The sequence below is a fragment of the Mugil cephalus genome, chromosome 12, assembly GCF_022458985.1.
Source record: "Mugil cephalus isolate CIBA_MC_2020 chromosome 12, CIBA_Mcephalus_1.1, whole genome shotgun sequence".
NCBI lineage: Eukaryota > Metazoa > Chordata > Actinopteri > Mugiliformes > Mugilidae > Mugil > Mugil cephalus.
Genome location: NC_061781.1, coordinates 7,864,120 through 8,007,736, shown reverse-complemented (window position 1 = coordinate 8,007,736; position 143,617 = coordinate 7,864,120). Strand labels below are relative to the sequence as shown.

At 41.6% G+C, this 143,617-nt stretch overlaps 7 protein-coding genes and 1 long non-coding RNA gene across 9 annotated transcripts; 1 reads left to right on the top strand and 7 right to left on the bottom strand.

The window, feature by feature from the left end:
- The first annotated feature begins 38,991 nt into the window (after positions 1-38,991).
- Positions 38,992-42,038, top strand: LOC125017928 (cyclin-dependent kinase 5 activator 1-like). Its single transcript, XM_047601500.1, has one exon. It carries the CDS (start codon positions 39,306-39,308, stop codon positions 40,191-40,193), a length of 888 nt encoding a protein of 295 aa, XP_047457456.1. The 5' UTR covers positions 38,992-39,305; the 3' UTR covers positions 40,194-42,038.
- A 7,453-nt stretch (positions 42,039-49,491) lies between these two features.
- Positions 49,492-54,806, bottom strand: fev (FEV transcription factor, ETS family member). Its single transcript, XM_047600169.1, has 3 exons — positions 52,719-54,806; positions 51,973-52,044; positions 49,492-50,784 (listed from the first exon to the last, which is right to left on the bottom strand). The coding sequence occupies exons 1-3, from the start codon at positions 52,765-52,767 to the stop codon at positions 50,243-50,245; spliced, it is 663 nt and encodes a 220-aa protein (XP_047456125.1). The 5' UTR covers positions 52,768-54,806; the 3' UTR covers positions 49,492-50,242.
- Positions 54,807-56,517: 1,711 nt separating this feature from the next.
- On the bottom strand, positions 56,518-59,565 carry cryba2b (crystallin, beta A2b). The gene is made up of 5 exons (XM_047600004.1): positions 59,407-59,565; positions 58,422-58,609; positions 57,572-57,713; positions 57,155-57,297; positions 56,518-56,900 (listed from the first exon to the last, which is right to left on the bottom strand). The coding sequence occupies exons 2-5, from the start codon at positions 58,577-58,579 to the stop codon at positions 56,753-56,755; spliced, it is 591 nt and encodes a 196-aa protein (XP_047455960.1). The 5' UTR covers positions 58,580-58,609; positions 59,407-59,565; the 3' UTR covers positions 56,518-56,752.
- Positions 59,566-65,246: 5,681 nt separating this feature from the next.
- LOC125017761 lies at positions 65,247-66,905 on the bottom strand. Its single transcript, XR_007113881.1, has 3 exons — positions 66,853-66,905; positions 66,267-66,721; positions 65,247-65,929 (listed from the first exon to the last, which is right to left on the bottom strand). It is a non-coding gene; the product is annotated as an uncharacterized LOC125017761 (long non-coding RNA).
- A 2,171-nt stretch (positions 66,906-69,076) lies between these two features.
- Positions 69,077-74,921, bottom strand: umps (uridine monophosphate synthetase). The gene is made up of 10 exons (XM_047600874.1): positions 74,587-74,921; positions 74,209-74,362; positions 73,836-73,960; positions 73,540-73,727; positions 73,017-73,114; positions 72,446-72,606; positions 72,244-72,361; positions 71,972-72,147; positions 71,757-71,871; positions 69,077-70,480 (listed from the first exon to the last, which is right to left on the bottom strand). Exons 1-10 carry the CDS (start codon positions 74,734-74,736, stop codon positions 70,281-70,283), a joined length of 1,485 nt encoding a protein of 494 aa, XP_047456830.1. The 5' UTR covers positions 74,737-74,921; the 3' UTR covers positions 69,077-70,280.
- Positions 74,922-75,005: 84 nt separating this feature from the next.
- Positions 75,006-76,648, bottom strand: LOC125017555 (uridine 5'-monophosphate synthase-like). The gene is made up of 2 exons (XM_047600875.1): positions 76,411-76,648; positions 75,006-75,765 (listed from the first exon to the last, which is right to left on the bottom strand). The coding sequence occupies exons 1-2, from the start codon at positions 76,558-76,560 to the stop codon at positions 75,577-75,579; spliced, it is 339 nt and encodes a 112-aa protein (XP_047456831.1). The 5' UTR covers positions 76,561-76,648; the 3' UTR covers positions 75,006-75,576.
- An 881-nt stretch (positions 76,649-77,529) lies between these two features.
- fn1a (fibronectin 1a) lies at positions 77,530-105,244 on the bottom strand. The gene is made up of 49 exons (XM_047600890.1): positions 104,914-105,244; positions 104,067-104,192; positions 103,845-103,979; positions 103,100-103,231; positions 102,655-102,792; positions 101,792-101,950; positions 101,001-101,198; positions 100,647-100,829; positions 99,811-99,987; positions 97,605-97,760; positions 97,200-97,328; positions 96,784-96,927; positions 93,746-93,867; positions 93,482-93,650; positions 93,056-93,241; positions 92,801-92,929; positions 92,550-92,639; positions 92,249-92,443; positions 90,859-91,137; positions 89,620-89,883; positions 89,242-89,336; positions 88,689-88,857; positions 88,481-88,567; positions 88,175-88,366; positions 87,336-87,608; positions 86,639-86,753; positions 86,447-86,523; positions 86,274-86,363; positions 85,894-86,160; positions 85,671-85,787; positions 85,275-85,439; positions 85,024-85,179; positions 84,818-84,931; positions 84,436-84,705; positions 84,047-84,258; positions 83,775-83,862; positions 83,501-83,686; positions 83,289-83,378; positions 82,862-83,053; positions 82,674-82,763; positions 81,820-81,928; positions 81,464-81,683; positions 81,115-81,285; positions 80,899-81,037; positions 80,588-80,755; positions 79,525-79,650; positions 79,300-79,406; positions 79,073-79,192; positions 77,530-78,807 (listed from the first exon to the last, which is right to left on the bottom strand). The coding sequence occupies exons 1-49, from the start codon at positions 105,041-105,043 to the stop codon at positions 78,739-78,741; spliced, it is 7,515 nt and encodes a 2,504-aa protein (XP_047456846.1). The 5' UTR covers positions 105,044-105,244; the 3' UTR covers positions 77,530-78,738.
- A 28,532-nt stretch (positions 105,245-133,776) lies between these two features.
- Positions 133,777-142,366, bottom strand: LOC125017726 (melanoregulin-like). Of its 2 annotated transcripts, XM_047601178.1 has the most exons (6): positions 142,106-142,366; positions 141,763-142,006; positions 137,409-137,499; positions 136,940-137,106; positions 136,557-136,663; positions 133,777-135,007 (listed from the first exon to the last, which is right to left on the bottom strand). In XM_047601178.1, the coding sequence occupies exons 1-5, from the start codon at positions 142,180-142,182 to the stop codon at positions 136,586-136,588; spliced, it is 657 nt and encodes a 218-aa protein (XP_047457134.1). In that variant the 5' UTR covers positions 142,183-142,366; the 3' UTR covers positions 133,777-135,007; positions 136,557-136,585. The 2 variants fall into 2 exon arrangements, with proteins under 2 accessions (XP_047457134.1, XP_047457133.1); XM_047601177.1 differs by lacking the exon at positions 133,777-135,007 and having other exon boundaries at positions 135,068-136,663.
- Positions 142,367-143,617: the final 1,251 nt, after the last annotated feature.

The window sequence follows — 143,617 nt, the reverse complement described above, 5'->3', positions numbered from 1 at the left end:
GGCTAATCCCTCTGGTCCAGTGGCTTTGTCCCTGGAAGCTGTACTGACGCATGGAGAACTGATTGAAATATTGCACTCTTGAGTAGCAGAGTAGAAAATACTGTACATGAAGCTAAAACTAAGAAGTACCAAATTCTGACTTCAGATTATACTTAGGCAGTGGGTGTTAAAGTTTGAAGGAATAAAACAACAGAATGAGAATACACTATAACTGGTCTACTTTGACGACAGCATAATGCAGTAATTATTGCCTTTTCATCAGTTTAAAAAGTTGGCCCTTTCATTTGTGTAATACCAAACAAATATCTTTACTCTCCTCGTTACAGCAGAGTGATCTTTCCCTGCCGAGAATCATCAGTCAAAACCACAAATGTGTCATCTTTATGTTTCAGATTTTGAATAAGTTAACCTTCGAACTTTGTAATTGCTGGCTGGTGATTCATGTTAACTTTAGATAAACGTCAGAGTAGTATCAGTGTTCTCCTCTAACTTGCATCAAATTGCCATATTTCTCTAAACTATTCTTTTAACCTCCCATTTGAAAACCATCTGAGGATGGCTGATATCTTGACCATTGCCCACAAAGAAAGGAATGAACTTAATGTGTATTTGTTTGGTCTTTTATCTCTGCGTTCTTTCCTCATCTGTCATGCATTCTCTTGAGTTGCTGGAAACCCTTTTCCACCCGCCATGCCAATTACCACATACAGCATACCTCTTGTTTTGTGTGTGTGTGTGTGTGTGTGTGTGTGTGTGTCTGCGTCAGGATGCATCCTGCTGGGGATGTCTGCTGCCATCAACGGGTGTCATTTCTATGGGGATGGGGTATCTGGTCTGGTCTAGGTGTTTGGTACATGCAGGGCTGTTTCAAGACACTCTGGGGGCCCTAGGCACCTTGGAGGTTTTCTTTTAAAACTGCCTTGGTTTGGTCTTTTAAAAGCTTCAAGCTATCCACTGTCTAATTAGCATTAGCTGGTGTTGTACACTGAAAACATTCATACTTACCATTGTCTAATTGTTTTTCATTTTCTTCTCATTTTTTTTTTTGTTTGTTTGTTTTTCTTTTTGTGTGTTAGAGGTAGGCTTGCTTCATTTTGGCTGGGCCCCCATTAGGTGTACTTCCATCATTGTCATTGATATGGATCAATATCAGCCGTCTATCATTCTTTATCTATTCTTTTCTTCCAGCTCGAGGCCCTAGGCAATTACCTAGTTTGCTCGTCCAGGTGCGGCAGCACCGTCTAAGTAACATCCACACAAATGAATGTCAGGTCCAAAGGTTTTCCAGTAGAACACTGAATTGTCACAAGATGGTCAATTTTATTGACTTCTTCTTCTTCTTCTGTGTTGTTTGTGGCTGATTGGTGTAAGTGCATTTGTTGGAGGAATCAAGCTGACATCTGAGACCAGAAAACTGAATAATTCATAACGGGCACTGTGCCAATGCAAACAGCATACCTAAAGTACCTACTGCGGTTCCTGTGGTCACCGATCTCCGAGGCTACACATGCAATAACAGTTCATACAATACTTCATACCAGTCACGTTGCATTTTCACAATCACTTATCTTTCTTCCAAAAAATGTGGTCGATTGTGAGAAGGACCCAGCATCTGCAGGTTGCTTGGATGAACGATTCTCAAGGAAGCTGCAAGCCACAATGGGCCTGTTTCAAAGAGGCACGTTTTGACACTGTCAAAGAATTTCTCTCTCTCTCTCTCTCTCTCTCTCTTTCTCTCTCTCTCTCACTCTCTGTTTTTTTTTTTCTCTGCCTATAGTTACATGTCCCATCGGCCTTTGCCTTTATGACTTACTGTTGCCGGGTGTACTGCTTTGATCACGTATCTGCCCCAAACACATTAAATTGCTGCATCATCAACCAACCCTTCAAACATCTAAGCCAGTATAATTTGAGCATTAATAACACAACGAGGGACAAGCAGTGGTACCCTTTAATCTCAAGCTGTTCACAGGGTTGTTTTATGTCTCCTTTCTCCTTTCTACTTCCTACCTTCTTCTTTACATCTACTGACCCATGAGAGACTGCAGCCCACGGTCTTAGGCCAGACTTGAAACCTCAGAGAAAGGGTGTGTATGGTTCAAGAGACAGATCTGAAAAATAGTGGTGAGCCAAACGACTGTGTCAGTAAATTTACTTCTGTAGCTCTGTAATTCCTTATTTTGTATTCACTTGAGACGTTGAGGGTATCAGAACATTATGCTGGATGCTAAGGAATAGCAGAGTTAAGAAATTGATTCGAGCTGTGTCTGCAAAGTTGGTGGTCCATCCTTATTTGGTTTAAGATGATGAGCAGCCTGCACACGACCCCAAGGCTACACATAACTTCATTCTGCCATAATAAACTAACATATGGGTGCTGATGACTGATTTTTCAGCAATAAAACTTAATTAAGGTGTTTATAATGGAAAGGACATTTTTTAGAACAATGTCTTCGAGTCATTATGGCAGTTTTGTCTGAGAGATTCAGTGCATAAGAGGAATTCCAGCTATCCGTTGGAATGAAGGTCAAAATCTTTATCATCAACTTCATGGTCTTGGCCTCAATCAGGGTCATTACCAAAACTGTTGTCAGCTGTACACATAGGTTTGATGAAGGCTTAAAAGAAAACTTGTCTTCTTGATGAATTTTAGGGTCCATGCTCACAAAAATACCTAAAAATAATGGACGTGTTAGCAAGATGTTGGCCAAGCTCTATAGCATTAAAATCTCTGACTTTCATCAAAAGTCAGTCAGACCTAATCAAAATCAGTTTGCTGCTACCAGCAAAGGAACATTTGTGAGTGTTTTGGAGAACAACATTTAATTAAACCCATATGAATAATCTGTGGTGAGCTTAAAAACAAAATCGTTAATCATTTGAATAATGTCAAGCCATCTTTACAGTCTGGCTTTAGAACAGGACCGTGTCACTAATGAGGTAGATTCAAGTCAGGAGTTATAATAAACTGAGTGGAGTTCCAGTTAGTAGAGATGCACTTGAGCTGAACCGTTCTGTACATTTTGGCACCATTTGATTTATATGTGCCATAGAATAATGGAAGGCTTAACTTCCAAACATTGTCCATTAGCCTATGTCTACTCACAGTTCATTGTTTTATTGTGAAAACCTTATGAAGACATTGTCTACTGTGTTTAAACACCAAGCCCTCAATTAGATTTAATAAAGTATCTTCATCATGACAAAAAGAGACAATCCCTTAACACAGTTCTTACTTTGAAGATTATGGATGAAGCACAAACTCATTTCATAAATAAATTATAAAAAATATATTTTGTGCATTCTCTGTCGTAGCACAAATGACCTAAACTATGGCCCCAAAATGTAGTGACTTAACAAACTGTGAATTTTGTCTACTTATATATCTCACGGTGGCCATTCTACATGCGTAACGTCAGTGAGGTTATACAGTATACTTGGCAGATGCATTACCTGCCACAGATTGAGACAGTGTTTAGAAATGGGTGTGAAATTCTAGGCTAATCAGTAGCAAGTTCTTTGTGCAAAAGCAGAGATAAAGATGTGTCCCTAGGCCATTTCTACTACCCCACCTCGAGTTCACTGCGCATGCTGTCTCTGCACAGACCTGCCGGGCTGAGCTCACCCTTCATTCCTCACATTCTTCTGTCCTATGTTCCCTCCTGTCCATCCCTCCTTTCTCTCTCCCATGATCCCGCAGGGCAACCCTGTCTTCAGACTGTGGCACACCATGGGCAGACAAACTGCCAACAGGCTGATTACCTGGCCTTCTTTGACTTGCAATGAATTTATATTCAGTGCTCATACAGAGTCCTGGACTGTACTACTTAAGATGCTGGTATGGAGGATATTGTACAGTAGACTTTCTTAGCTTCCACATTTGTCACTGAAAGACAATCAGTCATTGATCCCTCATGAGAATGCATTACACATTTTTTTAAAACATTTTGAGATTGTGTTTTGTTTGTTCAAGCCTATAGATGTGACCTCTTAGACACACGTGTATGCAGTTTCTCACAGTTCTTTTACACACATACAGATTACAGTACATTCCATGTGTTTAACTAAATGGAAGAGTGTAAGGAATGTAGCCTAAAACTTTCACCTTCTGTTTCATACAGGTGTGACTGACGCTCGCAACTCCTGTTTCATGTCAAAGTCCAACCCGCCGCCACTTAAACGTGCAGGTGCTGTCCTCTGCTCTTCCACTTTAACTCAGATGCTCTATTGATCTCATATTAGAACGAGATCAAACGGGGACGTTAAGGGAGAAAACAGAATGCATCGCTCCCGTCTCGGCCACTCCTCCCGTCTCTTTTTAAAGCGACAAGGGAGGTGATCAGGTACAGATTAAGTTCAGAATAAGTGATGAGAACAGATTTGGACATGTCAGTAGGGGAGTGCCAAGGCTGCACTGCTACCACGGTGTTCAAACCTGCCCCATGCTGAAGGCGGGTGTGTGAATGTGTGTTTGCGTATGTATGTGCATGTGCACACGTATACAATGTTTTCCAGGTATGTATTTCTGCAGGCCAGAGACCTCCCAGCAAAAGACACCCATGCCACAAGTAGGCAGAGACATCCAGATTTCAATAATGATGGGGATTAATGTCCACACCACAATGGGATGGATATGAACAGGCATTTTTTTCTCTCTTTTGACCTTCAGTTTACACTGAATCAGTTTTTATCCAAGGCCACAATCATGCAAAGTGGACAGAAAATGCAGGTGTTATGCTTTGCATACATTAAAAAAGCACTTGACTGATGTAGTGATGCACACTTTGGACACCGTCAGGCCCAAACAGACAGTTTTGGTTTGTTTAGGCCAAAGCATTTTAGATGGTTGAATCTGTTTGAATATATTTCATTTAACATTAGTGTGAAAGGTCAGAACCAGCAGACTAATACACAGCTACTTACTTTCAAAGGGTCGCCTACAATGTGCTGAAGACATATAAATGGCAACTGTAAGAATATAGTATGTTCACCTTTGAGCAACACGCTGAGTTATGGTCAGGTAAACTACTATGATATGATTAAAGCAGGGCCATGGAAACAACTTTATATGGAAAGGCAAGCTTATTTATAGTATGAAACTTCTGAACCTTGTTTTTAAAGTCAAATGCATTTACACCCAATCTCCTTCCGTAACATTTTACTCCTTACAATTGGCAGCACAGAGAAATGGGTTTATTCTCCATTAGGTATTCAGTATATTTGTTGTGTCAGTTAGTCATGTGATGATATTCTTTTTTTTTTTTTTTTTTAATGTAATTTTCATCCAAGACTGATAACTGGGCTGACATTTTAAGCCAGCTCTTCCATGATATATGGAATAATGCTAGTAGTCCCTGAAGCAGCCATGTAGGCACCATATCCATTAGCATGTACTCCTTTGCAATAAGTCAATGAATTCAGGTCATGTCATGGGGTAAAAGAACGCTATCATGCTGTCATAGTGAGACAATTTATGTTAGCTTACTGCGTTGAGTGTGAAGCACTCATCACCAGCACCTGAACATGACGACACCCTATCTGACCATCATTGCATCCTCACCTGCCCGGAACGTCTTCTGAACAACATTCCTTTTTGTATGAGGCAATCGCGGCTGCTGTGTCACCACCTCTGTAATGCATGATCAAACCTTCTGGCTGGGTGACGTGTGTGCATATGTTTGTATGTGAGGTAACTGAGAATTATCTCAGATGTAGTGAGTGAGCATTCATTGTTTGCGATCAGTCCAGTGTGTGATACACACACCAGACATCTGGAGGGCCGCGCTTTTATTGGGGTTATGACATTAAGAGTATACTCTTACAAGGATCAACGAGCGGCATGAGTGTTTGCGGGCTCGTGTGTGCTTGCAGGTACTTGCATTCACTCATTGGTGTTTATGTGTTTTCATTCATGTACGCGCGTTCCAGAGTGAAGGGAACAAAGAGATCAGACGGATCATACTCAGAGAAAGAGCGTTTAAAAGTGTGCGCCTACCTCCCAGTGTCACAGCAATAGCCTTCATCTCACCTAGAGAAACCACAACAGAGCATAAGGGAGGGATACTTCACTGGCACTTGACTGATGGCCACCGCCTAAAGGGGAATTCCACCCTGAAACACATCTTATGCACAGGTGGGTTATATAGCAGACATCTACTCTTTTATAGCGGCCCTTCTGTTGCTAGCAACCAAACTTAGTTCAGCTTGAATACATGACAAAGCCAATGTTTGTGATGACTTCACTTTCAGTGCTTCGCTTCATCTCAGTTAAGGTATGATTTAAATAAAGTTAAAGGAGCTTTTAACAACAATTTGGTTTACAGTTTCATCAAAGAAAATTATAAATCATCTTTGTTATGATCTGGTTGCCTGACATTTTAACTATTTTGTTTACATACAAAATAAGTAGATATTTTATCAAAAAGTGGAACTTTGACTACATTGGTGTTTAAACCATATAAATATAACCAATAACCCATACCATTGTGTCTGCCTGGCCATAATCACTGGTCAAATGAATAACATGGATTCTATCGTTATTATGGCACCTGTTAATCTTTGTCATATATAAGGCAACAAGACAAACATATGATCCTCAAAGATGATGTGTTAAAAGCAGGAATAATGGACAAGGATTTGAGCAACTTCAACAAGGGACCAGTTTTGAGCATCTCCAAAACTGCAGCTCTTGTTGGGTGTTACCAGTCTGCAGAGCCAATACCTGTCAAAAATGGTCTAAGGAAAGAAAAGTGGAGAACCAACAACAGAACCATAGGCTGCCAAGGCTCACTCATGGACGTGGAGAGAGGAGGCTGGTAATGCAGTCTGACCCAACAGACGGGCTACTGTATATCAAATTGTTGAAATTGCTGGCCCATGCTAGTTCAGATAAAAAAGTGTCAGAATACGCAGTGTCTTACACTTTGACAATGCATAGCTATGTTGTAAAGAGATCATCAGTGTCATTTACTTCAGTGGTTGGTGTTTTAATGTTGTGGCTTGATTGGAAAATATATTAGCGTCTGGAATTTTTAAAACAAGAGTAGATTTTTGTTAAAACAACAGGATGCAACAGAGCACCAGGATGTGACGTAATGTGACATTATCAGTCGTGTGAAGTTTTGTTTGGTCTGTAGATATGGGCTGCAGCGTAATCCAAACAATAGGACACTTTCTGTGGTCGTGAACAATTGGCCATCAGTGGATACACATTAATCTCTTAGTGTGATCTTGGGCCACCATTTGGGATGAACAACCACAGGTTTTGACACAGTTCTCTCATTTTCATCCTTGGATCCATCAAATCCCATAGATGAAGTGGTAGAAACCATTTAACTGAATCTTTATGGGAAACAAAACAAACATTTCAAAATGTAGATGTCCAGTCAAAGCAAGGAAAAATTTGATGAAGCATCTAATTGATTCTGTCTTACCATCAACCATTTTGATATCCAATGTTGGTTAAATTGATAATGGGAAAAACAGTCAAAACAATAATTACGTCAACCGTTGTGTTCTTATCTTCCCACTCCAGGGTTAATTTTAAAAGAGATAAATATCATGCTCAGCTATATCTTTTTGTTAGCCTTTAGCAAAGCTAGTGGTATCATAATTACGGCCGTGGCTCAATGACAAATTGAGTATTGAGTCACTCACACAGAACTGCCACCTATGTTCCCCACTGTTGTTACAGACATGGGCTAACAGTGTGCATGGAATCGCTTCTTTTCTCGAACCACAAATATCTGGGGCATATGAGAAAAGCGCACACTGTTCCACTGTTTTGTTTTGCGGTTGAGCACAGATGGAGAGATGTGGCATTTCCAGCATGTTTGTAGGACTCCTTCAGCTGGAACAGTTAAGATTATGGGCAAACTAAAGACTTTTAGAGAATCTATCAACCTTTGGAAGTCGTGGCTCTTTCCCTTTTTTCCAGCAACATCGTGACCATGTTTTCCAGGAGAGTGCACATGTGTGAGATTGTCTGGGTTCCCAAGCTGAATGTTTCTCCTAGAAAACTTGTGCGAGGAGGTTCGAGGCAGTTAAGGCAACCACACGAGCTTCCCTCATCAGTGCCTCCTTCTCTTGGGACTGCTAACTAGAGGTATTTTGACTGGCTTAGTCATTTTCCATGCTCCTGTTCTGCTCATAATACCATGAAACCCGGTTAATCGCATCAGGTACATCTCCATTTGCAAATCTTATAAACCCTGTCAAAGAATATACTGCTTGGAGTGAGCCTGTAATGCTAACGGCGGTGTCATTATATCAGTGTGACGATATGCCAAACAGACGGTCTTCTGTTCATTGTGTCTGTGTTTGGTCTGAATTATTGCTGCACTGATCCAAAGACTGGCAGGTGAAGCAATTGTATCTAAGAGAGGTCTGGGATTCAGTTCGCAACCTCTTGCCACCATCCATCCATCCATTTGGTCGTTCATTCATCCATCCATCTAACCACTCACTAAGGGCATCCAGTGCAGTGCAAGCCTCTAATCTGTGGGCCTGAGCAGCTGCTGCCTTGTGGCTGACAGACAGCAGGGCTCTTATTATTGTACACACATGTCTGCACATATGCACACACACACACGTATGCACCAAAGTCCTCTAATGTGGTAGGCCAGCTGCCAGTGGCGTGCCTTCCCCTCACCAGTGTGATCCAAACAGTGCTGCTGCAGCTCCCGGTGCTACTGCTAAACTCAGGGGACTTTCCAGTTGAGAGGTGAGATAAAACTATGGAAGGTGTGAGTAAAAGGTTACATTTGAAAAAGAAAACTGCAGGATGAGAAGCAAGAGCATGAGATTCAAGGAAAACTGCCGTTACCTTGTTAATTGTTGGATATGACATTCAGGCTAAAGTGTTGTGGCTAATGGATGTTTTCCCATAAAAAGAGACCTACTTTCTTAGAACACCCCATTCGGCTTTAACTTTCTTCTCCACGTCAACTCGACACTGTCCATCTTGGTTTCATATTTTCTAAAGTTGATTAGCCTCAGCAAGCTGTGCATGTGCTGACATGCTCACTACATTGGTTTTCCTAATTCCTATTTATGTCCTACACCAGCTTTCTACCTAGTCATTCAGTTATTCACACATGGTCTAAATGACCATTCAATTATATGAGTAACAAGCTTATAAGCCAAATGACCATGCAAGACCTTTGATGGGAATATCCCTGTAAATTCAACAGTCCAACTCCTCTCTGCCCAACCCTGGAAAGCCCATCCCAGCTAGCAGACTGCACATCTGCTGGTGAGGTCAGCAATCTCTTCCCATCGCAGTAACATGAGGATGATGGATGCTTTGGCTGCAGAGGTTTTCTCTGTGGTTTCCTCCTCTCTAGAGCTCTGATCCTGACCCACTCCATCCACCTCTCTCCACTTCTCTGATCTCTCTTTCAGTTATCTCCCTTAGTGCCATTTTTAGCATTTATGTCATTCTCTGTAAATGTTTGTATATGAATTACTCCTAATAAGTTCTCATCTCATCGCAGAGGTAGGTCTATATAAAGACGGGAAGGTAATATCTGCTCTGCAGCTCTACATTGCCATGGGCTGACACTATCAGCAAATTCAATCCCAGTAAAAACATAATTACATTATTTTATCCCACTCGTGTGTAGGGGGAGCCAGCAGGAAGTCAGCTGCCTCAGTCGGCAGACGTCTGTGACACACCTAGCCGAACTACCTCGACTGGAGGGAGATGTTTCCGATGTACGATCCCACTTAGCGGCTTTCATAAGTATAAATGAGCCACCATTTTTGAATGCGTAATATATCCTTCTTCAATACGCCCTTTATTTTAAGTACACACCTAACTAAAATAAGAAAAAAAAATGGTGTGTCTACACTAATTTCTATGTAGCCTGAGAAAACGGTAATAGATGCCATGTGAGATCTGTCCAATGTATGCGCATTTTTTAAAAGAGCTTTTATTTCAGGAGACCCTTGAAATAATACCAGTGCTAAAAGTTTATAAGTTACTGAATGACTGCTATTTATTCCTGATAACAGAGTATATAATCCAGGCCCTGTTTGTTTGGGCCCTGTGAAAAGAAATGAGAAAGGGTCCCCCTGACTGCTACCTTTTGGCATATTTGGCAATGACAATCACACACCTAGAGCCCATATTCAGTCCACCCTATGAAAAAACTTGAACATTCCAACTTCATCATGCTACACTGAGGAGTGTTTATAATGAAACATAAAGCTTTGTATGTGGTTGTGGCAAAGAGCAAATGAGTGCATAGCTGGACATGAAAACTGAACTTGTTAAGACTAACAAAACAGCCTGCAGCCATGGGGAAATTAATTAGACAACTGTTTGTACTGTTTTTAACACTAGATTTCTGCTCATGATTTCTTGTTGCCATGCGTTGCTTCAAATATTTTGGTTTTAATGCACTGTGGTGTTTTTAAAGGCCTTATGAAATTACACATGCTGTGCTTCTCCATCATTGTAAGAAAAAAAAAGGGTTAATGGGTTAATGACACTGAATCCCTTATATAGAATAAATGCACCCACGACCATCTCATGTAATAAGACTTCCATTCACATGTATTTCAAATGGAGTATGGAGTCCAATATAACACATACACACACACACACACACACACACACACACACACACACACACACACACACACACACACACACACACACACACACTCGCACACTAGCAGCTGCATTTGTTCATGGGAGGTGATGGTGAGATCAAAGCAGTCATCTTGTCATCCCACACCAGAACTGATCGCGCACACACACCCACACACAGGATTGAGGATGTTGTTAATCAGTAGCAGTACAAGCTACTGGGCAAAGGACGGAAGGAGAAGTAAAGGACAAACTCGTTCACCTTCTTTTCATGAAATATCCACATGGCTGTTTTTATGAAGCCCTACATTCCTCAACCACTTTGGGTCCTAAAAACTAAAATAGCACAGAAGTATAGTGCCGCGGATTTTTGGCACGTTTGTTGCAAAGTTCTCTATTTACTAAACCCTCTAACAATAAAACTAACTTACACATGCATGACTACTGATTCAGAAACACGGCTGAAAAGTGATTGATTGATATTGAGCAGGCTACACACTGAAACCAAAATCTGTAAATACACTTACATTCATATGTATTTGGACACTGAAGTTGTGTTATTTTAGCTGCTTACCAAAACATGTTCAAGATACAGTTATGTACCCAATGTGGGCTTAAAGTGCAGACTCTCAGCTGTAATCTCAGGGTAGTTACACACAAATTGGAGGAAGTTACAGCTCTTTAATACATAGCAACCTCTTTTTAAGGGACCAAAAGTAATTGAACAACTGACTCAAAAGCTATTTCATGGGTCGTATGGGCTAGTCCCTCAAAAATCATGAGTCAAGGTGCAAACAATTAAGCAGCATAAAAATACAGTCAGATTATACTTTTCCAAAACAACACCAAAGAACATCATGAATTCTGAAGTGTATATATGTACACATATATATTTATATACATATATATATATATTCAGCCAAATGCAGCAAAGTTTATTGGACGGTGCTTCACAGTACTGGCAACGGCGAAGAAGTGAAACATTCTCCACTGGCAAAGTCATTCACTAGATCTCAACCCGATCGAGCAAACATTTCACTTACTTAAGACAAAACTGAGGGCAGAAACACCAACAAACAAAGAACAACTGAAGACAGCTGCAGTAAAGGCCTGGCAAAGCATCACAAAGGAGGAAACCCAGCATTTGGTGATATCAATGGGTTCCAGACTTCAGGCAGTCAGTGCCTGCAAAGGATTCATTAACAAAGTATTGAAATGGAACATTTTATTTATGGTAAATGTTCATTTGTCCCTGAAATGAGGAGACTTTTTATAGAAAAGCTTACAATTCCTAAATGTTTCATAGGATGTTTTTGTTTAATCCCTTGGATTAAATCTGTAAGTCTTCTCTCCCAATGCATCTCAGTTGTTTTATTTCAAAGAATTAAATTCAAATTCAAATCATTCAAATAATGAGGATTGTGTCATTGTCCAAATATTTCTGGGCCTAACTGTACATCTCCATAGATAGAGTGAACATTTAAAATATAAAGTGTGATGCCGTTCTTACAAGAACCCGGTAATCCACTGATCTATTTTCTCCATAGATCTACATTTATGTAAATAAATATGTCAAATACATCTGTTGTATGAGTGTATTCTTTTGCACATCTTAAATTATATGACAAAAAGCAAAGACAGCACTCCATTGGATGTTAAGTCATTGCCCAATCCCAAAATGAGTAACAGCTTACTTCACCACATGCACTGTGTGATTCAGACTGTGTCCCAGGCAGAGGCTGCATAGATTGTATATTGGGAAACTTTGCGACCAAAACTAATTACAATGAAAATAACAATCATAGAGCTCATCTCCTTAAAATATGGAACTAACTGACAAACCAGAGATGATGCATACATTTTGCTGGCAGTAAAAGTATCTCAGAAGGTCATTACTTGCTCTACATGTAGCTGGAGAATGAACAAGTCATTTGATGAAGAATCTAGCACTGTGTTGAGGGAGAAGGCGTTCTTCTATAACTAAATAATAAGCTGAGGTTGACTCTGAGATCAGTCAAATGTGGTGATTTACTTTTGGGGATTGAGAGGAAATTATTTGTTAAACAACATTCATATACACTTACATTTGCATGAAATTAACACTTAAACCATGAAGTCATTACAAGAAGGAACATTTGAACAATCAGTAAAGTTATGTAAGTTGAGTCATTGCTTTCCACTGCGATTACTCGTTTGTAAGAATAGATGGCCCTTACTTTTCATAAAAGGGAAAATAAGTGTTATGTCCTTCTGCGCTCCCACTCCTGCCAGATGGCCTTCTGACTGGTCTGCTGACCACCAATCAGAGGACCCCTATCTTTTGACAAGTCAGGGCTTCCAGTGTTACTGTTGCTAGTCCTTTCCTATATGAAACCATGGAACATCTGTTGGCGTTATTAGCACTGAAACTTCTAACTGTGATTCATCAAAAAAAAATAAAAACAAAAAAAAATCTACGGGAATAAATAGTACAGCGGAGCGGTTAACCATAAATTAAAGAAAGCCTAGTCATTTTACAGACGCCTGTCAATGCTGCAAATGTCAACTATCTTACCTCCATGATACTTCCAGACTTTATCTTTAAGGTTTTTCAATGTTTCTCTGTGGGAATGGACCCCAGCATGAGTATTGTTCATCTAACCTAGCAACAATAACTCTGGAAGTCAGGACTTGGTGATCAGCAGACCAATCAGGAGGCCAGGCTTGTCAATGTGTGAATAAAGAGAACTGTTTAAGACTCCACAAAGAAGCCGCTAGCCTTCCTGCAGATAATCACAATGGCTCACTTATTGCGATACACCATTTACTTTTCAAACTGAAATGTTTTCAAAGTCAGATGTCTGCTCTCCACTCCATGCTATGGTGCCGAAGCCAGATCGTAAAGCCAACTGATTTCAAAATCTACACTTATAACTGCCCGTTAGAAAGATCGTTGTAAGCTGTGCTTTTTGTGTCTCTGGGATTTTTGAAACCAGATGATTTTATGCAGACCTTCTTTTTTAGCCTTACCAATAAAACCCAAACAGCTGCTTTGTGACAGCGAGCCTCCCTAGCGGCTATACACAGTTGCAAGTTGTCACACTTATTTAAAAACGTTACGGGAACTAGAGCCTTGACTTACGGTAAGTGTCTCTGCGTGTCTGCGTTGAGTCACCGTTCTTGAGCCAGTCACAAAGTGAGGTCGAAGGTCAGATGGGGTCCCGCTTGCCTCAGTGGGAGCAGCCTTATTTCCTGCACTCACAAGCGTCTTGTGTGGCTCCTGAGATTGGATACAGAAGAGGGAGCGGGAATCAAGCGGGGTATGGGACTGAAAGAAAAGGTTTCATTTTGGAGCCTTATCGTCAGGGTCTTTAACATCCCCTCATTCGCAGACAGGAGTCAGCCGTAATGACACAATTGTATCCAGATGACTGCGATGGAGGGGACGATCTCTTTAAAGTTTTTTTCTCACAGGGACTTGTTTTCTAGCTCTCTGTCTCACACAAACACACATGACAAATAGATCTTCAGATTGAAACGAACATGATTATTAGGTTGTGCTTTCATTTCTGTTGATCAAACACAGTGACCCACCCAGGGTGTCTGACAGGTAGCCTACAGGGCCATCGTTCTCATGAGGAACACTGGGAACTCTGCTGCATACTCCACTTGATTTTTTCATTATTGTTGAATTATAATTACAGCCAATCCAAGCTTCTCAAAGGACCCATCATTTTCCTGCAGCTAACTGCTTATATTTCATAAAGGAGACACAATATTGTGCCTGATTTATAAGATGTAAAAGTTTATTAGTGACAAAAAGCAATATTTAAGTCTGTTCCTCTGAGGGGTGGATTGGATTTTCCTCCAATTCCCACAACTTACATAAGGGTCAAGATTTTATTTTCTTAGCTTCGTTAGTTGACCTTAACCCTAACCCAGCCCGTGACCAAATTGTTTAAGTGGTAGGTTCCTGACCGTAATCATACTTTTAACTAAAGTTGTTTTGATGGCCTAAATGGAGCCTTTAGACATAATAACGAGTTGAAAGTCGCTTGTCCAATTCATAATGCAGATCTGTAATCCTTTCATGGAAAGGGAACGTAATCGTGACATTTTCTTTTTCAGATTTCGATGCTCGTTTCACAGCTTATTTTGATGCTGTGAAGCTGAGAGAATCATAACATCTCATTTGGGCCTTCCATTAAAAAAAAAAAAAAAAACAAAAAAAACTTTGAACCATATTGGAGTAAAACATACCAGCTACGAGCCAGGCATCGAGCATCATTTCCAACTTTTCTCATTTTCTTATGTTATTTTGAGCTTTAAATCACCGCACTGGAAAGTAGAACAAAGCTGACTGTCTCTAAAATATACAGTTGCTAGTTATCATGATGTTTTTTCAGTCTTGGATCTCTGTAAGGGTTGGTTACGGTTGAAATCAAGGCCATTCATAGCCATAGCAACCGTACAAGACAGAGACGCTGATGAAAACGTGATCATGACCGAGTGTGTATGTGTACACACATGGTATCATGGGAAGGTTTTATCGAGCGAGCGACAAGTCCAGACTGCGGGGTGAGACGTTGACAACTCGGTCAATATTTCCATTAAGTCAGCGGTTACTTCACTTCACATTGGCCTGACATTTTGCTACCATGAGTGCAGTGTGGCTTTGTTCCTGGAGCACTGCCAGCTAATAGACACAGACGCCTAATATCTATATCATAGGAATATATGAAGTGTGCAAAATAAACAAGCTAATCACGGAGTTAATAAAAACCACTGCATAAATTAGTACATGTACAAATGTTTTTTTCCATCTCTGTTGTCAAAGACACAACATTGCAGTTAAGGATTTAGAGAGTCAGCTTTTATATTTTTATAAGTTTATAAGTTGATGTTCAAAACTGGTGACCAGCTTTTTTGACATAGAAAGACTGTACAACTATAGTTTATGAATCTTGATTAAGCTTTTTTACTTTTTTTTATTTTTTATTTTTTACTTCTTTCCCTTGTTTAACCTTCCTTCGTGACACTCACTATACACGCGCTATACTTATCCACATACAGTATAACCCAGCCTGGTGTTTATTATGATGTAGTTTAAAGTCTTGCACTGTATGCCACATACTGTATATTCTAGTTTCTGGCCCATAACATTTTATGGGTATACTTAATGGTAATTTTGAGACTTTGGAGACCAGCACTAGGGGGCGTATGCTATTTTTTTTATTTTTTTTATTTTTGTCAAATTAAGCACTTTTAGGATTTGTCATGTCCTGTCCATGTCTCCTTCTGATTTGGCTCTCAGCTCAAACGTCTACGGGTGGTACCTGCTCAGACTGTAAGTGTGAAAATTTAATAACACTCCACCAGCTGTTCAGCTGAGACAATGAATGATTAAACCAAAAAAATAGAAATATTCTTAAGATTTGTGTATTTATTCATATGGCTAATTTTGTTTGAAAACTAAATCAAGTAATGTCTGAGAATCTTGTCAATACCAGATCTACATCGGCTCAAAGGCAGTACCTGTCTGTTATGGCCACCATTAACACCCTGCCACCATCAGCAGGTAATTTATTGCTTTAATTACAGACAGAAAGAATACCAGAAAGAGTTTTTAACCGGCTCTAATAGGTATGACCCTTGCAGGTCCTCTACAGGGTCACAGAGGGTCACCATCACTCTTCACAAAAAGAGTTCAGGATCTTAGGGGTTTGGACTGAGGTTCTTATGAGGTTTGTATGAGCTAAATGTGGTACTGAATACCTCTGCTCTTCTGCATCGAAACTGTGACATAAATCATGCCCTGTTAATAGAAACAACATACAGCAGACTTTTAGAATGCAGGCTTGCTGTTCAGAACAGGCATATCAATGAACACAAGCATATTTCTGCTATGTTCTTATCTAAATTCATTTCTTGAGGATAAGATCCCATCATTCCCATATGAACAAATCTCAGCGGTAAGTCTGAAGAAATATGTATGACTTGAGAAAAATACTCAGAAAACATCAATTAAACATCTGAAAAATGGTATTTAATGCTCGTCTTTGATGATGGTTCAAATTCTTGCTGCATTTCTTTCCCACAGCATTTTTTTTAGATTTCCTAAAATTTCTACAACCAACCAAAACCACAGTAACATCAACCAGATTCAGCCAGCAAAATTTTAAAGCTGAAAAAACATTATTGGTTTGAACCCCTGCATGGTTCCATATGTCCATGGTTGGGCTGTGCATGCATCTGTTCTGATCCGTGTGCATGTGCTTTATGCGGCCCATGTGCGTATTTACATGTACGCAGGAAATGTGTACATTAAAGTGACACCGGTGTTGTCGTACTTGCGCAGTTGTTGATTTCTGCAACATGGGTGCAACAAAAGGCTCACCAAGTTTGTGAATGTCTGTTTGTGTTTGTTGTGTTTATTGGTGCTGTGGGTGCAGGGTGGGGCAAAAATACCATGATGTGGTTGACATTGCGCTACTTCAACACATGGAGATGGGGGCATGAGGCTCCACGCGTCACTAAGAATGTCTGGGAATCTTTGGGGGGGTTACACATGTGCATCTGTATATGTGTTCAGTATGACTTTTAATGAGCTACTGCGGCCATACTGATCATTATGTATTTGTGTGTTGTGACGATGGCCTGGGAATATTTTGCCCAGATCGCAGGAACAGCTGCCCTGCTAACCCCTACTGGTAGACCGCCATCACTATCAATCTTCCTGGGAATGTATTTCTCTTTTACTGTATGCATATTGATTTCTCCTTGTATGTTCATGTGGCCTCTGATGTTTTCCATAATATGAATTTCCACATACGTTACACTGCTCGTGTTTGAGAACCTGTGGTTTGCTTCGCCTGGGCCCTGCATGCTATCATTCCCAATTTGACTTTGGGTTAAATGATGCTTTTAGTTCTGCTGTTGTTGTTTTTTTGCCTTTTGTTTTGTTGTTTTTCTCACATAGCAAAAGTATGACTCTAGCGCAGTGTAACGTCACTCTTGCAGAGCTCGGTGTGACATCCCGTATTATGAGCCATGGATTAAGTCTTTTGCAAACTTTGTTCAATTAGGTCGACTTGTCTCCAATTTTTATTTTAGTTTCAGGTGTTAATAACTACATGCAAACACACACTCGTCTTAATAAGCCTTTTGAAATACAAACGTTATATGAATGACTAGAAGTGTGACACATGCAGCCTTTGTAACCGCTTATATAACGTTCAGGCATAACATTATGCCCAATATTCAGTAGACTGGTTGAACTCATTGGTATCCCAACATTGTGTAGGTCTTTATCGAGCGTTTTGAAAACAGTTGTGACTCATCAGAGAATGGACACGGGCCTTCTGAGGGTGTCCTGTGGTGTCTAGGCAACAGAATGTTGTTAGCGACCCCCACGACGGGTCCCATGGGTAAAAGAGGAGGGGCCTCTGTTGATATTCCCACAGATGCTTGATCAGTTTGGGATCTAGTGAATTTGGAGGCCAGGTCAAAACCTTATGGTGTTTTTCATGTTTTTTAATTGTTCCTAAACCGTTTGTTTGTGTGTGTTTGTCAGGCTGCATCCTGCTGGGGATGGCTGCTGCCATCAAGGGGTGTCATTACTATAAGGTGGGGGCGCCTGGTCTGGCGGGTGGTACATGCAACATCCACACGAAGGTCCAAACTTTTCCCAGCAGAACATTGTATTGTCACAAGATGGTCAATGTTATTTACGTCACTTATCATCTGCCACCTCTGTATTGCAAGAATATAATCTAAGTGACTCAATACCAGTGAAGCTGACTGATACAAGACAGTAGTAGTCATGCCGCATAGTGGACGGAAACTCAAATAACAGCTGTAATAAAAATGTAACTTACTAAAACACAGCTTTCAGCATTTAGTTATACACCCTTCTCAGTGTGTTTGCTTACGTAGTGCTTCTTTCACAGAGGAGTTCCATGCATATCTGAGTATACTGTATATGTTTGTGTACAATCTGGAAAGAACTTACAAAATGACTGTGACTGAACGTGAATGAAAGCAGAGCTTTAACGAGAAGCTCCACATTGCTGCAGCCAAGCTTGTAGTTGGTAGGACTTATATACCATTTCCAAAATAACTTTGTTAAGTGTCGTGGTATCATATATCTGTTTCACAACACACAACTCTGTAAATTGTGGCTATGACACATGTCGAGGTTCTCCACGCGGTCCTGTGGCGGTTCCTCGAGCGGTTCCTTGAGCGGTTCTCGTGGTGATCGCTCTCTGAGCAGCTGCACAGAATCGGGGCCAATCCGCTGCTGACTTGACTGTTCTGCTTCCAGGAGTCAACCAACCCAGGCAAAGGGAGTTCAGCTTTTCCAGAGATCTCCGGCTCCTGGGATAAAACATCGTTGCTAACAGGCGGCCTCAGCAGGCAGTCAGCGGTCACCACAGCACCGGCCCATGGGCCAGAGGGGAACACCCTCTCTGCGGCTTGCCTCTCATGACAAATATTAAAGACCTGGCCTTCCCCTCTGGCCATTTCTGCATCCTTTTATTTGTGTGCCATTTAGTGGCGGCGTAAATAAGAGGAAAAGAAAATCAATACGATCGGGCACTCCATTATTTGTGCTTAATATCTGTAAAAATCCAGCAAGATCCGAAAGTACAACAAAACAGCAACACGTTAAACATTAGCATCTGTTGAAACACTTAGCTGTCTTTCATTTATTTTTCTCATCATGCCTCCCGACTGTTAAAACATGAGAATGCATTTTTTGTGAAAGCAACCATTTCAGAGTTTTCCACAATCAGCTGCAAATCAGATCACTTGTCCCTTGTTTAGGTCGTTCCTTCTCTCTCCCTTTTTTCTCCTACAAGGTTATGGGATAAATAGCTGTGTCTTCAAAGGAGAGGCAATACGTGTGCAGATTTGCTACAAACACACAGCAGATAATTGCACCAAGCTAAAATCATAAGACGCTTCACCGATTATATCAGTGCGGCTAAAATTCACAGTTACGGGTTGTCAGAAACCTGTTGCACTTTATCCGCTGCTCAAGACTCATTTTCTTTCAGAACCATCAAGTTTTGTCATGAGACATTCGTGTGTGCTGTGTCCTACCTTCTCTTCATCTTAAAATTATAATAAAATACAAAATATACAATTCAATGACAGTGCACTTTAGTGCAGAATCATATGAAGGAAGGGTAAGAAAACAAAAGCCTCTTTTTTGGGTTTAGATCTAAACTGAGGGTGAAGAAGGTTTAATAGGATCCCTTGTGCGTCATTCGTGCTCTCTGTCACCAGGTGATGTTTCTGTTGCTTCACTTCACCTCAGCCTGCAGCAGCTTGGGCGCAATAAGGACTTGTGTAAACAGGTTCGGCATGGAAAAGGAGGACAGAGTGAAAAAGAAAGTAACGGAAAAGCGAGGAGAGTTCATGGAGATGGCTGCATTTGTGAGGGCACTTGTGAGAAGGTGTGTGTGTGTGTGTGTGTGAGAGAGAGAGAGAGAGGAGAGAGAGAGAGAGAGAGAGAGAGAGAGAGAGAGGGCACCACGAAGTTTGAAAGTCGAGCTCATTTTCTCCCCTTGCGGAGGAAGACATCTGGAGAGCAGGTGTTACAGCCAGCTGTGGTAGAAAGAGAAGAGTGTGCAAGAGCATATAGGGAACTGCTCCCTCTACAGGTCAGTAAGAAGCATAACAGTTCAGTGTTGAGTACAAGGATGGATTAAGACATGCCCAGGCATGTCCATATTTGTGTTTTATTTATATTTTTATATGTGGTGTGTTTATATGTATATGACTACATGCATATGTACATGTTCAAATATGTATTTTGCTGAAGGACCTCTTTAATACTTTATAATTGTAATCATATTGTTAAGCTGAATAAAGTATATAATAAAGTAAAACCATTCAGCCCAACTACTGATCGTCTCCCACTGGGTAACATGAGTCAGGAGTAGCAGACCTGAATCAAAACATAGTAACATGTGATAAAGTATGTCAGTATGACTCAACGGCTTCTAACTTTAACATGGTTTACATGGCAGCCTGGTGCTTAATGCAGAGTGTAAGACCAGTGTGGCAGCAGCTAAAACTTTGTTTATACAAGATCTGTATGTTTTAGCTAGCAACTGATGCCAGAACTCCCTCTCTCTGCAAATGATGTAATACCAGTATTATATATTCCACCAGAGGAGAAATGAAAATAAAATGGAGTGCAATGTTGTAAAACACAATGGAGCATTTTTATGGCTTCTAGAAAAATAGCCGAATGTTACAGGCATGTGGTCTCGCTGCCTCACTCATGAATTGTTAGTTAATACCATTGGAAAATCGAATAGACCATTTTGGGGTGCTAGATTATGTTCTTTTTCTTCTTAAAATTTCTGCCCATTTTGTTCGTTTTTACAACCACCCTTTAACGTGTGCAGTTGCCCTGGCAGCAAGGCTCAGACGCAAGCAATTCTCATTAAAGGCAAAATGGAAAACTATGAGCATGACACAGCATGTCAAGTGAAAGTAATTTGCCCTGTCGTGTGAAGATTTGTGTTCAAACTGTACAATACAGTGTTAAAAATCTAGTTAATATAATGGATAAATATACTTTTTTCAAAACCTTAAAAGGGAGGAAACAATTTGATTTTGATCATGTCACGTGATTTTCACTGTATCATTTTCATGAGGCAATATTCACTGACTCAAAGCTGAAGCACCAGTTTTATGATGTCAAGCAATCGGACAATGTACTCAAGGCCCCTATCTGTACTGAAAAGATACAATATCATGAAAACCTTATAAAATAAACCCTCAGCGTACCACCTAGTAAATGCACCGAGGACTCACAAAAGCAGATTCATTCTATCTTACACTGCCACATCTCAACAGAACGATCTCAGTAAAGTTAGAAGCCAGTAGCAACTGAATTTCTTCAAAAAAATGCATTGATAGTCCTTCGAATGTGCAATCATTTGTGAACTAAGAGGCATTTGACTTAGCTTTCGCATTCAATCATTGTGTGACACTGTCCCGCTGGTGGCTGCATGTGCATATGTTGGCCCCCGGACAACGCAGTCAAATAGAGGCATCCAATTATTCTATTAAATAAGCGTTTTGTGAGGGTAGTTTTGGTCAAGACACGCCCCACATTTAGACCCTTGTTTTTTCGTTTGTGCGACACTTGCAGCGTGAATAGCACGGGAACGGTTTTGCGGACGCTGAAGAACATGCTGTTGCATTCAGCGGCAGAAGAAAATCCTCAAACTGGGAAAGATCAGACCAAATTGATCATTTCATATGTGGTGATCTGTACGTGTCATGGCGAGGTGGGAAGGAGGACATGTGACCATCATCCTTGTGTTACGATCAGTAATCTATGAGCCTTGTGTCCTAACAAATGTCTAAGCCTATTTCGCTGTGCATCACAGAGGTAATCTCCAGATGAAGATCTCTCAGTTGTAATGACTTTAATCCACTCTCCCGTCTGTGTGGATAATAACCCTGCAGGTCCTCACTGTTCATTAAATACTGACGGTCAAGATCTTATGATAAAGAACAGTGTGTGTGTCACTGTGTGTGTGAATCTCCAACACAAAAACATGTGTAAACAGCATTCTACATTGTTATATGTTGCACACACATTTGCAGGCATGTGTATGCGCCTGCAGGTATATGTGTACCTCCAAGTGTGAGTTTGTGTACACAGATACATGTATTTGCACATTCCTGGCCTTGCAGAACCATGTATAATAAGCTTTACTTAGTCATGCCCTAAAGATGAACTTGAGAATCTGCATCGTTTGACTTTGTTGCTTTTGACATGGCTGCCAGTCAGCATCAGTGGCTGGTTGAAACCGGAGCTGCTGCCCTCAGAGGATCTTCTCTCACCCTCTCTCTCTCTCTCTCTCTCTCTGTGTCTCTCACCCTCCTTTACTGTTCTGTTTTGTTCGTTCGCCATGTCTCTCCCTGCTTGGGTCAGGTAAATCTGTTTCATATGACTCTGAAAAGGGGCCCCGCGCGGAGGTTATCAGAAAAGGTGGAACACCATGTTAAGAGAACATGAATCTATAGCCTCGGCCAATTATTCACTCAAATCTGATCTGGGCTGAATCGAGAACAACAAAAGTCACGGAAAATGAGAGGAGCGCGTAAGGTAAAACAAACGGACTCATGCACATCCCACTACCTCTCAGTTTGACTTGCTGAAGTTTGACATTTCTTGGGAAAACACGTATCTGTTTTGTGTCGGAGGTTAGATTTGAGTATGGCCTGTGTGATGTTGTCAGTCGTTTGGGAGTTGACACTCAGGTCACGCCAGTGGCATAAACGTTGCACCTATATAACAGATACAAAGATAACTATATGATGGATAACACACACCATAAAACTGTGTACGTCTTGCAAGGGAATGTGTGTTACTTCATTTGGTAGCAGATAAAAATGTTTGAGAGATGGTACTTTATTAGCTAAACACACTGCCCCAAAATGGCGGTGCCATCATACGTACATGGAGCTGTTCAGGCAAACTTTAATAACTATAATCCAAACCCATAACCTATTAGTATGGGTTTGCTCTTTTCAGAGCTTTGATTTTCCCCAGCCACAAATTGATGTCATGCTTGTCAGCTCCCCTCCCGTCTCCTGAGGAAGGCAATAGGAGATGATAGCCAGTTGTTGCCAAGTTACAAAAGGTGAAGGGTTAAGGAATGCCTCTCCCTGTGATTGTGTTTTCAGAGACGGCCAGTGAAAGTACCGCTCACTCCTGGATACTTAGAATATGCTTGTCTTAGCAAGGAATCAAACGCTGGTGATTTGGCTCCGTATCTGTTTGCCTCTTGTCTCTCAGTCTGCGCCTTCTCTGAGGGTTCATTTCAGTGCTCTCTGACTTGTCTGTGCTTCCTCAGCCCGAGCACTGATTTGTCTCTGGGTCTCTTTAACTTCAGCTTTGTTCTCTGTCAGTCTTTCTTCCTGTTCTGTGAACTTCCTCGCGTTTCATTGATTGAGTTGTTGCTGCATGCTTCAGTAGTAATTCTTCACTCTAAGCCAATCTACCACCATGTGTGGGCCAACAAAAGGCGGTACTTGTCCAAGAGCGTGCATGCCCACACACATATGCACACTGAGTGCCGACTGATTCAAATATGATCAGAAAGCTTCGGGGAGATTTGACCAGGTCTGAGGTTCTCACAGATATGTTCATAATGAGGAAACCCAAAATTTGAAACCGAACCTATAACATCTAGGGGTCCCTTAACTAGAAATGATCTCTGGTAGCTTTTCTCAGACCACAAATTAAAATCTACTCTCTATTTGGTATCTGATATCAACAGCATTACACTATCAAGTACTTATCCTGAAGCTGATATCTGTGTCACACACACAACCTCCCTCTGCGTCTCACTTGCAGAGGTTATTATGGAGAGTCACTGAGCTTTCCATAACATGGCCTGATATGATCATATTTATGCCTCATTCATAACAGACAAGCTAATCAAAAAACCTTGTCCTGATCTTAAAGGTCACCCCTGGGTTTACTGTAGGTCAACCTAACTCAGGAAAGCTGAGGGTCATGGGAAGCTGCAGTTCTTGGCTCGGGTAAATAGGAACTTCACTGACAGGTTCTCTTGGAGGATGTTTGTGAAATGGCCAACCACTGATACCACAGCAAAGAGCAGCACAGGCCAAGGACATGGTGAGCACATCATGACCAATGATCTGAACCAAGGAGGAGGCACTGTGTGGCCTTTACTCTGGGGTTTGGGCTGGGATGTGTGTGTGTGGAGGGAGAGAGGGAGGGAGAGTAGCGAGAGAGTATGTGCCTGTGTTTTAGTGGGCTGAATTGGTTTGATTACATTTTGGAGATAGCAATCAGCTCCATTCCACTTGCTGCTACATGGTGTTTGATGTTCGCGAGCATCGAGACAGGGCAACTCAACAGGTATAACTCGCTGGTAAACACACAGACATGCACGCACACACACAAGCCTACGCTTGTGACAGTTATGGCAGCACAGGTGTTACAGTTATAGCATAAACCTGTCAACATCTGCAAGCCTTTTTGAGCCCTTCAGCTTTCTTCTATTGATAACTGCTTTGTTGATAATTATTTATATTTTTCCATCATCACGTATCAGTCTACATATATCAAATTTTTTGGTGGCAAGTGGTTTTCCTAGTAAGTAAACACATTTGGAAATGCTCTGTCACTGTTTAGGGTGGGAAAAATAGTGCGTGTGTGTGTGTCTGGGAGTGATTGTGGTGGGGAGGTGCAGCTCACACACACACACACACACACACACACACACACATGCAAATGTTTGACTCGATGCCGTGGAAACCGGCGATGTTTGGTCCTGATAGTTTCTTTCTCTCTTTAATTGTGGGGAAATGGGTTTCAGATGTTACTGCGCGACTGATCACTTTGGGCCCCGCTCGGCCCCGTCATGTCCTCCCAAACCACATCAAGGAGCGCGGGTCCGATGTGGGACGATAGCGGCCCAGCACGGAGGCCCGCTGTGGGGCTAAAACGCTCCTCTGGGTGCCTTTTGCATTAACAAGATCCACATTAGCAGCAGCCGTGTGATCTCTGCGTGTTCTTCCGTGTTGATGCCTAAGGTGAGTTCTGGGATGCTACCGCTCTAAAGCGTGATCGGAGCAGGGGATTTTCAGCTGTAGATGCTGGTTTTTCTTTTTTTTTTCTTTTTTCAGTAACTTATTCATACATTTGAGATTTCTGGGGGCATCACTGTTTGCTCGCCAGCTCCACGTGAAAGGTCAAAGGTCAGGGCCCTCTGCTGAGCTGCACATCAGGAGCTGTGAGGCGTTTAGTGTCTTGAAAAAGGAGCTGAGTAGCTGAGAAAATCAATGATTCTAGCCTAAATGTATAAGTATTCATCTGTCCATATATTTATATCAATGATGATCCTCCTATAAACTATAAACCCTTTTAAAACCTTTATCAATATAATCAAACTACTGGGGACTGTCCTCCACATATTTTCAGCACCTGTTGAAGAGATGGCAGACCACTGTGGGTGTAACAAACCCACATTCCAGTAATAGAGCCCTTTGGTCGCTTTGGTTTGTTTTCCTTGGATGACTCCTTACCCCTGGGTGAGGACGCTGGTAATTCACATGGGAGAATGCAGGGCTGGATGTCATGTGTTCCAGCGTTTAGAGCGGGGGGTGGGAGGGGGGAGAAGAGAGGCACACAAACGTAGGGGAATATGGGAAGCAATGCTGCCCTCTGTGGGTGGGAAATGTATCAACGATGCCCTGGGTTTGGAAAAAAGAAATAACTTTTATGGAAAATTATTGCTGGAATTTAGAGGCCTTACCTCCCATGCACCCAGCTACTATTATCAAATCAGTATCCATCATACCTTTTGAGTTGCACAGGCATTTGTGTAATGCTCCGCATGTGTTGATGATGGCCATAAAAGCATATCATTTGAATGCACAAACCTGACACAAAACACTTTTAAAGTTATGATATCTTAAGTTCAAGAACAAGACGTACCTCATGCCATTCTGTTTCCATTACCTATAATAGTTTGTCTCAACCCTCTCTATATGTTTGCCTCCCACCCTCCCTCCCTATCTTTACCTCACTTCCTCTTCCCTCTCTCATTATTGAATCAGGGATACAAGAGCTAAAACTTCTTAGGATGTGCCCCCACCTTGAGTGTTACTCCCTGGATTCTTCCACATTTAAAAACCATCATCTATCTCTGCGTGCAACCCCTCTTACCCCTCCCCTTACATATTAAGTGTTTATATAACTTTAGAAATACTCATCTGCAAAAGTAATGTGTCATATTACTCTTTACTTTGCTTTCAGCTTTACTTCCAGCTGCGTCGCCTTCCACCATTATCTCTGACCCAGCAATCAGCTGGCTCCATCGAGCAGTGATGGGAGACAGAGCCTCCCAAAGCATTTTTATTCATATCTCATCTGTTGCTCAATTTATTGAGTAATTTATTGAGCAATAGATGTAAATTCGATGCAGAAAAAGCAAAGTTAAAACAAAACATTTTTTCTAGATTTGAGGTTGGAAGTAGAAGCCACATTTGTGGCGCTTCAGTATCATCTCAGCATGTCCAGACCGATGATCCAACATGTCAAACGTACTTTTCAGCTCGCCATCACTTTCAACCTCAAGGAGTGGATGTTCTTGCTGCGCTGACATGGACGAATCACTGAGACATATTTCTTTGTATATCTTGGGTCTTATTATGTCTACTTTTCGTGTTTTTGCTTTGCAACAGGATCAGATGGGCAGCACCGTTGGCCTCTTCTTTGAATATCTCAAGCATAACTTAGGAATCTGAGAGAAGTAAATTTATCAAGGCCGTTCTGGTTCTTTTCTCTGTCTTGTTCTGATATTTGGAGCCATGGATCAGAACAGAGTCTGGGTGTCCTAAGACAACTTAAGCTTCAAACTATGCGTTAGGTCCTCTTTTTCTCCCCAGAGACCCTACATTACAAACTATCATACGTTCACTTTATCGCTTTCTAATAACAACAAATGTGAACTGCTTTTTATTGGGTTTTCATAACCGGGAGGGATAAAGGGGACTGACACCGACCAAGCCAAGATAGATGAAAGTGATCTCAGTCCATCAGATAGAATGTTCACTTCTATATATTTTTTAACAGACATGTAGACAGAAAAGTATTCGCCTATGTGTGTGTGTGTTTGTCTGTCCGTGTTGTTCTGCTAATGGGACAGTAGAGAAAAGAAAGAAGGGGGGAGGAGGATGTGGGAGGGAGGGGAAGTTAGATAGCCACCGGTTGATAGAAATATATCAGCCAGCTGGCCAGCAGCCGCAGCACTGTAGAGCTTTCCCTGATCCCTGGCTCTGTGAAAATACAACAGCCAGAGGCTAGAAAGGGACTGAATAGGGTCTATTTGCATTGAAGCTTGCTGGGCAGTTGTGGTTGGTTGGAGTTACAATGGACATTGAGGGAGTTTTCTTTGTATTTTGACGGTTTATAATAGAGGAGTGAATGGTCTGCGGGTTTGTGATTGGAATCGCACCTGCACTCTGACATTCAATATAATCCGAGCTAATGATATTTTCTTAAATAAATATGTTGTGGAATCTACAGTTACTATGTGTTTCATTTTAACTTTCCGCACAAAATCACATAAACCAGGATAGAACCGCAATGCCTCTGCCCTGTGGGCACGATAAGCCCGCAGACAAAAACATGAAACATCTGTTACCCATATTCTGTGTTTTTTCCAATAGGAGCAATCCAAGGTTGCGCCAAAAAAGGTCATCATCATTTCACTCTCTATCTCTGTCCGACTGTAGTTTCTCTCCGAGCATCAAAGCCTCCACGCTCTGTTCCTATGGAGCAGGAATCTCCCTAAACATCACTCCAGTCCTTTCCAACTGAGAAACAGATTGGATTTGAACCTGCGTGTGAACCTTAACATCTATACTGTATCATTCAGCCAAAGGGAAATTGGGGCGTGGGTGGAAAGACGGTTATCTTGTTTGAGGTCTAATTTACCCTCATGAGTAAAAAAAAAAAAAAAAAAAGGATGGAGACAGATCTTTAAGACAAAATATGTATCAGTATTCATGTTTCGTATGCTTTTGCTTTGCTCTGTGGGACAGATACGTACAGTTCATTGTATATAAGAGCTTTAAGGACTGATCACACCAGAATTCATTGTGAAATCTGTGAATCATTTGGTTCTCACGGCTACTGAATTTTGCTTGTTTCAGATGATTGATCGATCGCCTTTGTCCTCTGCCTAAGAAACACATTTCTATCCATTGCTGTTGTTACTTTAACTTCCTTTCTGAAAATAAATGTTCTACTTGCGGGATGGGGTCTTCCAAAGAGGACAAGACAAGGCATGAACCAACAAAGAGCAGGAGGAGAGAAGGGTTTATTTTGGAAGAACAAAGAGCAAGCAGTTTGTGGGACTAGACAGCAACTCATCAAAAGCAGGGGCTGATGACACAGTGCACAGTGTGTGTGTGTGTGTGTGTGTGTGTGTGTGTGTGTGTGTGTGTGGGTGTGTGGGGGGGGGGGGGGGGGGGGGGCAGTTGCTTGTTGTGGTTTTAACCAAATGAGCACTTTTATGAATAGCAGGCTTTATGGATTAACTCCGCCATTGAATATATGTTTTTTCTTAATATACACAATTACATACAGCATACACTAATACACTAAAACGTACCCATTCACGATCATAGACCAAATATGGTGCTGAATGACACCGGGACAAGGGTGCAACCTGGTGGACACTGATGGTAGTGTCGTCCAATCTGATCCATCACAGCAGATTCAGTCTGTCAGTAACATACATTTCACATAAACCATCTTTTTGATGAGAGATCAGTAAACAAAATTGAGTGAAGACAATCCATCTCAATATAAAGGTCAGGGATGCATCCAATCATTTTTGATGATGACCGTATACAACCGATTCATTAAATTCCTCCGTGTATGTTACAACACAGAAACCTCTCAATTATCCTGCACACATGAATGTTACTGCACTGCTTACATGTACCGGGATGCATGGTGGTCATCTGCCCTCTCTGTTCTGCTGGCCTTGGTTCATTACATGGTGCACACAAATAGTCTATCTCATGGTTTGGACACAAAAACAATTACAATGAAAACCATAGCAGCCGGATGATTATTTATTTTGTTGGTTCTGGACAACGATTGCAAATAAACCACCACCGGTTGGTTCTCTTTCTTGACGCCACTACAGCCTCAGCTCCGCTTGCACTGCGTCCTCTCCGTCAGCCGTCTACGTCGAGATGAGTCAGCCGGCATTCCCTTTCATAACATCCTTGGTACTGATTTTCAGATAGTTGATCATTTGCACGAGCAGCGGATTCTGAGCATCATCTGTTATTCAAACATGCCGCACACGCAAAGGTGGGGAATAGAAATCCAAGCTGAAACTGCTCATAGGCCTAAAGAGAACCAGTGACAAAATTAAGAAAAAAAAACATTGTTCTCACGATACCTTTAATTCGGATAAACGGCGATAAGGTTGAAATTTGGCAAAGTGCTCTCTGAAACTGCACTCTGTATGTGTGTGTTTGCATGTGTGTGTGTGGCCATGTCTGAGTATGTGCATGACTGAGAGGCTGAGCCTTGACTGTGAGCATGTCCCCATCTGCCTTTTGGCTGCTTCAGATAAGAACATAAAAGCATCTGAATGCTTATCGTCCCTTGTTCTAATTATAGCAGTGAGCCACAACAGCACAGGACAGAACTGCCAGCTGGTTTTATGCAAGAGGAAAAATCTACATCCAGCCGTAACTCGGCGTGGATGTGAGAGAGATTACAGCCTTTGATCACCTGAATGAGTCTGATAGAAATTATACACCGTTAAAGCCTTGTTTTCATATCATCCCTTTTTGTCTTTTGTTACATTATTCAATAGGAAGCAGCAGGTGGGGTCGCTGAACACCAGATGTTGCCTTTGTGTTGAATGTTACATATGCCTTAACTACATAGCACAAAGCACGCATGAAGCTGGTGTCCATAATACGCCATCAGAGAGGGGGATTCTTGCGATTACACTGCATTTTTTAAATTTATTTGTTAGTCGCCGGACTGGTGGAATATATTTATCTGCGATGAACCAGAAAATACCCTTTTCAAAATAGAGATGCTGCACAGAAAAATCATCGTCAGCCCAACAGAAGACAGACGACACATGGGAAGCCACGGTGGTGGAACAAGCTGTTAGATTATCCGTTAGTCACAGGTAACTCATGCGTGACAATGAAATTACAGCCATCACCAAAGGCAGAAATACAGAAAAATACATCCTTCACCCCGTCGGGTAGAGAGTTTAGTTGTCATTTTTGCTGTTAATATTAAACATCAGCCTTCTTTATCAAGGAAGCTGCTGCCTCACGTTACCTGTGTCTGAGCCAAAAAGGATGGACTTGAACACGCCACAAGAACTACAGCCAACATCCAAAAAAAAATAATCTTCCCACCAGTGGCAGCAGCAGAAGGGAAAGCTTGAAATACAAGAACAAGCCCTTCTCATGCACTGGTTTCCCAAACTTCATTTGTTATGCAAACCAGAACAATGGCAACGACAACACGATAAATCAGCTGAAAAGCCGAAGCTGAATGGGCCAGTGGTCATTCCTCTTCTTGGTGTGCCACGGCAGTTAGAGGAGGGAAAAGTCAACGATCTTAGTCAGCTGTGACCAACATTTTCACAAAGTTTCACAGGGTGCAGTTTTGTGGAAGCTGGAAGTTTGTGTCCAATCAACAGGAACAGTCATAAAAAGTCAAAATAAAATTTAAGTCTATCACCTCAACAACTGTAACTCCTAACTGCTAGGTGTTTACATTCGTTGTGTAGCTAGATTTCCAAGGTATTTAAAAGGTTAAAACTTTTGAACTGAAAAAGCTTTTTTTTTTCTTTCTTGTCTGGTAAACATCACTGGTCCACTCAACCTGATCAAACATACTAATGAAGTCTCAGAATGAGAATGTAAAGAGTGAGGCTTCAAAGACATGTTCGAAAAATATAACATCAATCTCCTGACTGAGTCTTTGGGGCTAGTAAGATAAAATGGAAAAAAAAAAATGGAAACAGGAAATTCAAAAAATAGCCAGTTCTTACTTTAAATATAAATGTTTTTGAATGGGCTCCATGAAAGCTGTACATCTCGAAGGGAGGCCCACACGGACAGTGCTGCTAACAATCCTGCTTTGTCATAGATGGGAAACACATGAATGAGAGAGTGTGCATCATTATCAGCAAGTCCACAGCGGCGCAGCTGCAGGCGAGAGGTCTGCGACGCTGACAGCGACCCACCTGTTTGTCCGCATGAACCCACCTGCCCCACTCCGCTCTCCGTCCGTCCGTAGTATTTAGTCTCCACCTGCTCATGTCAGCCGGGCTAATCCCTCCCACCGACCCTGACAGACGAGACTTCGATAAGACATGACACACGATCCCTTTACTACTGTTTGATGTGCCCAGCGCACACACTGACACGCGCAGCCCCCGCACAAACGGAGGCAGATTCCTCTTTGTGTGCTTATGATAAGAAAAGCGAAACAGTCCAGAGAGACTGCAGCACTGACTTAATATTTTAGACTTTTTCTGTTATGAATTTATGAATGAATGAATATAAAATGATGAGAGCTAACATATACTGGATATAATATTTAGCTTTCTCATCACTTATGTTTCCCAAGGTAAATATATTGCTTTTTGTAGTGGTTTAGTTTATTACTAAACATGCTCTCGATAGTCAGTCACGAGGTTCACACAACACAAATGGTGAAGAAACAGGAATCATGAATAAACATTTTGTCCTCAAGCTGATATGCTGATGGATATTTTGTTGTACATTGCGTGGGCTTACCACAACCATGTGAATAACTCAAACTATCCGTGGCACGGCAGTATCTTTTTCCTTTCAGTGCTGTGGGCGCCCTCCGCCCTCTCCATCTCCGCGCTCACTCCCTCCGCCCTGGCAGACCCTGACTGAGTTGATGGGAGAATTCTGTCACTAAAGCAAATATTAGTCAGAGGTCTCACTCCTCCTCCTCCTCCTCTCTTCAGTCCGTCCGCCTGATATGCAGTTGCACTGTTTCACTAGAACTAATTAAATGCTCAGATGAGGTGGCGAAGATGCCTGCTGACAGGGCATGTCACCAGAAAGAACCTCCCTTCATGACAAATATTTCCTCTCAGAGGTTGGCTGGATTTTCACACAGCTGTGTGTGACTGCCCTCCAGTGGACAACTCTCACTGGTCCATCTTGAATTTCACGTTTCATTATTGATTGGCTAATGGAAAATACGTTACTCTGCTATTAATCCAAACAAACAAACAAAAAATACTCAAATTTATCAGCTCTTTCTTCTTTGTGTTCTTTTGTGTGTGTAGGATGTGAACACATGAACAAAACGCCCTCCTCTTTACATAAACATAAATAAATCTGTATTTTTCTTTTCTTTTCTTTTCTTTTTTACTCGGCTTGGGGTTGTGGAAGCTTTAAATTAAAAAAAATGAAAGCTTTAAAATATGAAATGTTTTAAATCAAATTGAACTATTGGAGAAGTGAGTACACTAAATTGCACATAATATAAAATAGTTGTATAACTATTTTCTACCTCATGTGTCATCTGTTGCTATGAGAGGTTATGGGTTCATATCAAACTGAGAAGTCAGATATTAAAGTATATCCTGGTTAGAATGCAGTGTCAGACACCTTTAAATACTTGATGGGTAACACTGAATGTCAATGGAAAATGCTGCAACTGCTGCAGTTGCACCTAAAATCCACCAGGTGGCGAATTTACCACAGACAGTGAAAGAGATAAGAAACCCACTGTCCTCTGTTAGAATATCTTCCAGCAAAATCTAGAAGGTGCACACAGAGAAGTGGAAATCATTTGATTATATATATTTTTTTCTTTAAACTGAGTCAGCAGTAGACACTGATAAGCAGAGCAATATAGATGCAGAGTTTGATATTGGCGTAATGCAAAATATCACAGGTGAGACACTAGTCATATTCTCCCATTCCTATTGGGCTGAAAAACTATGTTCACATTGAAGCAGAGAAGAGAGGAGACAATGGGATCAAGGAAATTCTTACAATTCCTACATTTAAAAGTGTACATTTTCTATGAGATTGTACGCTAAAGTTTTAACATTTTGCTAAAATAAATGTCCTAAAGTGATCATTGTTCTTTCATTTGATGGTAATGAACTGTCTGGTTCATTTACACATCAAATGATCCCTTCACGTTGAAAAGAATAATCTGCATGAACATTTGGGATCAGAAAACAACTCCACATTAGTATCTCAGAATTTTTCTACGCATATTTATTTATTTATTTATTTTTACCTCTAAGTGCAGCATTTGTGTCTATGTTGGCTGTTTATAATTTATGTTTTTGATTGTATTTTCTTTCGTACCTCATTATCCCAATCCATTTTCCATGACCACTTAGCCTCTAGAGGCTCCCAGATTTATGGAACATGGCAGCAGCTGTATCACAAACTCCCACTGGGGTTAGTGAAGGACCTTTAAGGAACTTTTAAACCGAGATGTTTTGCATGAGCCTCAGTTCTCTTACCTCCCATTCTTCTTCTCACACTTCCTCATCTGTAATTTAGACATGAGCAAAAGTCCGTCAAAAATTAATTCAAATTTTGCAGTGACTGAAATTTAACTCATTAAAAAACTGATAGAGCTGGGAAAGGCTCCAGCAATCCCCGCGACCCTAGTGAGGATTAAGCAGTATGGAAGATGAGATGAGATGAGACAAAAATGATGGGGAAAAGAAGAAGTTCTTCTGATTTAACTTTTATATTGTTAATGCACTTGTTCACTGTCTTTATTTCGTAAGAAAAATATACCAACTACACCTGCAGTTTATATCTTTATTGGTTAGTTTATCAGTAATTATATAAATTACTTTGACAGGTGCACCTACCAGGGATTTTACACACAACTTACATCAAAGCATGCACTGATTTTCTACTTCTGTCTTTCATGAATATTCATGCTGTGTTTTCATTTCAGTTTGGCGTCACCAATCAATAGAAGACTAAAGGAGAAAGATCTTACTCATTGTGAAGAAACCACAGAGAACTATATTCCCAACACTCAGCTGATCCCCTTTAATTCACAAAGCTGATTAAATCCATCATCCACTTTTTCATCCGCAGGCTTGTGTTCCACCATTCAATGCATGTCCTCATCCAAAGGCTGATGCGAAATAAAAATAAATAAAATGACTAACAAGCTGGAGAAAGCAGGGAAAAATAATCACTTCAATTCATCAGGGCGGGGCGGAAACTAGATGTGCAAAAAGCCCTCAGTACCCACTCATCATATCTTAATATTGCATATACAGCTGCCTCCTAGGGTCCCAAAGAGTTCACTGAATGGTCCTGTGTGTGGGATTTAGTGGGACATCCAGGTGAAGTTGCAGATTGCAACTAATCTTTTTGAGAACAAACACCTCAACGCAAAAACGTGAAAGATCCCTTCAAGAGTTTGTGGTTGGTTTGTCCATTCTGAGTCACTATATGAATGACCCACTCCCTGTTGATATTAAGGACTCAATCCAAGATAACAAAAACATGATTTTACAGATGACTGTACTCCAGTAAAACCACATATATAAGTATTTCATTCCGTTTCTGATGCTAGAACCTCCTCGATCCCAAACATCGCACTGCAAACGCTCAGAACACACAGTATGTTTACAGTGCATGTCCTATGATCATTTTGGACACTCATATGGAGTATAATTTATATTTAAAACATATATCCATTTGAAAGGCTATATAAAATATATATAATCATCTCTCGCTTTCTCATCGTCTAATCTCTTGTTGTTGTTTCTTCTCTACGGGTTTACACAGTGATATACAATACAACCGGAAAAGCTTAATAGTTTGAGGTTATTCCTCTGATACATCCTCTTGCATTTTGTTTGATTTGCGATGAAAGAGTTCCTTTTGATCGGCATCTGATTCATGATGTGTTGGATCAAACGATGGCTCGATCAAAAGAGCGTACGGGGAAAAAGGTAACGCTTTACAAGATTACTTTTCTACTTCAATTGTTGCCTCATTGACTATTGCTCAGTGTTCCGTTTGATCAGTGGGAAAACTCCAAGGATGCAATACAGACGACATTTGATTCCTTTCATTTATGTTTACTTGATGCATTGAGGCTCAGGAGACGCGTGTGTTTGAATATTGGAGAGATATTAGAAGTCTGGAAGCCTCTGACAACAGCTGATGTAGCACTGATGAGAATTTCAATACATTGGTGGTGATTATGACATGATTATTAGTGGAAGAAAAACAGTAAATAAGTAGCAAGACGTCGCCTGTAATGTAGCACCTCATGCTGTATTACGATAAACAAGGACATTGTGTGTTTTTTTTGCATACCTCATAATGTTACCGACCAACCACAGACACGTGATCAGTTTGGGATCCAGTGAATTTCGACACAGGCCAGCACCTTGTGCTGTTTTACATGTTTCTTTTTGAGTTGTTCACAACTTTTTCTGGGTGTGTGTGTCAAGGAGTGTCATTGCTATGGGGTGGGGGTGCCTGATATTGTCTGGGTGGGTGGACCATGTCTAAGTAACATCCATACCAATGCCTGGTCCTGTGGTTTTAATGTTGTGGCTGATCGGTGTGCTTTAGAATATATGGCCACAGTGTCGGTGTAGTGTCATTTTATCATTTAAAGCTTTGGACAGCTTGTCTGATCACGTCTTACACTACAATAGAAAGTTGATCAGCATGTAATAGAGATAAGTTTTAAGATGTGTTTAAAGCAGACAGTGTAGACAGACACAAGCATAAGATGCAGAAGCAAACTGTTCTTGAGTTTGGGGGGGCTCCAACTGCAACAGCACAAACTCCCTGAACGCTCAACCTTGATCTGGGGACAACCAAACAACTGTTAGTGGCCTTGATGGGATGTGCAGTTTCTAAAAGGTCAGAGAGATAGGTTGGAGTAAAGAATAAAATCTTTAAAGCGCTCTTAAATCAGGGAACAAGAGATGAGAGGCCAGTACGGGGACAAGCAGCATTCCAGACAACCTATAAGCATGAGGAGGAGGCTTAATGGTGGTTAACAGCAACATAAAGGGCATTACAGTTGTCGAGTCAGAGTTAGATAAAAGCATGTATAATCCTTTCAAAATCATTAAAGGATAAAAGGACTTTACCCTAGATAGGAGTCTCAGCTAAAAAAAAAGGCATTGCATCAGCCCGGTCACAGTTTTATCTGAGATCAAATTAAGTGGAAAATGTAAGGAATTTTGACTGATTAATAAATAAAAAGGGTTAAAGAAAGATGGGAACAAAAAGCTACTCAATTTACACTATCTTGTGCTTTTTTTTCAGACTATCCATCCATTACCCATTACCGCTTATCCTCTAAAGGGTTTCAGGTGGCCAGGAGTTTATCCCACCTGTCACTGGGCAGGAGGTGTGGTACACCCTGGACAGGTCGCCATTAACACTCACACCTACAATTTAGTATCACCAACAACCATATCAATTTGGCATTTGCGGGAAGAAGCCCAAACATCCGGACAAAGCCCGCACAGGGACGGGGGAGAACAGGCAAACTCAGCAAGAGAAAGGCCCCAGGACATTTTTGCTATGACGTCAGTGCTAACCTCTGCACCATCATGAATGATGAGGTGAATAAAAATCCCAGTGCGGATTTCATTCGGTTGAACAGACAGAGCAACACGGCAATTGGGATGTTGTTAGAGTGTGGGAAATATACAGGAAGCATAAATTCATGAGTTAATACAAATGACATCAGCGCACAAGTTTACAGTTATATACTGCAGAGGACTTTACATACAACTTAATAACAAAACCCAGTTTGAAGGCTCAGACATGTTTATTGTTCAATGCTATTATTATCTATTTCCACTGCAAGGTGAATGGAAAGATCACACAGACGTCCTGTAACTTACAGTGGAAAAGTGCCAGTTCTGCTGGTGGTAATTGGATCACCCTCAAGACCTGAATGATAAAGTAGCTGTAATTAAAGCTGTGTCCTATTATTGAACTCAGGCCGTAGTGTGTCATTAGCAGTTGCCTGCTAGATGAAAGCTGTCTTATTTTAGCAAAAATAATGTGCAGGTGCAAGTGCTGTTTTTGTCTGTGTTTTTTTGAAACCTTATACAGGAGCTGGGGCAGAACCGGGGCTAAAATGTTCAAAATGTTAAATGTATTTCAAGCTGAGTTTGCCCAGAGCTGGCACAAACCCTATGTATGGATTTTTTTCCAACCACTCTTCAAGGAACATTTTTTTTTTATTATTATTGGGGGAAGAATGAAGTGCAGATGTGGTTTCAAAATACTTGAAACCACGTCTGCATAACCACCTCTGGAAAATTGAGGAGTTGGTGGTGGACTTTCAAACCAGCGAGAGATCCCCCGCTCCTGTCACCATAAGTACAAGCTTCTCCAGCAGACTGGAGCGGTCAGACAACAGTGAGGAGAAGCCTCAGTTACTTTCGTACATGTTCAAGGATGCTACAGATGTTCAATCAGTCTCATCGTTCTGGGGAAATGGCATCAGGATTTGTGGAGCTAGGAATGAGAAAAATGGTGAGAAAAATGAAACAGCTGAGTGGTGAAGGTGAAACTGTTTAGGCAGAAACGGTGAAGAGGATGAGAGGAAACCTGAAAGCTGTCATGGACAACCCTTCTCACCCACTCTTTGCTGAGCTGATGCAGCACATTCAGACACTGAGTCATCCATCCACAAGTCTCAAAGAGTTCAGGAGGCTCTTTCTTGCCAGCAGCAATCAGAATCCACAACACCACATCTCCAAGTGCCTCCAACCCTCAGAGATTGTAAAATAAACATACATCACAACAGTCAAACTGTCTGACACACTTTATGTATTAGCTCTTAGGAACTATATTCTGTACGTATCCTGGCAGAAGTATACACGTTTTGTTTGTTATTACTGCGTAGTTTTGTATTTATATACTAAAGCCACTGATGTCTGGCACGGCTTTGAATTGTTTTGATGGTCACATTTGCATATTTCTTGGCACTTGCACATTGTGTACAAACCGTAAAGGGGGACAATTTATTTTCTTAATAAATGTACATGTGTAGATTCATATAAATTGGTTCTACTGTCTCTATACCTTGTTCCCAGTATCCAAATTTGTCTTGTTTTGTAAATTACTAGTTATTTATGTATGGTTGTTTCCCCTGTTCAGCTTGAATTGTCCATGTGTCTGTAATTGGGTCAGCGAGGCTACTTATATCTCTTTATCTGCACACTTTTGCAAATGAGTATGTTCGTATAATTTACATATTGCCTCTTTAACAGCAGTATAAAGCAGTACAGAGGGTCAAATAGCATTGGTTTGGAGTTTGTAAAGTCTCAAAATACACCCAAAGCTTACAAAATGAGGCAAGAACTGTCCTTGAAGCTGGATGGCCTACGCATGTATAGATTGTTCATATATTTTGCAGCAGCTCCATGTGAGAATGTTTTACAAAGACCTCCGATGTTCTAATAAAACAAAATTTTAAATGTGTGCACTCCACTGTATATGAATCTTGTATTAACTGGCAAATTAGGGAAGACAACTAAAAACCACTGAAAAGGACGGTGCGTCATTCACCAGATCTAGTCGGTGTAAGTACCTGTTCTTCTGACGGCTTACGGGGTTGGAAAATGGGCTGGTTTATAAATAGCACTGCTTTTCTAAAGTAACTGGACTAGAGGAGAAGCAAAGCACTTGAAGTAAAGCAGTGCACGTCTCCTGCTATCAACGGCACCCTGGACCTAAAAGCAACACCCCCAGTGATTGGATCATTGATCAGTTTTCTCATTGGTCGGCTCGGCTGTCGGTCAGAGGCTGCACTTGCTGGTTCGTTTAAACCCCTGATTTACGCATAGCGTCTCATCTTCATTGAAGACACAGGCGTATAGGATTGTGTCGCAGCGTCTCCGTTCCGAGGCGCTGACAGAGCATCTGTTGGAATATATTCCTCTCCACGGGAAAAAGGCAAACAGCTCCATCTCCTTTCGCCTCCATCCGGGGAGCAATCAGACGGGTGAAATGAACGCGTAAATGGAGTTTCAATCGTTGTCGTGACTGTTGCTCACCGCCTCTCACTCTGCAGAAGATTTCTGCGTTAAGTTGCAGCAGCGTCCATAGCACCGCAGCGCTCTCCTCCGCAGACATGGGTACCGTCCTCTCCATATCCCCCTCGTCGAAGAAGACGTCTATCATGGACGCCGAGGTCGCAGTGGATGGACTCAAAAACGACAAGAGCCTCAAGAGGCACTCGATGTTCGTGTCCCTCTCCTGGAAGAAGCTGGTGACCAGCTCGGCCAAGAAGAGCGCAAAGAAAGTGAACCCGAACCCGCTTCCCACCCGCGACCTGCCGTCCAACCAGGTGGCCCAGCTCAACAACGAGAACATCAGGAAGACGCACCAAACCGAGGAGAAGAAACCCAAAGCGCCCATCCCAGTGCCGGTGCCAACAGTCCCCACGCAAAACAACGAGACTGCCGTTCAGAACGGGAGGGTACCCGCGGTCCAGAAGCAAACCAGCAACTTGTCCCTGGTTTCACCCAAGCGGATAGTTATCCAGGCTTCCACCGGGGAGCTGCTTCGCTGTTTAGGGGACTTCCTGTGCCGCAGGTGTTACAAACTGAAAGAGTTAAACTGCGGGGAGGTAATCCTCTGGTTCCGGAACATTGACAGGACGCTTTTGATTCAGGGCTGGCAGGATCAAGGCTTCATCACACCGGCCAACGTCGTGTTCGTGTACCTGCTGTGTGAAGACACGATAGATGACAGCGTAGACAGCCCCGCCGAGCTGCAGGGCACCTTCCAAACGTGCCTCTACCTGGCCTACTCCTACATGGGCAACGAGATCTCCTACCCGCTCAAGCCGTTCATGATCGAGTCGAACAAGGACGTCTTCTGGGAGACGTCGCTCCGGATCATCAACAGGATGAGCGGCAAGATGCTCCAGCTCAACGCAGACCCGCACTTTTTCACGGAGGTCTTCCAGGACCTCAAGAACCAGCGAGATGCCAGCGAATCGAACCTGGACCGCTGACACTGAAACGAACAAAGACATGGGCGCGTTTAAAAATGAATGTAAAAGACGAATGCAAAATCACATATGGGTGGTTTTGAATAAGGATGTCGAAGGCTTCTCATGTCCGGGCTGACTATGTCTCTCATGATGTTACACAACTTCAGTAGGCTACAGTGTAGGAGATTTTATAAATGCATGCCAATGGTAGATTCTTCTTTGTTTTTATTCGTGTCCCTTGATTGATGCAGGGATTGACTTGGTGACACTAAATCTCATTCTAAGTGAAAATCAAATCCCCGTTCCATTCATGATTAGCCTAGATAAGTGAATGGATGTCGCAGTGAGCTGAGGTTCAGGGTAGGACCAGAATAGATCTGCGAGGTCCATTCGAGAGGCGGAGCTGTCCGAGGTGCTGACCTGTGCGGCCATTTCTCCTCCCCTCCCTGTTATGTCAGTCACTTTTCCAAAACAGAAACAAGCGTGGCTTAAGAGGCCAAGAGTCAGCGCAGTCTACTTTGAGCACATAGGCTTAAGCCTTCTAAGTACATATGTAGTATATATATGTATACTTTTAACATCAGTCTGCTGATAGTCAAGATGTTGAACATGCAACTGGTGTCAGAGGCATGTTTCTTTAAGGGGACAAACTACTCGGTATAACTGTAGATATGGGCAGTAGAGGTAGTTTTTATCCGCGAACCTTCACCCTTGCTGTATTTATGGCTGCTTTAATACCTGACAGGTATATGAAACTGTTTTCAGCTCGTTTCGTATGATTTAAAAAAAAAAGAAAAGAACAAAAACACCAAATCTCACATAATACCAATCTGATTTTGCAGAACAATGTGATTATATACATGGGTTAGACATGAGGGTGAACAGGGGAAGGAATGTGAAATATGTGAAGGGAGCATCTTCCCGTCTTGAATGTGATCAGTTGCACTAAATGCGCCCACAGATGGCCACGCAGCGAGATTAATCAAACCGAGGCCTCCGTCGTGTGTCGACCCCTGCAGAGGTCGTCCAGAGACTGAATGGAATGTACAGTTTTTCAAGAGATTTGTTTTGTTTTTTTGTTTGTTTTTTTTTTTCCAATCTTGAATGTGCCAACTATTAAAAAATGGCCTGAATCTTTATAGTTTACATGTACATACCCCACATTATAGAGTAGCTTGATTATTTTATTTTCTGCCTGTTTTGGAAGGTGACTGTATACAGTGTAGTTCCAAAAAAAAATGGATAAGAGCTTAATGGTCAAGTTATACTTTGGCCCTGTTCTGCAAAATGTACCATGGGCCTCTGTTTGCCTGCTGTAGTTCAGGATTCTTCAAAGTATATACGTATTTAATGTAAAGATCGCATTATTAACTGGCAGAAGGCTATCATTTGCACATGTGTTATTGCAGTTTTTATAAGCTAAACGTGATCCGACTCTAATTGTCAAACCAAACGTATCGGCGCAAACCTGGCCAACCAGTGCTGAATGGTCCTTCAGAGTGATCATCGTGATGTTGTGTCGTGAATCCATTGCTTTGAAAGTGAATTATAATGCTGCTATTTTGCACAGCTGTGAACAAACCTACGATGTTTTGCACTGTGGTATAAGACAACGGTGATGAGCCAGTGTTTCCTTTCAAGCGCTGGAGCATTTGCCATCACAGTTACAGTCACCAGTTCTCGCTCTAGGATGATCATCCGTGAATTGAATCATCTGTAGTTATGTCATCAATGGAAAGTGGTATTAGATGTTTTGTCTGTGGTGTTCCGCCGCAGTTGCATTCACTCTCTCTACATGTTAATTAAAGGTCAATGCAGTAATTGTTTATGGTGACCATAAGGAAATAAATCCAAACTTATGTAGGATCTCCTGCCTCCTGTTTTGTTCCTTCCGCATCCTGTCCTGATGTTTATGTGTGTGCTCACCACAACATGTCCTAATGTGCACTACACATACGCTCGTGGTCCACATTGGTACAAACCTCGCAGGTTGTTGAGGCAGTGATTAACTTGCACAGCCTCTTATCTACGTACGCCACCCACTAATCCTTGATTTGCAGGGAACCCTTGAGACACAGTTATGCAATAGCAATAAGTCCATGACGAATGTGCTTACTGGGATCTGTTGAGGATGTTTAGGTTGCCTCGATACTGAGACACATCAGGTCCCATTTGTTGCCATGATACTAGAACTCATCAAATGGAGGCAATATTAGAGGGACAAGTTACCTGCCACAATATTTAGTCTTAACCTTAGTGATTGTATGAGATTATGGCCGTAGATATGGATCTGTAACAACAGTGATGGTGCGCTGCAGCCGATAGCTGTTTTACACGCCGAGGACAGCAAAGCCTGCTGACACATTTAAGAGATATTTATGGTAACCTATCTGTGTGTCCTGGGTATTCCAAACGAGGCCACGTACTGAAATGGGAACACGGAGTCAAACTGTAAGAACATAAATTAGAAAACTCTCACAGTTTAGGAGCTTGCATGCGCATCCCACACTCTTTTGATGAGAGAATTCTGAAAAATATACACAGTATGTGTTCATAAACGTCACACAGCGTGTGCTGATATCAAAATGTATCCGAGGATGATAAAATGTGGCACATTAGGAAATTCCAGTAGCATTCAGAAGCAATGATTTCCTGTTTGACAGAATGGAGCTGAATTGATAAGGATTTCCTCTTGGATTTATGAATAAGCCACGTGGGCTGGAGGATTCCTTCATGTGATTGGTTAGAATCTGCTGCAGTCTCAGAACTGCCTGTGACTTTCTCGATGTCTCTCTCTCTCTCTCTCTCTCTCTCGCTCGTCTTTCAGGGACATACAGTGTCTATTTACAGAGCAAAAATGTAAGAACGGCAGACTGGAATTAAGAGGGAAAATAAGGCGTCATGACAGAATAAGAGCAGCGGTGAAATAGTTTTAAAGGAAGATAGAAACAGGGAATGGTGAATTTCTAGGGGGAAAAAAGGAGGTTGGCTGATAACAAAATGGGGAAGAATAGAGACAGATTGGTGTATATTTCATTCAGTTTCTGTAATCTGATGTCTGGTGATTGTAATCTGAACTTGCGGGGAAACTGTTTTCGATGAAAACTTGAAACATGTTTTATAGAAATAGACATACTGTTATACTGTTACACAGCTCCTACGTTCTCACTTGATTGAATCTTTCTGATGGCATTAACAGTGCAAGCCGCTGTCTCCTATAGAGGTTTATAAAAAGATCCTAAGCGTAAAGTCTCATTTAAATAGAGGAAGTTCCAATAAGCGCACCACAATGGTCGAAACAGCTTTCCTGTTATATAGATTTTTTATTTCTTGGTGGCAGAATCTTGCAGCAGCATTATATAACTGTCTCTCGGTGCTGTGTTGTGAGCTTTTTATTAAGATTCATCCCAGGTCTCTTGCATATCTGTCTGCCAGCCCATTTTCTGCATTCTTCTCCACTGCGTCTCTATAGTAACGGGTAGGTAAGTAAATGAGAGCGAGAAGGGCGAAGTGAGCTGTGTGGGGCTGAGCGTGGGCTGAAACCACTGCACAACACATTACACACTGCAGCGATCAATAGGAGGCAGGCACACAGCGTCGGTGAATGTCTGTCAGTGCAGCCATGTCTGACTACAGCCACTCTCTCTTTTCCGAGCCACCTCTGCTCGGAAAAGTGCTGCAGCGTTTGCTTGACTTGCCTCCAGGCCACAGTTGGTCTGCGTGGTTTCTTGGGGACAGGGTCTTGATTGCAATGTTTGCTAGGCAATTTAAATTTTTAATAAAGCTGCAGTAAATGGATTCACCTGCAGGCAAAAGACATGGATTGAAAGTAACAAAGAACATTTACCCAGCATCTATATTTAAGCGCAGTTAAGTTTACTGGAGACCTACTTTTTCCACTTGTATTTTTCAGAGTTTACTTAGTTTAGTTAGAAGTTACATTCTTTGTAAGAATGTTTCTGGCTCTCAATATGGTTTTGACTCGTGTCCATGCATAAATGTACAGTAGTTTAGGTTCATTTTCACAATCAGGCACTCAACACGTTTTAGGCAGTTTCATTAACAGATTTCATCTTCAGTTCTCATCTCATCTTCTGCCACCACTTATCCTCACTAGGGTCGCAAGGGTTGCTGGAGCCTACCAACACAGAGCCATTCACAATCACACCTATGGGCAATTTAGAATCACCAATTAACCTAAAGAGCATGTCTTTGGAGGTGGGAGGAAACTGGAGTACCCGGAGAAAATCCCCTGTGGACACAGGAAGAATTTGCGCCCAGAAAGGCCCAAGTTGGACACGAAACCTTCTCGCTGGGAAACATCAGTGCTGACCACAGAGCTACTGTGCTGTCCTTTCCTCTTCAGTTCATCTGGTTTTATTTGAATAGATCCAGAGATTAAAGAAAGGGTTCAAATAAATATGCGTTTGTGTGGAAGAAGATTGTTTTCTTTCTTTCGTCCTGTCAGATTCCTCTGAAGAGCGTCGACAGCAGGGAAGATTACACTGGGACCTGAACAAGCCAAGTCAGCGTCAATCAGGAGAAACTGTGAAGATTTTATTTGACAATGTGGCCAATAAGAAAAATGTCAGTCTTTGGGGATCAGTGGTGATGTCGTACGTTAATGGAATAGCTTAAGGCTGCGCTTACGATAGGAAACCACGGGTCTGTTGGGGGAATGATGGAGATCTACATGGGATGAGACTGTGGAGCAGACCATGGATGTGAAGGCTGAAGGTGAGTGGAAGGCGGAGGGTTTTGGCCTAAAACGAGCTGCTGACAACAGCGTAGGAGAACGTGTTTAACATTTGACACACAATGTATAAAGATGGACGACAAAACGGCTCCACAAAAGTGAAGCTAAAGCAAAAGTGCTGCCTTGGTGACTGCCTCCATGTTCGGATTTGAGCCAAACTACAACACTGAAGTATACGTCACATATATTTTCTTCAAGGGTGGTCGTAGGTAATTCATATAATACTGATGCATACTCAAGTACAGTGTATAATCCAACATCTTGTAACTGGTGGAGGTAGAGCAGAGCACAGTGTTAGTTAAACGAAAACGCGAGTGTGTGGGCGGGTCATCAATATGGCGGCTCTGTGTGGCTCCACTCTAACATCCGTTTGGAGCAGCTGCTGTGTTAATGAAGGCCTGTCCTTTAAAGAAAGACATTGGGTGAGAAAGTTTGTCAAAGACATTAGGAAGTTGAGAAGTTTTAAAAGTGCAAACTCTAGCAACTGGGTAACTTAAAGACTGTAAAGATACAAGTTTGTGTAGAGTGGAAATTCAGGATGCGTTTCTTACCTTTGTTGTGTTTCCCTTTTCAGGTGCTTGGGCTAAAAGAGCCACACAGGTAACTAAGAAACTTTCAAGGTTCCACGAGAAACCAGTGGTGTACTTAAAGAGGGGGATAGCTGACGCTCAAATGCCAAATAAGAACTGAAAGGATTGAATGTGATGTATGTAAAGGTTTTAAATTAAGTTATGGTAAATGTCATTATGATAATACATGTTTGTACTTAATTTAACATCATATAACATTGGGTTAAGGAGTCCTCCGGTGGATTGGTAGGGCTTGAGGTTTGAATAATTGCAGCCTGTAAAATAGAGCCGGTGCACTCTATCAGGTTGTATTCCACCATTGCTTTTTTCTTTGTATCACTCCTAATTTGGAGGAGGTTTTTTGTGTGTTTGTGATGATCATTGTTGGTGAATAAATACTTTGCACCTCCACTGGGTCTCAAGCTTCATGCTTCAGGCCATTCTAACAGCACACAATAACATGCAAACACTTGAACCAATCATTTCCTTCCAGGAGAAATACATTCTTTCTGCACATGTTTCAGCCACTTGAGGTAAACATCGTCTTTTATTGAATTCGTTCAGTGTTGTCAACAAAGCTGAATATATGAAGGTCTTCTTTTTCTTCAGTAATATTTCCATCAGACTGGACTCCACAGGCAGCCACTTTGTGTATGTTCTGTTCTGACTCATGGGGCCTGTATGAAGAGTTAAATTGGATTTAGAATAGCTTCCGTCGGGCTGGCAAAATATTTTTTGACTTTGTCATTGTCTTGAGAATTTCCTGTCTGGTGAAATGGGATTCTCTCTGTAGCAAAGAGACCAAATCAGGAGCAACCGAGGCAACACCCTGCAGGGATTATATCTATTTTGCTGCCCTCTTGCTACATAACCACCCTACTAATCTCTTAAACTAGATTACTCCAGCGTCGAGTTGCACTGAGACACCTGGTCACCAGTACAGCAGAGTGAAGTCAATCGAAACTAAGGCACGCCATGGTTCATTTGAAGGCGAATTGTCTCACTTGATTTATGTCATACACGTATTATATGGGGACACACTCTTCTGTTCTTATGACGTTTTATTTTGTTTCAAGTTTTTAAACAATTCACCGTTCTAATTCTTTCATTCAACACACACCTACACAGCATTTATTGTTATTTTCTCTTCTTTACCAGTGAATCATTCCACACTGCATGATTATTCGTCAATTAGTTTTACGTAACAGACTAGAACTATAGAGGTGCTTCAGCCCCAGACCCGAATTGGGTCATTAACATTTCAAGTGAACCATCATTTGATTCTGACTCAGTCTTGAGTGTTTGCCACAGTTTGGACGCCTGCACCAAACTGATGGAAATGCAAAATCTTTTGACACTAAACAGAAATCTTGCTCTTTTTTTTCTTTTTTTTTTTTTTTTTACGTGTTTGCTATGTTTTCACACGGTTACAAAATGCAAAATAGGTGTCAAATTAGCATAAATGAACAAACAAACCCTTAAAATGACAAAGGAACCTCCATCTCCACTGAGTTTATGTCCCCAGCATTAATAGTTTTATAGTGCATTCACAACAGTGGGATATTCAGGGGTTGTTTTTGTTTTTTTTGCTCCACAGAATCAGAATGTCCATCCAGAGGCGTTACTGTCTCGGTTTAAAAAAAAGGCTACAAATGCGGCACATTGGTCTAAATTGCCTGCCCGCTTTCTTGTACCTCTCGTGTTCCTCCTCCTCTCAGAGTGCCTCTCTTCTCCTCGCATCTCTTTCTCTCGCCCTTTTATTCTCACGTCTATTTGAGCACCACGTAGGTGTGCTGTTCTAAATTAGCTGAGCCTTCATTGCTGCTCTCTCTCTGGCTGGAGGAATGAGTCACTGAGTGCAACGCTTCACATAAAAACAACTCTGCTTTACTGTCAGACCTGACTGTATTTACGGAATATGTGAGTCATGGACACCAACAGAATATGGGATTTTGCGCAAATATGATAAAACAAGTAGGGTTTATTAAAAATAATGATAAAAAAAAGAAATAAAGGCACTAAAAGTATTGCAATAAAAGATAATGCTCTTAATGTGTAAATGTTCTTGTGTTGAGGCCATGTGTTTTTTATAGAACGGCTTTGTGTAAAACCACCAGTGTGATCATTTTAGTTGTAACTCCACAGCTCTCTGTTCCAGTACATCCAAACAGGGAGGCTGTCCAAATGGCTGGAAAAACAAAATTAAATATTAAACGTACATTTTTTTCCCTCTTTTTATCACTTGTGTGGAACATTCATCTCTAACATAAGTGCTCCTAGGTAGCACAGCGTGTATGGGCGCTGAGATGTGCTTCTTCTCTGTTATCCTCCAATTCCGTGCGTTTCCTTCTCGCTCCTCAGTCCTCCACGCTGACGCCGTTAATCCTGTGGCTTGCAGGAAAACACCCACCTAGTTTGTTATGCAAGGAGAGAGAGGATGAGGATCAGCAACAACAGGCGCAGCAGATTAGTGGCAGAGCAGTTGGCAGAGGAGACGGTGACGACTGCAATGTTGTGGAAGTGACTCAGTCCCCGTGGAGTTTCAGCTGTGTTGTTTTAAGGAACGCGCAAGTCTATGGAGGGTGGACAACACATCACAGGGACCTCTGTGCCTGTGTGTTAGTGTTTTGTCTGTGAAGGCGAGGGAGAGTGAGAAATTCAGTCGTCAATAGCGACCCCATGTCTTTCCCATTGATATTCAGGACACACATGCACACAGTTGTGAATGAGTTACCCCCTCAATCTCTTTCCCACACACACACACACACACACACACACCCTCACACACATCAAACATATGTCATTTAATTAGTGTGTTCATTCAGTCTGTCTGGATTATTATCGACATGCGATTTATTTTATTTTTTTAATTTGTTCATTTTACCACACAAATACACATTCTAGGCAAATGTTTTATTTAAAGGCCACCCATGTTTTGTGTGTTATGTGCACTAATCTTTCTTGATGTGTTAAATACATAAAGCCTCTGTGTTCTTTCCATTGTATCGCTGTCATAAAAATATGGTTTGAGGTTAATCTGCCATCTGCAAATGCCTCTACCTTGTTATGTAAACCTATTAACCGTGTTCTGACATTGGAAGAGTTACGGCGCCCCCACCTGGCTGATAACATTTACTGTCAGACTTTAGTCATTAAAAAAAGAAAAAATGTGATAACAGATAATGACTAATACTAATGCAGCAAATATGAAATTTCTTCTGTATCATTTGTGTGCTGCATGGTGAGTCAGTCTCTGTGAAGTTTAAAAGTAAGTGTAGAATGAAATAAATGAAAACAAACAAACAAACAAAAAAACACTTTTAGGATTTTCATCTATGAGCTCAGTAGGTAGACTGCAATGAATTTGATTCATTTGATTTTTAGTTTTAAGAAAACACATTTCCCACTTTCACTGGCAAAACTGTAAATATGTTAATTCCTCCTTTCCATTATAGCTAAGCTACACATGTACACCATCTGGATGTCAAAGGGCTCTTCATATGGATGACTGGCTCCTCTGTGTTTCTGTATGAACCGACAGGGTGATATATTTGAGCGCAAGAATTACGTGGATGTATCACAGCAGGACTGGCATGGCAGCCATTAGCTACTTGTCTCCAGCTCCTACCTTTACTTTCTCACAATCAATTTATTTATTCCATCCAAAGACTCGTTATTTAGGGAATACATACAACGACAAGAAAAACTGAAGCATTTTAAGCATGACTGGCTGTTTTGCAACAGGCATAAAGTGAAAACGTGCAATTTAAGTATAAAGTCACAAAACAAGATTTATTTGGATTTGTATTTAATTCATCGTTTCATATTTCTCATTGGTACAGCTGTCTTAGCCACAGTGTCACGCTGTGTAAACAAATGCAATCTAATCACTTTAAAACAACTAAAAAGCAGCATTTACAGAGAAGTTCATAAATTCACAGTTTTCTGTTACTATTCAGCCTTTTTCCCCCCCACACAAAATACAAGTCTGTGCCTTTGCACTGGTTTTCATTTTATTGCATGTAGGTATGGAAATATATTTTGTTTCGCTTGATTTCAAACCCTAACAGCGATTAAATTAACATTTTGTTTCAGGTGACTCTTGCACGACGTTATTGGTAGAAGTGTTATTCCGTCCCACAACCACAAGCTGGCGCCAGTAGACCACTAATGGCTCGACGTTTTTCTCCCGTACTGGTGCCAGCGCACCTGTCTGTATGTTGGGACAAAACCGGGAAGGGGGATAATAGACAGCGAATGAAAATTGACCGGTGAAGGCTGATAGGTAAAGAACAGACAGTGCATGACATTAAGCTGTCTTCTGAAATAGTAATAATTTTATTATCCAAATCTGCTCTCTCGCTTGTAAACGTTTACTGATTAGCGATTAAACGTCACAAATTGAAGCTGAGAAGAAACCCCATATCTTGGTTGTGTATGGTTTGAGTTTAATCAAAGTATTTGCAGAATTTTACGCGTAAAAGTGCGAACTTCTGTGCGTAATTTGACAGGCGGCCTCAGATGAGCTGAATTCATTTTTGTTTAAATACGCGTTCGTAGTATCTACCATTGCAGTTCGTAATTTAAAAACTGCTTCGTGCCGTTGAAACAAACCTTTTAAGCAGGAAACGCCAATTTGAGACAAAACTAGATTTTCGTCCTTCTTTGTAATCTCTCGCCTTTCGCTGATAAATCACCTGTGGTATCTACACGTTTTTCAGTTTGTCTAAATGATGCATTAAGAGTCAGTTGTAGTGGTTATTGATGCTGCTCAGGCTGTTGATGTTGTTGACACAGCTGATGTGTGGCGGAGACACGGTGCCAAAGGGCCCCGGGGGCTGAAGGTTGTGGCTGTGGTACAGAGCCGCCGGAGGAGAGCCGGGCCAGTAGGAGAAACTCGAAGGTCCCACCCCGGGAGCCACGAGGTTCAGTTTGGAAATCCCGGAGAAGGAAATCGGGGAGAAGTTGCCTTGAAACTTGTAGATGGCCTGCTCGGTGGTGGACGGCTGGCACACCTGCGCCAAGCCGTGAAAATCAAACTTGTACGCGTATCTCTTGCCGTGCACTTTGGTCATGATGTTCTTATCGTAGTAGTAGCGCAGCGCCCGGCTCAGCTTGTCGTAGTTCATGTTGGGTTTGCTTTTGCGCTCCCCCCATCGCCGGGCCACCTCGTCCGGGTCGATGAGCTTGAACTCTCCGTTGGTGCCCTCCCAGGCGATGCATGATATGTTGGTGCTGTCAGAGAGGAGCTCCAACAGGAACTGCCAGAGCTGAATCTGCCCGCTCCCTGATTAAAGCGAAACAAACACAATCATTGGTCCAACTTGTAAACTAATGCACGCAAGAAAAAAAAAAAAAAAAAAAAAAAAAACATAGCAACACAACCTATTCTTCTTATAAGCAAGAACCTCCCAAAATGTATCAATTCTAATACATCTAATAGGTATAGTAATAGGCGAAATTGAAAGATTAATTATGGATACATTATATGGAAAACATATTTTTATGTACACTTTTTTTTTTTTTAAATATTTGTATCAAATATATACACATATTTTGAAACGTAAAGCATATTGGAAATGAGAAAAAACATCTGCACAATGTAATGGTTACAGCACAATTTAATTTCAAAAGATAAACAGAGATTTAGGTTATACTTCAAACTGGAGAGTTCGCGCTTCAAAAACAAATATATGTATAATGAGACATAATTCCTTCATCGTTCCAGCGCATTTTAATTTATTGGGTTGCCGCTATTTAAATGTGCCCCTATCGCGATCATCTTCTTAACTAGAATACGGGGATACATTACGCACACGTCAAACGTGGATAAACGTACCAGACACTGACATATACTTCTGCTTTCCTTTTTTTAAAATAATAATAATAAAAAAAAAAAAAATAGACAGCAAAATAAAGCTCTTCTCGCATCGTTTGAGAGGAGCTGTCGCCACAAGATATAAAATCACGTATTACACAGTATAGGTAGCAAATTCGACATTTTTGCTCAGTGTGCATGGTTTAAGTTTATTTATTTTCATTTTGCTCGGATAAGACATAAAATATACTGTTGTGTTAATAATGCACAATGTCGCACCTGCAAACCAGTAAACAAAATAAACAAGGGGGTGTTAATATGAGGACTGCGAGGACTCTTTACGCATTTTAATCCTGCTATATTATTACCGTATAGAGTTTATATAATAATCAATATTGAGTCATTTCTTCATATCTTTTTTATACAGGCTATATATTATGTCTGGGAAGTTTTTCTCGGTAAAAAACAAAAACAAAGCAAAAAAAAAAACAGCTGTTTAATTATTATTTTAGTCATTATTAATGTTTTCGAATATTTGAGTGTGTATAGAATAGTGTATAGTGTTTTTTTTCCCTATCAAAATAAACGAATCAATAATTGCACTACATAGTCATAATGATATTTATTATGTGACAGTGCGGACACTTGAGTTCTTACCTTTTTGTACGCCTGTATTTATTGGACCCCAAGACGTTCCTTTGCTTTCCTTCAACAGATTTTCTGTTGGATCTGAAATCAAAGCAAACATAATGCCAACATCAGGTGCTTTTCTTTCTCTTTAAATGACTACAGGAGGTCTTCTAGGACAGGTGCAGGCCTACATCATTTTTTTTGTGTCATACAGCACCTATAGGTATTTCAAAATATTACAATATTTCTTTGCTGAGATGAGAAAAACGGATCCAGTCATGTCCATAATTTTCTAGACTCCTCATCTAACAAGAAACATTTTTCCATCATGGCAAGAAAATCAGTTAAAAAATGGAATTAGGAACAAAATCTCCCTAGAGGTTAGATGGTGGCTGTCATAAAAGCTCTAGTTGTTACAATATGCTTTAAATTGACCAGTACACAGTTCAAACTGAAATAAAATGTTTAAAATCCTCAAATCTCAACCAAACAGATTAAAATCCTAATTGTATCCAGGGTCCAGTCGGAATCTAATGCGTGAAGCATGTCGTCTTTGCGGTCTCCTTTGCGAGAAGCCAGGAAACGCGTCCAGGAAAAAGGATTTCCGATTTCCGACAAAAGAGCAGACGGGCTTTCAGATTGAAACGGCTGAACAATGCTCTGCCCTGGAAACGGAGCATCTTCCTCTGGAGGACACCGACACCCAGCGAAATTTAAAATATTAAATCATAAAGAGCTATTTCTATCGTTCTTAACGGGTCTAAACGACCAACCTGAGAGATACATGTTGAACATGAGGTTTCCTCCGCAGTCCTGTCTCATTGTGTTCACTTGTTCAGAAAGGGTTGGATTTCATTTCGTTGGTGGCGGAGGAAAAGATTTTTATTAAACTTTATCTCATAACTGTGATCTGGAATAAATGCGGCGGGGGGACAGATTGAAGTTTCCAGGCAACTGTCACTGGCCCCCATCTCTGAGACAATATTCAGACAGCAATTTCCCCTGGTGCATTGCTTTAATTAAAAGAGCAATTTACCTCTGTCAGCCCGCCTGGTGCCCACAATAAAAAGAGGGCGATAGAAATTCGGCCCTTATCAATCCGCCATCACAGTTTAATAAAGTTTCCGCGTTAAGATCTGAGTTTCTATGGTGAATTGAAGTGTTTGACATGGAAACCAGTTCAGATCCTCCTTACTTTTCCGCCTCTTTACCTCTAGGCAAACAGCAAAGACCTATTTCATGCCGGGAAATGAATATTTACCTTTAAAACACGCTTCAGTAAGCACGAGAAAACAAGAACATTTCATCCTTCCTAACCTGCTCTTTGTGGGTTTAAGGTTATATGGCATCAATCCGGGGCTAATGAGGTTGTAACTTTGAAACCACGGCCTCTGATGCTCACTGACGTTATCAAGTCCACTCATATTTTTTTTTTCTTTTCTTTTCTTTTTTTTTTTTTTTTTTTTTTTTTTTGGGAGCAGTGGACTGCGTAAAGCTGGGCTCTCTCCGTCACGAGTCTGGATGGGGCAATTTTTGCTTTGTCTTTCCATGTATAGTCTATACACACACTCTGCAGTTAATATTCTCATTAACCTACCTTGGTATTAAGGGCTTCAAAATAAAACAATGGACACACATTTACCATTTTTCCCGTTTACTTGGATACGCAGAACATTTCAAACGTTTTATTCAGGTGTTAATAAAGCAGACGTTACGCACACATAACAGCAATGAACCAGAACCAACATTGATTAGGTTTAATTAAAAAAATTAATGTTACATTTACCTGAAATCTCCAAGGAGAAAAAAAAAATATTGTTGAAAAGCTGTTTAAAGCAACAAACACGGAGACAAAGGTTTCTATAATTCATGAGTGTGTCAGAAATGATAAATGGTTATATCCCAAATATCTATAACGTGGGGGACATCCCTGGTTTGATTCCTTTGCTGTTTGCAATACTTTCTCATCCCGTGTTTCTTAGTCTGCATCCATTTGAAAGAGATCTAATCAATGTTTTTTTTTAAAAAAGGCCAATAAATCTGCTTGATTCATCAACTGCCCTGAAATAAAAACAATAAAAAAACACCTTGACATCACATATGTGATCTCTATGGGATCACGTGTGGTTTTGCATATTTATTTTTTTCTGGACAGAACAAGTGATGATGCAATGATATTGTAATCTATATGAATAAAATGAATTGTAAATGCATCACAAACAATCTTAGATTAGTATCTAAAACATAAAAATCTTAAAATTAAATGACAACAGCTTTTCTTGCAGGAAATAATCAGATTTTGCGTGAACGTCGACTTCTTCTGTGTCAAAATCCCAATTGTAAAGTTCTGTCTCGACTCATATCATGCACTCAGCCCTCCCTGGTGACTGAAGTGAAAGTGAATGGCCTGCTAATCATTAGCCATCTACGTAATGAATCATCTGACTGAGGTCAGACATGGACATATTTAAAGAACTGGGAATCAAGCTATTTGTTGATTTAATTTTTTTTATTTATTGGACTACACGTTAGTCTAATTAAACATAAAGACAGTGCATGAAATTACCTTCTACACATGTTACATCCCAGTTAGTGTGATATTAACATGGTCTTTTGGTTGCCTCTCAGTCAAAACAACTGAACTTCAACATATCATTTCAAGTTTTTTTTTTCTTCTTCCGCACACCCAAGAAACATGTTGTGTGACTGTCCGCTGCAGAACAGAGCAGCGCATTAAGTTCCATCATGAGCCGAATGGTGTGTTGGCAGGTTTGTCTCTGGCGTCCCAGACTTGCTTTAGCTGCCTGTGTACAATTACAAGTCGCAGGCAACTTAAAACAAGCCTCGAAAACCAGACTGCGTCGTTAGATGGTGCATACAGTAGAAAATAGGCTGATAACCTCCAGTGAGTGCTGAGCATGAGGCCAGAAAACCGCAGAAAAAAAAAAATGTTGATGTATTCCATTACTGTAGTTAAAGATTTACACACACACACAAGAAAACTTATCGCCTGATGATACTGAGACTTTAAGCACAGAAAACATAAAAAAAATACGTGAAAGTTTCCAACAGTAGCTCCAGAATGTGTTGTTCAGATGCTATGTCTTGGCATACGTCATCCCTGAAGAAACCTCTGTGGTCGTTTTGCTACTTAACACATGAAAACATTCAGGCTACATTACATCATCTCATTTTAAAACATATTGCTCTAAAACCAGCTGTAATTCTGACCAATATATCAGTCGATCCTACCTCAAAAAGAAAAGCGGTCATCAGTAATTAGCGCGAGGCTCCTCTGTCAAGTCTTGGCCTTACCTTGCTGCTCTGAACTGTGTGGTCTTAGTGCACTACTGTGGAAGCCACGTCGTGGCTGCTTTAATCAGTCTGCTGAGGAATGTATGTTTGTGAAAGGTGTGTGTGCATGGTTACACATTTATTAAAAGATCCTGTTATTTTGGGTGTGGGACAGTGCAGCCGGCGCAGGGCTTGTGGGTGTGTAACACGGAATCCTACGTCCTGGACCAACAGGAGGAGTGTGTGTGCAGGTAAACACACTCCAGGATCCCGTCGTGTGACAGCAGGGTAAACATGTGTCGCATTAGAATAAACAAGCAAACGCTGACTTACCAGACTTTCGTATGAAGTGCTGCGAACTAAACTGTCAAAGCGCTGCCTCTGTGTGACTGTTACTGCGTCTATATTTACTTCTCCTTCTTTGACACATAATACAGCAATTAACAATGATTATGAATAGAGGTTTTCTGCTTGGGTGAAAATGATAACCGTTCAAGTATTAACGACGTTGCACAGTGGGTGTGAATCTACTTTTCATCAATGACTAATAAGATCTCATGGATGAGGTTTGGTCTCTCAGAGGACCTCTGCTGGCCTCTTTGGAAACGCTTACAGAAACAGTTTAAACGAGGACGACGGCTGGGACAAAGAGCCCGCTTCTTTGTCAGCGTGTTGTGGAATTTTACAGGAAAACACTATTGTGCTTCCGCGTGTAGTTTTGTTCTGGTTGTTATGGCCGTGCAGCATTTCTGCTGCATCAAAGCAAGCAAGCAAGCGCCAAAGGGAGATAAGGAGGAGGATTCGCGGGAGCGCGCTGTGCCTTGAAAAGTGGACGGCTAACGTTAGCTGCCTGTTGCTTTTCATACGTCTGTGCTTCTTTTGCCTTTTTTGGCAAACTGCACCTGGAACGGTTTCAAAACAAATGATGGAAAACGAACGGGATCTCGTGCTCTTGTTTATTGGAAATGAGAATACAGTCTGACAAGAACAATGTTACACATCCTAAAGCCTAACAAATTCAAGTCTTTCGATGTGTGCTTGCTAAAAAGCTAAATATGTCTTTCAAATAAATACAAAGCAAAATCTACCTCTGGTAACAGCCTGGCTGGGGGCTCTGATTTTCCAGGCTTGTACAGCTTCATGTGAATTGAAATAGCTTAATAAGGCCAAATACTACAACCAGTTACCTGGAGCATTTCATTTTTCTTTATTTAAATGTAATAATAATCTTCATTGTAAAAGTAAAAAAAAAAAAAAAGAATACCGACAAACAGTCTCTAGTTTTGAAGAAAAGCCTTTATTTCCTATTCGAAGAACATGCTTTAGCATGGTAGTAGAAGTAGGTACTTAGATATCCATACATGCAGAGCCACAGAGTGATAGAAAGAGTCTGTCCATCTACTGTTCTGTGACAGCGGTCTGTCCAGTGTTCAAGTTAAGGAAGCGGTCAGGGTGCGAGTTTCTTTTTTTCCCCTCTCTCTTTCAGGTCAGGTCAGGCAGGCAGAATGAAGGCTTAGTGCTGGATCCTACGAATGGACTGCACCTGGTTGGTGTGAGCCTGGGTGCTGTACTCGTTGTAGTGTCTGTACTCGCCTTGGTGTCTGTCTCTCTCCAGGATGTACTGGTAGCCACGGTAACCAGGGAACTGGTAGGCCACCCAGCTGCAGAGAGGGAGGGGAGGAAAAAACTCATCATCATTTAAAATAATTTCAGCAAAATCTGGTGATGCTACGAGGCTCATCGATTTCCCCCTAAATTTTCATTCTATAAATAAATGAAATGAAATTAAAAAAATAAATGCATAGAAGTATGAGCTTTTTAGAGATGAGACTGGAGAGTTAAAAAAGGGGGAGAACCAGAGCCAAGAGACACAGGTGGAAAAAGGATTAAACAGAGGCGAGGGTGTCTGACTTACGCTCCCGAGTTGACTTTGATAGAAGGCACCTCCTTGCTGCACCAACCCATGGCCTGTAGGGAGGGGTAGTCATCGCACATCTCGAACTTACGGCCCTGGAAGTCCTCACACTCATACAAGGTCACCTTGCTGTCACTGTGGTTCTGCAGGGAACAAGACAAATAAGGTGTGATGGTGCCGCCGATGGTAATATTATTCAATATGGAGTCAGCAATTAGATTTAGATTTTACAGAGGATTTGCAATAACTTCAAGACCTAAAGCTTGTAGAGGATGGGAAGTATCATAAGTAGCCTGTAAGTGATGGATTAAAATAGAAAATACCACAGCGTCAGAGGGATGAGTAAGTTAATATAAAGGAAGGGTTGGGCAGTGGAGAAAGACGGAAGCTGGCTAGTACGAGGTTGGGGGAACTTACAGCACACTTGATGGGTCTGAAGGAAAGCATGTGCTCGGTTCTGTAGCCACTGTTTCCACTCCAGGCCTCATAGCGAGGGTAGTCTCCCTTCTCCAGGATAAACTGCTGCCCCTGGAACTCTGGGTACTCATAACCAACCCAACTGGACATGAGAAAAGAGGACAGAGAGATCAAGAGTGAGTAAAAACCCGAGAAGCTCAGGAATACACACACGAACTAAATGCAGTTTACTTCTGTACGTGGAAACTGACGCTTTTTTTCCCCCTTTTTTTTTAAGTCCAACGCCCTTTTGTCATTGGGAGCGCAAAGCAAACATTAAATCCTGCTGCTACTGCCTCAACTGCTGCTGCTGCTGCTGCACCCAGGCCTCTTTATCTGATCACCAGTCACTCTGCCAGCGAGCCATTCTGGCTCACAGCCAGCAGCTGCACACAGCCAAATCATATCACAATAGGGTCACACTTTGATGCATGCACACACACATGCAAGCGACACGAGCCAACTAGCAATGTAATAACACAGCAGGTTTTGGGTTTTTGCTATTCCGATCTTTTCTACTTGCTGTTTAGAGTCGTCTTTTGAGTTATCTCTGCTTTAATCACGGCTTTTGGGCGGGTAAAATTGACACTGAGAAGCAAATAATAGGAATTCATGGAATAGCTATCGACTAGTATCATTTATAAGCTCCAGGCTTTCATACTGGAAAACAACTACGGGCATCAGCCTTATTACCTTACCTTATTTCATAGAGAAAAAATAAAAAGTTCAAAGGGTCAAGAAAGGGATCAAATTTGGAGCATTTGGTTGAAGACGGGGGAAACCAGCGGCGCCCCGAGGTAAACAAACTTACGGTCCATTCTCAACCTTGATGGAGCGGATCTTGTTGAAACCTCTCTCCATGATGTTCTGGCACTCCAGCATGAACTCGCAACGCTTTCCCTGGAAGTTCTCCTCCTCCCAGACTGTGATCTTGAACTGGCCCATCTGCTCCATCTGTTGAGTGTTCATGGCTGCTGCTTCTCCCTTAGGGGTTACTCTCTGGAGAAGACAGAGGGTTCAGTGTGATATTTATGAAAGAAGAAGAAAAAAAAGCGCAAAATCACGACAAGATGCCTCCGTGTCCTGAGCAGCAACTTTAATTTTCAGAGGGGTTGTTTGCCTTGGAAACACAAGACAGGTAATTTTTGATTTTTCTACAAATCGTCTTCGAATTGTCTCCTTGTATTTTAGCTTTGATGAAAAGTTACTGGTATATATCTGGAGAAAGTCCTGCTAGGGATGCCAGAAGAAGTAAAAAACTCCACTCATTTTTCACTTCTCCATTTCCTCTCAGCACATATTTGTCTCTGTTTTCATCCGGGAGATTCCATCGGCAACCACAGACATATATCCATAGCTCATAAATTGCAGTGTGACTGTAATGCAGCTAGCGCAACAACAGCGAACCACATATCTGTTAGCTTAAAAGCACGCACACTGTTTCTCACTGGCACAAGTCGCCTCGCATGAGCTGATGTCTGTATTTACTGTAATTTTAATCTTTAAGTGAGATGTAGAAAAGTCCTAAAAATGCCAAACACAAGTGTTACTTTTCCAGCTTTCTCCCCTGAAATGGATGAAAGTAATTAACCAGACACGCCCAAACGCAGAAGTATGAAGTGGATTCTGTGTTTTCATGTTAGCAAAGTCAAATCACACTCAAAGTGAATCATCCTTTCTCTAAAAATGCACACAGTGTTATGAGGAGCATCTTGGGGGGCTCCACCCCAGCACATGGAGCTGTCCCCCTGATTGCGGTGTCTAGTGGCTAAGTCTGAGGCAGTGTGTATACTTACAGACGGTACTGAGGTGGGACAGATCCAGTATAATCAATGTCGGGGAAGAGACCCTCGCCTGTGTTTTTATAGGGCCGGGCCCCCCTGGACCTGCGCCGCTCCATTTGCCCAGCAGCCTTGCACACTCAGCAGCTGAGCAGACCAGCTGAAAGGGGAGCATTAGCCTCGCGCTTTGTGGAGGCTCCAGAGCACCATTGTCCCCAGAGCCCCAAACTGACTTAGTCATCAATATGGCAGCCGTGGTCAGTGGCAACCTGACCCGGGACTATACAATGGCAACGCACTGACACAACAGTTTGATTGGTGTAGCAGGATAATAGACACATTCTGGGAGCTGATCTCCCCCCTCTCTCTCTCTGGCTGCTGTAGGTAAACTGGATCCCAAACTAGAGGTGGGAATGGGGCGTCACACATAGCGAGTGCTACGACATGTGGCAATTTCATCCAGAGGGCATACTTATCTACTTCTTTTCAGTGGATCTGGAAAGAGTCAACAGAGTAAAAAGCCGCAGTGTTTTTTGTTTTTTTCTGTTCGAGACTGATTGGGAAATCTGATAAACACTTCTTTGCGCGCACACATGTAGTTTTGATTACACAACATCAAGGGGGGGGGGGGCATCTTATATACAGTTTGATATGGAGGCGATCAGCACATGCTCCAAAGGAAGACATGTTCTGCATCTTCAGATTCACTTATTTTCTGGACATACATTATAAATCCAAAATAAAAAGTATTTTTAAGATGTGGGATTGTTTTTTCTTTCCTGGCAATAAGCATGGGATTTAAATGTATTGGCTGAGTAAATGCAAATCAAATGAAAACAGAAAAATAGAACATTTCCAGTACAAAAAACAAACAAACAACATAACAGAGAAAGTGTAAATGTTCCACTGCTGGATTTTGAATTGTTATGTTCACATGGGGACGTTTTACATCATGAAAAGCATCACATATACATATTGCTCCTTTTTTTTGCCGGTCCACATTCTGTTTGCTTGTTCGTCCTTTTGTAGAGCACTGCATCTCAATACATAGCTATGTAAACCAAATTTGTTAATTTTACTCATAAAACTCATTATAGCATTTTATTTGAGTATTTAAACAATACAACATCTCCTACGCTTTACACACTGTATCTATCTTTCCTTGGATTGTGTTATACTCCTTTCATTCCTTTTTTGTTATTTTGTTAGATTTGGTTGGTTTTGCGTCCAGGACCTGAAACAACAATATCCCCAGAGTTGTGTCAGGAAAGAAGAGTGTCCAGTGAAGGCTTTTCCTTCATCATCGGTGACATCTAGTGGCAGATGTATTCGTTACATTGAGGTTGGCAGAGATCATAAACTGACCGCTTCAGTATGAGTAATCTACACAGTGCTTTGGGGAAGCTTCGTCTGAAACATTGGTACCAATGCATTTCTTATTCGGCATTCAGACATCATCTCATTTCTTGAGACGGCTAACACCAGGAGTTAATGGAACCGCAACAACAACGAGCATCCAGCCACGTGTGGAGCACAGACGACATGATAAACATGTTTGTTTTTTGACTAAAAATGCAGCGAGCGACTGAGCTAGGCTAGGCTAGGTGTATGCAGGTGTTTGTGCTTCACCTGCAGGGCATGTGTGCTGTTTACTTGTATGAACAGCTTTCTCATTGTCTTGTGTTAACCCATTCATTGTCCTTGTCTCTATATGTGTGTGTGTGTGTGTGTGTGTGTGTGTGTCACCCTGCTTGCCCCCAGAGCAGGTGATGGGCAGGTGAAAGAAAAGGCTTAAATAGACACAGATGTTGTGTCTGTGTGCATGTGTGTGTGTGGGTGCATGTGTGTGCGTGCGCGCATCCAGAATGTGTATGTGTGTGCTCATGTGTGTGTTTCTTTGTGGTTGAACCTATCTTTCACCCTTCTTCTTACCAGGTCTGGTAAGAAAAATCAGCTGATGTGTGTCTGTTGGCATAAGTCATTCCCTAGCTCCTAATCCTCTCAACTAAGTGCATAATCCTAACATTTATCCGCACCCTAAACACAACCTAAAACTTAATAAAAGCAAACTATGCAAGCACACGTGTGCTGCTCATTTCCCTGTTAAATACTTCTGGGAAACATTTGCATGTGTGGGGATAGTGTAGTCCAGTACAGAGCTAGCACAGTAAGGCTCTACTTTGAATCCTTATCTGGCTGTACTGTAACAAACCCATTCGTTTTTTTCTAACTGGGCATATGACACCTCCGCTCTACTGGTTGGTAGCTGTTCGTCCTCAGGTACAGCGCATACGGCCTTCAGACACAGCTGGTTCTATCATACCTGTGACTGTTTAATCTGGTGGACTGTAATAAAACTGACCTATAAAAAAGCTCATTATCCAGTGATCCAGTTAGACGTATTTATCATACAATAACTGTCCGTTAACATGAAGACAGACAGTCAGGTCATATACAACGGCACTTCCTGATGCACTTCGATTTGACTTTCACCTCTTCTCTCCATTTTCAATTCACGTCATCACATGCAAATCACCTGCGATAGACTGGTGACCTGTCCAGGGTGTACCCCGCCTCTCTCCCAGTGACAGCTGGGATGGGCTCCAGCCCCCTCCCTCCTGCAGCCCTCCAGAGGACACGCATCTACAGGAAATGGATGAATGAAATGCAAAATATCAGGGAAAATATACTGACTGGTGATTGATTTAAAAAAAAATTACAACAATAAGCCGATTTCACGTTCACAAAAGAAACAAATTGTTCATTGAAAATGCCTGGGGTAAAGGGTTTTGGTCTTCCCTCTGAATACAAACTTTCTTTCTTTTCTGTCTTGGTCCATCATCCAATATTTTTGTGAATTTTTAACATATCGGCTTGGTAACGCCTAATTTAGTGGTTCATTGTGTAAGCGTCATCGGGTGCAGGTAAAGGACAAAGTCCACTCATTTCTTTTGGTTTGTAAATGTCAGTACAGTTGAAGAATATACAACTCGGGGGAGTAGGTAGTGGTCATTTAACAGGAAGTGAGAATAACAAAACTGTAAGTCTGGCAATAATAATTAATAAAATCTGGTTCTATTTGTGTCATTGAAGAGTAAAAACGGAGAAAATCCATACATTATTTTAGTCTAATGCTGCATGTGATTACTGTGTGAACTCACCACTGCACCTCTTAGAATTCTGGGTAAAAACAGTTGTGTGGTTGTTGTTTTTTTATTGGAAAATACAGCTAAATATTTAAACACACATACAATTTACATATACAGTGAAAGTGGCCGTAAAACATGCATTTTGTGTGTATTAATGTGTTGTTAAGTGTATTAACGCTGCTTGTGTGCTGAGTTAGTGTGAGTCTCGACTATTTGAATATGTAGTGAATGCACCTGCACACACGCACACACGCACACACACACACACACTGTTTGTACATCTGTACGCCAACACACGACACACAGACACGCTGACACGCAGATTGCCCTGAATAAATGCCCTCCTTCAGGTGGAACGTTACCGTGGAGACTAATCCAGGTAAGGATGATGTGAGCAGGACATCTGCTCGCGCTGCCTCCACTTGTCCCCGGTGCTCACTGACCGGACACACAAGCAGCTGGACTGAGCTGAAGAGACAGATAAATACTGTATAGATTGTAATATTTTCTGTCTGTGAGTCCTCTTTAAAGACAAACACGCAGATCAGAAGACAGTCGGTATTAGATTGTGACGACAGGCGTGCATGCACTACAGATGGCAGTCGACTGTATGAACAGACGGATCGCACACATGAGGAACACGTTAGCCTGAAGGGACTTAACCTTCCTATTACCTTCAGCTTTTTTTTTTTTTACACTTTTTGTCCTTGGCGTCGATTGGACTCCAGCAATTTCCAAAAAAATTATCACTACCTTAATAGCTCTTTAAACAAAAACAAATCGCCCCACCCCACATATACATACATAAGTACATATTCTTGTTGGTACAAAAAATTATTATCACAACTATCATCAAGAATCATAACATATATGAAGTTGGGACCAGTGTCACCGTTAAATTAGGAAAAGTCATCAAAGATGAAGCAAAACAAATGATGTTAATCATATATTTAGAGACATAAAACATTGAATATGGTATAATTGACCCCAACGGTAGTAGTAGGGTTAACATCTTATTTTGGCAACTTTTGTGAGTTGTGTTGACACGTCACTTTAAACCCAGCAGGGCTCGTTTCTACCATCAGAAAAGCCAGAGAGCAAAAGTTAAGGAGTAACCTCCGGGGAGAGGGAACAGGCCCTGGGCATTTGCATGAGTCTTCATTATCAGTAACTGTCAGACGAAACAGCACACAGCCTACAGGCAGCACATACACACAGTCATACACAGCCTCTGGGAAGGCTCCACCACTTACAGATAGCACCAAACTGTTCGGCAGGCACAGCAAATGTAATCATGCTCCCGCTGGAGAGACGCTAATGGCGGACTTAATGACACAGGGTAGACCTGCAGAGCACGGTTTATAGGGCCAGGGCTGAGGCAGCGGTGGAGAAGAGGTTCAGTCGGTTCAGTTTATAAAATCCAGGAATTGTGTATAAGCTCGCTTTATAGACATATATATACCATCGTCTGCTATTCCACTCTTAAATAGTATGTAGAGAAAAGGAAGGAAAAGAAGAGAAGATGGACAGGCCAGAGATACAGCAACATAAACCAAAAATATAATCTTTCCATATATATTAAACATCTATGTTGATAATAAAACACATATCAAGACTGTTAATACCACTCATATGTATGATTACTCTCTTAACATTAACTAAAACCTTTATCTGTTTGTTGTCATATATTTATAATGGTGAGTAATTCAGTTCAAAATTCAGTTAGACTAAGTCTAAAAGTACAGAATTAGCATTAAATGTATTTTTATGCATCTGTACATTAACAGCACTTTTGTCTGTGGATGATTTTGGTCTTTTGTCATTACAGGGGTGCTAATGAGAAATATTTCATGGCATTATACGCAACAGTTTGCACCTGCCTGCACTGTGCTCCATTTATTTTTAAATCCTACCAACTGTAACGAGATAGAGATGTGCGATGTCCTATAGTCAACATCTTCTAGTGGCCCGTTTCTAGGCAAGCCTCGATGTCGAATCCCGAACGAATGACCTGTAAGTTGACAGAGCTCATGGAGCTGGCAGAATGGGTGTAGCGACAGCAGGACCAGTCGGGACAGTCATTCTGAATCGAGGCAAGGTAACCAGGATACTGAGGAGTGTGAGCTTTCCCTTCCACTGCCTTTAAGCAAATATTGACTAGAGATTTAAGAAGAAGCAAATAGGCTCTCAGGTAAGGGCCGACATGTAGGACAGGCTTCTCATGATGTCGCTGCTAAGGTGATGATACCAGCATGAGCTGGGTTTTTATTCACATAATGGAGGGTGACAGGGGATTTACCAGGCACACAAAATAATGCGACGGTAATAATGTGCACAAGGGAACAAAAGTACAAAAGTGACTAACGTGGATCCAGTATTTAACTTTGATAAGGTAACCCAAATAGACAGAGGCAACACTGCAAATGACTTTTAATTAATCAGAGCAAATTGAGCATGACTGCATTGTGCTCGTGTGTCTCTCTTGGCTCATACATATGTAGATGTTACAGTGCAATGGAACATTTCAACTTTAATTTGAATTCAAAATATGTATAACTAATTGTGCAAAGATATATGATACATTTGTCCTTTTTTTCTTTGTCGTGTTTCTACTGGATGTTAACGGCTTTGGATGTTACGACGTAGTTTGAAATTAGGAATTGGAAAATGGCAGTTTCCTTTTTTAGTAAAGCAGGAGTAGCGTGGTGGGATTGGGATCATCAGTTTATTATCAAAGCAGTGAAACACATTATCTCTGTTTAACTTCAAATGTTCGGCCCTTTGGAGTAAAATAAAACAATAAAGTGGCAGGGGGACTGAATACTGCATCATCGCATCCAGATGACAGATGGCTTGTATCAGATGTCTAGTGTGTGTGTGTGTGTGTGTGTGTGGTTAATGCTTAGTTAATGATTAACATAGCCTCCCATTAAGCCCATCTCCAGTGCTTGCCTGCGGACTCACATCGTGACGTAGGAGACGGGCAGTGATGAACAGGCCCCCAGTGGAAAATACACGCTGTCATCATGAATGTGCCAACGGGAAAATGATTATCACACAAAGCACTAAGGGGAAAGATAGAGATAGTCCTTCCTGCCATTGTAAATGTCAACCCTGCACAGTGGGCGTGATAACATCCCAGGGCAATTCAAGCAAGCACACAAAAGGCAAGGCACAACCACTGACTTTAAAAAAAAAAAAATTAAAAAAATAAACAGTGAAAGTCCCCATCAGTTGGGCTCCTTCTCAGTGTCAGTTACAGGTTTGCCAGCGGTGATTCAGAGCAGCGGTGGAACTACTGGCCTCAACACACAGGTGTGTGCGTCTGTTCAAAGGCTGCAGAGTGTGCGTGAACATATGGACCGACGTGAGACTGGGGCTCTTCACATCTTTAAAGTAAAAACAGGAAATACAGCACACGTTGCGTTAAAGTCGCAACTTATGATATATGATCTCCTAACCCTGATAACATCACCAACTGAAATCAACTGCCATAAACATGTCTTTGCTTTACTTACTTTGACTAATACAAAAAAAAAGAAGTTAACTCAACAAAAGATTATTTAGCCTTCATAGTCTGGTTAAATGACTGACTTTTGTTAAGCAAGGCAGTGAGTTAGTCCAGAGCAAGCCTTGCTTTCTTTAAATAATTGTCTCCTGCCACCTGTATGCAAATCAACCTACCTACCTTTATGTAAAAAAAAAAAAAAAAAAGTGTACACACACCTGGTGCTTCAGATAATGAGACTGGTGTTATCTTTATGTCTTTTGGTCCTGAGTTCAACTCAGATGCATTTTCTGTGAAATAAATGTTACACTTCTGTACACTTCAGATGACCTTTTGACTCACTAGTGCTGCAGTTTGGCAGCAGCGCCCGACCTCACGCATTTGGCGCGATTCATCGCACTAGTGTGATCTTGCGAGAACAAACCCCACACATGTCATTTGTCTGAATTTTAGGCTTTGTCAACTCTTGTTCTGTGCCTTTTCCAGTTGCCAACCCGTACCTGCGTAACGCGAGCCGAACGAACAAAACTTCATCTTCAGGTATTGTACGTGAGGCTCAACGTGAAGCAAATACGGACAAAAGGGAAAAAGTCACAAAAACCGATCGCAGAGTCACGGTGATCCGCCGAGACGTGCGCCCGAGCGCGTTAACAGCTGGCGCCACGGTGTCAACCTTTTGGGGGAAAGATTTGGAAAAGTTAGAAACACCAAGAAAAAAAGTTTTCTTTTTCTTTTTTCTAAAGGATGAATACTCTGAATGAAATAAAGTGAGTGAGAAAGTGAGCGGGAAGTCTCACGGCCTACCTTTAGGAGAAGTAAAGTGACATGCGCAACTTTGGTTGGTCCTCACCTTTTTACGCGCACTGAATGTGTGCCGTTTGTGGTTGGCATACACCTTTTATACCTCTACATCATGCTCTCTCTCTCTCTCCCTTTTCTTTCTCCACCCCTTCAAGTGGATCCTCTGAACGTACACAGACACACAGACACCTGTCGCACGGTGCGTTGCTCTGATCCAATATTGACATAAAGGGGGGATGGGTGTGCGTAGTGGATGTGTGTGTGTGTGTGTGTGTGTGTGTGTGGGACGGCCACACACACGAAATGAATTATTCTCACCCACTCCTCCATCCAAAGCGCCCTCCCCTCCTCGTCCTCCATGCCAGCGACACGTTTGACCTTTGTGCCCGCGCTGAACTGTGAAAAGGCGCATTGTAACCAAGCTACCTACTACGGACTTGTTCAATTTGTCCTCTTCGGCGCCTGTTCGGGCATCATTTTCATATCATATGCCTTGCAAATGACTACCCTGCTGCTGCGGTGACTCACCTTGCTCTACAACTTTTGAAGGAAAAAGCTCACTGTGAAATTACCAGGATCTGACTACTGACAACATACTGGCATCAAATTACGTGTGTTGTGTGCATGGGGAAAAATACCGTAAACAAGTGGATTATCTCCGCATCTCCTCAAAACAGGAAATAAAAGCATCAAATCTTGTTAGAATAAACTTGAATGAGTATTTATACCGGGTGTTAACACAGAAAACAGTATGTGAAAATATTTTCTTAGAAGCCTGGAAAAGGAGCGCCTATTGGTCACAGAGGAGGCCAACCAGAGGCCTTCTTACTATGTTGGGATAAGCTGTTGTTGTTGGCTGAGCGTGTCTTTAAGTTTAAGGGACAAGTTCGCTAACAAGGCGGCTCACAATCCTTAACCGCCATGCGACAGCTGTGTGTCGTCTGAGAGAGGTCATTTTTTTCTCAAGAGACTCAGGATGTGAAAAATATACGTGCTTCACAGAGAGCAGAGACACAATAGGAAAAATGTTTGAATCCATCCCAAACAAGCTAGTCTATGGAAGAACCAGCCAAAGAATATAAGCTAAGGCTTGAAGGCAACATGTTGATTTATTTGCATTTTAATTTTATTTTTTCAAAAAACTCATTCTGTTGTATTGCATGAACTATTACTGAATCAGTCTGTTTTTATTGATTTATGTTTTATTTCATTCACTGATCAGCCACAACATTATGACCACTACCGGGAAAAGTAAATAACATTGATCATCCTGTGACAATTCAGTGTTCTACTGGGAAACTTCTTGACCTGGCGTTCATTCGTGTGTATGTTAGTCAGACATGTAGCACCCACGTCGACCAGACACCCCCACCCCCACCCCAAAGAAATGGCACTCCTTGACAGCAGTAGCCATCCCCAGCAGGATGCAGCCTGAACAAGACACACAAAAACGGTTTAGGAACAACTAAAAAAAAAAAAGAACATACAAACATCATGAAGTATATGTGGGATGCACCTTATCCAGAGAGGCCACTCTCCTCAACTCACTAACAACATTCTGTTCTGTTGACAGAACCCAAAGGACACCCTCAGAACGCCCATTCTCTGATGAAGGAACAAGAGAGACCTATGAAATACAGTATTCCTGGTCTGTGTAAACCAAAGCAAATAAATTGTTCCCATGGATATTGCAATATTTAGTTCAGCTAAACTGCATTACAGAACTTAATGTTTGTTCAGGTCAACATACAAGAACTTTTCTGAAACTTCACAAGAATCCACACTGACATCAGTCCAGAAGGACACTTCTGTTCTGGCAATGCCACAGTGGAGTGACTGAATGTACATTCTTGACATCTCAGTGGAGTACATGCCTTGGCAATGAACTGAGCTGGCAGCATCAATAGTTAACACGTGTTTAGGTTGGGTTTGGTATGTATTTAACTGCTCAACAGTATACAGTTGGAATCGTTAATATACAACTTGTCATTTTGAAATGCTATATTTATGCCTTGCTAAAGAACACATCCGTGGACATAATCCTCAGTAATCCAGATGTGTCTATGTTCAAATGTTGATTATCAGAACTGTGTGAATCGGTTTATAAAGATGAAAACTTTCTAGGACAAAATTCTACATCACACAGTGACATCAGGAATACAACAAATACTCAACAAACTTGACAAATACAGAACAAGAGGAACGTCAAGCAAAACAGAAAAAATAATGATTTTTCAACGTAAGATTTATTTATTTAACCTCGTTTTAGAAAAATTAAAATTTATTATTTCTGTTAATAAAGGAGGGAAACACCTAACAAGGTCTCTGCAAGAAAAAAAAAAAAAATCCACCAACTCCAACAGGACCGGTGCCTATGGTTGTACCTGTACCGGTCATGACTCCGGGGCACTGTTTGCAGCATTTAACTCGTATCCGCTTTACAAAGGAAGTGACACAAGTTGAACTGCCAGTGTAAACAGCAGCTGTGAGTCAATTCTCATTTTACTTCCCCTCAGTGTGTTATTCTACATAAGGACGGCAGACACCGGACGTAATCAAGGCAATTCTAATAGCTAACCCAGACAAATCTACACTCCCTTTTCCTGTGATTCACAGCAGTTTGAGGCCACACTAATGACATCATTAATAAGATCTAATACTACCAGTGGCTGGAAAATAAATAGCAAGCTGACCTACCACTGCTCAGTCAAATCAATCGAGTGTTACCCTTAAAAAACAAAATAAACTTCAGGCTATGTCACTTAGTACTGCAATTCAAAATGGATTCTTCATTTTTATGTATTTATTTATTTTTTTAATTCGTAACTGCCCTGTAGCCTTTAAAATGTCTGAACTTACACAACTATAGCAGTGTGTACAAGACTAGCTCCTCATTTTATATGACCAATTGGACCCCCCCCCCCAAAAAAAAACTATTAGTGGCCATCCAAATTAGTTTTTCCCTAAATATTGGCGTTTAACTTTTATATGATAGTACATGATAATCCCACCATCATTATGAACACCATGTGTTCTTTTATATGGGTTTGTGAGAAAGAAAAGCTTAAATTCGACCAGAAGCCGTTTCCTTGATGAGGGAATGACCCCTAAGTGGTCCTGCATTAAAAGACAAATCAGAAACAACCCGGCAGTTTTGGAGAACGTAATTACTACATACTACATTATAAAAAAACTCATTAATAGGACAGATTTGTAAAAACTTTGATAAATGTTCAATGGTATGATATCCGATTCCCTTTATTTGGCAAGTGTCCTTGGAGATGTTTATAGACCGTGTGCACTGTGTGCATTTGGATGTGGCAGCGTTGTGTGTAGATGCACATATCTACAGTCTAACTATGAATACAACTGTGTTCCTAGAAAATGGTTCAAATTACAGCTGTAGTTTAAATCTGAAATTCGAGGTAATGCTACACATGCAACCCATTGGCTCCTATTGGACACTGGTTCAAGCTCTTTGTGTAAGCGTCCCAGCCCGACTTTCTGTAGGACTCGGCAGCTTTCAGCCTATCAGGGGCCTCCAAGATGCCTCGTCCCACAATGATGACATCAGAGCCTTTGTTGTAGATGACTTCCTCTGGGGTGGTGTACTGCTGTCCCAGCAAATCTCCTGTAAACAGAGAGCGATGGGAGAAACAGGTGAGGAATGGCGATGGAAAATAAATGGACATAATGAAGGAGGGCTTGAAGTATTTTATTGTCCTATAGCACCACCTTGTGTTGAAGAAGAGACATGACAACAGAAAGAGATACAAGACAGCAGTATGCTAGCCAGTGCTCCCAACCTGAGCTGAATTTGTGCAGTCTCTGTGAGCTAGCTTCATAGCTACATGTTATCCATTTATTTTAAAATTTTAACTAGACCTTTTTACCCTGGGGATGTCCATTTTACCATGATTTCATAGCATTTTATACCGTTTATAGCTGACCCCGTTTTGTCTTGTTTATTCTATTGTACTGTGGTTGAGTGACAAGACGCCCTGAATGTCCCCTTGGTGATCAATTAAGTATTTACCTATCTCAATCCATCTAGTGTACATATGGTTACACACTGTTGACGTGTTATATCTGTATTTTAGCACATGGATTAAAAATTAAACAATATAACTCAGGACGCATTTGATTGATCTGATCTCATTCCCTTTGTTGTGTGAACACACAATGCTTCCTGGGTCACATTAAAGACCGACTACTCAACAAGGGTGCTCTAGTATAGCCGAGTTCTGTCCCGTTCATTCAGAAAAAACACACTGCTTTTATATCACCTGAAAAAGGAAAAAACACCTCAAGTGATGCTTGTTTATAAGTAATGAGAGCCTTTTAAAATGTACACTACATAATAAATAAATCTATTATTATATTATTCTATACGTGTGTGTTGGAAAAATACAGAGGTTAAACTGTTGCACAAGATATTCTCTCTTATCCTCTTCACCAAATAGTAGGAGAGAGGTCCCACAGATAAAGCACAGAGGCATCCAACCTACAGCTCCTTGATTATGACTAGTTGAATTCCATTGAGGCTGACAGCCTGTCTCTCCAACAAGGCTCTCTCCATTCTAGGACAGGACTTACTGTACAAAAGTGAATGCAACATCACTATCGTTAGTCGATACTGTACTTGCTGTGGTGCGAGGGGCGTGACCAAAAAAAAGTTTGAGAAGCACTGGTGTATGGGCTCCATCTCATTAAGACACACAGCGCCCCAGAAATGAAAGACCACAGAAATACGTGTAGGCATGCATATATTGTATGAACGAGTTTACCATGGCTGAACCCCTTTAAAAAACACAAGATTTCGAAGATTAACCCTACATTATAGCATACTGTATAGCTGTGAATATAAATCAGCACATTTGCAGGGAAGCAAATAGAGTGAAATGTACCTCCAGCTTGCATCTGCACTCCAGGGGTCATGTGGATGAACCCCGGCCTCTGACTGATCTTAGAGACACAGATAAATCCAATCACAAAGTCCGAGTGCTCCTCTGCCATGTGCAGCTATAAAGACACACAACACGTCTCAGGGAAAACAGCTATAAACTGACCGACGTCGACAATGTCAGCATGGAGTACATGTGGACAGCAGAGACTCGCTTACCGATGCTTTTGTGTATTCACCGGTAGCCAGTGAGCCTTGCGAGGTCATCTCAGCTACGAGCAAACATCCTCGGCCCAGAGGTTTTCCTACTGCGCTCAGACCCTTCACGACGCCGGGCCCCGGCACCACATGAGCATTCACTATGTGGGACCATGATGAGATCCGATATACGCCGCCTGGAGAACACACACATAAGCACGTTTAGCCTGCTTTGATTGTTCACTTGGAATGCAATTTAACAACTAGTTACAGAATTCATTAAACCTCTTCACCTTCATATTGATGCTTGACTGTGTTCCCAATGTCGGCGAACTTGCGATCTTCAAAGATGAGGAAGTTGTGTTTCTCAGCCAAGGCCTGGAGTTTCTCGCAGAAGTTCCCTGTGAAGTCCTGTTAGCGCACATGTCAATGTTTTCAGTTTATTTGTATTGACAAAGATCTCCATGTCACCAAATTGGCTTGATCCCCTTCTACCTCGAGGATGTCGATGTGGGTCTTCAGCATGCAGATCTTCGGACCAAGACGATCTGCGAGTTGGAGCAGCTCCTCGCTGCTGGTCACGTCAGCAGAAACGCAGAGGTTGGACTGCTTCTCCTCCATGATGTTCAGCAGCTTCGATGCCACAGGGTGAACATCTGCAGACAAAGTGTTATTTTAGCTTGTTTATACAAGTAGGTTAGATGACTATGGGTGTGTTCAGACCTGTACTCTGGTTCGACAAGAAATGCCCTTGCATTCACAGTGGATTTGCCTTTACATGTACAGAAAAGTTGCAAAACAAAAGGAATATTGTAAACAACCTACATAGCTCAGAACTGGACAGCTCAGTATCAAAACTATGCTATTTTTGCTGTGCTAAACGCACTCACTGGATTTGTGGCAGTAATTTTACCAGCTGATAACTCACTGGGAGCTTATAAAATGTATGAATGGAGTTTGAGATGGAGTTTCTGACACCGAGTTGTAATCTTAGAATTAAGTAAACCATTTCACGCAAACCGAGACAGACTCGACCAGCGAGTGTGAACTGTCCAAGACCACATACTTGGTAGCTTGGCTCTGTCCGCATAGCTCAGTCTCAGCTCCTGCTCCACACGTTGCTTCTTGGGGGTGGGGGTGCTGTTATCATTCTCCTTCTTGGGGCTGAAAGACAATGCAACAACTGTAGAGTAACACTTTCATCTGCTTGCAGAGAAGGTATAGACACATCAAAGAACCGCCGGCAACGAAAGTCGACTGTGACGTCACCTCATGTTGCCAGTGTCTGGGCGAATAATTTGTACTTGAACACTTCAAGACTACAGCCAATGGCCAACTGAGCACACATCCTGCACTTGCATTTAAGGACATAACTATTCTGGGAATCATAGTTGTGTATCTGAATGGTCAGATTAGATGTCCAAAAGGATTGCATGTACCATTTGTACCTGTCACTTTAGGATCTCTTCTCATGTACTGGGTCTGAACAGCCAACCGATGAACTCTCTCACCAACGTAAAACTAGGGTCACGGATCTTTATCAGCGAATGGACTTGCTGATAAAAATTAAAGATAAAAAGTATCTGTACCTAAAAGTATTATTTTCCTGGATGAACTTGCGGACACTTCGGACGGTTTGGGCGTCGATGCGTTCGGCAGTCTGCAGCACGTCGAGCACCTTGGACAAGGGGATGATGGGATGAAGCCTGATTCCTTGAGAGTCCAACATCTCTGCACCACCTTGTTCTCTGTCCATGAGCACGATGGCGTCATTCACCTGGAACAAACACAGAAACATCCCTTGAGAATCTCACGCAGTCTGGAGGGAGAGTAGTTAAGCACCAGTATCGTGCGATTATCACGACTGTAATGTTTGATTGTGCACCTTCAGCCCCTCTTTGTTGAGCACTTGAGCTGTCTCCAGGATACTGCTGCCAGTGGTCACCGTGTCCTCAATGATCAGACAGGTATCCCCCTCACGGAACGAGCCCTCCACCATCCGCTTTGTGCCTAGAACAGGATTTCATGGGACTGTTAAAGACACATAATCTGAAACTCCTGACCAACTACTACAGTCCAGTACAGTCAAACATTTCAACACACAGAGCCCCCAAGTGCAAAATACAGTCTTAAGGTTCAGGAGGTCTGCTTAGGACCTGCAGGGCTGTCCAAAGTATGTCTATTAGTTTCTGCAGATAAACTTGCAAATGCAAGGTGACGTTCTCATTTTGAAGGTTGACCAGTCGAGCCCGACTCACCGTAGTCCTTGGCCTCCTTTCGCCTGATGAGCATGGGTAGCTCATTCGTGGAGCAGATAATTGTGGCCAGAGGCAGCGCTGTGTATGGAACCCCACACACAGAGTCAAACTGCAGTTCCTTCTCTTGCACCCGCTGGTAGATGAGACTTGAAACCTGTAAATCAGGGGGGGCTGTGACAGCTAGTTGTTCATGCAATAACTTCCACGTGTGTGTCAATACACATTTGAATACAGAGAAAGTTACATTTTCAAGCGATTTTTGTTTGTTTGTTTAAATGTGACTTTGGGTACTGCCACGAGGGCGTATTTCGCAGTAGTTCGCGTTAGGTGGCTCTTACGTCAATTAGCCGCGCAGCGATGAAGCTAACACGTGTTTACCTGGTTCATGAGTTTTGGATGAGACACAAGAACCCTCAGGTCGATGTAAATTGGTGCCATCATGCCGCTCTTCAGCTTGTACTCCCCAAACTTCACCGCGTTCACCTCGTGGAGCTCCAGAATTAAATTTTTAACGCAAACGTTAGCCATTTTTAGTTCGCTTAGGGGCCTGAACTCGACTTAACTTCCGAGATACTCCGTTTCCTGCTTCCGGGGGTGCAAGCGCGCGTAGTACGTGCGCACTTCCGCCTCTTCAACATAAAAGCGACGGATCATCGCAGATTCAAAAGTATTAGTAGTAACCTGCAATCTCAAGGGTCTGGACTTCTGTCCCCAAGAAGTTTCAACCGCATTCATTCAGCCTTTGAGACTGGCGCTTGACCTATAATGTGTCGTTAGAGCACCACTCATAATAATAATAATAATAATAATACATTTTATTTAAGAAGCTCTTTTCTAAATACTCAAAGACACTTTACATAAACAAAATATAAAATAGTACACTGAAAACACAAAAGGCTGAGCTTAACATTAAAAGCAATTTTAAACAGGCGTGTTTTTGTCAGAGATTTGAAGGTGGGCAAGTCTGTACAGTCATGGATGTGTTTGGGTATAGAGTATCATGATTTAGAGTAGCATTTTCTGGTCGTTAACAGAAATAAGTCAAGCATGTTTCTGATGGAGATGATGGGATGAAGCCTGATTCCCGGAGAGGCCAACATCTCTACACCACCTTGTTCTCTGTCCATTACTGTTAAGCACCAATATCGTGCGATTATCACGACTGTAATGTTTGATTGTGCACCTTCAGCCCCTCTTTGTAGAGCACTTGAGCTGTCTCCAGGATACTGCTGCCACTGGTCACCGTGTCCTCAATGATCAGACAGGTATCCCCCTCACGGAATGAGCCCTCCACCAGCCGCTTTGTCCCAGGAGTACAGGATTTCCATCAGTTTCTGCAGATAAACTTGCAAATGCAAGGTGACGTTCTCATTTTGAAGGTTGACCAGTCGAGCCCGACTCACTGTAGTCCTCGCCCTCCTTTCGCCTGATGAGCATGGGTAGCTCATGCCTGGAGCAGATAATTGTGGCCAGAGGCAGCACTGTGTATGGAACCCCACACACAGAGACAAACTGCAGTCCCTCCTCTTGCACCCGCTGGTAGATGAGACTTGAAACCTGTAAATCAATATATATGTATATTAGGGATGAGCGGTATCCAAATTTTGATACCTTCATACCGTCTCCACATTTTAGTCCTGCACTAGGGTCGCGGGGGTTGCTGGAGCCTATCCCAGCTGGCATCAGGCGACAGGCGGGGTACACCCTGGACAGGTCGCCAGCCTATCGCAGGGCTAACACAGAGACATACAACCATTCACACTCACACAACGAGCATATCTTTGGAGGTGGGAGGAAGCCGGAGTAGGTATACGGTATTACTGTGACTAATTAAAAATTATGAAGCACGCGTCAATTTACACAGACCACCTCGAGTGGACGGAAGCCAGACACAGAAAAAACAAAGAAAATCCGGTGGATTTTCAAAATAAAATACCCCCGTGCAAACTGCCGGTCGTAAGAGTTGTTTTGAGTTCAGTGACAGACACGCATCTGAGACTTTAGCAGAGGAGCTGCCACAAAGTGGCAAAAGAGTAGGACATAGAAAACAAAGTGGTTTGCTGTTTTAGTGACAATGCAGCTAACATAACAAAAGCAATTAACCTGAAATGGACCCACCACCCATGTCTTGCACACACTCTCTAAAAAGAGCCGGAATGCCCATCACTATCAATCACAGCGATGGAGCTAACGCGTGTTTACCTGGTTCATGAGTTTTGGATGAGACACAAGAACCCTCAGGTCGATGTAAACTGGTGCCATCATGCCGCTCTTCAGCTTGTGCTCCCCAAACTTCGCCGCGTTCACCTCGTGGAGCTTCAGGATTAAACTGTCAACGCAAACGTTCGTCATTTTTATTTCGCAGAGGAGCCTTAACTCGACTTAACTTCTGAGATACTCCGTCTCTTGCTTCCAGGGGTGCAAGCGCGCATGCGTGACATGCGCGTAGTACGTGCGCACTTCCGCCTCTTCAACATAAAAGCGACAGATCATCGCAGATTTAAAAGTATTGGTAGCAATCTGCAATCTCAAGGGTCTGGACTTCTGTCCCCAGGAACTTTCAACCGCATTCATTCAGCCTTTGACACTGGCGCTTCTGACCAATAATAATAATAATAATAATAATAATAATAATAATAATAATAATAATAATTTTTATTTAAGAAGCGCTTTTCTAAGTACCCAAAGACACTTTACATAAACAAAATATAAAACTTAACATTAAAAGCAATTTTAAACAGGCGTGTTTCTGTCAGGGATTTGAAGGTGGGCAAGTCTGTACAGTCACGGATGTGTTTGAGTAGAGAGTTCCAGAGAGAGGGGGCAGCTGCAGAGAAGGCTCTGTCACCCCAGGTTTGGTGCTTGGTCCAGAGAGCTGGAGTAAGGAGGTTTGCATCAGATGAAGGAGGCTGGGGATGGTTTGTGGCGATGGAGCAGGTCAGTGAGGTAGGGAAAGGGGACAGGGACAAACAGAACAATAGTTGCATAATTATCTGGTTGTTAACAGAAATAAGTCAAGCATGTTTCTGATGGGCTTTTACCTACAGTTTCCTATTTAAACCTTAACTTCTCACCACTCCCTTAGAACTGAATAAGCTACTTGGATAAGCAGCAAAACATCTTCTCAAAACTCCAAGTCTGGTTGCCTTCCTTTTTGGATAATAGCCCATACTTTCCTTCAGTCGATCAAGTTCCTAAAAAGTTCAGCCAGGACCTTTGGTTACTGGAGTTGAGGTACAAAATATATCTGTATATCTTGGTTCCTAAACCAAGAAATAGCCAGGTACATTCTCTCCAAACAGACAGACTAGTAGCAGCTGGTGAGTTTTGTTCAGTTTATTAAAAAGATTCAGTCCACAGTAGTTCAGAGTCAGGCACCAACAATATAAAAAAAAGAAACAAATAAATCAAAAAAATAAAGTGTACACCCCAAAATAGCATTGAACAAAATGCCTAAACCAAAAGGGATAAATAAAAAGGAATGAATAAAAATACACTAAAATGCATTTCACTTGGAAATAAGGGTGAATTTTCGAATTCATTTTTGAAATAACAGTTTACTTTTGGTCAGTAAGCTTTGGTTTCAACAACTGCATATTGTGTACGTTCAAAATGGCCATGCTACAAATGACATGGCCACATATACGATGCAAATTCGAGAGCCTACACAGTAAAAATAGACAGGCAATATAATACCACCTAAAAACAGTGCTTATCTTTAAAAGGAAAGTTTGTCTAGATTTTTTATTTTATTTTTACATTTAAGAAGAATCTGTGATTGTTGATCAGTTGCTCTCTGCTCTTCAGAAATGCATACCACAGAGGTGGAGATACTTTGCAAAGAGGAGGAGTCCCCTTCATTACAAAGAATCCAGATTCAACTTGATAAAAAGTAATGTTGAATTAAATCGGATTGTGACTGGGAAACAATGGTAATACTGTAACTCGCTTCCGATTTGGAAATGTAAATGGCCTTGCAATATGCATTCTATATTACCTAAACGTCTACCTGAATACACAATAATCACAGTGAAACTTCATATGAGAAGCAAAACAAAAGGTGGCTACAGTTATTATCGGGGGGGAAATCATTATTTAAAATTATTATTGTTACATTTAAAGATTTCCAGTAATGATCGGAGAAAGGGAATTGTCATGGAATGCTCTGAAATTAACAAAAGCCCCATTACAACAATACAAATATGTAAAAACACTGCATCATATGTGTGTGTGTGTGTGTGTGTGTGTGTGTGGTAGGCAGGTTTAAAGTGATGGAGTAGCAAGATTTGTGCTCAAACAAAAATCTGTCTCAACAGGAGAATAAAACCCAACAGGAAAAGGCACAAGGTTTGGAGTAGGGAGTTCTTTTAAGGCACTACAATTTGGTGTGGTGAAAACCATGAAGGCACAAATGTGATGGAAAGGTCTTCTCCTAGTGAAAGGAGGTTTCCTTCTTGAAGTGGTGGTGGTGGTGATCTTGATGGGAGGTCTCACTTCGTTCCCCTCCTTTACTCAAGCACCCTTCTTCTGCTACTCCAGGGGGCTCTGAGCATCTGCAAGCAGCTCTGGTCTCAAACATTCAATCGGACACTGGATGTTCTGGGGGACAGAGAGATGAAGACAGAAGGAAAATGGAGAAAAAGTTTTAATAATTAGCTTTTCGTGGTTATTTGTATTAACATATTTCCTAGCTTCAAGCTACAAACTAAACGGATGTCCCTGCTGAAACTTTTCCATTCACGTGCCCCATTAAAAAACAGGTGCTGACTTTTGTCATTTTCGTATAGATTAACTGTTGATTTACTGGCTTGTTTTAGTCATAGTTCATTATAACGAGTGTAGAGGAAAGAGGTGCGACACTAACCAGTTTGCGTAGAGCATTTTCTCTGTACCGGTCAAAGGCGTCTGTGTGAACGGGCTGCAGGAGGTCAGCATCCACATCAGTCTGTCCTCCTGGTCTTTTACAGTTCTCACATCGCCAGCCCTAAAAAGGAAGAGGGAAAAGTTACTTTGTGTAAAAGAGCCGCGCTGTGGTGGACATGCATTCAGACGGCTTTCAGGTGTGTTGTGTGCACAGAGAGATTTTGTCACCTGTTGTCCTCCGTAGCAGGTACACGTGCAGATGGCCCCCAGGTATTCCTTCTGCCACTGGTTTCCAACCTGGTACATTTTCCCATTGTCATAACACGTCGACTCATCTGGAGAATGAATCCGGATTAATAAAGATCAACAGCATCCCTGCCTGAGATCTGACATGCTCCATTCAAGTGTGTGTGAACCAGGAAGTGGTACAGGTTTGTGCAAGACTGTACTTACGAGGTTCACATTTGAATTCTCCCTTTCCATTGCCCAGGCAGGTGCAGCTCATCATGTGACCGTTCTCACCGTGACGATCCCACTTTTCTCCAATACGGTAGTTATTACCGTTGTCGTGGCACCACTCTGTAGAAGGGAGGAGTAGCAGAGAGAGGGACAGAGGCGGAGGAAAGAGCAGAGGAGTAACGAGACACACACACAAAGAAGAGACGTAGACGGGGTGAAAACGAGAGACGGCGAACAGTAAGGAGGAAGAAGATTGAGGTGGGCAAATGAAAGAAGAGTTCTTTAATAAATGTAAAGAGCAGCTGAATTAAACTCAAACCTTCCCACTTCTCAGAGCAGAATAAGTGTAGTAGTATTCCCATGCTATACTGATTTCTCTACAGTGTAAATCACAGCGCCAAGAAAAAAAATCTATAAAACAATCTACATAGTGATGCAGAAACTGATGTTGATCTTCATTTGAAAACAATGTGTTTCCAACATGTGGCACCTAGTCCATATGTGAACACACGATAAACACATGACAATGACACACTGGCTGGTGATCTTAGTTCTTGTATTGTCATGTTAGCGCTGGACAACCATGGACAATACAAATAACTGAGAGTATGACTGACCACTAAGCTGACCTTAGCTTTCTGTGCTCTTATTGTGAAGTTTTTATAGTCGGCATGTGCAGATTTATATTCTCTAAGCACTATCGACTTTATCTTGAATTTATTTAATACACTGAGTCCTAACATATACAATACAGCAAAGTAGCATAGATAACTATAAGCGAGTCAAAAAGTTGAAAATGTGAATATCCATTTATAAATGCTGCCCATGCTGGCAATTTTATTACTGCGTGCTGCTGCACATAGAAGATGATTCTATGGCTTATGAACTGTAGCTAGGGAATTTATAATGTGCATAAGGTAAACTGTTGTAATTATTTACAGTAAATACACATCAATTCCTTGTGAGTATATCACATAGAATTACTGGATTATTTTTTCCCAATTCCATGGTGTGTTTCTGCAAAGCATGATGGGATGGGGGTTAATAAGCCACTCACTGGATGAATCACACCTAAAGTGACCACTGCCCAGCCCCAGGCAGTGGCACCACAGCTTGAAGCCCGTCTCAGACATGCGCTCCCACTCTGAGCCCACCTCGTGGTAGATGTGTGTGAACGTGTCGTAACACACATCTCGGTTGGTGGTAACGGGGACGTCGCCTGGAACTAAGGATTTGGGAAAAAAAGAACGGAAATGATTGATAAAGTCTTCACTTGAGGTGCATCTTAGTATTTGTGTGAACATGTTTCACTATAAAACTTTTTTTTTCCTGTGATTAAATGGTTTATTTCACTGTGGATGAACGTACCAGCATTGCCAACAGTTACAACTTCCTCCAGAACCTTCTCTTTAGCCCCACCCGTCATAGCCTCCACTATAACATTATACGAAGCTCCAGATGTCAGTCCAATCAGGGTGGCGCTGTTGGAGGTGCCTGGAAGACGCATCTGTACAGAGAAAGACACAGTGAGCACGAGTCCTTCTCTAGTAGCGAACATGTGTGGATGCTGAAGTGCGTCTGTACCTGGAAGCCCTTTTCCTCCATGTGTGTAATGGGATTGCAGGACACTTCATACTCTGACGTTTGAGGGACAGGTTGCCAAGAGATGGTTGTGACTGTCTGCGCTTCTTGGGGCAGATCTGTCTCGTTGTCAGGGAAACCAAACGCAAGACCTGGGAGAGGGCCGTCGCTCACCTAAACAGGAAGACGTGTTTTTATCCAAACACAAATCTATTGCAGATGAATCACATAGTTTTGCAAACACATGCTGTATTTCCAGATGTTAAGTTACTTGCACAGAACACTGGGGAAACATAATCTTTTACAGCAGCATTAAAACATCTAAGAGGTACTTCAGGTTTAAGTCACACACCTTTACTAAGGGCACTCTGTTTCCATCTGGGCCTGCTACAGGAATATAAACCAGGGGTTCTCTGAGCGTGGGTCTCTGGCCTTCTTTGGGTCCATTGTAGGGGCCATAAAGTCCATTATTGGGGCCTAGACCCTGATACTCTGTGTAGATATGCTGACCGTGTTGGCCTGGTTGGCTCTGGCCGCTGGTACCAGCGAAGTGGACATGGTTGTAGTCAAAGCTGGACATGGAAGAAGAAATAAAAATGTGTGTTATAAAAACAAATACACAGCATACATATACAAAGAAAACTGTTTCAAGGCTTTTTTAACATAAGCTGGTAGGTCAATTATTTCCATCTTCACATGGATGTTTACATTTTGTCATTGACGGACTCTGGAACATCCAGAATATCAGTGCTGGGTCGATGAGGAACAGGAAGCTGAGGCAGTTCAGGGACCAATAACGGGATATCTGTAGCTGGTTCTGATTGGATGAGAAGAGACACACGGCTGTTAGACACAAGCACGACAAAGCAAATGCATCCCTTTACTAGCTGCATTTTTATAAACTAAAAGCACACAGTGTCTTCCACCAATGCCTTCTTACCTAAATGGCAGTGATTTATTTATGTATCGTGAAGTTTGTATCTGATCACAGTACAAGTTACAGTTTGGACCTCATTGGTTGTAAGGCTATTCAAAGTACATCTTTGGGATGTTTCAATCAATATAAAGTGCTCTGCATAATTTCGGAATGTAATTTGCTACATCATTATTCTTTCTTTCATTCATTTTCTGTAACTACTTGTCCTATGGGTCACGGCCACATACAGTAAGCCTTAGTAAATATATTATGCAATTTCACTCTGAAGCCAGCAGAGGGCAGCACAGCATAGCTATCAAACTAGCTATGCAATTATTATTTATTTTGTTTTGTTATTCCTCATTACATCAATCATGATTCTCCTAAAACTAAGGAGAAAAAATTACGTCAGGTAATAAGCACAAGTCTTGGTGCAATTTGTTAAAGTGGGTAATATAAAAACAGCTTTGAATTATTCATTTAATGGTCTAATCATTAACATTTTTGTAGTAAGACTTCATATTGGTTTACTGTTCCACTACATAAGCACTACATCATACCTTTAGTGTGTCATAACTTAAGATGAAACGATGATACAACATTGCTCTGTTTCTCCAAAGTAACAGGAGCTGACAGCTGAACTTACGGGTCCTGGCTTTGCCCACTAGAGGTGTGCTTCTCAGAACGTTCTGCAGAGCCACAATCTTAATGACATACTCCGTTCCTGGTTTCAGATCTGTGACCGAACAAACAAACAAAGTTTAGGGCGTTTATTTCAAGACGGCATCCATTTGGGGTATTTATCTGTGCACAGAAAATCTTATGCCTACTCACTGTTGATGGTGGTGTAGAGCTGGCCTGCGTGGGGCCTAGGAGTGACTTCTCGAGGTAGGCCTCCAGCCTCCTCGTAGGTGACGTAATACCCAGTGACCTTTGGAGTGCGTGACGGCTCCCACATGAAAGAGATGCTGGTAGGATTCAGGGAGGTGAAGCGAATATCGGTGGGTGGGATGACCAATGGTTGAGCTAGAAAAGAAAATCATGGAAAACATGTTATTTTGAGCAATATCCCACACTAAATGCAAAATACTGAATCTGTTGCTACAAACACTGCTAGTATGCAATGTTTTATAGTAGTAGTTTTATATATTTTTTACTATACTGAATAAACAATACAGCAGGAACTATTCTGCAAAGGTGTAACATGGGACGGCAATGTACAGCTGTTGAGTGAAACCCCAGGATACAGTTCATCATTTACCTGTGGTGGCTGTGAGTGTGAGAGGAACGCTGCGTCCATTGCCTTTCAGTGTATACATGTTGATCTCGTAATTGGTGCCTGGCTCCAGACCTAAAGTGCAGACACAGACAGGTTAGCAAGAAGTTTTGTGTTAGAAACACTACACTGTGTTTGCATCATCCTTACAGCCGCAGCTTTCAGTTTCGTGTATTTGGATTCCAATATTCATCTACCTGTAATGGTGTAAGAGCGTGAATCGGGGCTGATGGTCTTTTGGATAGGTATGTAACCCGAAGATGAGGCGGTGGGTCTGGCCTCAACCAGGAACCCGGAGATGGTTTCTGTCTTGGACCGCCAGGTCAGGGTGATGGAGGAATCATTAACGTCAGAGATACGTACACGGCGAGGGGGGCTGATGTCTAGAATACACAAATAACGAGAAATAATATTAATAAGAAGAAACTAAACCAGGAGAAAGAGACAATCCATTATCTTAAAGCAACTCACTTTCCAGAGTGGTGACCTCTCCTTGGACTGGTCTGCTGGTCAGAGAGTTCTTCAGTGCGTAGACATGGACTTCATAGGTAGTTGCAATCTAATGGGAGACAAAATGGCCGTCACAGTCAGCACAGCACTGAGATCAAGCATGCGTGTTGAAAATGAATCAATGGACAGTGCAGATTTTTTTCACATTTTGGCTAGCCTGCAATTGTTGGGTCACAGCAGTCCAAGAATGACCACATCATGAGTGACCTCATGCCGATTGTATTTGCTCTCACCATGAGTCCAGAGATGTGTGCCTGAGTAGCGTCTGGGGCCAGGTTGATCTCTTTGGTGGGTCCACTCTTGTTCTTTGGGTTCACCACCACGCGGTAGCCAGTGAGACCCGTCAGGCCAGTTATTCGATTTTCCTGACCTGGCGCAGCCCACGTCATAGTGAAAGAGGTAGAACCAACCTGGGAGAACTGAAGGTTGGTAGGAGGAGAGATCACTGGATGGAACGAAGAAAGAGAAAAAAAAAACGAGGTTAACGGGGGAAAAAGGGAACCAGTAATGTGTCCATCTGCACAAGTATTAGCACAGATGTTAAGTGATAGAAAAATGAAGCTTGCATTTCTTATCAGAATCACATGGGTCACCTCAAATATACAATCTAAAATATGTCTACCTGTAGCTTGCGTTCCGACCAGGGGTGTGCTGGCCTTGCCATTATGCAAGGCGATGACCTTCACAGTGTACTCGGTGCCGGGCTGGAGACCATAGATAACAGTGGAGTCAGCATCTCCTCGGGGAGCAGGACGCAGCTCTCTCTCGCCCTCCTCTGGACTTGCGTACAGGACCCGGTAAGATGTAACAATTCCTTCAGGGCTGTCCCAGGAGATCCGCAGTGAGGTGGAGTCAATGTCTGAGAAGCTCAAGTCCTTGGGACGGTCTACATCTAAATGAGAGGAAAGAAGGGAGGATCGTATTAGTGTTGAAAAAGCAGAACTATACTACAAAGTAGATAATTCATTGTTTTGTTAGACATTAATTCTTCAAATGTGCCTTACTTGTTAAAGCATTCACAACCACGGGAGTGCTCTCTCCATCTTGTCCAAGAGCGGACACACTCAAAGTATATTCCACCGATGGCATCAGGCCTGAGAAAGTAATCTCTGTCTGGTCTGAAAGAGACGGAAAAGGACACGATATAGTTAATCAAGTTTCATCATAAGGCGATGCGCTGCAATACAACTTGTGAATGTGAACACGTTACCTGGAGCAACCACCTCTGTGAAAGAGGGTCCCTGTCCATTTAAGGGGGTCCCAGTCACCTTGTATCCCTTGATCGGGCCCTGAGCAGGACTCCATCTCACGGTGACGCTGTTGTCATTCAGATTTGTCACTTCCATCTCAGAGGGAGCGTCAACACCTGAGAGCAAAGGAAACATTTAAGACTTGACAATAACGAAAAAATATGTAACACTGTTATTCATCTGAAGGAGCGTGCAGCACGTGTGCCTGTACCCGTCTTGTGTGTGACATAGATCGGAATGCTGGATGCAGGGCTATCTCCTCTGCCAGTCACAGCGTAGACGGTGATTGTGTAGTCAGTGCCAGGCTTCAAGTTATTGATTGTGGCGGTCGACTGAGAGCCAGGCACTGTGAACTCCTTAGGATTACTGTGACCACCTGGGTGGAGAGTGACAGGGTGACAGATAAACAATCAACACTATCCTTGAAAAAGAATTAATTAATACAGAGACGCAATGTCAGAAATCATTTATTAGAAACAGACAGATGAGGACTATTAATTAGATGCCAAGAAAATAAATTACTTCATTTCCCAATGACAAACAATGACATGCAAAAAAAGAATCAAAATATTCAGAAACCAATGTGTTTTATTTCAGTGATGTGTACCTGACTCTCCATGAGTGATCCTGTAATAGCGCACAGTGACTGGTGGGGAAGCCCAGCGGACGGTGATGCTCGTGGGCGATGAGTCCAGAACTTCGAGGTCGGTGGGAGCGTCAGAGACTGGAGAACGAGAAGAAAAGTTGAAGTTGCAAACACACCAACAACATTTTGGTGGTAATACAGCGAGTAGCTGGGCTAAATAATCTTTCAAATCTGGCGTCCATACTTGTCTTCTGTTTCCCACTGAGCGGCAGGCTCTCTTGTGTCAAGCTGACCGCGTAGATGTTGACCAAGTACTCGGTGTCTGGAGTGAGTCCTGTCAGAGTGAAGTGGTTCCTGGATGGCGGCAGCCTCTCATCCTTGGCTCTCCCACCGCTGGCCATCTGGTAACGGATGCGGTAGCCGGTGATTCTGCTCTGGGGCGCGAGCCAGTGGATGGTAAAAGAGTTGGTGAAGATCTCAGAGAAGCGCAGACCAACGGGCGAATCCAGAGCTGAGGGAGGTCGGGGGAGAACGGGGGACGGATTAAGGCCAAGGGGAAGGGAAAAATAAACACGCGGATCTAATTTGCCTACTGACATCTTAAATCGGGTCATTTGTAATCACCTGTTTTCTTGGTGCCGACGAGGGGTGAGCTCTCCCTCTGCTCATAAACGCACACCACGCTCACCAGATACTCTGTGTTAGGCAGCAGGTCTGTGGACAGCAAGCATAATGTTAGTACACACAGAGTCATTTGTGTATTTGTATGTTCATATGTTTTGCTTGCTACAACTTACTCCTTAGCACCACACTGTTCTCCCTGCCTCCTACGCTGGTTTCTGTCATCTCATCCTCATCATCGATGGGGTGATACCTGAATAAGACCATTCGGTTATATTGTGTTTTCATGTGGATTTGCTTAACGTTAGCCCAGTCAGCTAACAGAAAGAGACATTTTATTGAAGGTCATGTAATAATTCTGTATTTACCTAATAAGGAAGTTGGTAATCTCGCCATTGTTCGGGACATGAGGAGAGACCCAGGTTACTTCTATACTGTCTGGCCCAACTTCACCAAAGCCCATATCAGTGGGGGCTGGCACAGCTTTAAGAAAGAGAGAGATTCAGGATGTAAGCAAAAGGTCACGTTAGATTTACTGCTTGTAAAACGCGGTCAGGGAATTGCCGTCGTTACATGAAAGAGTGAAAGGGCAGAGAAGAAGAAGAAAGTGAAATAAGAACACAGAGATGCCTGAAAGGGTGATATATTTACACTATCAGCTTTTAAAAGAGAAGTGTTTTATGTGCGTGTCTGAAGTTTTACAACATCTTAAAAGTGAGAAAACATGCAGTGTTTGCACTGGGGGGCAAAATAAGAGTCAGTATGATAAAACCCCTCAACTGAAACCAGATGGCCCACGCGTACACAGACACACAGAGGATTATTACACTGACAACACAGCGTGCAACTTAAAAGGTTTCTTTGTTTGAAGAGCCGTGTCAACGGGTTAATAAGAACCTCATTGCATTACATGATCTCAACACAGACGATGTCATTTGTAATTCAAAACACACTCGAGATCTTTCTTAAGATAATTTGTCAGTTTGGTTTTGTTATTTAGAAATTAATGGATTTTTGATTAGGACAGTGTATGCACTACGACTGATATTGTTTTGTGTTTCTTACAGGTCTGTTGGGTGAGCGTGGTCGGTTCGCTCTCGCCATTCTCCGTCACTGTGATCACGCTAATGTCGTAGTCAATGCCAGGCTCCAGTCCATAAACCGTGTATTGACCGGTCGTTGACTGAACCATGTCTTCAAAGATGGGCACGCTCTCGCCAGCTGCGACCACCGTGATCCTGTAACCGGTGACGGCTGTGGTGTTGAGCGGCGACCAGCGGAGGCTGATGGTGGTGTCGCTCACGTCCTCAAAGCTGAGGTCGGTCAGCTGTGGCACTTCTGGACGGGCGGAAGGGGGATTTCGGGGTCGGGTGGAGGGAAAGAGAACAGGAACGACGAACAAAAAGGAGGCAAAGAGCAGAGGAGAGAAAAGGGGGTTCGACGGAAAGAAACAAGACAGACACGCGGAAAAGGGGTTGGTTAAGCTGAGCCATGACAATTGTCCACTTCCAGCAAGGTGAGACTCTCACACTGATGGAAGAAAATGTTTGCTTCTCCTGATATATATTATCATATAGTGAAGACATTTAATGAAGTGTCTCCACTGAAATTCCTTAATATATACACAGAGAATGAAGGATTAGTGCTGCACATCGGTTAGAAGAAAATAGCTAGTATGTGTTAAATGTTGAAAGATGGTGTATTATTATAAAATATGAACTTTCAACATAATGTTATTTCAGAAATGAAGCTTCCGAGAGCACAAATGAACATTTAACCAAACTCTATATATCTTGTTCTATACATCATTTTTTAATTTAGCTTTCTCTAGCCAATTTTTCTGTGTATATTGCGGGGTCTCAAGAACCTATATGTCTCCATTTGTGGAAAATTCCCAAACGCACCTGGTGTGATGGTGGTCGACACAGGAACGCTCTCCATATCATCCTTAACAGTGACAACGCTGACGTTGTACTCCACGCCCGGACTGAGGTTTTCCAGGGTGCAGGAGTTCTGCCCGGCCTCCACAAATTCCTCCACACTGTTTCCCTGTTGCCCGTTGGTGGGTGTGCATGTCACTCTGTAGCCAGTGATGTCTTGGAGGGAGAGGGTGTCGGAGGAAAGTCAGATGTGAGACACGTGTGTTTCTAGATTATTTGTAATGTGTTTGGTTTGACGCGTAATTTCTGTGTTTTTATGCGAGTGTGTACCTGGTGCACTAGCGCCGTTCCACTGAACCATGAGTTCACCGGTTCCTGGGTTAGAATCTAGGTTGAGGTCGGTCGGAGGAGACAGAGCTAGAGAGCAGGCAGAAGGAACAAGGAGTGAACGACTGATAAAAAGTGGTAGATCAGCTGATCAAAGAAAAAAAAAAAGACGACTAAAGAATTAAACCGTACTTGTGTACAGTAAACTTACGAGTGACGACACGGCGTGTGAGTGGGGTTCCCTGCTCATAACCATTAATGACTGACTGAACGCTGTAGGTGTACTCCACTCCCGGAGTCAGACCGGAAATGTAAATGCTTCCAGACTCAGAGGTCACATCTCTGGGGGCTTCCCCACCCTGACTGGGCCGCACTGTCAGCTGCAAGATAAATGCACACAGAGTCAGAGAGAGAAGTGGATTGGGGTACCAGAGGTAAAGGTGAGAGGTCAGTGTTTTCCCAAGAACATGCAAGGCAGCAGGACATTCTCATCTCTGGTGTGACATTTTCCGAGCCATCAGATTTATCTGTTAGGTCGGAAGTTCCCATGTTTGCGAACTCTTAAGAGCCCCTTGCTGAAAGAAGAATAACTGGATCTTTGCTTTTAGAAGCAGAAAAAAAAATCTTTGTATATGACAATAAAAAAAACAAATCCAGTTGCTGATTTAAGAGGCAGAGAGGAAAACATGGACAAATTCTTAAATACGCTACAGTGAGCAAATTTAGTTTGAATTTTGTGTGCTAGGTAGTAGCAGAAAACAAACCTTGTATCCAACGCGGGGAACTGGAGTCCAAGAAATTATAATAGACGTATCGGTCACATCAGTGCTGAAATGAGGTGCATTACCCATTGGTGGATCTGGAAACACACAGAAAGTAAAGGTATTATCTTATCAGTATTAGATGTACAGTATGACATATATCCCTAACACTTAGTTCCATTTAAGTTGTGATTTCATTACGCCAATTTCAAATCAACTACCTGACCTCAGCTGGCTGATGACAGTTTGTGCAAGATCATAGCATTACCATAACAGTATTACAACAAACCATAAATATAATCTGACCTTGTCACATACAGCGCACTTTATGCCTATGCTTGTGATCACAGTCAGGCTGTGGTTAATGCACCAGACACTCACTAGTGGTGAACACAGCAGTCTCCCCAACACTCAGTGAATTCTCTTGCTCTGCGTGCAGCGTAGCAGTGTACTCCGTATTGGGCTTCAGGTTGAGGAGGGTGTACTGAGAAAGGCGGGCAGGCAGACGCAGCTGCTTGGGGTTAGAACCCTCTACGGTGAGGAAGAGGCGGTAGCCGCTGATTTTGGCGCGGGGTGCAAACCACAGCATCACTGCGCTGTCCTCAGTCACGTTTTCAAAATGGATATCCGTGGGAGCATCCGGCTCTAAAGAGAGAGACATTGATAATCACTGATATGATGTGGAACAGTTTGATTTAAGCTCCTGAGAACAGAGCTTTAGTTTGATCTGCATTTTTAATTTCTCCAGGGTATTTGGGATGATAGGACCTAAGAAGTATAAAAACTAAGAAATGATCTTTCAACAGGAAGTAGTAGTTTTTGAAAAAAAAAACCAATGTCCTCACATGTGGACACTGGGATTATTTCATTATTTGTATTATGATGTAATGATATAAAACTGTTTATTTTAATACCTGTACATGGCAGAGTTAAACCAGAATTGCGAACAATGAAGTTCCAACATCCTCAAACAAATACTTGCTAATTAGCGAGGTTGTAGCTCGTTGCTATTGGTAAAATTTGCTAAATTTGTGGGTCATATCAAACTAGAAATGTTAATAAGCATAAATAAATCAGTTTTAACCACAGAATAAAGTGTCCACTAAGAGGACAACAGTTTTAAATGAAGCAGAATAAGCTGCAAGAAAACCTAAAAGTAAATGTCCCCATACGAGGACGCAGGGTCTCAGTATTCCACAAAACGTAAGGCACTTAATATGTTTACATTCTCATCAATCAACTGTGGCACAATCTACCAACCTACACATTTTTCAGATGAATATACTGTATTGGCCTCTTCCTCCAGCACTGAACATTAACGTAATTGATATTGTGGTAAAAAGTAATCATGGCATCATTTATGAAAGCATTTTCACTTTCCTTGTTATTTCTGAAACGTCTTCACAATATCGTCCATTATATTCTGAAGGCTGATGGCAGCTGCATGTATTTAATAGTGTGAATTTTTTGGGGATTTTTTTTGGTCTTCATTCACAACTACTGTAAATTATTTCAAACCTATAATGTGATCCTCTGCCAAGCAATCCTGCAGTCTTTTTATTGCACATGCACAACGTGTATAAATTTCCCTGTAGGCTCGAGGCCAACTGGCAAACTCACTTGTAGTTTGCTCCCCAATAAGTGGTAAACTCTCCTCTCCGTTGTAAATGGTGTAGACGCTGAAGCGGTACAGTGTGCCTGGATGTAAGTGTGTCACTTCAATGTAAGAGTTCTGGCTGACAGGCAGACTCATTTCTCTCTGGGGAGTATCAGAGCCGTCAACGGGGACCACGGTGACCCGGTAACCCGAGACGTCGCTGGCTGGGCCGGTCCAGGTCAGAACGATCTTTTTATCGGACACCTCAAAGAACTGCAGGTCGGTGGGGGAAACCACTTCTTCTGTTGAGAAGAAAAAAAACAACAACACTTTACTGTGGTGGTGAAACTAAGAAGACAAACATTCATGTGTCAAGCGAGAAATACAAAAAGGCCTCAGAATGGAAACAATCGAAAGTATCTACTCTGAGGGAACACATTTGCTAAATAATGTAGGACATATGGAGATAAAAATGAAATCAAGACCTCATTGCTGTGCTTTCATCTTACAGTAGATTAAAATAATTTTTTTTCCTTCAATACGTTTGCTTTTGTGTTGCATACCAAAACAATTTTGACACAGAAAGTGCCACATGATTACACCGCTTCAGGATTTGGATGGGCCAGACACCAGAAGAATCAAAAACATCTTTGAATAATAGTGAAGATTGGCAGGCAGCAAATAAAGTGGAGAGATATTTGACTCGCGAAGGAGGAAAGAGAAAAAAACTATAAAATAAAAAAGAAAGTTAGAAAAGTAAAGGCCAGTATAAATATGTGGAGATATCCGAACCGATTGTTTCTTCTGGCCATTGTCTTGAATTTTAGGCTGAATTTCAAGATGGTTTCGAGAGAAGTTTGGACTTGACCTTGTTGGCCTATAAGACACCTTGGACCGGACCAGATGGAACTGGTTTACCATTTACATATTATCAGTGATTATTATTATGTAACGCCACTTGAGCCAGTGCAGCTCAGAGACCAACTTATAATTTCTTAATTTGTCATGGTCTTAATGCACCAGAGTGCAGGGAGTTTCGCTTGTCTGTCCAAAAATGTCAGAACCCTCTCTCATGCATCTTTAGTCCAAAAACCCAAACTGTACAAACAAGTATAGACACACACACACACACGCTCTGTTCCAACATCTGCATGACTGGCCCAACATCATGTTCCACCTGGCAGACCGAGATGATTTACATAACTCCAGTGGAGCAGAATAAGAGCCCAACAGCTGTGAACTCGATGACTTCACTTTCCATTGGAAAACTCTTCTTACTTTTGAGAATTGGGGACCTCTGCATAAACTTCTAAATAGGTCACACGATTATTTGCAATCTTACTCTAACAAGTAACAATCTCACTAATCGGAAGCTTTACAGAGTTTAGCCTGTCTGCACACAAGAGGTAATACCTGGCAGTGGATCTCCAGAGGTGTTGACCTGCACAAAGATGGGCTCACTCTCCATGCTGTCCTCCACTGCATATATGCTGATGTTGTACTCCTTCCCAGGTCGAAGGTCGCTCAGAGTCACGGATGTAGCCGTGTCGGGCAGATTCAGCTCTGTGCTTTCACCTTCTACAGATGGGGTGTAGACGACACGGTAGCCTGCACAAAGAGAACGTATCATTCATTGTGCGCAGGCAGGGGTTCTGCAATACTTACAGAAAGGTAATAGATTTCGGCTGTGGCTGACTACATTGTAATAACATACCAGTGATGGGAGCCAGAGGTTTTTCCCAGCTGATCACAATGGAGGTTTCTCCCACCTCCTCCACTTCATGCTCCTTGGGAGCATCAGGTGCTGCAGAAAAAATGAGGTGTAATTACGAAGTGGAAAATTCTGGCCGCTCTTTGGCGCAGATTCTAAACTATATTTCAGACTAGGGTCAGTGAATTCAGAAGGGATATAATACTAGGGCAGAGAGATGGTAATATGAAATAGGAGAGTCTGTGTCAACTAACCAGTTGTTTGTGAAGTAGTAAGAATGAGGTTGTCCTCTCCTTGATCTGTAACCTCATAGACGTTAACGGTGTACCTTCTCCCTGGTAGGAGCTCATTAATGTTCACTGAGGTAGCTGTACGGGGCAGGTCTGACAGAAAAAAAACATACACATGGCAACATGTTCATGATCTCGGAAGAAGTTCAAAAAAGAATCTGTAATATTTAGTCACCGCTCTAGTACAAAAAAGCTATAAATGTATGCATTAAGACTTACCTAGCACAATAGGTTGTCCGGTGCCCTGTCCCTGCTCACTGAGCTCATACTCTACTCTGAAACCTGAGACTACGTCTGAGGCAGAAACCCACGAGATGACGAAGCTGCTGGAGGTAATTTCTGTCACAGACTCTGATGTGTCAACCATAGGTGGAGTCATGGTGGTCTCGCCTTGTGATGTAGCCACTACAGGAGAAACAGAGAAAAACAGAAGTGGAAAATAAGAGGGTTCGTTATACGCCAGTGACGTTAGGCAGCACTGGCTGGGACATTCTGGAAAAATAGTCAATGTTTCTTTTTGAATTAAACTGTAGAACCAAAATGGGGAGAGAAACGCAGAATATTAGAGACGTGAACAGACCCCGGTCTCCCCTTCGATGTCATTTTCTATATTTGAATACAGATCTGTTGACTGCCTTAACTCACATGATCCATAAGTGGTGGTGAAGTCAAAACGCGTGATCTCCCTGCGTCCAAAGCGCAGCACACTGATGAGCTGACCCTCGTAGGTGATGCCCGGCTTCAGGCCAGAGATGGTGTAGGAGTTCAGATGACCAGGGATCATCACCTCCCTCCATGGGGTCTGAGTGTTTTTCTGTGATGGGAATTTTAAAGGTTAGCAGGAGACCAAGGAGACAGAGAAGGAGCTTTGTGTTTTAATTAATGCTGCTACTCAATCAGAAAACTCACCACTCTCCATTTAAGGATGTACTGGGTGATGTGGGCGGATGAGGGGGCGTTCCACTGAATAGGGTGAGAGTTGGGTTGGTTTCCAGATTCTGTTATGATCACTTGGACAGGACGTTGACCGCCTGTCAGAGAAACACAACAATAGACGGATGAGTAAGCATGCCTGTTCTTTTCATGTTGTACAGTAAAAACATGATCCTGATTTGAATGAATTTAAGACAAATATGTATGCATTTTTAATTGTTTAATTACTGATAACACTATAATAAATTTAAGCAGAACTATATAGTGATTATAAAGGCTGCAGGTTTGGAGTTACACAATCGGTGAAGTTTTAAAAACCTGAAGCTTTTTCCAACTTCGGCGAGAGTGAATGAGTGTACAGCCTTCTCCCGAACAGAACACACAGGAGAGGAAAAACTAGCAGGTCCCTGAGAGATTCCAGCTCAGATTTCAACAGCTGGAGGGGAGAACATTTGTACTCTACTTTCCCTCCTCTAAACATTCTCCATTTCTTCTACTATCGTTTGTGTTTTCCATACAGAAAAGCAGCCATACAGCAGAAATTGATTCTTTAATCTTTCACAGACATATTTGCTCCTTTCATCTCCTATTTGTAACCTCAGTAAGGATTCATCCCCAATGTACAGAAGTGTAATCGGCAAACATCATGAAACATAGGCAAGGTTATTATCACAAGAGCTCGGTAAGCTAACCCTAAAGCGTCGTGGGAGTATACGACTGGTAGAATTAAAATGACATGATAGGTCTAAGAAATGACGCTGCAACAAGAAAGTTAATGATGGAAGCAGTGACTAAGCTTGCGCAACGGAAACCCGTAAACAATACCTGATAACGGAATTTATTGTGCCGATTAAGCACTTTTCCATCCGACAATCATGGGTTTCATTGCTTAATTAAATGAGTCCCGCTCCGAGCAGCCAACACAACACTTAATGGTCCAATTCCATCAGTTAAGGTCTGTAAGTGGACTTTTTAGGTAACCTTGCAGTGCTGAGTTTTGTCAGTCATTATTCTGGCACCGCACTTCATTACATTACTTTTCATTGCATTACATGTACTGCATCAGTTTACCCAACAATCAGAACATACAAGCAGGTGAGCAGATGCTGAAGACGAAAAATAATATAAGCAGAAGCCGGTTTTGAAAATACAAAAAGCGCATCAAGCGCATCTTTAATGTAAACATAAGCCATGTGGCAAGCAGATTCCTCGCATAAGCTGTGCTGATATAAACTGGTAGCTTCTATAAAGAACTGAGGTTTTCTAACCACTTTTCCAAATAGCAGACCTGTAATCAAAGTTTCTGAGCAAGTGGCTCGGTTAACCAGACGTTGCTAGCAGATACACAAACCTCAAAAACAATCTGGGACCAATTACTGCCTATTACAGACCCACAGGCCACTGGCGAGGGTAAGGGTTATGTGGAATCACACGTGGGAGGCGCATGAAAACGTATGCACACTTTGCCGCGTATCCAGTGCACACACGCACCCACACTGCATCCGTACAAGCGCACGCATGCACACATCCACACATCCACCTTTACATCGGACGCATAGACATAACATTCACTTGTGGCTCAGACAGATGCACAGCAAGGTGGTGATAAGGACCAAAGGGAAGTATTGTCGGGAGTCATCTAACAATGTGACATGCCCCAAAAGATAAAATTACACCTCACGCAACGAGAGATAAACACAGACGGCGAATGAGATTTTTTTTTTTTTTTTTTGAAGATCTTATCAGGGTATGTGTGTAATTGCAGAAGGAAAGGGAAGGAAAACTTTGGTTAGTTCTCCCTTTTTACCTTTTATAGTGTTTTACACAGTGAGTCAACCGACTGTGGAGCTAGCTGTAGCTGCCTTTAAGACTTTACTTGCTGCATTTTGTATGCCTAGACACACACACACACACACAAACACACACGGCACGAGTTCACAGCTGGCTGCAATTGTGGCCACTTACGACAGGGAATTGCCCTACATTTTGTATCCCATATCAACCTGCGTCACATAAAGTGCAAACAGCTCCCATGCCCCTTTACATAAGGGCCTGAATCGGCCTCCACTTGCACGACTTTACAGCCGAACTTGGAACCAAACTGACACATTTACTCAAACTACAAAATCGTTACCACAATAGGCCATCGCGCATGTGTATTGCTTTTTTTTTTTACCCTTAACAGATTTAGGGGAAAGCGGAAAGCAATGGGATACTACACAATGCTTTATTCAGGGGAACCACCACAGCACTGCACAACAAAAGCTTGAGAAAACCTGGAACCGTTGACAACTTAACAGGGGTGCATTGTGTGTACGCAATAGAAAACCTCACAAAGAAACATGCCTAAAACGATGGTAAGCGCCAATGACGAGATGAAGATGGATGCGAGCAAAACATGTGCAAACACATGCAAAGACAAAATGTAAGACAGATCCCGGTTGGTTTAAAGTTTTCGTTAAGAATGAGGTAACTTAACCATCAAGGAAACATAATGCCGTGCACTCAAGCATAAATTTTTTTTTCTGAACGATGGTCAAAATCAGATTTTTCAAAAGCTGTTGTTCAACGAGCTTTGCAGGTTACTTGTGTGTCGGGGTTTTATATGCGCCCGTACACCCATGGCTTTTAGTACAGCTGAGGCAACAACGCCGGGGATGTGCCACATGCTGGTAAGAACAAAGGCTTGAGGTGTGTGTGTGTGTGAGGGGGGGGGGGGGGGTGCTTGTTAAAGAGGAAATCACACCCCCCCCTCCCACCTCTGTCTGCTTCACATCAAAGTCAAGGGCTCCATTTTCAGGGTGACTTGAACAAACATTTTTCCTGCAAGAGCACAATTTGTTCAGTCCCTATCTGATAGATTGACAGATCGATAGACGGTCACAGAGAGCAGAGAAGTGTGGTGAGACTTACTCAGGGTCGAGTGACGGTCTGGACGGCTTTCATGATTTTACAAAATAATCGATCTAAGAGTTCAAAAATGATTAAACAATCTGGCAATGTTAAAATCTTACCGGGGTACGACTGCTGGGGCTCGCAGCTGAGCTCTCCCACACCGTTGCCATAGCAATAGCATTTGTACATGATTCCATGAATGATTTTATCCCAAGACTCTCCAATCTGGTGGAAAGCTCTCGTCTCTGGCTCCTGGCACTGGTCTGAGGGCACAGTCAGTAAGCATTGTAAGTATTATAAGCTAGCACAGATGGCGTTCCACCTCTTTTTATCGGAGGTGAGAGTCTACAGCTGTTCTGGATTATCACATTTTTTTTAACAAGGATTAAAGGTTGAAGGAGCATACGTATGAAAATAACATAAATTCACAGAATTATCAATCCAATTACATTTAGCATGGCTCACAGAGAGCGGCCTGAGGAGACATTTGGAGCATGTGTGTTTTGGGTATAAAGCCGTGCAATGATAAACCCACCAATGGCATCACACTTCCAGCGGCCACGCCCCTGTCCGTAGCAGGTGCAGTTCATCATGTATCCCTCATCGTGTTGCTTGGTGAAGGTCTGATTAACGTCATACGTCAATCCATCCACGCTACACTGATCTGAAACAGACACACAAGCAGAGATGCGGCGAAACGTGCGACGACATGGTGGGCCAGACGTCAAATGAAACTGCGCGTCTGTACACTGCGTGTTTGTGTCTTTGTATATGTGGCTCGCAGGTGCAGCTGAGGCCCTATTAAGTGCAGGTGTGCAGGCTGACATTTGACCTTTTTGTCAGGCGAGTGATTATATCACACATGACCTTTCACCTTTTCACTCAGGGAGCGGTCTCTTATCCTAGAAAGCTGTAGCCTGTAGCTCCAACAGACACACACCTTTAAGCTGGGAGTGAGCAACACAGCTCCATTCTCCTCTGCCATTGCCGACACAGGTACACTGCATCATGTGACCCAGAACATCATGCCGTTTGTCCCACTGGTCGCCCACGCGGTACATCACACCTTCGCTTGTTGTGCATACTTCCTCATGAGCTAGAACACACAAAAAGAAAAAAAGTAAAATTTATTAAATCCCATAACATCATGTCAGAACCTCAGACTCCAGCGTTCTGTTTTCCTGGTGATTCTGCTGGATTCCTTTTATGATAAGTTTGCAGAAACTTATCCAAAAATCTGGTGCACAGTTTAAGTTAAGAAACACAAACCAACCTGCAGCACATCAGTTAATCAGATTCCCCGGTATACACCCACACACATACAATTACTTGGTAACGCTAGCAAGCAGCATACCAGCATTAAAATGAAAGCAGGCACAAACACATAATAGTGAAAGATTCCCCCTGGGGATAACTGACTCAACCCTAGAATTATTACACAAGTCAAATGATAGAACCATCAGAGAACACCTGTGTCCATAGGAAAGGAAATCTGATTATGAGTTAGAACCAGGTGTCTTATGAGTTCTTGTATGAATGACTGTGTGCGTCCACCGTGTGTTGTCACTTAATTAAAAGAGTGAGTAGTTTTTTTTTATCTGGGAGCTGGAAAGTTTGCAAAAGTGGGTGGGACAAGCAGAGACCTGCCTTTCCGTGCGACTGTGCTTGGGTGTAATGGAAAGGAAGGGCATGGGTGCACTAGCTAATTTAGGTTTAGGTTTTAACCTCTGTTGACCTTTTTCCAGTTTATAGCTAGGCAAATAGCTGCGGGAAAAACATCTGATATTGCTTTTTTTTTGTTTTTTTTTCGTCCAGACTTGTTTTCACACCACCTCTTACACGAGATTAATAACCTTCTCAATATATGTGGCCTAGACTTTATTTCAAGGACATAAATTTCAGCTTTTAAAACATAATTTTTCTGAATTTGACAAATTGATCACTGCAGAGAAAGAAACTGCCTTTTTAGTTTTATTGTCTTGGTTATTAGGTTGTGGACCTGATGATGTAAATGATCCCATTTACATAATGAATGTGAATTCTGAGCGTGGGGTCACAGCTGGAGACGGCACATGGCAGACAGCAGATAAACCCTTCTGACAACCTTTGAAGAAGATCGCCACACGTGGAGAAGGGGTTCCAGACCTGGTTAAACACCACCATTAACATCTCAACTGCTGTGTTTGTTTTGACAATCACCGTGAAGTCATTAATGTCAATGTAGCAGACCCCCTGCCCCTTTGACTGCTGGACCGAGTTTACTGCAGACAAAGTGCTCTGACAATGCAGGAAGTTCATAAACGCTGTTTAAACCTGGACCGGGTGTTGGCCAAAAGGTTGTCCCAGGAGACAGGCAGGCATTTAAAGGAATCCTGGCATTTTGTTTTTCTATAGGTTGTTTAACAAGTGAATGCAAAGGCCAAAAACATCTGGAGGCAATGGAATACACTGAACGCAGTTGAACAAGGTTTAAATATTACTGCATTTGTATAATTTGTATTGTATTGTATTTAAGCTGACTACAAACAGACAATGCAATAATGTTTTTAAATTGTCAACATGCATAGAGCTCACAAAGTTCTCCAGCTTCCCGTGATTTGATGACGTCATCATTACCATTTCATTACTCCTTCACAGACGTTAGCGCAGTGTCAATGACCCCATGCTGTTAAATTGGCTTTGGTCTCTCTTGTTACCCATGGAGACCTAATTGACACCTAGACGCCACAATGGCACATTTCTTAACAAGGCAACAGCAGTGTTATCTCTGTGATGCGGCCAAATTAAAGGCGCAACAGCTGTAAATGAGATTTTGTCTGTGCCATCAGCTCAGACTCCTTTTAAATGTCTGACAATGGCTTTTATGCTAATTGAATAGATGGGCGGTCAAGTGTTTGAATGCTCTTAATACAAAAGTTCTGTAGATGGTAGTCAATATGGGGTGGAGACTGGGAGGGACACTGCAATTAGCAGTTCTGGTCAAATTAAATGCTGAGCCTGGTAAATACTGGTAAAGTCTGTTGGGCCATGATCTGGCACACGAAAGAGAATTATTTTTCATTTCTGTGTGAATGCCTATTTGAGGCTTTAACATGTTTTGGCATAGAACAGCTTGAAAATAACAACATAGCATTACATGCACGTACCTGCCATGGGACAGAACCCAAAACGTTGTTCGTCATCATAGTTTGTTGTGGTGCCACACCACTTCATCCCATCCCTACGACCATCAGCAGTACAGTCAGTGTAGTTTCGGCCGTTGTAAATGTAGGGGAACTGACACAGAGCACCATTAGAGTTACCGCCTCGCGTCGCCACAATGGCTGTTGAAGAAAAAAAGATATCAAACATCGATGTCGTCTTGACGTATCAATATCCACATCCTAACACGAGTTTTTGTGGTGTATGTATATAGTATATTATATATAGCATGCATCCAAGTGCTCATCATTTAGTACACTTAAGGTACCTAGTAAAGGTTAGGTTTTCTTTATGTCTGCCATGTTTCTGTCAAGTTGTGTGCCAAAACGAGCAATCTCTACATCTCAGATGCAACTTCCAAATTCTGATCCACGCAGAGTATACATTAACATAGGAACACAACAAGCTTACACCGGGTCTCAAACCCAGTGGGACTATGGAAGAACATGACATGTAAAACACCGTCTGGGAATTTCAACTCGGAGTTACTCGGGTATCATTTATATATGCAACCATAGTTGCCATGGTTATAGTATTCTTTCATCCCTACTACACATCAGCGAGTGACAGGCCTATCAGGCCATATCAGAAAAAAATATATAAGGATATTAACGGCAGTAATTTTCTAGAGAATATGCCCCATCAACATGTCATAACAAAGCTACAGTTGAGTCCATTCTCAAACATTATCGCTAAATTTTAATACAAACTAATTAATATCTTGTCAACTACCAATTTTATCTGACAATTTGTACACAATTTCCACATCCCATCTGCTCACCATTCTTTTCTGTACAGAAAGAATATTTTTCGTCCGTCTCAAAGTCAGAGGAGGTGGAACACCACAGCTGTCCGTCACTGCGTCCATCAGAGGTACATGAGTGGTAGGTCTTCCCCTTGTAGACGAAAGGGAACACACAGGGCTGGCCGCCAGAGTTACCACCATACACGGGAGCTGGTCCATCTGAACGGGGACAGGAAAAAAACACACATACATAGATATTACAACAGCTGACTTGTTTTTGTTTCTTTGGTCTCCTCGTCTCCACTGATGAATTTTAGTTATGAGACTGTGCCCAGATATATTCCTCTTGGGATGCTCTAAAGAAAAAGGAACTGAATGAACATGTCTCACCCCACTGGTCACAGCTGATTCCATTGCCAAGGCAGGTACAGATCATCTGTTTATTTCCCTGGTTCTTAATCCAGCGCTGGCCATTGAAATAAGTCAGTCCTGTGTCTGTCCGACAGGTTCCGTCCTGGGGAGGCTCAGGCACAGTGGCGGGCTGGTAGACTGCAGGCTGGATGTTAGTGATCACACGAGACCCAGTGCCTAAGAGGCAACGTGTGATTTAAGTGAGATCTCATACAGTAGCAACAACAACCAAACTTTTTCCCACCGAATAAAATAGATATTATTATATGGCAAGGTACAAAACTAAAACATCACTGTACTAAAACTGGCTTTCAAGACATTATACAAGTACTGCTAGTAAGAGCCAACTAAAATCAGTGATTGTTGAGCTGTATTACACAATAAAATAATATCATGGCAGTTTCCAGTTTCTGTTTTTATTACTATCCCTAGGTCACAAGAGCATATGTTTTTGTCTCATACCCCATAATCACTTCAAGCTTGTTCAATTACATTTTTCCCCAACAAACAGTCCCACATTTATTCCTCCCTACATTCCCCTGTTCCCTCCTGTCATTTCTGTCTCTTTTTCTCATGAGGTCACGGTCACGAGCTACAGGACGCGTCTTTCTCACTTCATCACTTCGTGCACTCGGCTCCTCTTATCTGTCCCTCCTGACAACATCTGTCTCTGGGATACATTCGTCTCTTCACGCAGATTGAAAAGGAAAAGGCGGGAGTATGTGTGTGTGGGTGGGGGGGTGGCACACAAGGATATTATCAGTTCTCACCAAGGCCAGTGGTGTGAAGTGAGGCGTGTCGTTCGCACTTCCACTCCCCCCGGCCGTTCCCTGTGCACAGACACTGCAGCAGGTGACCGCGGGTATCCGTCTTGGTCCATGTATCTCCAATACGGTAGGAGGACAGAGTATCCTGGTCATTGCAGCGATCTAAGAGAACAGGGAATGAGGAGAATTAATGAGGAATGAATGGAAACTGTGAGTCATCGGTGTGGTCTCTTTAGTACAAATGTTGAATGTGCATGGGGCCACCAGCTGCTTCCATGTTTGTGCCACGCAACTTTGTTAATAGCATTAACACATGGATGAATTAAATGATGACCTACACTGAGTGGCCTCTGAGGCCACCCTGAAGGCGTGCACGCAACATTAAGCTAATGGTAAATAGCATTTACTCTTATCTGTGGAATCAGCCTGCATGATTAATTAAGCATTCAAGTGGTGTTTTAAATGCACCACAACTAACTGGTAAACACAGAGTTGAAATCCTCCAACAAACCCCAAGCTACACTTCATGCTCAGTGTGGATTCACTTCATGAGTACATTCATATGTGACTAAAAGGGGCTCATTTCCTGCTTATGTGACTCTCTGTGCCCTAGTTTTCCATCTCAAGTTTCAACACTGGTGCGAAATGAGGACACAAAAGAGAAGAAATGTTGAATTTTTGTGTGCCAGCATGCCAAAATGTAAAAGTCAAATCGGGTGCATTTTCAAAAGCTGGCCATTCAAATATAAAGTACTGTGAGATTATTCTGTGATTCTGAATTGCCATGCAAATGAAGTGGAGCTAGTAAAGAATGAGATAATGGGGCAAAGAGCTCCATTCAAAGGATGACATAAAGCGTTCCTTACTTCTGGAGGTGCATGTGATGCGTCCACTGCCCTCTCCCAGGCAGGTGCAGTCCACTACCATCCATCCCTGATACGACTTCTCCCAAGTCTCCCCAACAACGTAGGATGTTCCAGCCGAATTGTCATAGCAACGCTCAGCTACAGGACACAGATCAATGAAACGTTTAATTCAGTTGTATTTTTTCCAAATCAACTGTTATGTATTAAGAATCTGAAAACGCCTTAAACAATGAAATCTTAAATAATAATAACAATAAAAATGTATTTATAACGCACTTTTCATTAAAAAAGAAAAAAAGAAAATGCGAAAGTGCTACAGAGAAAAGTAAAAGTTAATATGTTATAATGAGAATCCATCATTGCAAACCTTCCGGGAAACTAGAAAGCAGATAATTTTTCCGACCAGGTGAACAGAGTGACATCAGCAGATGTCTGAATGACTCACCAACAGGTTTGCAGGTCCATTCTCCCTTGCCATTACCCAGACAGACACACTCCAGCATGTAGCCTCCTGTTTCGTGTGGTCTCCTCCAGGTGTCACCAATCTTATAAGAAGCCCCACCCTCATGACAGCGGTCTGGAAAGACAGGGGGGAAATTATGGTATTGGATGTATGTACAAAAATCACGTATAGTATGATGATTGCCTTCCTAATATGGTGTAGGTCTCCTTTGTGCCTTTAAAACAGCTCTGACTCATCAGAGAATGGACATAGGCCTTCTCAGGGAGGCTGCACCCTGCTGGGGATGGCTGCTGCTATCAAGGAGTGTCACTGCTATGGGGTGGAGGTGGGGGGAGGTGCATGTCCAACATCCACATGAATGCAAGTTTCCCAGCAGAACACTTAATTGCCACAAGATGGCCAACGTTACTTCCTTCCGTCTTGTGTCAGTGGTTTTAATGTTGTGGCTGATTGGTGTATTTACACATGCGCGTGTTTGCATAGTAAGACAGAAAAGGAAATGAAAAAACTGGGTTTTTTCTCCCACTACTTAAAAACCCAATAAGTGCAAACAGATGTATGGCACCAGTTGTTAATCGCATGCAAAGAATATGGAGATTAACTAGTTTACTGCTCACAGTCTGGCAGGCTAGGACGTAGAAGGGAAAACACAAGGTAGGATGTGTGGTCTGAGGCTAGAACAGTTAATGGCATGGAGCAGCCACCGACTCACACACAACACACTTACTGGCAATGGTGCAGCTGATCTTGGCCCTCCCAGATCCAATACAGGTACAGTCCCAGATCATGCCGTCCTTGGGTCTCTCATAGGTTTCTCCCACAGTGTAGTACTGTTGGTTGATTTTATCGTAGCACCGTTCCTCTGAGGGGGGCAGAGGTGTGTTTTTATAGGGAAATGAACATGTCACATGAGGATTCGGATAAGTGAAATAACTGCACACAAACTAACCTTCGGGTTTGCTTTTGCACTTGATTCCAGCAACTCCGTGGCAGGTACAGATCAGAGTGCTGCCCAGATATGGCCGCTCCCACTGTTCATTCACGCCGTAGAAGACACCATTCTCTATGCAACCATCTGGGTAGGGAGAAACATGAGGGTAAAAAAAAATACTAATGAGACCTTGGTATAAATTCAATCAGCAGGGGGGTTTTCAAATTGGAAAGACAAACGTAGCCACTGGAAAATGGTCCAGCCCTTGCCACAGCTGCAAAACACATAGAGACAGCGGTTTAAACTGCAAACAAAAGCCTCTGCTGTATCGAAAATAAAGCAAATCTTAAAATGGAATACGCATTCTGTTTGAAGGACAAGAGTTCACCCACGTCTGTGAAACTGGCTCTGGATGTGTTAACTAGACTTCAAAGGGCAACGGGGCTGAGTGATAAATCTTTTGCACAGGGCAGAGAACAGCAGCTATACACTTTTACTCTGTCTCTCTCTCTCTCTCTTTCTCTCTCTCTCCCCCACAAGGCATGTTCTTTGTTCGCATCTCATGACTTCACATGCCTTGAACATCTCTCTTTATCTGTGCCCCTCTCTTTATTTTTAACCTTTACTTTTCTCCATGTGAACTTGGATACTTTTTGTTCAAAAGCTCTCCTGTTCTGCACAATCAAACTAATACTATTACCAAGGCATCACCTCTCATCTCACTTTGAGTGAGTTCATAGAAATTAAATGTTTCCATTTCTCTCTCTCTCTCTCTAGAAAGCATCATTTGATTATTTAATTGAGCTCTGGTGACCGGTGACCACTTAGTGCAAAACAGAAGGACTCCTGAGACTGAGTAGCTTACCTTGAGAGACTGAGGAGACTTGCGGCTGCTGTCCCTGTCGCCGACTCCTGTGCGTCGCCTTGGGCATGCAGTTCACGGCACTCCCGATGCACAGAGCGACCAGCACCCTGGCTATGGTGCTGCCGGACATTTTGGTCGAATCAACCCACTCGGTTGCTGCAGAACGGTGGTTACAGGTGCTCTCCCTTGTGCGTGTTCTTTCTGAGTTTCTTAAAACCGGAGAGACGTCCGTTCGTGCACAACTCCTTGGGTTTGTGCCGCGCTCCGACCTCCTCCCGTTCGCCTCTCTCTGCAGTCTGCGGCCCCCAGTGTGTGCAGGTTACCACTCTGTGCAGGGAGTGATTCATCTGGGCATGGCTTAATTTCAGGCGGAGGGAGGTCCCACTGAGAGAGGCGACTACCCACGCAGCGTGGAAGCAGTCCATCGAGGGTTGCGTCCAAATTTTGTGGCTGACATATTTTCAAGTAACCTTGAAATCACTGACGCCCAATCCCCATTCCTCATTAGTTTCTAGCGATACTAATAATAAGGCCCTGGCCTCTGCACATCCACTTCAAAGTTAAGGATGTGCAACCATGTTGGCCACAGGGGCTCAGAATTGCCCTCAAACTGCCCTCTCCCTGAAGAGTCTTGTTACCAGATTCAAAACCACACTTGCTGCCATCCTGCTGTCAAGTTGAGTAGATGTTCAAAACAATGTAAAAATGACACATGTTTAGCATCTCTCATTTCAAGTTGTGCACACATTAATCAAAAGATCACCATAAAACAAAAGCAGGATTTGCTGCCTTATAACTTGGCGTTGCTGCAAGGCATTGATGCAGTGCAGTATATCGGTCAAAAGGTTTTACACGGTCTGAGCGGTGATTGTAGGAATTAGGTCACATGGCGTCAGCGTCTGGAATGTCTCCAGTAGCCTAGAGTTTCAAGTTCTGGAAAACGTTTACATGCCCCTGAGTTTTATTGAAATGATCACTTCGCTGATACAAGGTGACTTCTGTAATGTGCAAATCAAGAGGTGTTTTCCTTTTTTTCTTTTTTTTTGCTTCCCCCTGTCCAACTCACCCTTTGCCCTTCCTGTCCTGTTGTCATCAGTTGATTGTTTGTCCCTGCGTGCTACGTCTAATTGGTTGTGTTGAGTTTGATATTTCCTACGACATGTAGGAAAAATGGTAATATATCTGCCTTTATCTTGACCTGCAAGCAGTGTGATAGTTAAAACATTTAAATATGAAATCATATTTGACATCACCAAATGAATTTGGTGGGACTTTCCTCCAAAGGGAAGAACTCTACTCAAGGGTTAGTACTTTTAAAAACTACAGTAACTTTGGAGGTTGAAACTTTTCTGATTGGCTGAGTACTCGCATCCTTCTCACAGACTCACAGTCACTCTCAGAAATAGCTCATAAAATAAATTTAAGTGTTATAACAAGCCTAAATAAGCTTTCAACATTCCTTGATCCCATTTTCAAAGAACTAAATCACAGCAGCAGCACAGTTTAATCTCCTTTTATGCATTACCGCCACCTACTGGACTGGAGTACTGCAAATTACTGTTCAAGACTCTTTAGACCGTTGGAGATGCAGACTACCAATGACCCTGAAGGAGCAATTTTGTTTCTTGTAAAAGTTCCTATGGTTAAAAGTTCCATGCACTTAAGATGGAAGAGATGGAGAAGCAGCTTTAGTGAATGAAGGGTAAACGTCTAACGTACTATACTCCGGTCTCCAGCATTTAAAGGAAAGTAGTTCAGTTAATTCCAGAGTATTTGCTTATATGTATGTTTAATGGACTGTCACTGACTCTTAATGTGCAGTTCGTCTTCTAAAATTTACTGGTCTAGAAATGAAAAACAGCTCAGTGGGTGTCATTATTTCCTCTGCAATGTCATGAGCTCAACTGAGCAATAAAACAGATTAACTGTCAGTCAGTTGGTAAATTATCCAATCCAGGCCATATTGAAATGGGAGTGAGCGCTCTCTAACTGCCATGTTTTGTGTGTCAGGAAATCCACAGAGTGAAGACACATTTTTGAGGTGTTAGGGGGATTTTGTGTTGGCATCATTTGGCTCGGGCCGTGACATCTGTCTTAACACTTTTTATTGAACATTTGCTCCTGCATCAGGAGACAACAATTAGTTACAGAGGAACTTATTACACTAGCATGAGGACCCATCTGTTACATTTCATCCCATTCATGGGAAAACTGCTGGCTAGCTTTCAGATCCTGTTTTCAAACAGATGGGAAAGTAAGACTCAACATCTGTACTCAGCATACAGGTCTGAGTCATTTTTATTTAGGAGGATGTACGTGCAGGTCATCCCTGCTAAAATGCTGCATTCATTGTTCCTTAGGACAGAGCCCGTTTGAGCAGGAAAAACTCCACATGTGTTTTCAGTTATGGACCTTCAGTGAAAATGTAGTCAGCTTGTTCATCTCTGTGATAGCAAACCTCACACTGAGTTCTTTCTTTCTTTCGTTCTTTCTTTTGTTCTTTCTTTCTTCTAACTCTCAGAACTTGATATTTTGAATAGGTGAAGAGATCATGCTATGTGCTGCTTTGTAAATCCATTGCACGTGATCCGCCGTGGGCACTGACAATGTTGTGTTTCCGTGTTTGAACGGCAGAGGAACAAACAACGTGATGCGTTCTAGCAGAGGAGAGGAGAAACAACATGCGACATCGCATTGAGCTGTAATGGTGAAGCAATCATTGTAATTTCAATGTGCTACATTATAATGCAGTCATCCACTGAACTGAGGCTAACCAATACTTTCACTGTGCCTCTTTTACAGCCCTCTTTCATCTAAAAATGTTTGTCTGAAATTTTTTTTTTCCCATAAAAGCATCTTGTTTATTTACATTAGCAATTCATTCGTCTTTCAGAGCCTCTCTCTTGTGTGGCCCAGACTACATTCATTCCTGCAAACCACCTCTGCTACTGCAGTGCCGTGATGAGTGACAAACAGGCCGGTTTAAAGGCCATTATCTGGTTCTTGTGCAAGCTCACCACCAGATGTGGCTTCACACATAAATATACTGACATTCTTATGGTTGAATCGACTGGTATCAAGTGGTCACTTGCCATTAAAAGCCAATCACGCAGGGTGATCAACATGAAGACTGCAGCAGTGATTCCCACTATACAGCTTGGATACACTGTTTGCGAAGGCAATAACACGCTGAGCTGCAGGAAACATGGTCACAGGCACCAAAATAGAGCCTTTTCCTTGGGAGAATGTTTAAACGCTTCGTGTTGTAAATCCCATCTAACCAGTACTGATTGATTATATGAGAAGGAGTCGTGTTTTGGAGGTTGGCAAACATCCTGAGGAGGAACAAAGGTGAAAGAGGGGAGTTTTTAAATAAATAAAGAAAAGGGAGGAAGTAAATTTTAGGTGTAAACTGAAAGAAAAAATAAGTGTGAACATATCTGGTATAGATTTAAAATTAGGTTCATGACTGCAGGAGGTCTGATGAATCCTAGTGGGCGAGTAGTGAGTGAAAGGTGAGTTGGGTTAATGAAAGTGAACGAGGAGTTGAGAAATTTGGGCAGAACAAGTGAAGGTTTACGCTGACATTTGGAAATCATACTGTAACTTTGTGATCGCATTACACAACACATCCAGAATGATCATTCTGAGAAAGCGGACGAGCGTGAGGAAAGAGGTCACAGCTGGGATGTCTCCGAGCAGCTGCTGCACGTTTCCATCCAACTTTTTCCTCCCGTAGATTCTCTCACTGTGTCCCCCTGTAAAGCTTTAGGCCTATTATTCACTCCTCTCTCTCACTCTTTTTTTCTGTCATCAAGAAGCGTCTCGTCCTTGCCTTGAATAATTGGTCGTTCCTCACGTATTACTGCAATGTCCCAAGGGAGTCTTCAGTGGTTTGCTCTGAAGGGTCCGCCAAGGGTAGAAATTCCTTTTTTCATTTTTTTTTTTGGTCTACCATTCATCACCAACTGCTTTGTAGGCCAAGTAATGCTAACCGTTAAAGAAAGAACAAATTAAGTGATGTGATCATAGTGGAAGCTATTCTATTCATATGCCTCTCCCTCATAGTTAAGGGCAGAATAAGGCTGGACTTGCAGCTTTCATTTAGCTATGTAGTATTTTTATTAATAGTCTTCATTATGTGCTTCACTTACCACTGCCTCTTGTCTTCTTTTTGGGTTCTCATAAGGATAATTTCAGGGATAGTTTCAGTTTGAATTGGGTCCCTATGAAGTAGGCTACATAACTAATTTAAAGCCCATTCGGTTTTAGACCCAGGTCCAAAGACCCGGCAATCTATCTGTGATTTCATCGTCTTGGCTTCGATATGCACAGAAATGCCACGTCGACCTGTTAATTTACATGATGGTGTTGACGTACCTGCTTGTCACATTCTGATTTTGTCATTGGGCAGCCTGTCAGACTGTGTCATTGTAGATGCTCCAGGGCTGCGAGCAGCTCAAAAACAGAGCAAAGTTTTGGTCTACTCTCATTAGCCACCGGTCTCTGAAGGGCAGAGATCGTTTGTTTATCCCGCAGTGTAGTGTACTTAAATGTGTAATGATGATGATGTTGTCAAGAAAAAACAGGCACGCACCTCTCACAGTGGGAGATATGACACCAAAGGCAGGTCGACCCGGGTCTGAAAATCCCTTGTTAACCTGGAATTTTTGATGTGAAAGGGGTTTGAGTTGTTCAAGTGGGGGTCCCTTATAGGCGGTTTAGACTTAGCACCATAACTGACATGCACCTCCCCAGAAATGGAACTACGCAATGTGGCAATGCAGAGCGCAAAAGCTGTGATTGGTCTGCTTGTTGTTGCACATTTCAGCTTTAGTATTTCTGACTGCTTCTCTATCTCCGCCAATATGGAATTGATTGTTCTGGATCAATAAAGATGGAACTCATAAATGAAAGGTTAACTGAGGAGGTTTGGAGATTCGAACATTTGCGACTCGTGTTCGGCAACCCATTGTTGAAAGTAAAGCAGGAAGTAGAAACAAAAACGAACCGACTGGCAACAAAGACACAACGCCGACTAATGTTTGGGTTCCGTTTTTACACAGTGAGCCTTTAGGGTGGTCTCATACTATCATTGAAAACTGAGGAAATTGCCACTGCTGTAGTTTCAAGTTTGTCAACCCTAGGGCCAGCCGCTACTTGCCTGGGGCCCCAAGCTGTGCTCCCGGTGTATACAAACAGTCCTCTCTCTACTCAACAGAAAAAAACATTCATGTGACACATGACAGGTCTTTTGGAGGTCACTGGCCACAGTAACTGCACTCCATCAGCTAACCAGGTGTCACAGGACCACAATTCATCCTGAAACATGAAACATGTTAAATGTTAAGTCGTTAGAGTTTAGTCTCTGGGAGGCATACAGCAGATTTTGTGCTAATCCATCCAATCACATAACTTTTAATTGCCAATTGCATCATTTCCATGACATCTACACTTTTGCAGGGAGGATGAGCTCATAGTCGTAATAATTGAGGCTTTGGGTCTGATTTTGCTGGACGTACTTCTTGCTAAAATACAGAGCATTTGTACCTCAATAAGAATTTAGTTGATGACTTACTTTAAAAAAAAAATAAAAAATAGAAATTATCAAAGGTCAACCAATGCTTTTCTAATCTTTTACCATCTCCTCTCTGGCTCTCCCCCTTGCCTCCATCTCATTTTCCTCCCCCTTCAACCGTCCTCCTCCTCTCGGGAGATGAGGTCACAGTCTGAAGAAAGATGGAGTGATAAGCAGCCGAGACTCAACACTTTGTTCGGTGTGGATAATCTGGAAATCTTCCAATCTCAGTATTTAAAACTGCGTCGGGTTTGAGATGCAGGTTAAATCACTGCACAACTGACAAGGGAAAACTGTTTTCCCATAGTCCTTCACCGATTCAGCAGACACTAGAGCAGCTTCTGAACATTTGCTTTTTGCTATCACAACTTGTTGAGTAATTAGTTGTCGCACATAAATGCATCTGTTGAGTTCCGTCTTTAAATCTGTGTAATTCACTTGAGCTTGCAGTTTGCGCAGTACGTTTCAGGGGCATACATCAGATATCATGGATATCTTATACTGCCGTTCCTGTGTAAACACATAAAAAAATGAAAATGAATGGGTGCCACCCCCTCGGGGGTCTGATATCTGCCCCCTCTGCGGGATCTTAGTCACAGCCATTTGCTGTGGAGACGTGCAGGAAAAGTGCACCGCAGCCGAGGGAGCGTGAGAGCAACATGGCCTCTTCCACCTCCACAGCCATTAGCAACAGTACCCCACAGATATGAGTGATTCAGATCCCTGTTGAAATGGGCAAGAAACTTCCAAATGTGTCATGCACACCTCATGGACCACTTCCACTGTTACAGTCGAGGAAGTGAGCACTGTTTTTTACTGAGCAACCACGCAGAAAGTGTGACGCTCAGGATTCGGATATGTTTGTCCTAGTAACGAACAGCTGTCTCCTCTTCTGTGGTCAGTAGTGCTGACTAAGAACTGATATGGTCAACGCAAACGGGGCCTGGTGTGGAGCAGTCCAATATCATTTTCAGGAAGTAGCCAAAAGGCCCACTTCTGAGGTCAGACGTGACAAAAGCTTTTGCCTTTCACCTAACTAAGTACTAGTCATCTAAATGTCTAGACCAAAAACATTAAACAGTCACTTAGGTTAGCTTCCTTTAAGTAGTGCAAGAGTCACAGTTAGTTGCTTGTTGGCTCATTAGTCTTTTGGATAATTTCTTACTTATTCTTACTTATTTTTTTAATACTTACTTACATACCTACATTGTTTCCACAATATTTCTGCATGGTGATATGATGCATAATACACACAGTATGAGTTTGCAGGGTTTTTTTGTGTTTACTGTGATAAAAGGTCACGTAAAATGTGATGGCGACCTCCTGACGGCAGGAAGAAGAGCTCCTTTGTTTGTATTTGGCCGAACAACATGAATTACACACTAGACCTAGTTTGGGAAATACAGTAGCACATGAGCAGTTCGTCGGATGTCTGAACAGAGGTACACGGTACAAACATGTGGAAACCATGAATTGGCTTTGAGGAGGGCGGAACAAACGTCGTGGTTAACTAGCAGGATGTACATCTGACAATATAGCGGTGAAGTAAATGGGCCCTCAGGAAGACCCATTTTTGCAGAGTTGCAACCACAACTTCAGTGTGCTCATGAAGTTAGAAAGAATAATTAGGTCAATAATTCTCATGGTTAACTAGGCAAAGCCATGTCTCTTCCAATGAACTGTGATGGGACTTTAGTTCAGGACAGTTTGTTTCAAATGGAATAATATATATATATATATTTACTTGGCTTTAGCTACGCTTCATATTTTTTCTGATATAAGGAAGCATTGGGATGTCACCTCTCTGTTGCTAGCTGCGAAAATGATATATGACATGATTATGTAGCGAACATTCCTTCTAACTTGAAGTAGATGCGTAAAGACGTTGTGGTTGCTTGTGGTTCTTTAGATCAGTGTATGTGTTCACTGTTTTCAAATGCATTAGCTATGGTAATATGTGTGCATGTAGAAAATGTATTTACAAACATAAAAAATTCATAGAAACATGATTATTTTTAATATTTCTTTGTGGTTTACCAAGTCGTCAGTAAATGTCTTCATGTACATGTCACATTACAATCTTGCCCATTCATGCTCACCCTAATGTAGAACTTAAATATTGTCACTGAGTCATTTCTTACTTAAGACTCACTGCTTGTCAAATAAAATTACATTGCATTATCCAGCTGTGGCATAAATTAAAGGATTGTCTCTTCTCATCTCATCTTATTAATACCCTGAATCAGTTTTTTTTTATGATCTGCACATAGCCACATGATTTTTCGTCTGTAATCCTAAATGAGAAGACGAAGGAAACAAAATAACCCAGTCTGCGCTGACTTCCCAGAATAATACACAGATGTAACTGAACTAAATTGAAAAGCTCATCCAGACTAAGCAGTTGTGTTCTGAAAGAAAACAGCCAGTAAGCGCAAATTGCAAGTATTTGATTGTTCAGTGAACTAACGGTGAGCTAAACAAACCGAGGAGCGAGTTACATTTGCTTATTCTAGGCTTTTGAATGCATCCTGTTTCATTGGCTCTTTTTCCAGCTTCAGGCCATCTCTCTCTCTCTAAACGCCCCCACTTTCCTCATTTGTTCCTGTTCCCTCCTTCTTCCCTCATCCCATCTCTCCATTTCCCCCTTGACCCTCACCAACAAACAAATGATGTCACCACCTCAGCATTTGGTTTATCTCCTGGTGACAGACCATAATGCAGTGGGCTGTCGACCCCCGCAGGGAACCCAAGCTGGATGGAAGGAAGTTAGGAAAATCTCAAGGGGGTATGGTGGTCTGTTTGTGTGTATTTGTGTTACAGTCAGCAGATCTCACAGACAGATGTGAACTGCACTGTGTCCTAACAACACCATATAAGCATAATAAAGCAGCAGCTTTCTAACTTATGTAAAAGAATGGGTAAAACATTTTCTCATAGAGTACAGTAAATATATTTACCTAATGACTAAATTGAACTAAAGTTAAAATCTGGCCACTGTATTAGGTTAACCTGTTCAATTGCTTGTTAATACAAATAACTAGTCAGCCAATCACATGGCTGCAATTCAATGCATTTAGGCATGTAGAGGAGATCAAGACAACTTGCTGAAGTTCAAACCGAAAATCAGAATGGGGAAGAAAGGAGATTTAAGTGACTTTGAACGTGGTATGGTTGTTGGTGCCAGACGAGATGGTCTGAGTATATCAGATACTGCTGATCTACTGGGATTTTCACGCACAACCATCTCTAGGGTGGTCTGAAATTTTAAAATATCCAATGCCTCATTGATATGAGAGGTCAGAGGAGAGTGGGCAGACTGGTTGGAGATGATAGAAAGGCAACAGTAACTCAAATAACCACTCATTACAACCAAGGAATGCAGAATACCATCTCTGAACGCACACGTCCAACCTTGAAGAAGATGGGCTACAGCAGCAGAAGACCACACCGAGAGCCACTGCCTTCAGCTAAGAACAGGAAACTGAGACTGCAGCTCACACAGGCTCAACAAAATTGGACAATAGATGATTGGAAAAACGTTGCCTGATCTGATGAGTCTTGATTTCAGCTGTGATATTCAGATGGCAGGGTCAAAATTTGGTGTAAACAACATGAAAGCATGGATCCATCTGGCTGGTGGTGGTGGTGGTGTTGGTGGGGGGGGGGGATATTTTCTTGGCACACTTTGGGCCCCTAAGTACAAACTGAGCATGGTTTAAATACCACAGTCTACCTGAGTACTGTTGCTGAAAAGCTCATATCATCTCAAACTCGTTTCTTGAACATGACAATGAGTTTACTCTAATCCAATGGCCTCCACAGTCACCAGATCTCAATCCAATGGAAGGTCCAACCTACTACCAAGCTGTGCATAATAAAGTGGCCGGTGAGTGTATACTCTCATGTACGATTTCAATTGTATTGAATTTTCTATATTTTGTATCTCCTCATCATTTAACCGTTGGCTGTTGTGGGATAAATAAAGGATTATTTTTATCTTAAGTATGGAGTGATGAGCCCATTCCATCCTTTCAAATCATTCGGGGAACTATGTTTTTTCACGTCTTTACAGATAGTATAGTTCTGTAGAAGCTGTAAGTAAGCCCCAATGTTGTTTTAATGTTTTAAATCCTAAATATTATTTTGTTTAGCTAACACTTTGTTCCAATAATTTCCAATTTTGCCCTCACCTTCAGTGTATTAATTCTTCTATAGTGCACAGACAGAGTGTAAATGTAAGATTTCAGATGTGGAAGACATGGTTTTATATATTTTGTGACACTGGTTGCAAAGGGAGGGTGTTTTGTAAGTCAGTGTTACACAAATCTAATGACGTCTTTCTTGGGAAATAATCTAATGACACATACATCATGTGTTTGCAAACATCACAAACGACTATTTCTCCATCACTCATTTATTGCAGTGTAGGTAAAAACATTTTACATTTTATACACCACTGTAGCTTCTATAAGAACACTTCCCAATGTGTTCAGACTAAAAAGGGCTACTTCTCTGAAGAGCCTTTACCATATAAAGCAGTTGTTTTTGAAAGCCTGGGCAGTGCATGAAAATTGGGTACTAGTCTGGCATCACAAAATAATCTCTTAGATTTATTTTTAGTGTTCCTATATTATGTGTCCATTTCCTAGATAACAGAACATACTTTTCCTATATTTGGTTATTGAGGTAAATAAAGAGAAGAGTGGGGTTGGCTTGTTAACGTCTTGGCAGATTGACAAACATTGCTATGCATTGTGGTTGAATGGACAAAGTCCTCTTTGGGCTACTTAGCAAAGATGAATGAGCCCAGACAACGACCGGTCTGACCCTGTCGTCCCCTGTCTGACCTGGAAATATTTAACATCCTCATTTGCATACGTGAGAGTACTAGTTTCTTAACGTTGCTTTAAAACCACTTATCTGTCATTAATTAAGGGATCAGTTTTAAGACTTATTCCGAGCGCAAATCCATCTATAGTAAGAAATAACACAGGTGACTATTTTCAAATGCTAACAGGGAATCAAAAGTAACAGTTAATGCAAGCATCCACTCAGTATATTTTAAAACAAGTTCGCATAAGCAGAAGTATTGGCTGGTTTTGTCTCATGTTAGTTACCATGGGAGATTCAGATGGGGGGTTTCCATGGTTATCCCATAACACGGGCTAGGAATTTCAGAGCCAAAATTTGACTGCACAGCACAATGAGGGGGGAGTGAATCAAACCAAACGGGGGTAGAACGTGGAAGGCAGAGCATAAACGAGAATGAAACACGGCAACTCCCAGCAGCAGCGCCCCCAAATGTGTTTGCCTGAGTCATTGAAGAAACCCTGGAAAGTTTAGGCAGTTACCAAACACAAAGGGCATGGAAAGTAAGGAGATATGGGAAATGATGGCTTCCCTCAAATGTCTGAGTCATACACGGCCATGTTCTAATTAGAGGTGCATAACTACAGATGGAGATGTTTTTTTCTTTTGAAGGGCTGCGTGTCCGCTGGATGTAGCGATCCAGGGAACCTACGTGGATGTGTGTTTTTATGCTCTCGGAGCAGAGTTAACCAGGGCTACAGTGTGGGGCCAGAGGCTCGGGAATAGCTTCCTTTCTCACATCAAATATTTTCCATCTCTCAGCCACAAGGGAGAACAGCAATGAGACAGAAATCTGTTGCATTATCAAAGTGGTTGGTTGGCACTGAGCGTCTTTGCACAGGCTCAGTTTGCTGTTTGAATTTAACAGTGGGAATTTAGAGACATTCTCATATCACAGATCAAAAGAAGCTATTTTAAACAATAATAAATATTTCCCTTTTGTAGTTACACTTATCTTAATTGCAAGTCCCACATGGCAATGGCAATTTCTGTGGATGGATGGCGGCGCATGTGTGAAGTTCTATTAGAATTTTACTTTTCAGAGCTGGCAGAGCGTCAAAGAAAGCGTTCATTTGCCGCTCCATTCGGGCGGAGACAAACATCTAAGATTCAAACCACGTACATGGAAAATACCGCAAGGATAGTGTGAAAACAGGCAGCATTTTGTTTAATACGAGCGAGCTGATCCTCTAATCACGCTGAATTACTGGAGCTGGGTTTGCTGAATTTGTCAGAGCCTGGTGTTAATTCAGTACAGTTCAACTCCCGTGGTCATATAGTACAAGACATGTGTAAAGGGAGCAAAATTGAATCTGCAGGTCTGCTTTCTTCCCTCCTCCTTCTGGGTTTGAGTGTTACATCATAACCTGCATGAGTCAGTCTAGTCTGAGTGGAAACAAATGAATGGAAACAGACTGGGAAACACATAAGGACACTCTTGCAGAGGCTCCACACAGCCGCTCCTGTAGTATTGGAAAGACATCAGTTTTGTTTTGACGGGGGCACCAGATGAGAGAGGGACAGAGAGAGGAGAGAGGCAGCCAGTCTGTGTCCATGTTTATTGGATAATTTGGGTTTCAGTGAATTTACTTTATGATTAATGTGGTCAAATGTTAGCATGTTTCAATCTCGTCTTTTTGCCTTGTACTAAAAAAAAATCCAAAGTAGGCATCTGTGTATGCCATAGACGGTAAGAGAAAAACAAAGGGAAAGAATGACACGACAACAATGGAAAAAAAACATACATTCGGTGAGAGGAAAAAGGGATGTAGATCAAGGGTGACGGAAAGCTGGAAATTTCGAGTAAATTACATAATAACTGGACGATTTGCGCAAATGAATTTAACAGACCCCTCACTAAATGTGTTTAAATTGGTCCGGTCTTAGCTGAGGAGGGGGGATTTAAACCCGTAATACCATCAAAGCTAAGATTTGCATGAGCATGTGCCTGTGTGTGCAGTAAATAGAAGAGATCAAGAGAAGGTTTAGGGTGCTTTCATGTCTTAAGGTGGGCTACATTATTGAGAAGGACACTGCCTCTTCGCTACCTGCTACCCACTGAACCAAGACAGATAAATCAGGTCAGGCCTTCTGATGTTGTGTAGTGACCTGCCCCCAGATATCTGCTCTGCTGTCAGAACAGAAGAGCAACTGTTTTACTTGGGGCTTGCAGCCCATTCTCCTGAAGGTCTTTTTTAATATGTCTGATAATTAATGGTGTGGAGAGACGGGAAAATGAGAAGGGACAAATGCCACATCACGGATGACTCAAATGGGGCAGTACAGCTCGAAAGGGAGAACAATAACTAAATTCTAAACTGTGTGGAAGCTACCTTCGAGAGGCCAAAAAAAACAAAACAAAAAAAAAAAACATCATGCTGCAGCCTATCTGTCCGCAACACAGTTTCTGAAGTCAAAGTGTGTTCCTCAGATGGTCTCATTTGTATTTATGTGCTTTTAGGTTGAAAACTCAACTCAAGACAAAAGATCTACAAGGAGATATAGAGAAAAACATAAACATATCAGTGGAGCCAGGATATATGATTAATACTATCATACAAAAAATGGCCACATTTGCTCAAAAGAATGGTGTAAGGGGCTTGAGGGATATGCGCGTGCAGCAAAACTGTGTATATGACATCAAGCGCCTTGCAGCCCTTCTAGGCCCTTCTTGTTGACTGGTGGTGGTGTTCACACTTATTCTCCCATTCAGAATCACAGCCAATTTCAGCGAAGAGTCTTAGAAAGATAGATATTTTATCTATCCTGTGGGACTAATATGTTCTAAGGATGGATCACCCAGAAGCCCTGGTTTTACTTTGTATCGCAATAGTTCTTCTATTTTCCATTCTGCCATTCACAGATTATGTTTTTGGTGAATGTGATTCCCATGGATTATGTCCAGCAAGAAACTTCCTGTTTTTACTCAGAGACTGTTTAAACAGAGGAGCACAGTAGACTGACGTGGCTTTGTTACGTGATGGAGCAATGATAAGAGGAAGTAAGGAGGGTGAGATCCCCGTTTGACATTTGTGAGATTTTGTCATAACTACTGAACAAATTGGTCTTTACTGTTTATTTAAGAAAGGGACAGTGCAATTTCATAGAACACATGATTACCCATGGTTAAAAAAGCCAGAATTAGCCAGAAGGCTAGTTTTCATCTGTAGTCCCCTGGCCTTGATGTAAAAAAGGCAATAAGCATACAATACATGTACAATATAATACAGATACATAAACAATACTTACTGTATAATTAAAAAAAAAATAAAAAATTCTTGGCTAAAATCTTAATTTCGTTACAGTGATCTTTGACCACCAAGATCGGATCAGTTCCTTAGATATCAAGTTCACACAAGTGGGACAGAAAGACGTCACGAAACCATATTTGTCAGATTACACAGAAGTTAAATAAATGTCGACTGTGCTCTACAGATTTTGACCTACCACGGTGTATTCCAACATGGACTCGCTGGCACACAGTTCCCTCAATATTTTGGATCACCATTAGTCAACAGAGCAGATTTAAACGATTACCAAGATAAACAACAAACAAAACAAAAACCCATAGTTTTATTGTGTGGTTTAGGTCAAGCAAGTTCAAAGTTTTCGTTTCAATTCATATGATCCAAAATTCCACTCTTAAGCAACATACACTGATTCATTTTACAGTGGTGTCCGCCCATGTTGTTTTGCTTTCATGGTGGTTGGACTTGGTCTAAAATCCAACACAAATGGGTAGGTCCTCAGACCCATTTGTGAACAATACACCAGGGTAGCCCGAGAATTTGCAAAATGACACATTTTTACCCCATTGAATTGACTTGATTCCAATTAAAGCCACATGTTTTATGTATTGAATCAGTAGACAACCATGAGAACACTGGTTTTAATTATGATTTCCTTCACATTGACTCACTAGACTTTAAGACGGTTTTTACCCTCCTCTGAATGCCCAGCAACAAGCTGCTTTGTGTCTGTGTGGACTGTATTTCTACATTTGTGCAGTTTCCCAGCCAACACAAGCCGAGATGCGAGAAAAATAAAAGAAATCTTTCTGATTACACGTAACAAAAAAACAATGATTCATCACTTTGCTTCACATTCTCCAGACTGTGGGATACTTTCCCCACCATAGAAGGGCATGGTCTGCTGTTCTGGTTGCTTGTGCTTGTGTGTGTGTGTGTGTGTGTGTGTGTGTGTCTGTGTGTGCCTCAGACATTGCAACATTTAACACTTTGTTTTCTGAAACAACATATGTCCACTGTAAAAATAAACCCCTCACTTTGCCCACCAACTATGGCTCATCCAAGTTATTTCGCCAATAAGAGAGAGAACCACACACACAGACAGACTCTGGTCTTCGGTGTAGTCCAAAACTGAATCGCTATATTTTATTATGACAAATAAACCTTAAATACAAGGGGATTAACAAAACATTATTTCCTGTAATGTGTAGTTATAGAGGCTGAAAATAGATTGTGAAAACACAATAGTGGGTGTATGAGCAGTTGCCATGTCTGTGGTTTCTTTTCCTTTAGAAGCTGAAAAGAGAGAAAAACCAATGGACAGCCACTAAAAACGCTGCCTGTTACGGAGTCAGGTTACTAGTCAGGTTACTTTTTGTACTGAAAATGAAACTGCTTTCTTTTCTACACATGTAAGATGATCAAATTAGCTCATTATTCCATTAGTTACAGTAGACTACATCCTTATTTTGTTTAGTTTTAGTCTGAGCTAGCTAAAATTAAGACTCTAAGGAAATAATTACACCAAACCATTATATGTAGATCTACATTGTTATAACTTGCAATCACTGTTTTTGTCTGTCATGGCTACCTCATACTCATGTGTTATTTTCAGTCATTTTCTCCTCAATTTAGTTGCGCTATTTTCCAAAACTTAGGCCATGACACACTTAGGTCGACAGATTGCCAGTGCTGGGTGTTTGTGGTGCTAGTTTTTGCCCACGCTGTTGCCACTTGTAAGGGAAGATTCTCAGCCAGTTATTTAGAGAAGAGGTGTTCACGCCAGAAGACAAAGAGTTGTTCACACCAGAGCAGTTGGTTTTTGGCAAAAGTCTTGGCAACACTGTGTACAGTGCAGTACGTGATCGGACCTCCAAGTCTGACTTGTTTTGCGAGTAGCTCTTTAATGTCTGATTGGTGCGTACACGCCTTAAGCAACCAACACTAAATGCATTCCATTGGTGATAATGTGGATGGGAGAGTGATTAATAATGTAAGAATACCCGAATTTCAAAAATCGCACGAATAGCTGACGGCAAATAACCTGAACTGCATAAGCACAGAGCAGAGACACTCCTAGAAAAATACATTCTGTAGCAGCAATTAATCACATAATACTCAACGGTATTTTTAGGAAAAATCATTCTTTCTCACACACATCACACGTCTGTCTTTTCCAGGAACGATTCCCAGGCCTGCTCGCATGGTTTCTCACATAATATTATTACACAAAAGTTTTTTTCCGATTTCCTCTTAAGCTCGTACGCTTTCGAAATGAACACTTTCTCCATTTGATTCAGTGACAAGGGTGCAAGAACATGCAACATTTTAAGATTATAAAATTTGCTAAATGATTATGATTGTTAACTGATTTCCTGCTCACATTTGGTGTAAATTACCACCACTGTCAGCCTACGCTATTAGACAACGGCCTCAGGAGGCCTGCAGTGACTTTTTGGTGCTGATATAATAATGTCCAGGTTGTTGGAGAAGTTGGTATTGGTGCCTGTCTTTCTGTCCTTTACCCTTTTTCCCCCTTATATTTTGTTCTGACACTTTTCCCTCATCTTACATTCTATTCTCTTCTGTTTCCTGTGACCACCGTCTCCACCCTTTATTTTTATCCATTGTCTGTTCATCTTCTTGCCTCTAATCAGTTGCATCCTGCTCAATGTCTAGATGGCCCGACTTGATTTAGCGCCAGTGTCTTTCGTCAGCCTTCAGCTGAAACCTTTAATCGCTCAATCTGCAGCCGCTATAATAAGAGATGCTCCGTGTGGGTGTGTTTAAGTACAGTATGTGTATCTGCGTGTGTGTCAGCGAGCATTTGTGAATGGATGCACCACACAATTTGTGTCTCTACCATAACTATCTCTGTGCCTGCAGGTTACACCCAGTTAATGCCTCATGATAACGGACGCAGGACGATCTTAACGGAGTTACAGAAAGTCAAGAAGTGTGTGTGTCTGTGGGTGCGTGCGTGTGTGTGTGCATGTGTGTGTGTGTGTTACATCCAGGAAAACCATCAGTCACAAGTTGGCCATTACCACTAAAGATAAACACTTAATTAGCCTTCAGCCAGGGTTGCTAGGCAGAAAACAAATGTTCCCTCCGGGAGTTTTCCTAACATCAAAGAGGAGCAGACGCTGCACTAATTTGTCATGTTTTATCTTCTGTCTCCCTTTTAATCTACTCGTCTCCTCCCCTTTGCTCTCTCTTTTGCTCTCTCTTCCCCTTTTCTTCCGTTTTGTTCTGGCCTCCTCACTCCTCTATAAACAAACTGTTTCCGCAACAGAAAATTTTGATATTTGAAACCTACAGTAATAGAGATATCAACTTTAATCGATGAAACAAATTACTTAAATAAGTTTTCAAGCAGTTCCATGTTCTTTTCTTTCAAAGAGTTGTGGGTCAAGTGAAATGCTTGCTGTGTAATTTGGCCTATGTCACATCAAAGCGTCAAACCAGGTCTACAAAGCACTATGTGTCTTCAGTGTTTTTCGGGCCAAGGACCCAAACTGATGGAGAGATTAAGTAGAGGTTACATTACTATTATTATTATTATTATTATTGCATTTTGCATTCATTATTATCCCTTATCCCTTATTTGTGGGGGAAATTTTAAAAAATACTTAAAAATGTCTTATCAACCAAAGAGTTTGCGACTCCCCTGCAGTACCTCCGCAGACCCCCGAGGGGCCGCGGACCTATGATATAAAGCTATCAAATAAATGATTGCATATAATATCTCATCTCATCTTCTCCAACCCTGGTGGAGCCTGTCCCAGATGTCATAGGGCGAGAGGCGGCGTACACCCTGGACAGGTCTCCAGCACATATAACATTTGAATCATTAAATGTAATCATTATTTGAAACTGAAGCTAACACTGTAGTAAGTGGGCAGGGCAGGTCAACTAAATAACCTTCATGTTTTCACATCCGAAAAACATTCACAATAAGAATGTGTGTAACTTTTATTTACTCAAAATTGCATTATTCATTACCTCCTACTGGAACTGGCTAATGAACCTAATGAATTTAGTAGACCGCCTTTTTAATAATTCAAATTACCGTGCACCACAGTTTTCTGTAAAGCGTATTATGACTGCTGCAGGAGCTGTAAAGCTCGATTTATGCTTATTTGCACAGTATAGTTTCAGTCCAGTGTTCTTGGAGCCTATGTATAGAACGATGCAGAGTTCAAATTGTGGGCTCTGTGTAGATCCACTGTAAATGTATAAAGTTCAACTTACCAAAATATGGTCCTAAAGTTGATGGGGAAGAGCTTTCTATTGCACAGTTAAGTTGTCTGCAGTATGTTTTTTTAAATAATGGTCAAATTGTGTCAAAGCTGCCTAATAAAGTAAAGTGCAGAAAGAGATAGAGCTAATTTAGTGTTAGCACCACTATTATTGCCAATGCCAATAACGCCTCTCTTCATGAGCAGGTGCAGTAACAGCTCACACTTTAGAGGAGAATTAAAACAATTAAATAACAGGACTGAGGAGGCCATCGAAAAACGAGTTTTCTTCCACGGCTCCCGTCTTTTAAACCGACTGCTGCCGAAATCACCAAGCATTTACCCAACAGCAAACCAGTGCAGACTCACTGTGAACTGCACTGACCCAAAAACACGACGAAGCCCTCATGTGCCTCCTTTTTCAGATCACGCTGATAGAAAAGCGTGTGAAATTGCCAAGCAAAACAACACAAAGCAAAACAAAACAAAAAAAGCTTTTCTGATTTCTGAGCATGTTACAAATTTCCTAACCAATCCTAGTTTTCTCTCCTTATCAAGGGGTTAGAAATTTTCCAGACAGCCTTCAGTCCACAATCACAATGTCAACCTCCCTCCTCCCCCTCCCCCTCATCTTCCTCCTCTTCCTTCTCTGCTGTTACCAGTCTTTCATAAGCCTCAACTCCTCCTCCTCCTTTTCTTCTTTATCTCTCTTTTTCAGACATCTATCTTATCCCCAGTCTCTTCCTCTGCTCTCACCTCCTCTCCCTCCTCCTTCTCTTCTCCAGTTTCGTCTTCCGCCTGCCCCTATGTCTCTGTAGTCGCCCTCCTCCACATCAGTCTTTTTGACTGAGATAAAGTCGGTTAAAAGAGGTTTGGCAAGTTTCCTCAAGTTCAAAAGTTATTGCATTTGGCTCGAAAGATGGAGAGTACAAAAGGTGCAGATGAGGTCGGCGAAGGACAGTGTTATTTTTTCTTAAGGGAATCCAAAGGGAAAGACAACTTGCTTTCGATTGACTAAGTAGAAACTCTTTCAGTCCATAAGTAAAGGAACTACACTAGAAATAATTTAAAAAAAAAAAAAAAAGCTCCCTTCAGACGCCTGTGACACGGCTGAGTCATGGCTGCACTCAACAATCGCTGATCGAATAACAATTTAACAAAGGTGCAGAGAAAAAGTAGTAAAGGGAAGGGTAGCAAAGTATGGCTGTAAATTCTTGAGCCCAGCCTTAGCCTCTGATTAAACGTAATTCACCATGTAGTTGTAAATCTAACATTCAGGCCTTTTTATTCAGAGTGATATAGCAACTTTGTACATTAATCTTACTTTTAGTTACACTTGTAAACCTAATCTCCCCTCAGTTTCTCTCCAACATGATGTCAGTGAGAATGTGAGATCCATTCCTTTTGAGAGACCTAGAGCCAGTCATGCTTCATTTATGATGTTAAAGGCTTTATGAATCATAGCCAGAAATAACAAACCAAAGACTCCCTTGCTGTGTTGTCTTAAACACTCTGATCCCACTGTGGGTCATTAGAGACAGAGGGTTCATATACGTAAGCCTTGTATCAACATGGTCTTGAGTTCACACAGAGTGGAGCGAAGCAGTTTGATATACAGGATGGAAGAAAGTGTGTACTGGCCGAAAAAAAAAAAATGAAAATGTCCACAATATAATATGTCCTTGACATTATGGAGATTTAAGGGGTAAAAGAGGATTTCAGATGTGTCAAAATGTTTTCAGCTATTCATCTGTCCTCACAACGTAGACAGGTTCCCAGCATTCATCTAATAGCATTTCATTTGTTGGCTGCAAACGCAAACCATGAAAATGGCTCCCAAGTTTAAGCTAAATAACAAACTGAAAGTCTTTAAAAAATAAATAAATAAATAAACAACAAACACACAGCATTCATTTCAGCTCAAGGGAAATTGGATTTGGAGCACTAACATTAGAAGTCATGAGGTTTTCACGTGACAGAAGCATGTGTTGGTTAAAACAAAATAAAATCCGAAGTGCATAGGAGCGTCTGCTTTTCCATCTGCCTCTGTTCACGTCTCGTTCATGGCCTTCTAGGTGTGGTTTTAGTATCACTCCCTCACTGCCTTCATGTCCAAGCAGCTGACTCTACTTTCCTCTTTGCCCTCTTTCATTCCTCTGCCTAACCACTGCTGAGCTCATGCTCTGTCATTTAACCATACCACACTGGGAAAAGCCTTCCTTTTGATGGGCCCACCTCTATGTGTGTGTCCGTGTGTGTGTGCGCATCTGTCTAATTTGTTGCTCCCAGAGGGATGGGAGGAGTAAAGTTTTTGACTCAAAAAGGATGCTGAGCCAACTGAAATGCATGCAAAGTAACATGCACACTCACATATGTCGAAAAACTTTATAAAGAAAAACTCGATGAACAGTTGTGATAGACTGAGAAAACACACGGACACAGTCAATAGGTTTATATTTGCATTGGGTTCCGTAAAGAAGACTACTATGTAAGAACAAATTTATTCTTATTGTAAATAATTAACAGATAATCAAGTTATTAGTGGCTAACAGTAAAGGCAATAAGGAGAAATACTGAGGTATTCCTGCACTTACATAGTACACACTGTTGCCATTGATAAATTTGTGGCCTAAGGTAGATGGAAATGAGTTACACAGTTCTCATTCCATGCGTGTTGATTTCCAATGTGCAGACCGTTTGACTTTAATAACTTTTCTGTTTTGGATCATTGACAACTGAGAGTCAGGAATGTCTGACTTTTGAGGACCCTGTCTTGTGGAAGACTGGGAGTGGTGGTTCCCATTTTCAAAAACGGCTACGGAAGGGTGTACTGCTCAGCCTCCCTAGAAAAGTTTACACGTGGAAAGGAGAGTTCAATTGAGGTGCAATGTGGAATTTGTCCTGGACTTGGAACAACGGATTATGGCAATGGCCAGTAAGATTTCAGTTAGCTTGATGGAATGACTATGTGTAAGACCAGAATTTGAGAGGTTGTCCAAAAGGTATATTTTGGGGGCCAATGGAAAAGTCACTCTGTGGAATGTGGATAAAGCATCACAGATCTAATGCCAAAAATGTCACAGTTTACTACATTCCCAGGTGGAATGAAGGGAAGTGTCCTCAGCTGCACCACATCTAAAACAAAAGGGTGAGAGATAGGGATTATATCCATGCAACTTGAAGGGTGTGAGATAAATCTGATTCAAAAGGTTCAACTGGATTAACCTATATCTTGAAATAAATGTACATGTGACATCCTTCCTACATAGGCCCCTCCACTTTACTGGGGCAGTCTGTGCACCTAAGCCCCTCTCCCACTTGAGTCTGGGCTTTGGGTTCACGGATTGGCAAAACAAGTTAACAGGGCTTCATAGACCTTCAGAGATAGTTCTAGTCAGTGCTTGACCATCAAGAAAGAGACATTCAGTATGTGACATTTCAGACAGTTTCCACTGCTCTTGAAGGTTAGTCCTTTGAAAATTTCTCATTTGCAGTTATTTGACAAAAACATGGTCAGGTAGTTGTTATTTTTGTTTTAATGGAAATAGCTGGGCTAAGAGCCTGGACTGTGCAGCCAAATAATAAAGTCTGAAGTTAGGAAGCTTCAACCCACCTTTAGAGTAGTTTAAGTTTGTCTAAAGATACCCTTGGGGGTTTACCTTACCAGATAATTGCCTGATAAGTTTTTCTAAAGAAAAAAAGAAAGTGGAAGGGACATAAATGGGAAGGTATTGAAATATGTACAAAAATACAAAAAATACTCAACAGGTTAAGCGTATATAGGTTGACCACCAAAAGAGAAACCTATTTTGAATCTAGCTCAATGACTTGCTAAGGGTGCCCTCACTCTAGGGCCAATGACTGTATGGCCAAGTAAGTAGTACAACAAATATTGATGTGATTTAGATTTTTCATTATTTATATTCTTGAAAGCATTCTTAGTTTGCAGCATTTTTTTCCACACCTGCCTAAAATTTTTATACAGTACTGTACCTGAAGCCAATCAGCTAGCCTCAGCAAAAAGAGAAAACATGCAGCCGCACTTTGAATTTCACGGTTGGCGTGTGTGAATTTCTCAGTGTATAAATAACAGATCCAAAAACAATTGACAATAAAAGCAACTGATATTGTTTCTATTACAATTTGAGCCTCTCCATCCACTATGCATCACATGGTCACTTGCCTGACAGAATCTGCGCCCTCTGCCTTAGGGTTGTAGATGGTTCTTAGCCTCCATCTTGTGGGCTAATGGTGGCTAAAGATAAAAACAATACGGACATCTTGTACAGAAAATTTGCTTTGCACTTATATCAAACATGCCTTTGTAATTAATTTTCCTCCTTTTTTTTTTTAGCTTCCTTGATTTTCTTTTCCTGCATTTGAAGAGCCTCCTTCATCTTGCTCAGTTTTTCTTTCAGCTGTTCATCAAAAGCGAGACCATTTTCCAGATTGTCTGCTTTTACAAGAGCCTCCAACTCTGCATTGTCTTTATCGTGAAGCTGTTCTTCAGCACTGAGCGCTGACTTTAAGGCTGTCACTTCATTTTTCAGGGCCTCCTCTCTGCAGATGATCCTGAGCTTTCCTCAGCTTGGCGCTGGTCTGTTCCAGCTGGATTCTGAGCTGATCCATGGAACTGTTCTTCAGCTTTGCCTTTGGAGGAGCTAAATATGTTGAATACACAGGCTGTGTTTAATGCTCTGTGTACCACCTGTTGTCTCTGGACTTCTCTGGTCTTCGAATTGAATTTGTCTCTGAACATCATTCTGTCATGTGATGTTGTTGCTGCTATGGGATACCAGTTTATTCATGTCTAGATATACCGACAGCTACCTGATTAGTAATTTTACTCACAAAAACAAATACAATGTTCAATAAAATCTGTATTAATCTGTCTAAAATATGGTGATGATTAGGCAATGATTAGGCAAAGGAATGGGCAGACCCAATTCTTATTAGAATGCTCCCATGTCAGTCATCACTGGATGCAAAAAGAAAGAAAAACTACCATGAAAAGTTGTGACTTAAACGTCCAACACAGTTTACAAGCGGGAGTCCTGGTTCAATTTCTTGCCATGTTGCTCTGGTTGTAGAAGTATCATACTCAAGCTGGTCAAGCTCCAAAAATGAGACTGAAGTTGTACTGAACAACATTGTTTTCTTTAACTCACATAAAATGCAGTACAACTGCGGTACAACACAGAGTGTTTACAGTAGACAAACACATATGAGTCAGATAAGGAGATGGACAGGCAGTTGGACATATGAGGCTTTCCCCCTCATTTGACCTCCATGAGCCAATGGCAGCTGTTTTTCAATGAGCTCATGGTGGAAGCCCAGTATTTGTCATGTCTGTGTGTTCATGTGTGTGTGTGTGTGTGTGCAGACCTACCAGAGAGGATTTCTGGGTGGTGAGTCACAGCAAGTGGAGATTGCAGAGTCAGGCAGATACATATCCCAGTTTCCCAGAAAACATGCAGCCAGTACCTATAGACAGGCAGAGAGACTTACCTCAGTAGCAGATGCATGTGATTCAGTGAAATAAATACACTGTTTAATCAACAGAATCCTCCGTTATTTTAAACAAATGCTGAATACCATAAACTTTATGAAGCTAAGATTTAGTGCAGGACTGTTACTTCGGACTTTGCTTGTAATCACTACCTAATGAACTGGCAGTGTGTGTGTATACACACAATGTAATACTGTGCTCCTGCCGAGAAACTGTACGTACTCTTAAATACTTTTCAACTTCCAGATTCATAAAACATTGAAATTCAGTTAGAATCATAAGGGCCCAGGCTCAACATTCTTAGACGTGATTATCATTCAAACTTCAATCATGTCTGAACAACTGATCAGACATCATGAAGAGTGAATCATCCTGAGCAGACATAATGTGCATCAAGGTTCACCGCAGCTTTCATCACATCACACCGATGTCGTGATCAAGCAGATAACATGGCATATATGTGTGTAAATAAGCATCCACTTTGTAGCAACAGAGTTGATAAATGAAAAATGGGGGCCCAACACATGATAGACAATCATGTGTTTACCATGTCGTTTCTTGGCTATATGTAACGATTGCAGACAATACTGTGAGGAGCAGAAAGAAAGCTGGAAATTATGTTGGTACTCAGCTAAAGTGGACATAGGTTTACATATTGTATCCAAAGAGAAAGAGAGTTTATCTCGTTTTTTCTCAGTGTTTTATGGACTTCACATCGAAATCAGTCACACAAAATGAAAAAACTGATCAGACATACAACAATTTATAGCTGCTTGGTTTCTTTTTGAAGCCAAAATAGCATTAATTTGAACATGACTTTGATGAAAGTCTCTTAGGCAACTAGTTACTTTAACTTTCACAGGTCAGGCAGAGTGAAGAGAGAAGCCACTGGATAGCACATGTGTTACTCCTATTTAAGTAATATCTGCAAAATATTTTAATGCCCAGGCATTTAAAACCATTACTGTGTAATTTTTACATAACAACCACCTTCCATTCCAGTATTTAACAGCACTGGTGGAGAGCAGTGACATGTGACAAAAACTGCAGGCTTGAATCTAATGCAGGAACTTTTTGTTTATACTTGATTGTGCTCTATTCCGTCCCATAACTATTCTAACCCACTCCATCATAATTACAAAAAAATACTTGGTAGGAAACTCAGTTAAATAGACAGACATAGAATATGAAGTCACTGTTGTGGTCTGACCACTCCTGTGGTTGATAGGATCATCGGAATAACGTCCCGGTTATGGCACATGCAGTTCTATGTGGTACAACACAGATGTCCAGCAGTGACGTCTTTAACACTGGACTGGACTGACTTTTTTTATTTAGGTAAGCACATCCAATATGTATGCTATTACAGTAAGTATAGACCGCTTCATGGTTTGTAAACAATGTGAAATTTTTTGAGGGGCGGGGCTTAACTGGATGCCAAACATCTCAAACACCATAGCTTGTAAGCGGCAATTAGCATATTTCAATTGACTGTTTTGGCATGAATGGATGAGTAAAACGCATATTTTAGAGAATATACTTATACGCTCACTATCTGCTGCTTTCTCTGGCTAATGGGAATATATTCACTGACTCCTACACTCTCACTCACTGGATGGAGGATTTGACCAAAGGAGGACACAGTGGGGACGAAGTCTGGTCTGTTTTTATCAAGTGAAGCTTTTCCAACAAAGATATTACAAGAAGTAAGTGGAACCACTGTGTACTAAATACACCCTTGAAACAACGCATATAATGTTGCATTACCAAGCAGTTAGCATTAGCATTAACATGTAACAAGTATCCATATCCATATCCATAAAGTCATCCAGGCTGAAACTGGTGATGCATTACACATTATTTTTTTCTGAAGTGTGCAGGTTGTTGATTGTCTCACTCGAATCCTTTCTTTTAATTGCCAAAACCAAACCAAAGTTGTCTACGACTGGCAGTGGCTGCCATGTGATGAAACTTCAAGTTAATGTCTTTAGATTTTTTGGTTTTGGAACCAAATAATACAACATGACGACATTTTCATAGTTGAAAGTGAAAGTGTTTGCCTCAAGCTTCCCTCTGTTTTGCCTCCAATTAACATTATGATGTAGTGCAGTGACGTAGGCCATGAAGGGGTCTATACCTATGTGTGCACCATTGTGTCTATGCTCTCTGCTTGCTTTATACACAAAATCTTCATACACGAAAGCAGAACTGCTTTTTCATCCATCATTACATGACATCACATACCGTGAAGGTGTCTCTTAATGTGAAATAAGGTTCTTCTCTTCTTTAGTCAGTCTGGACGCTGTCTGTATACAACCTCTGATTCATGCCATGAGGAATGAGGAGCATGAGGCGCGATGCTGTGTTGTGGTTATCACTTCAGGTCAGGTAGTTTGGGTGAACATCAGACGAGTGTTGACAGAAATCCCAGCCAGGTGATCATGAAAAGGAATGATTCACTGTCTGAGTTTGTCTTAGAAAGAAGAGAGACGGGGGGCAGTGGAAGATGACAAAGATCATAGTAAGAGCTCTTTACTAACTTCTTACTATGTTTTTGTTTGTCTTTTGCTCCTTTTTCGTTTACCACTTTGTCTCAATTGGTGTCAACCCCCCTTCCCAATAGGACCGCAACTGTAGCAGCTTTTCAAATATTTAGCACCAAAGATGAAATCCTTCAAGATGGAATAACTTGAGGTTTCAACGCACGCTGCCACAAGGAGTTAAACACAATGGCATTTATGACAGGTTCCAAATTGGTTCTTTAGTAGTAGCACACATGGAAGCAAAGAGATGATGTACACGTAAAGTCTAAACGTGATTAAGAATGTGTTCATCAGGTTGGGGCATGTTCTTGACAGCTGTGTGAGATCACCCGAGCATGCAAAACCACATCAGTGAACGCTATAACAAGCACACTCACACTGCAGATACACAGAGATGAATCTGGATGTATCCTTTCCCCCCATATTAATGCTGATGATTCATTCAAATGAAGACCTGTCCAACTCCTGTGTATGGGACATGTGTTTTCTTACAGTCAGCACTGATCCCAAGTTAGCTGACCCAGAAATCAGAAAAACCTGGCAGCGAAGAACTTTTGTCACAAACTTTTCTTGTCACATTTTGAGACATGGAACCAAACCAGTTATGGGAATATAAATTACAGTACAGAGAAAATATGCTTGTGCCTCATTATCTCCTTTAATCAGTTTGGGGAAATAAATCAGGATATTTCAAGTGCTTCATATGTAATTACTGATCCACAGCTGATGACCGCAGACATGCTGTGCACACCCTGCCCAGACCAAACACTTGCTCAACCCATGTGTTTTTGCCTGCATGTTTGTTCTGCATTATTTTATTCCTGATCTAAGAAACTAGGAATGACACTGATATACAGGGCAGCACAAGCTCTGGCACTGGGACTGCTGTGCAATGACTTCATCCTTCTTTGTATTTTTAAATGTTGTGAATCCATTCACTTTCCAAAATGTCTTTTTAACAGACTCACTTTTATTGATGAGTAATGGAGTACTGTGTTGAAATATTATCATGTATTGAAATGATGCTGGGATTTATACAGAATCTTTGTAAATCTAGAGACAATAAAATGAGTTTAAAATTAGTTTCACTGTGATAGTAAAAATTACTAAACTCTGCTCTCAGTTTGATCCTGCCTCTTGGAAATACCATTAAGGTGACATAAGGTTAAGATAAAACCATGTTTCTTTTTCTTACAGACAAAATTAAACTTGCAGTTGAAGGGTTCGACTTAAAGCAGCGTACAACGTGGCTTTTCCTGACCAGACTTGACTTCTGACCTTCTGTCGGGAGTCACAGAGGTCAACGCATCAGGGCCTGGTTTATTTGCTCAGTTCTCTAAACATCCGTTACAAATTACTATGTGTGCGTTTGTGTGTGTGTGTGTGAGTGTATTTATGCTTGTGTGCATGGGTGTGACACTGCTGTCAACAATGTCTTATCATAAATTACAGAGATAAACAATGGAAGCTTTGAGAGGGCTTTTGAGAGCGGGCATCTAGAAATGCATACCGACTGGTCCAGTAAAAATATGGATAAACTAATTCATCATTTCTAATTCTATTGGGGCTTAAAAGTTATGTCATAAGAACAATTTGATATAAACCAAAGGAATCTGTTTAGGGGAACAACTACAGGACACTTTTTGTTATACTATTTTATCTTTTTATCAAACATATTCAAGTTACAGTTATACAGTCAAAGTGTTAACTTGAGGGTGTTCACATTTAATCCTCCAGTTTAAATGTTTAAAGTTTAAAGTCTTTTATTTTCAGGGTTTATATGAAATACAATTGGACAAACTAACCTCATTATGAATAAAGTGTTCATTTTTAATAATTTGTCCAGAATCTTTTGTAGGCAATTCGTGCAAGCTCAACCATTTTTTGATGCCGTGTCTGACTTGTGAAGAATATTCTACTTTTTTACCTTCAAAATTTTAGGGGTTGCTTTAACAGTATGTTTTTTTCATTGGCCATCTTTATTATTTACTTGTATGTTTTATTATTTATTAACAATTACATTATTTACAAAGATTTATGTATCTAACATCTTAAGAATATAGCCAGAGTCTGTCCATTTGTCTCTTAGGCTTACATGGATGTGCTGATGTATGCTTTTATCTCCTGTCATCTGGATTATTCTAATACTCTTTAAGGTTTTTATTTTAGGGTTCTTTTTATAGTTTCTAAATGTCTTAACGGTGGTCTTGGGCCTTCTTATTTGCCTGACCTACTTTTACCATATCAACCCTTATGAACCCTGAGGTCCTCCAGCACCGGCAATTTAACCATACCACAAGACATACGGGAAGGCTGCATTCAGTTATTATGACCCCTGACTGTGGAACAGCCTCCCGGAGAACCTCAGGGCCACAGAGACTGTTGATACTTTTAAAAAGATGCTCAAGACAAATTTTTCATCAGGCTTTGACATGATTTTAGTTCTTTCTAATTCTATTTCACAACGCTTTATTTTTATTTGTGTCTAAGGGTTTTACATGGCTCATTTTAATACTTTTAATCCACTGTTCTAGATTATTTTAAAATCTAAGTATTTATTTATTTACTTTTATAATATACTTTACTGGATAAAGGGTGTTTTAACTCGGACTTATTTATTTTTTTATTTATTTTCCATTTTTTACCACATCTTCCTGTTTTAGTCTTTCAGTTCTCCAGTATTTCCTTGCGGGGGCCTGCCACGCTCCTCTCTGCCTGTGGGGGTGCTGTCCGTTGGGTCCCTTCGGTTGAACACGCCGCACCTAGGTGTGGAATCCACGTCTCTGCCCAGGTTGGGGTGAGCTCTGCAGTGACGCCCCTATGGGCACCACCGCTGAGTGTGGATGGATCCCCAAAAGGTAGCGTCCTCCTTGCTTCAAGCCTCAGTGGCCTGTCATGTCTCATTAAGACCTTTAGTGTGTATATGGGTGTGAGTGTGTGCTTGCCTGTTTACGTGTATGTGTGCATGCATATGTATGTGTGAATACTTACATGTGGAGGGTGTGGGTTGATTTGTTTCTTGTTGTAATGTTTTATGTCGTTATTTGTGTGAAGAACTTTGGGTTGCATTTTATTGTATGAAAAGCGCTATATAAATAAAGTTTGATTTGATTTGATATTTTTATTTACTGTGATAAACATCCAGTCAAATATCTGCTATACCTATTTATAAAATACATTTCAGAATTCATCAGGCCACTTCTTGCATCGGGCTTGTGTATCACAAGTGTCTTACAGAAGATGTATGATTCCAAACATGAGATGTTCCTTAGTTTCATTGACTGAGATGATGAAATGCCTTCCTCCTAGAGAGTGCTCTTCACTTGGATATTGTAAATGTTTTTCCTCACCATTGACAGGATCCTGAGATCATTCAGTCTGTGGACTTTTTTTAAATTTTCCAGAACTCACTTTTTTTTTTTTTTTATCTTCATGCACATGTATTAAACTGATGACTGAGCTATCCTAGCTATGTTCCAGGGGAATTTTTCTGAATGATGGCCTGAGTCACCATAAAGTTTCAATATGAAAGTGGTGCACCTCCAGAACTTTTAGTTGCTTATTTGCTAAAAGAAATAATGAAACTTATCACACAACTGCCTATAAAAAGTATTTTCTTCAAATAAGGATACTGTTAGTCTTATGCTTCCCCATAAAAACAAGGAAAATGAACTTTTTACACATTTTAACTTACAAACAGGTCAAATTCGACCCCAACACAATAGGAGGGTTAGTTTTTAAGATAGCCTTAGTGAGGCTGTGGTGACCCTGTTTGAAGAAATGTTGATGCACTTTGCAACCTTCAGGTTGTTCAATAATGTTTAGTCTCTAGTAAGGCAATATTAGTCACTAAAATGGCCTGTGTACATTTGGTTTGAGTCAACTGTATTACTGTACCTCTGAATATAAACTGTCTAAACCACTTTACTGGAGTGAAGTGATCTTGACATATACCTAAAGGCCCTTACTTTGTGAGTCATGTGTCTGTATTATAAGCCTTCTGCAGTGTAAGATTTCAGTGAAGAACGGCACACATTCAGGACCATGTCTGTGTTTGTTAGTCTCCACACACACAAGGATGGGGGAGCAGAGGGAGGGACACAACCCTGCACAAAGAGAGAAACCAAAAGTAAAAGAATATAATGAAAACAAAGAAATAAAGTCCATCTTGTCATACACTTTCTTTTTTCCACACAGGTTTTGCAGACTTAAGCAGATACAAAGTGTTTATTAGTTTCATTAAAAAAAACTGATTCAAAACTAGTATTCATCTTGTCATTTGTCATAGATCCGATACAGTTAAATAGTGAAGACAGAAAGGACTAAAGGCACAATGGAGAGACCATCTTGCCTTTGTCACTTAGCACCGCATCTGTGCTTGTGTGTTTGTTTCTACGGACAACACACTTCTGAGGCCTCTCTTCAAATACTGGAAAATCAGCATCATTCACATCTGAATGACAGTTGTCACCATGATTGTGTGTGAAAGTGCCTGTTTGCCTTGACTGCCTTTAGGCTCGTTATATATTACATGCAAAGACATATAAGCACTCACAATGGCAGATGGACAGTGTTTCGAAGACATACTGTATGTGTTGACCCTGTGTTATATATTAAATACCAAATGTGTATCTTGGAAGCCTTGTCTTTCTTTTCTGTAAATACTGAACTCCAGCACCAGACACACGACCTTCTGAATCACCTCTGTCATAGTTCAGTCCAATAAATAAACACTGATCACTCTCTTTCAATCTCCTTGTGAAGCATATTTCAGTGGAAAGCTGCAGAATGATGTAAGCGGCACTTGATAGCATATGTGCACGCACACGCGCAGTGGTTTAATGAGAAAAAGGTGCATGCTGCACAATGGCTTTCAATGCTGCCAGACCACTGGTCTGCATCTCTTACAGCTCCCCTCCCCCAAGCCTCCCCCCTCTTTTAGTTCCACATCTGTTTCTCAAACTTGGGAAGGGGCCTTCGAGAGAACAATATCTGGGTCAGAGTGAACTCTCTCTTTCTGTCTGCATGTGTGCGAGTGAGCGTGAATGTGTGCACAAAGCGCCACAACTTAAAGCGTGAAGTGTGCTTGAGAGTGTGTGTGTACACTTTAACTCCTCATAACTAACAGTCCTGAGGGGCTAAACAAGTCAGATGCACTATATGCATCCTGCTCCAACCCTGACAAGAAGGAAGCTGAGAATATGGAGAAAGGGGCGTTTCATTTCCTATGGATAGAGTGGATTACTGACATATGTCTCTAGGCGAATGTTGTTTCAAGCATCGCTACTTTGTGATTAAAACATACAAAATCCAATTTCAGGTGAATATCACTCAACAACTTGATTCATTCATACACACTATCTCTGTTTGAAGAGCAAGTCCTGACTGTTAGATTTCTTTTAACTAAAGGAAAAAAAAAATCTGCAACAGAAATTTGACTATATGCTGCCACCTTTTGGAAAAAACGATTAATGCAGTGTCAAATAAAGCCAATCCATATTAAGAATATACATTTGAACAGCCGCAATGTCGGCGAGAAACAACCAAATATTACAGCTTGTTACCATTAGTATTCAAAAATAATGTTTCTGCAAATAAATGAATGCTGAAATGGTGTCAAATGGCCGTCAAATGGTGTCAAAACATCTTCTTTACCCTCTTTTCTACCATTGTGTCCTTTTCTTTCAGCCTTCTTTCTTGGGATATTTTTCTCTGGCCAGTCTGACAAAGTCCTCAGCACTGTCCAGTGACACCAGCCGGTCCTGGTTGAAACATGGAGGAAGATGTAGGTCATGAAAGGAAAGGAACGAAACAGGTGAGATCAGTCATTTGGGGGTTGCAGGTGGATGGATGAGAAAACAGGAAGGCGAAGAGAAGGACAAATTAAAAAAGGAAAGTGAAAATATAGTCTCAAACAATGCTTTGTAGATAACAGAAACAGATGTAGCCAGATGGGATTTATTACGAGAGCATCCTGGGAATCTGAAGCGAATCTGAATAAGAAGTCGTATATTTCTGTGTGTATATGTCTACCGTACCATGACATGTAAGTATCTGTTCTGAAGTCCCGTTCCGTGGGGGAACAAAGAGGTGTGGTCCAGCAGCTGTTTCAACAGTTCAGTCGTTTTGTTGAGATGTGCTTCATCTCGACTGAACTGGCTCTGTCTGTTCACACACAGCAAGGCGTCCACCTCACACTGGTAACCTGCAGGACACAGAGAGGTGATGGGTGGAAACTATAGAGGGCTCAGATAGAAACATCTGCTCAGTGACACAAGAAAAAGAAGTTTAGAAGAAGATTACAGCAACTTTTATTTATTTTTATTTTTTTTTATAGAAAAGTTCACATGTCAGTACTGGAATAAAATGAGGGATGGCTGCATTGCTGGCTTACTGGGACACCTGACTAGGAGAGGGCCACCTTTAATGATATTGGGGATGTTCTATGAATTTCTCAGAACAAGAAGTCACGTGAATGGAGCAGAAAAGGGCTGACATGTGTCTCACCCAGCTGCAGCAGGATTTTCTTCCATCGAGCCCTGACCTCACGTCTGGCATAGCGCAAGGTGTGTATGTCATAATTCAGTTTCTCCCATTCCTTTAGGCGAACACACAAACACATGGACATAAATCTACATGATACAACAGACGCTTTCAATTTAAGACAAAGTTCAAGAAAGTAAGGTACTTATGAATGTTCACGAACAATATTAAAACATCTATAGCATGACTTGAAACTCCTTGACGCTGTTCAGGGGAAAATCCAATGACTGAGCAGATATGTAACAACATAAAAATGCCATCTACTTAGTGGCACTGAAGATAAAGACCGATTTTAACCAGAAGTAGTGTAATAATTAACTGTTAATAATTTATACTTATACACTTGTAGATGTGCTGTTGTTCCAGGTTGTACCACCAAGTGGGGCTAATCTGCTAACTGTGCCAGACTGTTGAAGAACACAGCATCATAAAGTTTAGTGAAAGGTCAATGGACTATCCATTTTAGCTAACTATATGAGGCTCATTCCAACGCTAGGACCAATGCTGCTAATTTTCAGAAAAGCAGAACTCTTCATTACACAATTCCAACATGGGATAATAGTGATTTTCTAGAGTTATAAGCAGCTGCTTCCACCAGCTGGATAAACTGCACTGAACAGGCGAATTTATCATCAGGGATGGGGATCATTTATGTAATACCAATATGACTCAGGTCCTCTGTGAAGAGATTTATAACATTAAGGGTTATATATTGTTGGAGACAGACGCTTGTTTGCTGTGTTTAATACTTCGGATTTTGAAACATGAATTTTAAAATAAGTCATTATTTTTCAGTATTTAATTTAGAACTCAAGGAACATAGCAACTTTAAAACACGTGGGGCCTTGTCAGATGACATTAAGTAACAGTGGTAACAGTGGTTTTATAGCCTGTAAAAATAGGACAGAGTGCTCTGGGATATAGCTCAGACTAAATATATGTCCTTGCACAGGTGGTCCCAGTTAGGAGGCCTTATTAGACCACCTCAACATGGACAATAAAGTACAAGCTGACTTTTACCATGTTCAACATCTCTTTTTAAATTAGACATTCTGGTCACAAGCCAAACACCACAAATATAGACCCCTTCATGGTTTGTAAACAGTCTGACGTTTGAGGAGCGGGGCTTAACTGGATGCAAAACATCTCAAACACTATAGCCTCTAAACAGTTTTTGTTTTGGCAAGACTGGACAAGGAAAACGCATATTTTAGAGAATACACTAATATACTGCCTCCCGAGACTCTGAGTGTTATTTTAAAAAGTTGACTCTGAGTTGACGGGACTGTATTCACTAACCCCTACACTCTCACTCACTCGATGGACCAAGGGGACGAAGTCTGGTCTGTCTTTATCAAGTGAAGCCTCTTCAACAAAGATATCACAAGAAGTAAGTGGAAACACTGTGGAGGGGAATGTAGTAAATGCAACTTCTCCTTGGACATCCATGACACACACAACTAACGCTGAGTTAGCTCCCAGTCAACATTAGCATTATCATGTAACAAGAATCTCCCAAATAATGATTAACTTAACGTAATTTGTCAAATCGTCCATACAGTGAGTGACAGACGATTTGACAGAATTATACACTGACATTTACATGTACCTAATTGAGATACCAAGCGTCTACATGAAACAAATGTATACAAATCATCAGACGCCTATAACAATGTCTTGAGCGGACATGTGCAAGACCTGCAATAGAAGAATTTGAACGATGACTTTTGTCCATACGAACACAGAGGGGCTGTTGAAGCCTTTCCAATGAAGATCTTACAAGAAGTAAACATAACCACAGTGGAGGGTAACGTAGCAAATGGATTTCTGCTTGGACACTCATAGCGGTTAGCATTAGCATTAACATGTAACAAGAATCCACTAAATAATTATTAACAAGCTGAAACTGATGATGCATTACTTCCTAATCTAACCTGATGTGCGCGTCTGCCTCCAGCTAACGCTGTGACGTTACAGTGACGTAGACTATGAAGAGGTCTATACATCAGAAATCTCAAATACAAATTAAAAGAGCACACTTAAGACGGGTAACTCGTAATGTTTGGAAGTGTCCTTGGACAAGCACAATCTTAACTCTACCGGATCACTGTCCTTCTGTGCTTAACTGCCTTTTCATGTAGCATATCCATTCTAAGTTTGCTTTGCCAAATATTGAAAATGCTGTCACACTAGGATAGGAATGGTTCGCTGAATATTCTCTTTGACCAGCCTGTCTGTTGGCCTACATCTCTATTAAGGAATTCATTTGTTAGCACAATGTGCCCACTGTGTCCCACAGTCTGCTATTCTCAGCTCAAAGACTGTCACATGTTCACCAAACTCTAAAGCTCTCAGCACTTCTGTGGAGTTTTATTGAGCTACAATCTTAACACCCTCTGTGCGGCCCACCCTCTGCTTGCTCATGTGACTGAAATAGCAATGAAGCAATGTGCTTCAAGAAAAGCTTGCTTCCTGCATGTGGGTGCTAAGAGGTAAAACAATCAGTTTTAGTATTTTTTTCAGTGCAGCACCTGTCAGTTATTGTCTTAACAACTGGTGAATAGAAACCAAACACCAAGTCACGTGTTTGTATCCAAACAAATGCCCATTGATTTAAAAATAAATAAATAAATAAATAATAATAATAATTTGAGTCGCTGAATGAGTACGTGCATGATGGAGCACTTCACCTCTTTGTGTCCAAAATTTGTGGGTTTCTGAGCTGAGATTACAAAAATCACTAATGATCTTAGTCTTGGTGGTTACCATCTTCAACTGAAGATGGAAGCCCTGCAAGGAGTGAAGGAGGCCCTTTAAGATGGACTGGAGACCATAAAGTTAGAGCTCAGAAGTACTTGAGTAGAGAATATACTATGATAAGTGCTCTCAGTGAGAATGTCCTCCTAGGCCATTTGAACCACGGTTGAAATGAAGGAGCAGAAAGAGGAGACCCAAAGGCTCCTGACACCTCTGCTGAGCCCAAGGTTCAGCTGCTCTAGTGGCAGGAGGTGAAATCTTCCCTAATCGCGCCAATGGAAACATCAGAGGCCTCTGAGCTTGTCCCAGAATGACAGTAAGAAAAAAAAAATTTAAATCAAAAGGTTTGAGGCAGATCTTCAGAAGCTCCAAGAACAGAAGGAGTATGCCAACCTCCTTGCTGGAAGAAATGGGCAAATTAGAGACTTGTCAGCAAGAATCATCTTAAAAAAGAAGAGGACATCAGCAACATGATTGTGACCTCTCTGCAGAACGTTAAACACCATATTAAAGGTTGTTGAATGAATTGTCAAGACAACAAGTCAACCCTCCTCCAGGCCACAGAAGACACATTCATTTGTACTTGTGAGGTTAAGTGGTGGGGGGTTCCTTGTCAGCCTAGAGAACTTGAGCTGGGCCACTGAAGAGCACTGAAACACTTTCAACTGCACTTATCATCTTTTTGCTAGACACCACCAAAGAAAAAATTATTTCATGTTTGATGGATGTTCACAGTTTGCGTTACCTATGTGTATGTGTTTGGAAAAGCACTGATGAGTTTGAATTTTAATACAGTCATTGCTCACTGCAAACATTTGCCTCACTTTCCTCCTGGGTACTGATAACGTCAAAATATCAACGTCTTCTAATGCGGTCATATTGATATGAAGTTATTATGGAATCTAGGTCAATTTCATTTACAGATGGGAATCAACATGAAAGTGAATCAAAGGCTCCTTTCAGAGTCACCTGTGTGTGCCCTCTGTCCTGATTAGATTATTATATTAGAAAGCTTCTATGGAACAGATAAGGCAGAGAGACTGAATTACTGAATTACAGCTGTACCCCCCATTACTCTGGTATAAGAGAGGGTTTCCTAAAAGCATCTTACCACGAAGAAATAGCTTCCAGGCGTAAATATCAGGTTTCTGTGTGGTTATTTTGCCAGATTCCTTACTGTGACTAACTAAGAGCTACACAGATTGACTGTATTGTATTTAATTGTATGGTAACCTTAGTGTTATTATTTGAAACTTCCGCTAAAGACCAGAGCTGGATAATTCGCCTTGAAAGACAAACTGTGGAGCCAATGCCTCGGAAAATGAGAGTAGTCTTATGCGTGTATCATAGTTGTAGATTAAACTATGAACATACATTTTTAAATTTACATTTGCAGGTCACAAGTTATGACAAAACAAAACAAAATGACTGAGTTCCAGATTTTTGGCATTTTTCTGAAAGTGTAAAGTATATTAACAGATATGCAGTATGGTCGTTGTCGTTTTGTTTATTTTTTTTCCTTATTCCATTCTCTTATGTACAGCAGCGTGTTTACAATCACCTCCGTAGCCTCGTCAGCCTGGTCTCTCATGCTGATAAACGCCTCCAACTCTCTGTCCGATCCCCGTCTGATGGGAGAGTCCTCGAGTCTGTTAGTGGTGGCACACTGAGCTGCAGTGCTCCCCTGGCGTTGCTGGTTGTTCCTTGGGGTACTTGTTGGTGGCCCAAAAAGACTCTCCTCCTCTAGGTCACTCTCACTGGACTCACTGGATAACTGTTCAGGCAACCTGGATGTTTTGTGCATTCTGTAAAGAGAAGAGATAAGAGTAAGATTTCTGACTTTGAAAACTGAGATTTTTGGAAAATAAATAACAGCAGAGCTTCTGGTTGTTGTTTTCTCTCACCGCAAAATAGCATTCTTCTCTTCTCTGGAGTGCCGCAAATAGTAGCGACAGCAGCAGACGGTAAAATTAGCACCCATTGGCCCTTTAGAAAAAGTTTTTTAAGAAAGGATAACTATCTTGCAAAAAAAAAAAAGTATCAAAACTGCAACGCTTCCTCTCACAGATTTATGCTAGAATAAATCTTATGAAATGTAGTAAGTCCAAACACAACGGTCCTCATTTGGCAAAGCCCGAGGGCACAAAACTAAGCTACATCCCAGCTTGTTATGTTCCTGGCCTGAATGAGAGTTGTCTGTCAATTACATTATCCACGTGAAAAGAAATGGGACAAACACGCAGACACACTCACACACACACACAACTACACAAAGAGCCGTTCAGCTGTGAATGGTGCATTTTTTTTTCTGCAACTCCTGATGGTGCAGAATGCAGACACAGGTTTCCAGCTACATCTCTGCAAAACATGAGTGTGCTGTCTGTAGCTTAGATCTGGATATCTACAGTCATGTGGTATCTGCCTTGAACTCGTGCTTACAGGAGGAGAAGCAGAAAGTGTTTTTTGGGTAGAGGAGTAGATGCACTACTTTGTGTGGCCAGTCTCACACACCTTGTTCTTCCTTTTAAGGTGTACTAGTTTGTCTCTGGTCAGAGAACATGCCTCTGTGCTGTTACCAAACCTTACTAACTAAGGCTGAAGTGGAGAGAGGAAACCTAGAGCTGGTCCCCTCTCCTGTGTATGGACTTGTAAAGGAAGACATTTCACCCTGCTAAAGGTTTTCAACACATTCCACCTCCCTGTTTTGGACGTAAAGGAAGATAGGGATGTGTGTACAGTGACATCTAGTGGTCTCTTCCGAGCTTTAAGGATGACATGAGAAGTCAGCAGTTCTTGTTTAATTTCCTGTTATCACTATGGCAACGTAGTACATACACTGGTCCTCTGCTAGTATTTCTTGTTAATATCTGTGACTGAGCCACCCATTCAAAATATATATAGGAAAAAGTACTCCCCATCAAACAGCAAATACACTCCGTGGTATAAATAATACAAAAATAAATATTAAACCAATTTGAACAACATTTCAAGTTCTGCCTGAGTCCTTTGTTTAACGAGTGGGTTTGTACTTTTTTAGAGAAACCGTAGAAAAAATAGTCATGTGTAATCCGACACCACATTTGTGGACTATTAGTAGATTTGATTTTGCTAACAGGAGACAGACTGCACATCAGCTGTTTTGGCACATGATGCTGATGCAGCTCACGCCTTCCGCAGGAGGTGGCAGTACTGTCCCATTTTATAGCAAGCTCCATGTGGCTCTGCACATTTTATTCGTTCTTGAGATGTGGCATAAGGCTGACGGATTTTTCACACAGCAGTTATGAAGCAGATTATGTATTGCGGTGATTTGATCATCAAAAATATATTGTTTCTACTATTTTTGCACTGCAATCAATAATAATTTGAATTGCTGCTACTAAATCTGTCTCGTATCTATCTGGGTTATTAGGTAA

What these genes read in the sequence shown, in the direction of transcription:
- LOC125017928 (XM_047601500.1), top strand. Translation starts at nt 39,306, where the DNA reads ATGGGTACCGTCCTCTCCATATCCCCCTCGTCGAAGAAGACGTCTATC.
- fev (XM_047600169.1), bottom strand. Translation starts at nt 52,767, where the DNA reads ATGAGACAGGACTGCGGAGGAAACCTCATGTTCAACATGTATCTCTCA. An exon ending in GTTCAACATGTATCTCTCAG is followed by an intron (nt 52,045 to 52,718) that starts GTTGGTCGTTTA and finishes CTTTGATTTCAG; the next exon opens with ATCCAACAGAAAATCTGTTG. An exon ending in AAATACAGGCGTACAAAAAG is followed by an intron (nt 50,785 to 51,972) that starts GTAAGAACTCAA and finishes CGCTTTAATCAG; the next exon opens with GGAGCGGGCAGATTCAGCTC.
- cryba2b (XM_047600004.1), bottom strand. Translation starts at nt 58,579, where the DNA reads ATGAACACTCAACAGATGGAGCAGATGGGCCAGTTCAAGATCACAGTC. An exon ending in TCAGACCCATCAAGTGTGCT is followed by an intron (nt 57,298 to 57,571) that starts GTAAGTTCCCCC and finishes TGTTCCCTGCAG; the next exon opens with AACCACAGTGACAGCAAGGT. An exon ending in ATCAAAGTCAACTCGGGAGC is followed by an intron (nt 56,901 to 57,154) that starts GTAAGTCAGACA and finishes CCCTCTCTGCAG; the next exon opens with CTGGGTGGCCTACCAGTTCC.
- umps (XM_047600874.1), bottom strand. Translation starts at nt 74,736, where the DNA reads ATGGCTAACGTTTGCGTTAAAAATTTAATTCTGGAGCTCCACGAGGTG. An exon ending in CCCACATCGACATCCTCGAG is followed by an intron (nt 72,362 to 72,445) that starts GTAGAAGGGGAT and finishes GTGCGCTAACAG; the next exon opens with GACTTCACAGGGAACTTCTG. An exon ending in AGTCAAGCATCAATATGAAG is followed by an intron (nt 72,148 to 72,243) that starts GTGAAGAGGTTT and finishes TGTGTTCTCCAG; the next exon opens with GCGGCGTATATCGGATCTCA.
- LOC125017555 (XM_047600875.1), bottom strand. Translation starts at nt 76,560, where the DNA reads ATGACGAACGTTTGCGTTGACAGTTTAATCCTGAAGCTCCACGAGGTG. An exon ending in ATCCAAAACTCATGAACCAG is followed by an intron (nt 75,766 to 76,410) that starts GTAAACACGCGT and finishes ATTGATTTACAG; the next exon opens with GTTTCAAGTCTCATCTACCA.
- fn1a (XM_047600890.1), bottom strand. Translation starts at nt 105,043, where the DNA reads ATGTCCGGCAGCACCATAGCCAGGGTGCTGGTCGCTCTGTGCATCGGG. An exon ending in GCTCTACACCACCATCAACA is followed by an intron (nt 82,764 to 82,861) that starts GTGAGTAGGCAT and finishes GTTCGGTCACAG; the next exon opens with ATCTGAAACCAGGAACGGAG. An exon ending in CTTTAGGTGTGATTCATCCA is followed by an intron (nt 79,651 to 80,587) that starts GTGAGTGGCTTA and finishes TCCCTTCTACAG; the next exon opens with AGTGGTGCCACGACAACGGT.
- LOC125017726 (XM_047601178.1), bottom strand. Translation starts at nt 142,182, where the DNA reads ATGGGTGCTAATTTTACCGTCTGCTGCTGTCGCTACTATTTGCGGCAC. An exon ending in GAGAAGAATGCTATTTTGCG is followed by an intron (nt 142,007 to 142,105) that starts GTGAGAGAAAAC and finishes TTCTCTTTACAG; the next exon opens with AATGCACAAAACATCCAGGT. An exon ending in AGGCTGACGAGGCTACGGAG is followed by an intron (nt 137,500 to 141,762) that starts GTGATTGTAAAC and finishes GTTCGCCTAAAG; the next exon opens with GAATGGGAGAAACTGAATTA.